The sequence below is a fragment of the Macaca fascicularis genome, chromosome 9, assembly GCF_037993035.2.
Source record: "Macaca fascicularis isolate 582-1 chromosome 9, T2T-MFA8v1.1".
In the NCBI taxonomy this organism is placed as follows: Eukaryota; Metazoa; Chordata; class Mammalia; order Primates; family Cercopithecidae; genus Macaca; species Macaca fascicularis.
In genome coordinates this window covers 52,642,196-52,784,480 of record NC_088383.1, presented here as the reverse complement: position 1 = coordinate 52,784,480, position 142,285 = coordinate 52,642,196, and the positions used below count along the sequence as shown (strand labels likewise).

General features: G+C 46.5%; 3 protein-coding genes, 2 non-coding genes and 2 pseudogenes across 51 annotated transcripts; 2 read left to right on the top strand and 5 right to left on the bottom strand.

Moving 5' to 3' along the window:
* Positions 1-23,921: 23,921 nt before the first annotated feature.
* ZNF487 (zinc finger protein 487) lies at positions 23,922-94,627 on the bottom strand. Of its 31 annotated transcripts, none has more exons than XM_065520631.2 (7): positions 47,820-48,385; positions 43,684-43,777; positions 42,713-42,805; positions 30,394-30,483; positions 30,316-30,352; positions 29,961-30,056; positions 23,922-25,076 (listed from the first exon to the last, which is right to left on the bottom strand). In XM_065520631.2, the coding sequence occupies exons 3-7, from the start codon at positions 42,788-42,790 to the stop codon at positions 24,592-24,594; spliced, it is 786 nt and encodes a 261-aa protein (XP_065376703.1). In that variant the 5' UTR covers positions 42,791-42,805; positions 43,684-43,777; positions 47,820-48,385; the 3' UTR covers positions 23,922-24,591. The 31 variants fall into 31 exon arrangements, 17 of the variants coding, with proteins under 17 accessions (XP_065376703.1, XP_065376707.1, XP_065376704.1 ...); XM_065520635.2 differs by having other exon boundaries at positions 30,394-30,441; XM_065520632.2 differs by having other exon boundaries at positions 43,684-43,774; positions 47,820-47,950.
* Positions 46,225-46,286, bottom strand: LOC123566984 (U7 small nuclear RNA). Its single transcript, XR_006689697.1, has one exon. It is a non-coding gene; the product is annotated as a U7 small nuclear RNA (small nuclear RNA).
* On the top strand, positions 86,721-86,901 carry LOC123567040 (small nucleolar RNA U3; annotated as a pseudogene).
* HNRNPF (heterogeneous nuclear ribonucleoprotein F) lies at positions 94,509-118,909 on the top strand. 12 transcript variants are annotated; one of them, XM_065520601.2, is made up of 4 exons: positions 94,509-94,563; positions 107,811-107,945; positions 109,699-109,757; positions 116,995-118,909. In XM_065520601.2, the coding sequence occupies exon 4, from the start codon at positions 117,047-117,049 to the stop codon at positions 118,292-118,294; it is 1,248 nt and encodes a 415-aa protein (XP_065376673.1). In that variant the 5' UTR covers positions 94,509-94,563; positions 107,811-107,945; positions 109,699-109,757; positions 116,995-117,046; the 3' UTR covers positions 118,295-118,909. The 12 variants fall into 12 exon arrangements, with proteins under 12 accessions (XP_065376673.1, XP_065376678.1, XP_065376677.1 ...); XM_065520606.2 differs by having other exon boundaries at positions 94,509-94,604; XM_065520605.2 differs by having other exon boundaries at positions 94,509-94,968.
* Positions 118,910-128,607: 9,698 nt separating this feature from the next.
* Positions 128,608-133,543, bottom strand: FXYD4 (FXYD domain containing ion transport regulator 4). Of its 6 annotated transcripts, none has more exons than XM_005565048.4 (9): positions 133,497-133,543; positions 132,084-132,129; positions 131,097-131,256; positions 130,425-130,457; positions 130,288-130,314; positions 129,354-129,428; positions 129,211-129,250; positions 128,875-128,912; positions 128,608-128,797 (listed from the first exon to the last, which is right to left on the bottom strand). In XM_005565048.4, the coding sequence occupies exons 3-9, from the start codon at positions 131,131-131,133 to the stop codon at positions 128,778-128,780; spliced, it is 270 nt and encodes an 89-aa protein (XP_005565105.1). In that variant the 5' UTR covers positions 131,134-131,256; positions 132,084-132,129; positions 133,497-133,543; the 3' UTR covers positions 128,608-128,777. The 6 variants fall into 6 exon arrangements, with proteins under 6 accessions (XP_005565105.1, XP_005565104.1, XP_005565103.1 ...); XM_005565047.4 differs by having other exon boundaries at positions 131,097-131,229; XM_005565046.4 differs by lacking the exon at positions 128,875-128,912.
* A 2,409-nt stretch (positions 133,544-135,952) lies between these two features.
* On the bottom strand, positions 135,953-136,825 carry LOC102140333 (large ribosomal subunit protein eL8 pseudogene; annotated as a pseudogene).
* Positions 136,826-138,948: 2,123 nt separating this feature from the next.
* Positions 138,949-139,052, bottom strand: LOC123566953 (U6 spliceosomal RNA). The gene has a single exon (XR_006689669.1). It is a non-coding gene; the product is annotated as a U6 spliceosomal RNA (small nuclear RNA).
* Between the last annotated feature and the right edge of the window lie 3,233 nt (positions 139,053-142,285).

Below are 142,285 nucleotides of genomic sequence, written 5' to 3'. Positions count from 1 at the left end.
TCACTTGAGCTCAGGAGTTCAAGACCAGCCTGGGCAACATAGTGAGACCTTGTCTCTAAAAAAATATAAAGATGAAGCCAGGTATGGTGGCTCATGCCTGTAATCCCAGCACTTTGTGAGGCCGAGGCAGGCAGATCACCTGAGGTCAGGAGTTCGAGATCAACCTGGTGAAATCCCATCTTTACTAAAAATACAAAAATTAGCCAGGCGTGGTGGCGCATGCCTGTAATCCCAGCTACTAAGGAGGCTGAGGCAGGAGAATCACTTGAACCTGGGAGATGGACGTTGCAGTGAGCCGAGACTGTACCACTACACTCCAGCGTGGGCAACAAGTGAGACTCTGTCTCAACAAAAAAAAATAAAATGAAATAGATGACTGGTGCTTAGAAAGACAACAGATTATATACATTGATCTTACATTTGCCAACTTGTTATATACTCAGACTATTTTTAATCATCTGTCTGCAGACAATTTTTTTTTTTTTTTTGAGACAGGGTCTCACTCCGTCACCCAGGTTGGAGTGTGACAACGCAACCGCCACTCACTGCAGCCTTGACTGCCCAGGCTCACGAGATCCTTCCACCTCATCCTCATGAGTAGATGGGGCTACAGATGCATGCCACCTTGCCTGGCTAATTTTTGTATTTTTTATAGAAATGCGGTTTTGCCATGTTGCCAGACTGGTCTCAAATTTCTGGGAGGCTGAGGTGTGCAGATTGCTTGAGCCTAGAAGGTCAAGATTTCAGTGAGCTGTGATCACACCACTGCACTCCAGCCTGGGCATAAGAGTGGGACCCTGTCTCCAAAACAAACAAAATAAAATAACAAAAAAACCTTCAAAATCCAACTTATCTTTGTCTTTTATCAGGAGAATTTAGTCAATTTTCACTTCCTGTAATTATTAAAATATCTGGCAGTTTCTTTATTTTTTTCGGAGGCGGGGACGGGGCACAGCTTTCATGTGTTCCACACTTACCACTCTACTCTCCAGTACTTTATTATCTTTTTGGGTCTGATTCAATTTGTTTACAATGGTTGGTTTTAATTTTCCACTTTCTCTCATTTACAGGTTTGAAAGTGATAGTGTTTTGCTTATTTTAGCATTTGTTCATTAAATTTTACCATGCATATTTCTTAACGTGTCTTCAGAAAAACAAACATTTTAGAACAGAAGTCTAACTGCTAATTGACCTATGTGCTATTTTTCAGTACTATGTTTTTGTCCTTTTTACATGCAACAAGTATTACTCACCAAAGAAAATGTTTGTCTAGATTCACCTACATTCTTTTTTTTTTTTGAGACGGAGACTGGCTAAAGCGCAGTGGCGCGATCTCAGCTCACTGCAAGCTCCGCCTCCCAGGTTCACGCCATTCTCCTGCTTGAGACTCCGGAGTAGCTGGGACTACAGGCACCCGCCACTACCCCGGCTAATTTTTTGTATTTTTAGTAGAGATGGGGTTTCTCCGTGTTAGCCAGGATGGTCTCGATCTCTTGACCTCGTGATCCACCCGCCTCGGTCTCCCAAAGTGGCTGGGATTACAGGCGTGAGCCACCGCGCCCGGCCTAGATTTACCTACATTTTTATCAATTTCCTCCCAGCACTATTTCGCCCCATTTTTTGACAACTCAGTAAATTATATCTCTATGGACTGGGCACGGTGGCTCAAGTCTGTATTCCATTCCCAGCACTTTGGGAGGCCAAGGTGGGCAGATCACTTGGGTCAGGAGTTCGTTACCAGCCTGGCCAACATGGTGAAACCCCTTCTCTACTAAAAATACAAAAATTAGCCAGCATGGTGGCGCACACCTATAATCTCAGCTACTTGGGAGGCTGAGGCAGGAGGATCACTTGAACCCGGGAGGCGGAAGTTGCAGTGAACCAAGATTGCACCACTGCACTCCAGCCTGGGCAACAGAGTGAGACTCCATCTCAAAAAAAAAAAAAAAAAAAAAAAAATATATATATATATACACACACACACACACACACGTATATATATAAAATACCAAATAAAGGACAGAGTAAGTATGCTGTGTGACATAAGAGATGTCTGTCTCTCTCTCTATATATATCTATATATACACAATTATATATATATACACACACACATATCTTTTTTTTTTTTTTTCTTTTTTGAGATGGAGTCTTGCTCTGTCGCCCAGGCTGGAGTGCAGTGGCACGAACTCGGCTCACTGCAAGCTCTGCCTCCCGGGTTCACGCTATTATCCTGCCTCAGCCTCCGGAGTAGGTGGGACTACAGGCGCCCGCCACCATGCCCAGCTAATTTTTTTTTTTTTTTTTTTTTTTGAGATGGAGTCTTGCTCATCCCCCCGGCTGGAGTGCAGTGGCGTGAACTCGGCTCACTGCAAGCTCCGCCTCCCGGGTTCACGCCATTCTTCTGTCTCAGCCTCCTGAGTAGCTGGGACTACAGGCGCCCGCCACCACACCCAGCTATTTTGTATTTTTAGCAGAGACGGGGTTTCACAGTGTTAGCCAGGATGGTCTCGATCTCCTGACCTCGTGATCCGCCCGCCTCCGCCTCCCAAAGTGCTGGGATTACAGGCGTGAGCCACCGTGCCTGGCCTATACATATCAAACATCACTTTCTCTTATACTCCAAACCCAATCTAACAAATACTGTTTGGGGAACACCTTCAACAAACATCCAAAAACCAAACCCTTCACATGACCTCCCTAACTCTACTGAGCTAGTGCAGGTGCCATCACTGTTGTGGGCCACTGCAGGATTTATTGCTGCCTGCTCCCCAGTCTACCACCCCTCAGCTGGCATGTTCTCTTCATGGAAGCCAGAGAGAGGTGAGTCAGATCCTGTCACTTCTTTGTTCAAAATCCTACAATGCCTAGAATATTCGGAAGCTACATGGCTCACATTCTCCCTCACATCATTAAAATTTGTGTTCTGATTTTGACCCCAAAGGGGTTTAAAAGCATTTGCTAAAATATCACACCACATTTTACTCTCCTCGAAAACAAAAGTATAAACTTCCTCACAGTAGGATCATTATATTTTCCACAGGTCTATCCCCAGCTGTAAACCTAACTGGCAGGCAAATTAATAAAAAACTTCATACTTGTTGAATGAATAAATGATACACAATTAAAAGAAGACAATAGAAAGGGAATAAAAAAAGATCTAAAATGAGATAGGCAAGAATTAGATTTTTGTAAATGCTGAGAATAATAACTCTGTCTAAAAAATTCAAGTGAAAACCCAAGAATACTCAGCTATGAGGTCATTACTTGCAAGTGTATTACATGTATCTAAGGAAAGCAGATCGATTATTCTCGGCCACTTTTACAGCAGTGCCTCTAAAAAATAAAACTCCCCTATGACATGAGTTTACCTATGTAAACAAATCTTCACATATACCCCACTGAATCTAAAATAAAAGTATTTTTAAAAGACCCCCAAAGAGCTCTCTAGCTCCCTCTCCACTATGTGAGGATGTAATATTATGTTGGCAGTCTGCAACCTGGAAGAGGGCTCTCACCAGAACCTGACCATGATAGCACCCTGGTCTTGGACTTCTAGCTCCCAAAACAGTGAGAAATAAATTTCAGTTGTTTGTAACCCAAAAAATAAATGAATTAATTAAATGAAATATAAAATTCCTTTAAAACAGCAAAGAGCAAACACCTGAATGAACAGGGACCAACCTCACTGGGCTTACAGTGGGTAGGTACTCACTACTCACCAAAGTGGCTTTGACTTGAGGACTCTTCCTCTAATATCCATGCCTCCTCCCTTGCTCCAACTTGAAGACCACGTTTGGCTTGCTAATGCAATACCCTGTGAATGAGAAATGACTCAGGACTCGGCCAGGCTTATAGCTTCAGGGCTTCTGAAGAAAAAAGGTACAGTTTTAGGAGCTGTAGTCAATAGGCCCATTTAAACTTTTCACTAGGAGAGGAGAAAAAAGTTTCCAGTGGCCAAAAAAGGTCACCTTATACCTACAGCCCAGGGTCACCTTTGAACCCTAAATTTCAACCCTAAAAATAATTCATCTCTATAAAGGATCACATATATCAACTGCTAAAAAAGAAATGAACGCTGTTTGAAGTATATAAAACACAATCCTTACCCACTGAGATGAGGAGGCTGTAGTTCTCCAGCATCACATCCTCTCAATAGGGCCCAGATGCTGCCACTCCTCCTGGGTAAAGCCCACAGTCACATCCTTGAGCAACACTGATCCCTGAAAAAGTACATCTGTGTTCATTTTACAGTGACTACGACAAACACTATGCAATGTTTGGGATCTAATATCTTGTCATGTTCACTGTTGATACCCAAAGAAAAAATGTCACACACCATACCTACTCTGTCCTTTATTTGGCATTATATCCTGTGGGAGAACAAATCACAAAAGTACCCTAACCATGTTTTAATTTATTGATTTGTGGGGAAAAAAATCTAAGCTTCCCCAATGTGCTGGAACTGTGGAGTGTGGGTAGTTTTCTTATCTAATTAGCTGGAATATTTCATCACAGCTTATTTGGAGGCCATATACCCTTTTTTTGTTTTGTTTTGTTTTTGAGAAAGGGTCTTGCTCTGTCTTCCAGGCTGTCCAGTGGCAGAATCATGGCTCACTGCAACCTCGACCTCCCAGGCTCAAGTGATCCTCCCACTTCAACCTCCCATGTAACTGGGACTACAAGCACACATCACCACACCTGGATATTTTTACTGTTTGTAGAGGCACGGTTTTGCCATGTCACCCAGCTGATCTGAACTCCTAGTCTCAAGCAATCCACCCACCGTGGCCTCCCAAAGTGCTGGGATTACAGGTTTGAGCCATCACACCAGGCTATTAGCCATATTTTTAAAAAGAGCTCAAATACAAAGACAGAGAGTAAAGCAGTGGTTACCACAGGTGTTGGAGGGGTGGTGAAGGAAATGGGGAAATGTAGGTCAAAGGATACAAACTTTTAAATATGTAGGATGAACACCGTTAGAGTTTTTTTGTTGTTGTTTGTTTGTTTGTTTTTGAGAAGGAGTTTCGCTCTTGTTGCCCGGGCTGGAGTGCAATGGCACAATCTCAGCTCACCACAACCTCCGCCTCCCAGGTTCAAGCAATTCTCCTGCCTCAGCCACCTGAGTAGCTGGGATTACAGGCATACGACACCACGCCCAGCTAATTTTGTATTTTTAGTAGAGATGGGGTTTCTCCATGTTGGACAGGCTGGTCTCAAACTGCTGACCTCAGGTGATCCACCCGCCTCAGCCTTTGAAAGTGCCGGGATTACAGGTGTGAGCCACCATGCCCAGCCTGAACACCTTTAGAGTTCTAATGTACAACATAAGGACTAAAGTTAGTAAAATTCTTTTTTTTTTTTTTTTTTTTTTTTTTGAGACGGAGTCTCGCTCTGTCGCCCAGGCTGGAGTGCAGTGGCTCTATCTCAGCTCACTGCAAGCTCCGCCTCCCGGGTTCACGCCATTCTCCGGCCTCAGCCTCCCGAGTAGCTGGGACTACAGGCGCCCGCCACCTCGCCCGGCTAGTTTTTTGTATTTCTTAATAGAGACGGGGTTTCACCGTGTTAGCCAGGATGGTTTCGATCTCCTGACCTCGTGATCCGCCCGTCTCGGCCTCCCAAAGTGCTGGGATTACAGGCTTGAGCCACCGCGCCCGGCCTAAAGTTAGTAAAATTCTATTAGGGATTTTTATTTAGTAAACTGTAGCTGCTCTTGTCACAAAAAAAGTAACTCTGTGAGATGACAGATCCATTAGTCTGCTTCACTATAGTAAACACTTTACTATCTCTCTCTATATATATCCCATAACATGTTGTAAGCCTCAAAAATACACATTACATTTATTTTTTAAAAATAAAATCATGACTTTGGGAGGCTGAGGTGGGTGGATCACAAGGTCAGGAAATTGAGATCATCCTGGCTAACATGGTGAAACCTCATCTCTACTAAAAAAAATACAAAAAAATTAGCCGGCTGTGGTGGCGGTTGCCTGTAGTCCCAGCTACTTGGGAGGCTGAGGCAGGAGAATGGCGTGAACCTGGGAGGCAGAGTTTGCAGTGAGCCGAGATCGCGCCACTGCACTCCAGCCTGGGCGATAGAGCAAGACTAGGTCTCAAAAAAAATAAATAAAATAAAATAATAAAATAAAATCATGTTTGTGGACTGATGTCAGTAACTGGTAGTACCTATGTGAAACACATTTTCAAAGATGAAATATGTGAAAGCTCATTACAATTCAACATTAGCAGGTGATGATTTGCAATAGATTTTGATGACATAGAATACTAATGAAGAACAAAGCAAAATGTTAACCACCCCAAAATAATTCCACTTTTCTCATTAGTAGACCTGTATTGCAAAACACTATACCACAATCATGATTACATTCTGAATTTCATCAACAAAACTTGGTGGTAGCCTGGGCAATGTGGCAAAACCACAGAAATTTTTTTAAATTAGTAACTCGTGGTGGGATGTGGCAGCATGGTGCTGTGTGGTCCCAGCTACTCAGGAGGCTGAGGTGGAAGAATCACTTGAGCCTAGGAGGTCTAAGCTGCAGTGAGCCATGATCACACCATTGCACTTCAGCCTGGCAACGGAGTGAGGCCGAAGACCTCACATCAAAACAAAACAAAATAAAACAAAAACAAACAAAAAAGTTGGTGGAAATTTCTTTTGTCTCTTGCTCAGTAAGTCCTACATGTACCCTTGATTTTATTTCTTGGTCCACAAGGCATAAAATATTCGCTATCTGGCTCTTTACAAATGATATTAGCTAACTCCTGGAAAGAAGAATTGATCCTACAAAATAAGACCTTAAGAGATATTGGTCCCAAATTCATGGTGCAAAAGAAAGATGGGGAAATTATCTCCCAGAGCCTCTTTATGAGCCTCCAGGTAAATCCAGGTGCCATTTGCAAAGAAAGAGGTTGGACAAAAGGTAAGGGCTAGAGGGGTCTCGGACATGTTGTGCTTCAAGTGTCTGTGGAACGGGCAGGCAGGGATCTTCAGGAGGCAGCTGGATGAGTGGTTCTGGAGCTCAGAAGGGAAGCCCGTAATGAAGCTGAGGACTGGGGAGTCGCTGGCATGTTGGTGGTTGCTGAAACCAGCAGTGAATCAGATGGCTCCCAAGGAAAGGCAAAAGTACTGGGGCCAGGTCTGAGGGAACCCGCACAGGTGCCTGGAGAACAGGACACAAAGAATAAGAATAAAATTCTCCAAAACATAACAATAAAATTAGCAACCTACACTAAACATAGAGTTATTCACTTATAGAAAATGAATAAAAAATGAAGTAGAGGCTGGGCGCGGCGGTTCATGGACCTGCAGTCCCAGTACTTTGGGAGGCTGACGCGGGTGGATCACCTGAGGTGAGGAGTTCGAGTCCATCCTGACCAACATGGTGAAACCCCATCTCTACTAAAAATACAAAAATTAAAAACTAGCCAGCCATAGTAGCCCATGTCTGTAGTCCCAGCAACTCGGGAGGCTGAGGCAGGAGAATCGCTTGAACCCGGGAGGTAGAGGTAGCAGTGAGCCGAGATCATGCTCCTAGGGGACAGAGCAAGACTCTGTCTCAAAAAAAAAAAGCCAGGCATGGTGGCTCATGCCTATAATCCCAGCACTTTGGGAGGCCAAGGCAGGCAGATCATCTGAGGTTGGGAGTTCGAGACTAGCCTGACCAACATGGAGAAACCCCATCTCTACTGAAAATACAAAATTAGCCAAGCATGGTGGTGCATGCCTGTAATCCCAGCTACTCAGGAGGCTGAGGCAGGAGAATAGCTTGAACCTGGGAGGCGGAGGTTGTGTTGAGCCGAGATCATGCCATTGCATTCCAGCCTGGGCAACAAGAGTGAAATTCCATCTCAAAAAAAAAAAAGCCAGGTGTGGTAGCTGGCACCTGTAATCCCAGCTACTTGGGAGGCTGAGGCAGGAAAACTGCTTGAACCCAGGAGGTGGAGGTTGCAGTGAGTCAAGATTGTGCTGTTGCACTCCAGCCTATGCAACAAGAGCGAAACTCCATCTAAAAAAAAAAAAAGAAGAAGTAGAGCTGCCTTAGGAAAATTGAGGCTATAACAGTAAGAACTAAGATAAGCAAAACAACTGAATATGGAGGGAAAAATCACAGGAAGAAATGGCAGAAAATATGTTTGTTTGTTTTATTTATTTTCTTTTTGTTTGTTTTGTTTTGTTTGAGATAGGGTCTTGGTCTGTTACCCAGGCTGGAGTGCAGTGGCACGATCTCAGCTCACTGTAACCTCCAGTTCACGAGTCCAAGCAATTCTCCTCCCTCAGCCTCCCAAGTAGCTGGGACTACGGGCGCCTGCCACCACACCAGCTAATTTTTGCATTTTTATTAGAGACGGAGTTTCACCATGTTGCCCAGGCTGGTCTCAAACTCCTGACCTCAGGTGATCCATCTGCCTTTGACTTCCCAAAGTGCTGGGATTACAGGCATGAGCCACTACACCTGGCCTGTTTGTTTTAAAGACAGGGTCTTGCTCAGTCGCCCAGGCTGGAGTGCGGTAGCGCGATCTCGGCTCACTGCAAGCTCCACCTGCTGGGTTCATGCCATTCTCCTGCCTCAGCCTCCCGAGGAGCATTTTTTTTTTTTTTTTGAGACAGTGTCTTGCTCTGTTGCCCAAGCTAGAGTGCAGTGGTGTGATCTCAGCTCACCTCCACATCCCAGGTTCAAGCAATCCTCCCACTTCAGACTCCCAAGTAGCTGGGATCATACTAGCACCTGCCACCACCTCTGGCTAACTTTTGTATTTTTAATAGAGACAGGGGTTTCACCATGTTGACCAGGCTGGTCTCAAACTACTGACCTCAACTGATCTGCCCACCTTGACCTCCCAAAGGGCTGGAATTACAGGCGTGAGCCACTGTGCCTGGCCTTTATTTTTTATTTGTAGAGACAAGGTCTTGAACTCCTGGCCTCAAGCGATCCTCCCATCTCAGCCTCCCAAATCTTGAAAATCTGCTTTTAATTCCAAATTATACTCTTACGTATTTGAATAGAAAACTACTTAAAGTAAAACTGACTTCAGTTACAAGGAGCCATGGGAAAATAAGAATTCTCATCTGCCAGGCGCGGTGGCTCACGCCTGTAATCCCAGCACTCTGGGAGGCTGAGGTGGGTGGATCACCTGAGGCCAGGAGTTTGAGACCAGCTGGCCAATATGGTGAAACCCTGTCTCTACTATATATATACACACAAAAATTAGCCGGGCGTGGTGGCACGTGCCTATAATCTCGGGTACTGGGGAGGCTGAGGCAGGAGAATTGCTTGAACCCAGGAGGCAGAGGTTGCAGTAAACCAAGATCACACCACTGCACGCCAGTCTGGGAGACAGAGTGAGACTCCGTCTCAGGAAAAAAAAAAAAAAAAAAGTCTCACCAGTCTGGCCAAAATGGCTACTAATAAATAAATAAATAAATAAATAGCCAGCCAGGTGTGGTGGCATACGTCTGTAATCCCAGCTACTAGGGAGGCTGACAGGCAGGAGAATCACTTGAACCTGGGAGGCAGACGTTATAGTGAGCTGAGATCGTGGGACTGCATTCCAGCCTGGGTGACAGAGCGAGACTCTGTCTCAAAAAAAAATAAAAAGAATTCTCAAAAATTGAAAAACTTCACACTAAATTGTGAAGCCCCAAATCAAACCTCTCAATTGAAGGCATGAAATACAATATTAATGTATGTACAATAAGTCCTCATTTATCGTCGTTAACAGGTTCTTAGAAATTGCAATTAAGCCAAATGGCATATAAGGAAACCAATTTTACCACAGGCTAGTTGATATAAACAAGAGTTAAGTTCTTATGGTATATTTCTGGTCACAAAACTATCATAAAATTTCTAAATAAAGACTCAATACACTTAAAGCATTGAAATAAATGTGAACTATACATACATTTAAGAAAGATTAATAAAAACAAGAAAAACAGCCAGCAACCCCCTGGGGCCCAGCCCAGCGCTCCTCAAGATGGCTGCCCACAGAAAAAAATAAATTTTAAAAATATAAAAAACAAGAAGTATAATTACCTGATTTTTGGTAAACCAGTGAGTGATAGTGGTCATAGAAGTGATAGGTTAAAACAAGTAATAAGTGTTTACAAAGCAAAAATCATAAAAGCACCTCCCCCAACCACAAAGTTCAAAAACAATCACAAATGTGACCAGCTCCCTGAGTACTTTCATGCCACGTCATCTGCTGTTGTGCATCTGTATGATTATTGCATACGTTACAGATTTGTATTTTATAATAATTTGGATTTATTCATTCATTTTCCAGCCTCCTTATTCCAGATCAGGGTCTCAGGTGGCCAGAGCCTCTCCTGGCAGCTCAGGGCACAAGGCAGGAACCCACCCTGGACAGAACACCATCCCATCGCAAGGCACACTCACATACCTGTCCACACTCACTCAGACTGGAACAATCTAGACACACCAATTGGCCTAACCTGTACATCTTTGGGATGTGGGAGGAAACTGGGATAGCTGGGAAAAACCCACGTGGACATTAGGAGAACATGTAAACTCTATACAGTAAATGGTCCTCAACCAGGAATTGATCTTTTTCCTCATCAACATTATAATGAAATGACATTGGTGGAAATCACACTGAACCAAATGAAGTTATTCAAGGACCTGCTGTGTATGAAAAAATTGTAAAAATCTCCTAAAACAAAGAACAGAAGATAGAGACTGCCAAGTACACAAGCAGATCCAAACCTTCTTTCCTCAGAATCTAAGAGTAAGTTTTCCAACTGATTTGTCACCAGCAAAAGTACAAACTGACTTGTCCCTTACTGTCTGTTGGGTGTCACCTGCTCAAGAGACAGCCTGTCTGTCAAAGACTCAGGAAAGATACTGCCTTGCTCATGAAAAGGACAATAGCCATGCGTAGCAGCTCGTGCCTGTAACCTCAGCACTTTGAGAGGCTGAGATGGGGAGACTGCTTGTGCCCAGGAGGTCAAGACCAGCCTGGACAACATAGAAGGACTCCACCTCTACAAAAAGTTGAAAAAATTAGCTAGGTATGGCTGTCCTGGCTATTGAAGAGGTTGAGGCAGGAAGATCATTTGTGCCAAGGAGGTCGAGGCCACAGTGAGTTGTGATCATGTCGCTGCACTCCAGCCTGGGAAACAAAGTGAGACATTATCCCCAAAACGAAAATGAAAAAAGCAATGACTATCCCCATTTAAAATAAACCAAAATCCTGAGAAACTAAGTCCAAGCTAAGTAATTAGTACACAAAGACAGTGGTTTGGCTGACATAACCAGAGGCCCCAACATGTAAATATTAAGAGTTCCAGGAAATTAAAGGAACAGATGGAAGAGAATTAATCCAAAGCTAATTAAGGTCGGGCACCATGGCTCACACGCCTGTAATCCCAGCACTTTGGGATGCCGGGGTGGGCAGATTACTTGAGATCAGGAGTTCCAGACCAGCCTGGCCAACATGGTGAAATCGTATCTCTACTAAAAATACAAAAATTAGCTGGGTATGGCGGTGCACACCTGTAATCCCAGCTACTCGGGAGGCTGAGGCAGGAGATTCGCTTGAACCCAGGAGGCAGAGGTTGCAGTGAACCAAGATCAGACTCCATCTCAAAAAAAAAAAAAAAAAACAAAATTAAAAAAAAAAAACTAAGATATTTTGAGTTTAAAGATTTGGGTCTTTATATTGAAAGATACATTAATAAAAGAGATCAGAATTAATGAAAAACACTTTGGTTTCAGCTCTGACTTATAAAAAGCCTAGAAGTTGTCACTTACATCCTTACAACAAGAAAAACTAGACAAAGTCAATGACTTTCCTTGAACTCATCAAAAATTGAGGTTGCAAGTCAAACCGACGCCTTAAAATGTGGAGAGGCTGGTACATCCAGAGTCACAGCCAAGATCTGCTTACCTGGAGCAGATGCTACTAGAGCCATAAATTGGTAGGGGCACTTAAATGTTTAATATGAAAACTGCTAGAGGCTGAATGTGAGAAACTCCTGGGAACAACAGTCTTAGTAGGGTACAAACATTCATGGAGCTCCCCTCTAGGAACCTCACCAATTTCTTATGGAGAAAATCCAAGAAAGATCCACTCTCAGAACTAGCAAAGGAGGGAAAATAGGTCAAGATAGGTCAACAGAAACTTCCCAGAGTGAAATGTGAAGAGAAATAGCATTAAAAAAAAAAAAAAGGCCGGGCGCGGTGGCTTATGCCTGTAATCCCAGCACTTTGGGAGGCCGAGGCGAGTGGATCTTTTGAGGTCAGGAGCCCCAGACCAGCTTGGCAAACTGGTGAAACCCCATCTCTACTAAAAATACAAAAATTAACTGGGCATGGTGGCACACACCTGTAATCCCAGCTAGTTGGGAGGCTGAGGCAAGAGAATAGCTTGGACTTGGGAGGTGGAGGTGGCAGTGAGCCGAGATCGCACTGCTGCACTGCAGCCTGGGGGACAGAGTAAGACTGTCTCAAAAAAAAAAAAACAAAAAAAAAAAACAAAAAAAAACCTAAGAACTGTAGAACAACATCAAAAGGTATAACATACTCATAATTAAAATACCAAAAAGAAAAGCAAGTGAGAATGAAGAAGAAATATCTGAAGTAATAATGGCCAAAACATCCCAAAACTAATGACAGATCCAGAAAGCTCAGAAAACACCAAGGACCAAGAAAAATAAAAACAACACACAATTAGACATATCACGTTCAAAGAAAATCAAAGACAAAGAGAAAATCTTAAAATCAAAGACAAAGAGAAAATCTTAAAAGAACCCACCAGGGGGTAGGAGGGGAGGAGAACACTAGAAAAAAAGGAAAAGAATTACAGCAAAATTCTCAAAATCCACATAAGTAAGAAGAGTGGAATGAAATATCTAAACAATTGAAAGAATAGAAAAATACCAACCTAGAGTTAATGTAAAAGGCACACTGACACATACATTTATATAATTCTGAATGACAAGGACAAAATCTCACAAGTTCCAGATGAAAGAAGAGCTGACTACACAGGAAAGAGAGGTATCCTAGCTTCAGCTTTCTCCTCTGCAGTAGTAGAACAAAAAAGACAATGGAATTTTAGAAAAAGAATTGCAATTTGGGAATCCTATACATAATCTTTCATATAATGGGCCCAAAACCAGATGTATTGAAATGGGCAGGGCCCATGTAATCTCTGCAAGGAAAGTGCTACAGAAACACTAACAAGCTGCCAATCCAGTCTAGGTAAGAGGAAGCTGAAGAGGGGAGACGGAGTAAGAAATAACAGATCTTGGCCAGGTGTGGTGGCTCACACCTGTAATCCCAGCACATTGAGAGGCCAAGGCGGTCAGAATACTTATGGTCAGGAGTTTGAGATCAGCCTGGCCAACATGGTGAAATCCTGTCTCTACTAAAAATATAAAAATTAGCTGGGCATGGTGGGGCATGCCTATAGTCCCAGCTGCTCAGGAGGCTGAGGCAGGAGAATCACTTGAACCTGGGAGGCAGAGGTTGTGGTGAGCCAAGATCACGCCACTGTGCTCCAGCCTGGGTGACAGAGTGACACTCCATCTCAAAAAAAAAGAAAAGAAAAAGAAAAATTCAGGGGTTAGAGGCACTGCCACTGCCCCTATCCCTCGCAGTCAAAATAACTACTAGTAGCCTACTGTTGATCAGATGCTTTGCCAATAACATAAACAGTCAATTAATACATACTTGGTATAAGTATTACATACTATATTCTTACAATAAAGTAAGCTAAAGAAATGCTATTAACAAAATCGTAAGAAAAAGAAAATATATTTACTATTAATTAAGTGGAACTGGATCATCATAAAGGTCTTTATCTTCATTATCTTCACGTGGAGTAGGCTAAGGAGGTGGAGGAGGAAGAGGAAGGGTTGGTCTTGCCATCTCACGGGTGGCAGAGATGGAAGAAAATCTATGTGTAAGAGGACCCACATAGTGCAAACCCGTGTCGTTCAAGAGTCAACGGTATATTTTATTATGTTATATTCAAATATATTTATTTGAATATCTTGCCATATGTTGTTTACAAAAAATAGATCTGAAATGAAATTATTTACTAACAAGTATTTAATGCTATAAATTCTTTCGGGTTTTTTGGGGGGAGGTGGGGGGGCAGTATGGAGTTTCGCTCTTGTTGCCCAAGCTGTAGCACAACGACGCGATCTCGGCTCTCTGCAACCTCCACCTCCCAGATTCAAGCAATTCTCCTGCCTCAGCCTCCCGAGTAGCTGGGACTACAAGCACCCGCCACTACACTTGGCTAATTTTTATATTTTTAGTAGAGACGGGGTTTACACCATGTTGGACAGGCTGGTCTCGAACTCCTGACCTCAAGTGATCTGTCTGCCTCAGCCTCCCAAAGTTCTGGGATTACAGGCATCAGCCACCGTGCCTGGCCTGCTATAAATTCTAAATACTATTTAGTACATATCACTAATTTTCATATGTTGCACTTCCATTTTCAGTCAGTTCAAAATACTTTACAATTTCCATTTCAATTTTGACTGCATCCTATGGGTGATTTAGAAGTGTGTTAGTTTCCAAATGATTGGTTATTTTTCCATAGCTTTCTATTACTGATTTCTAATTTAATCCCACTGTGGTCAGAGAACCTATTTTGCATGACTTGAATCCTTTAATACTTATCAAGATTTGTTTTATGGCCCAGAATGTGATCTGTCTTGGTAAATATCCTAGGTGCACATGAAAATAATGTATATTCTGTTATAGTGTGTAGTAATAATGTTAGGTCAAGTTAGTTGTGTTGATAGTTTTCCTTAGATATTGTATACCCTTACAGATTTTTCTTTTCTTTTCCTTTTCTTTTCTTTTCTTTTTTTTTTTTTTTTTTTTTTTTTGAGACAGAGTTTTGTTCTTGTTGCCCAGGCTGGAGTGCAATGGCACAATCTCGGCTCACTGCAACTTCTGCCTCTTGGGTTCAAGTGATTTTCCTGCTTCAGCCTCCTGAGTAGCTGGGATTACAGGCACATGCCACCACATCTGGCTAATTTTTTGTATTTTTTTTAGTAGAGACGGGATTTCACCGTGTTGACCAGCCTGGTCTTGAACTCCTGACCTCAGGTGATCCACTTATCTCAGCCTCCCAAAGTGCTGGGATTACAAGTGTGAGCCACCGCACCCGGTCCAGAGTTTTCTATTTGTTCTATCAGTTACTAAGGATTTTAAAGTCTCTGACTATAATTGTGCAACTGTCTACTTTTCCTTGCAGTTCTGTAACTTTTTGTTTCACATATTTTGAAGAATATTTTGAAGAATATATACAACTAAAAGGGAGATAAGCATTTAGGATTTTTATAGAACTACAAGACAAATAAGCAAAAGTTATAGAACTACAAGGTAGATAAGCATTTAGGATTTTTGTGTCCTCTTGACTTGTTTATCATTATATGTTTCTTTTTAGCCCTGATACAGGTTGATTGACTATCCCTTATCCGAAATGCTTGGGACCAGAAGTGTTTCAGATTTTGAATCTTTTCAGATTTTGGAATATTTGCCTTCTACTTGTAAACAGCTTCAGCATCCCTAATGCAAAAATCTGAAATCTGAAATGCTCCTCTGAACATTTATTTTGAGCATCATGTCAGTGCTCAAAAAGTTTCAAAGCATTTCAGGTTTCAGGTTGGGGATACTCAACTTGTAATGCTCTGTTTTGAAATATCCTGTCTGATATTTAATCTGATACGAAGTCTGTCTGTTTAGGCCAGGCTCGGTGGCTCATGCCTGTAATCCCAGCACTTTGGGAGGCCAAGACAGCCAGATCACAAGGTCAGCAGTTCGAGACCAGCCTGGCCAATATGGTGAAACCCTGTTTCTACTAAAAATACCAAAATTAGCTGGCCATGGTGGTAGCTGCCTGTAATCCCAGCTACTGGGGAGGCTGAGGCAGGAGAATCACTTGAACCTGGCAGGTGGAGGTTTCCATGAGCCGAGATGGCACCCTTGCACTCCAGCCTGGGCAAGAGAGCAAGACTCGGTCTCAAAGAAAAAAAAAAGAGAAATCTGTCTGTTTAGTGTTAGCTTGGCATATCAATTTGATTAGTGTTAGCATGGTATACCTTGTACAATCCTTCTACTTTTTTTTTTTTTTTGGAGACGGAGTCTTGCTCTGTGCCCAGGCTGGAGCGCAATGGCTCAATGTTGGTTCACCGCAACCTCTGCCTCCCGGGTTCAAGAGATTCTCTGGCCTCAGCCTCCCAAGTAGCTGGGATTACAGGTGCCCACCACCATGCCCCGCTAATTTTTTTGTACTTTTAGTAGAGATGGGGCTTCATCATGTTGGCCATGCTGGTCTCAAACCTCTGACTTCGAGAGATCCGCCTGCCTTGGCCTCCCAAAGTGCTGGGATTACAGGTATGAGCCACCACGCTGGCCTCAATCCTTCTACTTTTATGCTATTTCTGTCTTTATATGAATATGAGCTTCTTGTCTATAGTATATAAATGGGCATTGCTTTTTTTAAAATCCAATTTGGCAATATCTGCCTTTGGATATTTGGGGCATTTATATGTAACATGAATACTGATGTGACTAAGTCTGTAACCTATTTGTTTCTATCTTTCTTCTTGTTCCAGCTGTTCTTTGATCTTTTTTCTCTTTTTAAGCCTTCTATTGGATTTAGTATTTTTTATGATTCCTCCTTCAGGACTTTGCTCCAATGTACTTTTCTCAATGAAACTAAATTTATGTCTAATTTTTCATTTTTGACATTACAAGTATTCCCATTTTTCTTCCATTTCTATTTGCAACTTGTTATTGGCTAACATGTTTAACATTTGTATCTAGGCCAGGCATGGTGGCTCACGCCTGTAATCCCAGCACTTTGGAGGTGGAGGCGAGCAGATCAGCTGAGGTCAGGGGTTCAAGCTCAGCCTGGCCAACATGGTAAAGCCTTGTCTCTACTGAAAATACAAAAATTAGCTGGGCGTGGTGGCCGGTGGCTATAATCTCAGCTACTCAGGAGGCTGAGACATGGGAATTGCTTGAACCCAGGAGACAGAGATTGCAGTGAGCTGAGATCGTACCATTACACTCCAGCCAGGGTGACAGAGCGAGACTCCATCTCAAAAAACAAATAAATAAAAATAAATAAATAAACGTGTATCTAATTACCTGTTAGCTAGTGACTTTTTAAGTTTTTTTCACTTTTTTAGAGATGGAGTCTATGTTGGCCAGGTTGGTCTTGAACTCCTGGCCTCAAGCAATCCTCCCACCTTGGCATGAGCCACTGCACCCAGCCCAGTGACTTTCATATAATTATTCTGTATTCAAGTTAAATGTGTTGATGTAGTATCTCCAAGAAGTTGGGGAGTGTTTTTGTTTTGGTTTTTCTTTTTGAGCCAGGGTCTGTCTCTGTCGCCTGGGCTGGCGTGATCGCTGTTCACCACAGCATTGACCTCATGGGTTCAGGTGATTCTTCCAAGTAGCCAGGACTACAGGCATAGGCCACCATACCCAGCTAATTTTTTCATATTTTTTTGTAGAGACAGGATTTTGCCATGTTGCCCAGGCTGGTCTCAAACTCCTGGCCTCAAGTGATCCTCTCACCTCATCCTCCCAAAGTACTAGGATTACAGGAGTAAGCAACCACTCTCGGCCTCCTGTAAGTTTCTTATTGTTGAAGAAGCCATACGTTATTTGATATACACCCTATTTGGTCAGTCATTTATTCAGTGAATATATATTGAGCATCTGCTGTTACAGTGTTGGAAAGATTGTTGTGATCAAAATTACTACTTTCATGGAGAGGATATTCTAATAGAACATGCTGTATTTATTCTTTGGTATAATCCTCGATGTAGTCTCCCTATATTTTTTGTGATTTTTGTTTGTTGTGTTACAAGATTTTGCTATTAGGTGTACTTTCTCAAAGTTGTTTATATTTTTGCTTTATTACCTTGCTTCCTTATTAATGCCAACTTTAGATTTAATCACTTTTATGACCAGTTGCAACAAACTGCTTTTAGTTTTACATTTAGCTTTGCTCCTTATTATGTTTTAATTATATTCATTTATGATTTTATCCTAACCTTGTCCTGCTTTGCTTTTTTTCCAGTTTATTTGAGCAAATATATAATTCATAATTATTTTCAGTTTAGTTTTAAAAGTAAGTTACAGTATTCTGCAATAAATTTACTTGTTGCCCTAAAGTTGTCATGTATTCGCCTTACGATTTATTCCAGATAATTAATAATTTGGATTTATCTTAAGTCCAAAGTTTTATTTAAGGGATGACTTATTTTATGATTATATATCATAAGTAATCTATCTATTCCTTTCAGTTTTAAAGCTCACAATTAAGGATGTATTATCTTGAAATTCTTTTTTTTTTTTTTTTTTCGAGACAGGGTTTTGCTCTGTCACCCAGGCTGGAGTGCAGTAGAGCCATCTTGGCTCACTCCAAACTCCGCCTCCCGGCTTAAACAATTCTCCTGCCTCAGCCTGAGTAGCTGGGACTACAGGCGCCCGCCACCACGCCGGACTTTTTTTTTTTTTTTTTTTTTTTTTTTGTAGTTTTGGTAGAGGCGGGGTTTTGCCAAGTCGGCCAGGCTGGTCTCGAACTCCTGACCTCAGGTGATCCGCCCACCTTGGCCTCCGAAAGTGCTGGGAATACAGGCGTGGGCCCGCGCCTGGCCTCAAAATTCTACTTCTTAACAAATTTCGATTTTTTAGTATTAAAAATGTTCGGGCCAGGCACAGTTGCTCACGTCTGTAATCCCAGTACTTTGGGAGGCCCAGGCGGGGGGATCACCTGAGGTCGGAAGATGGAAACTATCCTGGCTAACACAGCGAAACCCTGTCTCTACTAAAAATACAAAAAATTAGCCAGGCGTGGTGGCACACGCCTGTAATCCCAGCTACTTGGGAGGCTGAGGCAGAATTGCCTGAACCCAGGAGGCGGAGGCTGCAGTGAGCGGAGATCACGCCATTGTACTCCAGCCTGGGCAACAAGCGCAAAACTCCATCTCAAAAAAAAAAAGAAAAAAATTTTTCTGGGCCAGGCACGGTGATTCACGCCTCTAATCCCTGCACTTTGGGAGGCCGAGGTGGACAGATCACGAGGTCAGGAGATCTAGACCATCCTGGCTAACACAATGAAACCTCATCTCATTTAAAAATACAAAAAATTAGCCAGGCATGGTGGCACGCGCCTGTAATCCCAGCTAATCGGGAGGTTGAGACAGGAGAATCGCTTGATTCTGAAAGGTGGAGGTTGCAGCGAGCTGAGATCATGCCACTGCGCTCCAGCCTGGGTGATAGAGCAAGACTCTGTATCAAAAAAACAACAAAAAAATGTTCTTAGTGACCAGAATATGATGTAATGATGAAAAAAGAGGGATGAAAAATTTGTTGACCTAGATCCCATAATAGGCACGGCACTTAATCTTTTTACTTCAGTTTTATTTTGGGAAAACAATGATATCTATGTTACACGTTTGCTGTTGAGATTAGATTATATAAATTTAAGATATTTAGAAAACCATCTGACACAGAATAAATACCACTGAATTTTAGGTATGATTATCTCTTCAATCTTTGCAATTTTTCCTTGAAGAGTAAAATATTCCATTGGGTAGAATACAGGATAGTTAGCTATCTTGCCTTATTTTTAACCTCTTTGATCTGTTATAAGCTGAAAGAGGTTTTTGCCTCTCTTAATAGTTTTCAATAACCAAGGTAGCAGCTGCTTTTCTATTTGGCTACATAAAAAGATGACTTTTATCCTCTTGTCTAATTTTGCTATTTATCATTGTGTGATATCTATTTTCATACCATTATGGGTACAAGTTCCACTTTGATATAAATAAAGGTGCTCTTATTTGCCTTTTAATTGCTTTTGCCAAAAACATTTTTCCCATTTCTTTGCTTTCCTTCCTTCATCTCTTAGATTTTTTTTTTTTTTTTTTTTTTTTTTTTTTTTTGAGAAGCAGTTTCACTCTTGTTGCCCAGGCTGTAGTGCAATGGCACAATCTCGGCTCACCACAACCTCTACCTCCTAGGTTCAAGCGATTCTCCTGCCTCAGCCTCCCGAGTAGTTGGGATTACAGGCATGCACCACCACGCCCAGCTAATTTTGTACTTTTAGTGGAGACAAGGTTTTTCCATGTTGGTCAGGCTGGTCTCAAACTCCCAACCTCAGGTGTCTGCCTACCTTGGCCTCCCAAAGTGCTGGGATTACAGGTGTGAGCCACCCCGCCCAGCCTTTTAGATTTCTTAAAAGCATGTTTTTAAGAAACAATATAGCCGGGCGCGGTGGCTCACGCCTGTAATCCCAGCACTTTGGGAGGCCGAGGCGGGCGGATCACAAGGTCAGGAGATCGAGACCACGGTGAAACCCCGTCTCTACTAAAAATACAAAAAATTAGCCGGGCGCGGTTGTGGGCACCTGTAGTCCCAGCTACTCGGGAGGCTGAGGCAGGAGAATGGCATGAACCCGGGAGGCGGAGCTTGCAGTGAGCCGAGATCGCGCCACTGCACTCCAGCCTGGGCAACAGCATGAGACTCCGTCTCAAAAAAAAAAAAAAAAAAAAAAAAAAAAAAAAAAAGAAACAATATGGCTGTATTCTGGTTTTTTAAACCCGGTATGATAGTCTGTCTTGGATAAGAAATTCAGCCATTCATACTTTTTGTAATGTATTTTGGTTTTGCTCTGAATCTTGGTTTATCAACTATTATATTAATATTTGAACATAATATATCCATTTCAATTTATACCGTAAATCACACTTTCTCAGTTCCTTTACCTCTTCTGGTTTGTTCAGAAAGGTCTGAAATGTGAAATAGAATTACAGGCACAAATGCCAGAGAGTGTAACTGCTAACTGTCTATACTACCCCATAAATACACCTAAATGGGGAAAAAAATCATTTACTGAAATAGTCTGAAGATGCACTTGATTTCTTCCTCCAGATACTCTATATTTTTTCCCTGTATCAAGCAGCAACACCAGAAAATGGCTTAGAGCAGTGCTGTCCAACTTGGTAGCCACTAGCCACATGTGGCAACTAAGCACTTAAAATGTTACTATGTGACTTATGAAACAGATTTTAATCATATTTCAATATCCACATATGGCTAGTGGTTACTCTACTAATCTACATACTATACCAGACTACAATATTTTGATTCTCTGAAAACCTATATTCACTGAGTTTTCTCAAAGCTCTTGAGTCCTTTGTTCCCACTGAAGAACTACTGAAAGAGGCTGAATTTCTTTTATTGAAGTTATTGGAAGGTTGTACACTTCATGGCCCATCCAGAGTGCAAAAAGAGAACAATTTCAGACTCACTGCCAGGAAGTTTTCATGCCCCATTCATAATACTGTTTTTCTTTATGGAAATATAAATCATGTGACAGATGTCTGCCTTGTGCAATGGCTATCAAAAATATTCAAATTTACAGCTCAATTTTGATAACTATGAAAGACCATAAAACTTGTACTTACCTATATATTAAATCATGCTATCAGTCTGCTATTGTCTATTTTCCTGTTGATTTCTATATTTCCATTCTAATGACCCTTAAAAGCCTCATACAATGCATTATAAATAAAGCTGATAATAACAACTAAACAACTCACCTGGGATTTGTTCATTTTCTACTGGTCTTGGGAAAATGTAAAGGTAATGCTGGGAAAGAGGAGCTAAGAATAAAGTTAGGAGAAATCTGGCCCACCTTGCTGCTCCTGGATCCAACTTCCTAAAATGCTACACAGAAGAGACCATTTGAACAATGTGGAGACATCTCTATGACCAGATTGTGTTGAGCTTAGACATGCAATTTTTCACTGGGTGAAAGTAAACACATGTATCCCAATGATTAACAATTTATGTCACTAAGACACAAAAAAATTTAAAATACAAACAATTTATAAATGACAGGATCCTAATATAAAAGTGTCTTCATTAAAACTGATGTGGTAGGAAACACTCAGGTTGTACTGTTTATCTGTTTTCCTATGAATATAATACTGGGAATATTGTTGAACAATTTACAGAAACTCTAAAAAAGAGAATGAATGCTTCAGTACAAGATTTTTTAGGCCGGGCGCGGTGGCTCACGCCTGTAATCCCTGCACTTTGGGAGGCCGAGGCGGGCAGATCACGAGGTCAGTAGATCGAGACCATCCTGGCTAACACGGTGAAACCCCGTCTCTACTAAAATACAAAAAATTAGCCGGGCGCGGTGGCGGGCGCCTGTAGTCCCAGCTACTCCGGAGGCTGAGGCAGGAGAATGGCGCGAACCCGGGAGGCGGAGCTTGCAGTGAGCCGAGATGGTGCCACTGCACTCCAGCCTGGGCGACAGAGTGAAGACTCCGCCTCAAAAAAAAAAAAAAAAAAAAAAAAGATTTTTTAGTATTTGTTCGAATTTCATTACAGTTTCATACTCTTTTGATAAGACTTGTTTCAGCTGTGCAAAGGAATAAAGAAACCACGAAACTTTCTTTTTTTGAAACAAAGTCTCGCTTTGTTGCCCAGGCTGGCATGCAGTGGCACGATCTCAACTCACTGCAACCTCCACCTCCCAGGTTCAAGCGATTCTCCTGCCCCAGCCTTTCGAGGAGCTGAGATTGTAGGCACCTGCCACCACGCCCAGCTAATTTTTTGTATTTTTAGTAGAGACGGGGTTTCCCCATGTTGGCCAGGCTGGTCTCGAACTCCTGATCTCAGGTGATCCACCTGCCTCGGCCTCTCAAAGTGCTGGGATACAGGTGTGAGCCACCGCGCCCGGAATAAACTCTTATCTTGATCAGTAACAAAGGAGTGACCTGTAATAATTCACTGATTCTCTCAGGCTCCATATATTTTATCTTTCAAATAAGGCAGAAATAGTTAAATACTGTATACTCTTCCTGCACTACCATCTTGTGATTCTAAGGTAAGAATAAAAAGAGAATAAAGGCCAGGTGCGGTGCCTCATGCTTGTAATCCCAGCACTTTGGGAGGCCAAAGCAGGCAGATCACCTGAGGTCAGGAGTTCAAGACCAGCCTGGCCAACATGGCGAAACCCTGTCTCTACTAAAAATACAAAAATTAGCTGGGTCTGGTGGCACACACCTGTAATCCCAGCTACTCAGGAGGCTGAGGCAGAAGAATCGCTTGAAGCCAGGAGGCGGAGGTTGCAGTGAACCGAGATTACCCCACTGCACTCCAGCCTGGGCAACAGAGTGAGACTCCATCTCAAAAAAATAATAAATAAAAATATCAATTATTGGCCAGGCATGGTGGCTCACATCTGTAATCTCAGCACTTTGGGAGGCCAAGGTGGGCAGATCACTTGAGGTCAGGAGTTCCAGACCACCCTGGCCAACATGGTAAAAATCTGTCTTTACAAAAAATACAAAAATTAGCTGAGCATGGTGGCACATGCCTATAGTCCCAGCTACTTGGGAGGCTGAGGCACAACAATCACTTGAACCTGGGAGGAGGAGGCTGCAGTGAACTGAGATTGTGTCACTGCACTCCAGCCTGGGCAACAGAGTGAGACTCTGATTCAAAAAAAAAACAAAAAACAACAAAAAAAGAAGGGCTGGGGGTGGTGGTTCACGCCTGTAATCCTAACACTCTGGCAGGCCAAGGTGGGTGGATCACCTGAGCTCAGGAGTTCAAGAACAGCCTGACCAACATGGTGAAACCCCGTCTCTCCTAAAAATACAAAATTAGCCAGGCATGGTGGCGCACGCCTGTAATCCCAGCTACTTGGGAGGCTGAGGCAGGAGGATCGCTTGAACCCGGGAGACAGAGGTTGCGATGAGCCAAGATCACGCCATTGCACTCCAGCCTGGGCAATAAGAGCGAAACTCTGTCTCAAAAAAATAACAACAAAAGAAAAGAAAAAAAGATAAAATGTCAATTATTTGCTGTTCAATGAAACATCACTTCTAGGCAAAAGATTTCTCATCTTTATTGGGTGTTCTCACCCCAACCTGGGTTGTTTCTGCTATAGAATGAGTCCAAGAAGGTGAAGGTTTCTGAGCCTTCAGGATGTTGACAAGGGTTTCCTCTATGTTGTCTCTCTGATGTTTAGCAAAGTCAGGATTCTGGTAAAAGGTTTCATTATATTCATAGGGTTGCTCCCCTGTGTGTGTTCTCTGATGTGCTGTGAGGGATGACTTCTAGTAGAAAGTTTTCCCACATTCACTACATTCATAGAGTTTTTCTCCTCTATCTGTTTTCTGATATACAGAAAGCTTTGGCTTATAGCAAAATGTACTAGCATGCTGATTTTTATAGGCATTCTTTCCTATACGTGTTTCTTGATGCTGAGTGAAATTTGGCTTCTTGCAGAATACTTTCAAATCTCTATTACAGTCAAAAGTTTTCTCTCCTCTGTAACTTCGTAGAATGAGGAGTGATTTCTTGCCAAAACTATTCTCTCGCATTACACTCATAGTGTTCCATCTCCATTAACTCTGTGGTGTTTACTTACAGGTGGCTTCTCACCAGACCTCCTCTCACATTCATTGAATTCATAGGAACTCTCCCTTATGTGAGTTATCTGATGAACAATGAATATTGGTCTATCAGAAAGGCTCTCACATGTCTATTATATTCACAGGGTCTCCCATGAGCACACTCTCTTATGGGTAATGCAGGCTGCCTCTTCATGAAAAGCCTTCCCACACTGATTGTATTCAAAACACTGCTTCAGAGTTTGATGCCTAAATAGGTCCTCATTCTGAAAGACGGCTTTCCCATTTCCATCATATTCCAAAGGTTTCCCTCTGGCATAAGGATTTTCATGCTTCATACAAAGGAAAACTTTCCCATGTGCATTACACTCAGAAGGGTTCCTTATAAAGGAGCTTCTATTACTAATAATTAATTCCAAAATATAATTCAAATTCACTCTATATGAGTCACAGTTGCCACGTATTTTTCTTAATAGAATGGGGTTTGTGTCAAGATAAAATGTTTTTCCTAATACACCATTTCTGTCCATAGTCAGTGTTTTGTTGCTGAAAAAATCAACTTTCTGCAAATGCTGGTCTTGATTTTCCTGTCTCTTCTCCAACAGGTTATCATCTATGCAGCAGTCTAGAAACAAGAATTATAAATGTTAATATATTTCTTATGAAAAGGAGACATATTCACATGCTTTTTTTTTTTTTTTTTTTTTGGCACAGTGTCTGGCTCTGTCACCCAGGCTGGATTGTGCAGTGGTATAATCATGGCTCACTGCAGCCTCAACTTCCCAGGCTCAGGTGATGCTCCCACCTCAGCTTCTCGAGTAAATGGGATTACATGTATGTACTACCATGCCTGGCTAATTTTTTGTATTTTTTGTAGAGATGGAGTTTTTTGCCATGTTATCCAGGCTGGTCTCAAACTCCTGTTGCCCAGGCTGTAATGCAGTGGCAGCATCACAGCTCACTGCAGCCTTGACCTACTGGGCTCAAGAAATCCACCTGCCTCGGCCTCCCAAAGTGCTGAGATTACAGGCATAAGCCACTGCACCCGACCCAGGCTGTTCTTATAACAGGATCATATGCATACGTTTATTCATCTAGAATATCATCATGTAACTCATAGTCTGAGATTTCACTTATATGATCAATTACACTGTAATTACTAGAGTCTACAATGCTTCTGCTTCATCTTCTGATTTGCCTAATAATTGTGAAGAGACTTCCTCTTGTCAATTTTCTACTCTTTGCAATTAACGGAAGAAAATAAAAGTTCTCAACTTCAACTGTGCCCATTGAATTATTAAAAAAAAAAAAAAAAAAAAGAGAGAGAGAGAGAGAGAGTTGGGCGCAGTGGCTCACGCCCGTAATTCCAGCACTTTCGGAGGCCGAGGAGGGTGGATCACCTGAAGTCAAGCGTTCCAGACCAGCCCGGACAACATGGCGAAACCACATCTCTACTAAAAATACAAAAAGTAGCCAGGTGTGGTGGTGCGCACCTGTAATCCCAGCTACTCAGGAGGCTGAGGCAGGGGAATTGCTTGAACCCAGGAGGCAGAGGTTGCAGTGAGCTGAGATCATGCCACTGCATTCCAGCCTGGGTGACAGAGCAAGACTCAGTGTCAAGGAAAGGAAAGGAAAGGAAAGGGGAGGGGAGGGGAGGGGAGGGGAGGGGAGGGAGGAAGGAAAAAAGAAAGAAAGAAAAAGAAAGAAAGGAAAGAAAAGAAAGAAAGAAAAGAAACAAAACAAAAAGAAAAGGAAGAGTCAGGTACAATGGTTGACACCTGTAATCCCAGTACTTTGGGAGGCCAAGGCAGGAGGATCACCTGAGGTCAGGAGTTCAAAACCAGCCTTGCCAACATGGCAAACCCCATCTCTAGTAAAAATACAAAAAAAAAAAGCCAGGACACAGTAGTAGGTGTCTGTAGTCCCATCTACTCGGGTGGCTGAGGCAGTAGAAGCACTTGAACCTGAGAGGTAGAGGTTGCAATGAGCTGAGATTGCACCGCTCCACTCCAGCCTGGGCAACAGAGTGAGACTCCATCTCAAAAAGAAATGAATAAACAAAATTAAAAAAAAAGAAAGAAAGAAAGAAACTACAAATAAGGTTTCTCCAGGCTTCTTTTATATTTTTGTCATAAGTGATGCAATACTTCAAGCAGCTCAATAAGAAAACTGAAGGATGATATAATAGTGACAGTGATCTTCACTATTGTATTATCCTTATAAGCAATTCCATCATTCTATTATTTTCTATTTTAGTTTATTTTACCACAGTTGGACATAACTGATGAGTAATGTTGAAATAATTGCTAAGGAAATAACATAGCAAAATGTTTCAAACTTTAGAAAAATAGATCACTAAAATAGTATCATGCTTCTTAGATTATAAATGGGACCAATTAACTCAAACGATAACAGCAAAAACAGAATGAGTTTCATTCAATTAAAAAATATAAGTAGGCCAGGCACAGTGGATCAAGCCTCTAAACTAGCATTCTGGGAGGCAAAGGTGGAAGAATTGCTTAAGGCCAGGAGTTCAAGACCAGTCTGGGCAACACAGCAAGACCCCATCAATACAAGTTTATATAGATACATATATACACACACACACAAATAAATATATATATATATATATATATACACACACACACACATATATAAATTTTCTCTGTTTATCTAAGTTAGAAAAAAAAATTTTTTTTCAGATAGGATCAAAAGAGATCAACCTGCACTCCAGCCTGGAAGACAACGCGAGACTCCATCTCATTTAAAAAAAAAAAAAAAAAAAGAACTGTGTCAAAAATAAACTCAAAAGCTAAATTTGGGTCCACTGAGAGGTAACATTCTATTTTGTTTATTATTTGGACCATATATCATTTATACTTCTTTTATATTCTAAGGTTTCCTGTTCACATTTCATATATGATTCTCAAACTCCATATAGCTTGATTTTTGTTTTGTTGTTACAGACAGGCTCTTACTCTGTCATCCAGACTGGAATGCAGTGGCATGATCATAGCTCACTGCAGCTTCAAACTCCTGGGCTCAAGCGATCCTCCTACTTCAGCCTCCCAAAACTGAGACTACTGGTGTACGACCATATCTGGGTAATTTATTTATTTATTTATTTTTGAGAAGGAGTTTCACTCTCGTTGCCCAAGCTGGAGTGCAATGGCACAATCTCAGCTCACCACAAACTCCGCCTCCCGGGTTCAAGTGATTCTCCTGCGTCAGCCTCCCAAGTAGCTGGGATTACAGGCATGCACCACCACGCCCAGCTAATTTTGTATTTTTAGTAGAGACGGGTTTTTCCATGTTGGTCAGGCTGGTTCGAACTCCCAACCTCAGGTGATCTGCACACCTTGGCCTCCCAAAGTGCTGGGATTATAAGCAGGAGCCTCCGTGCCTGGCCTAATTTTTCATTTTTTGTACAGATGGATCCTCATTATGCTGCCTAGGCTGGTCTCAAACTCTTGACCTCAAGCAATCCTCTTGGGTTAGTCTCCCAAAGTGCTGGGATTACAGGAGTGAGCCACCGCACTGAGCTTATATAACTTGGTTTTTGATTTGACAATATCCATCTTTTTGTAAGATGGTTTAGCCCCTTTCACTGTATTATGACTTCTAAAATAACTGGATTGGTTTTCTCTTTTTCACTTAAGAGTTTCCAGTTGTTCTAATTTTTACCGGCCTTTCCCCACTCTTTCATTTTTTTTTTTTTTTTTTGAGATGGAGTCTTGCTCTTGTCACCCAGGCTGCAGTGCAGTGGCACGATCTCTGCTCGCGCCAATGTGTGCTTCCCAGGTTGAAGTTTCTCCTGCCTCAGCTTCCTGAATAGCTGGGATTACAGGCATCCACCACCACACCCAGCTAATTTTTGTACTTTCAGTAGAGATGGCATTTTGCCGTGCTGGTCAGGCTGATCTCGAACTCCTGACCTCAGGTGACCAACCCGCCTCGGCCTCCCAAAGTGCTGGGATTACAGGCCTGAGTCACCAAGCCCGGCCTCATTGGTCTTTTTTTTTTTTTTTTTTTTTTTTAGTCTAATCCAATACATTTAATTTTTTTCTTTTCCATTTTCTTCTTTTTAAAAGTCTAGAAATTACACATATTACTTTCTTTTAGCATTTACTCATTACATGTTACCATTTATATTTAATGCAACAGTATTTCTTCTTAACAACGAAAGGAATTTAGAGGCCAGGCGCAGTGGCTCATACCTGTAATCCCAGCACTTTGGGAGGCCAAGCGGGGCAGATCACTTGAGGCCAGGAGTTTGAGACCAGCTTGGCCAAGATGGCAAAACCTCATCTCTACTAAAAATACCAAAACTAGTCAGGTGTGGTGATACACACCATCTGTGGTCCCAACTACTAGGGAAGCTGAGGTATGAGAATCTCTGAGCCTGGGAGGCAGAGGTTGCACTGAGTCAAGATTGTAACACTGCACTCTAGCCTGTGAGACAGAGAGAGGCTGTCTCAAAAAAAAAAAAAAAAAAGAAAAAAGAAAAAAAAAAAGAAAGAAAAAGAAAAAGAAAAAAAAACAAGGATTTTAGAACACAATTCAGATCAACTGGTAACTGATTCACATGTTGGATTATTTTTCAGTATTTTATTTTTATTGTTTTACATCCAACTGGGCATCATTACTATTTTATACAAAAAATGTTTGTTTAAATTTATGTGTCTATCTCTTATTTCTTCCCAAAACTGTTTCTCCCGATTTTCTCCCATCCAGTTAATGGTATCATCACACAGCCAGTGCCTCAGTATAAAACCTTTGAGATCATGCTTATTAGCTTTTTCTTATGCCCATAATCCAATTTAGCAGCAAATTCTGTTTTGGCTACAAATTCCAAATATATAGCACCCCAGTGAGCAGTCTGTCTGACAGCATCTCTCACATGCTCCCCATTACCCCGACTTCCACCCAGCCCGGCTCACTGCTGTCCTGCACAAATGACACTCTGGCCTAAGGTTCACGACACAGGATATACCATCTGGCCAGAATATTCCACTGACACATGATTCAAATCTGTGTTTATTAAACTACTGACTTCAAAAAGGCCCTTCCACAAAGCGCACACTACATCTCATTCTTTTCTACCAATAGAACACAGCCATGGTATTAGAGCTATATCTCTAACACAGATGGAACTGCCAACATCGTAGCTGCCAAATTAATACGTATTCAATAAATACATAATATATGATGAAAAGAAGATAACTGAAATGATATAGAAGGAAGAGTCAAATGACATTCATTTGACAAAACTGAGAGAGGCAAGGATTAAGTTTTTGGAAGAAAACAAAGATCATTTAGCTGTTATCTGCTGGTGTGTAATAATATATACATCTGAGGCAAGCAGGCCAGCTCTTCTTAGTCACTTCCAAAGTTCTGGTAACTCTAAAAATGTATTCCTGAAAAATTTCAAAATGTCAATATGTGAACTATCTCCCTAGGATCCAATTTCTCCCTGGGATTATAGATTCCTATATACTTATTAACTCACCTAGGTGGCTCTGACTTGGGGACTCTTCCTCTAATATCCACAGCACCTCTCCATGCTCCAACTTGCAAATCACCACTGGTTTGGTAATACAATACCCTGTGAATGAAAATGACACAGGACGTGGGCCAGATAGCCTGTGGAGGACAAAGCTGTGTCTGCACAAAAATAGGTCCACTTGAGCATTTCATTACGGAAAACACCACAGATATTTTTTACAGTGCCCAAAAGGGATCAATCAAGCTTCAACTCCTGAGTTTCAAGCTTTTAACTCATAATCATACAAAGAAACCATCTGCAATCAGCAGCTAAAAAGGAAATAAATGTTATTTGGAGTTTTAAATTACACAATCCTTACCCACTGAGAGGAGGAGACTGTAGTTCTCCAGCATCACGTCTCTGTACAGAGGAGGAGGTTGTAGTTCTCCAGCATCACATCTCTGTACAGGGTCCTCTGGGCAGGGTCCAGATGCTGCCACTCCTCCTGGGTGAAGCCCAAAGCCACATCACTGAAGGACACTGATCCCTAGAACAGTACATTTCATTCTATAGTGATCAGAAGTGGAGAACACACAACATGTGTGAGATCTAACACCTTGCCATGTTCACTGTTGATAGCTGAAGAGAAAATGCTACATAAGATGCCTACTATTAATATTATACATTGTAGGAAAATGAGAAATCCTGGTATGAGGACTCTGCTGGTATATTGATTGCTTTTTTTTTCAGACAGGGTCTCGCTTTGTCACTCAGGCTGGAGTGCTGTGGCATGATTACAACTCACTGCAATCTTGACCACTGGGGCACAAGCAATTCTTCCACCTCAGCCTCCCAAGTAGCTGGGACAACAGGCACACGTCACCACACCCAGCTAATTTTTTATTTGTAGAGACAAGATCTCACCATGTTGCCCAGGCTGGTCTTGAACTCCAGGCTCAAGCTATCCTCCTGCCCTGGCCTCCCAAAGTGCTGGGATTACAGATGTGAACCACTATGCCCAGCTTACTTTCTTAATTCATACAAAAATTATATGAGGTCCCGCTAGTGATAGATGCAGGAGGTAGATAAGGGGGGGTCCCCGGAGAATCTCCGACCAACCCCACAAGTGTTTACACCAGATGCTTTTCTGCAGATAAGGGAATCTGCCCAGGGTCTTGTCTGCACATGCCTGCAACAGACTGAGGACCCACCTGCGTACTGGGAGAATGAGGTGGAGGCAGGGGAAGTTTGAGCCTTGTGCAGGGGGGAGGAGCCTGGCCTCCTAAGATCCTGTGTGGTGGCCTGGTAGTCAATCTGTGAGGTGGCAGCCTTTTAGCAGAATTGATTAAAAAAGAAAATTGATTTTAAAAAAAAACCTAGGCTGAGCGTGGTGGCTCATGCCTGTAATCCCAGCACTTTGGGTGGCCAAGGCAGGCAGATCACTTGAAGTCAGAAGTTCAAGACCAGCCTGGTCAACGTGGTGAAACCCTGTCTCTACTAAAAATGCAAAAAGTAGTCAAGCATAGTGGTGCGCACCTGTAATTCCAGCTACTAGGGAGGCTGAGACAGGAGAATCACTTGAACCTAGGAGGTGGAGGTTGCAGTGAGCCAAGATCATGCCACTGCACTCCAGTCTGGGTGACAGAGCTAGACTCCTGTCTCAAAATATAGGTAATAAATCATTTTTCCTTTTAGAGGCCAGGTCTTGCTGTTTTGCCCATGCTGGAGTACATTCACAGGCATGATCATAGCATGCTATAGCCTCGAATTCCTGGGCTCAAGCAATACTCCTGCCTAAGCCTCCCAAGTACCTGGGGCTCCAGGAAGGTTACCCAGGCTGTAGTGCAATGGCGTGATCTCAGTTCACTGCAACCTCCACCTCCCAGGTTCAAGCAATTCTCCTGCCTCAGCCTCCTGAGTAGCTAGCGTTACAGGGGCGCGCCACTAGGCCTGGTTCATTTTTGTATTTAATAGAGAGGGGGTTTCATCATGTTGGTTAGGGTGGTCTCAAACCCCTGACCTCAACCCGCCTCAGCCTCCCAAAATGCTAGGATTACAGGCTTGAGCCACCGCACCCAGCCCCTGCTTTTTTTTTTTTTTGAAACACGGTCTTGTTCTGTCATCCAGGCTGGAGTGCAGCGGCACGAACACAGCTAACTGCAGCTTCAACCTCCTGGGCTCAAGCAATCTTCTCACCTCAGCCTCCTGAGTAGCTAGGACTACAGATGCATACCACCATCCCGTTAATTTTTTGTCTTTTCACAGAGACAGGGTTTCACCATGTTGCCCAGGTTAGTCTCTAACTCCTGGGCTCTAGCGATCTGCTGGCCTCAGCCTCCCAAAGTACTGCGATTACAGGCATAAGTCACTGCACCAGGCTGATTTTTAAATTTTTGGAGAGATGGGGTCTCACTATGTTACCCAGGTTGGTTTCAAACTCCTGGGCTCAACTGATCCTCCCACCTTAAGCCTCCCAAAGTGTTGTGATTACAGGCATAAGCCACCTTGCCCAGCCTGGCTGTTGTTCCTAAGTTGCTTTTATAAAAGGTGGAGAAGGTAAGCTGACATTTGGTTCTGGGGGAAAAAAAAAAAAAAGGTGGCCTGTAATCCCAGCTACTCAGGAGGCCGAGGCAGGAGAATCGCTTGAACCTGGGAGACAGAGGTTGCGGTGAGCCGAGACTGCACCATTGCACTCCAGTCTGGGCGACAGAGCAAGACTTCGTCTCAAAAAAAAAAAAAAAAAGGGCGAAGGAGATCCACTGAATTTCTATTTAAACGGGAAAAAAGGGGCCGGGCACAGTGGCTCACGCCTGTAATCTCAGCACTTCGGCAGGCTGAGGCGGGCGGACCACAAGGTCAGGAGTTCAAGACCAGCCTGGCCAATATGGTGAAACTCCGTCCACTAAAAATACAAAAATTAGCTGGGCATGGTGGCGCATGCCTGCAATCCCAGCTACTTGGGAGGCTGAGGCAGGAGAATTGGTTGAACCAGGACCCAGGAGGCGGAGGCTGCAGTGAGCCGAGATTGTGCCACTGCACTCCAGCCTGGGCTACAGAGTGAGACTCCATCTCAAAAAAAAAAGGGGGCAGAGGTGGGGGAGTGGGGGGGCAGGTGTGATGGCTCATGCCTGTAATCCCAGCACTTTGGGAGGCTGAGGTGAGCAGATAATGAGGTCTGCAGATCGAGACCATCCTGGCTAACACAGTGAAACCCCGTTTCTACTGAAAATACAAAAAACTAGCTCCACATGCTGGCTGGCACCTGTAGTCCCAGCTACTCGGGAGGCTGAGGCAGGAGAATGGTGTGAACCTGGGAGGCAGAGCTTGCAGTGAGCTGAGATCACGCCACTGCACTCCAGCCTGGGCGACAGAGCAAGACTCCATCTCAAAAAAAAAGGAAAAAAAGGTATGTCAAAAACAAAAATTATAAATGGGCTTATCTTACTATATATTACTGTTTATTATGAACTCCTCTAATAAAAATAAAAATACTCCAGTGAAAAGAAAAAGTCCCAAAACAGAGTTAAATAGTGTCCTATGCCGGGCGTGGTGGCTCATGCCTCTAGTCCCAGCACTTTGGGAGGCCGAAACAGGCAGATCACCTGAGGTCAGGAGTTCCAGACCAGCCTGGCCAACATGGTAAAACCCTGTATCTACTAATAATAGAAAAAAATTAGCCAGGCACGGCTACTCGGGAGGCTGAGGCAGGAGAATTGCTTGAACCAGGGAGGCAGAGGTTTCAGTGAGCCAAGATCACGCCATTGCACTCCAGTCTGGGGGAACAAGAAGGAAACTCTGTCTCAAAAAAAAAAAAAAGTGTCCTAATATATGGTCAAGTCCCAAAGGATGATCAACTTTTTTTTTTTTTTTTTGAGACAGAGTCTCGCTTTGTTATACACACTGGAGTGCAGTGGCACAAACATGGCTCACTGCAACCTCTACCTCCCAGACTCAAGTGATCCTCCCGCCTCAGCCTCCCAAAGTGCTAGGATTACAGGCATGAGCCACTGCACCTACCCAGCCAATGATCAACTTATTAAATATGGTTGACATATTTAATATTTAATTATAAATGATTATAAATTATAAATCCTTTATAAATTATAACAGAATAAGTTGGAAGGCTCCCTAGGAAACATACTCCAGGAAAAGGACACATTTGGTACAAAGACAAAGGTGGTGTTATGACTAGTACATCCAGCAAGAAGCTAAGTCGAGCTGGAGCATAGTGATCAAGAGGCTGAGAAGGAAGTGAAGTCAGAGATGTAATGGACCACATAACCCACTGGTGGAATTTTGGCTTTTACTCAGTAAAAAACGTAAATGTTGGGCAGAGGATTGCTGTTTAGCAACCTGACTCATCCTACACAGGCACTCTAAATGCTAAGCCAGAGGCCAAGATCTGAGCAGCAACAAGACTGCTCTGCAACGGTTGCTGTAATCCAGGCAAAAGATGTCATGGAGAGGATTGCAAAAGGTCAGACTCTGTGGATATATTCTGGATGTATGCCCCAGAAGTTTTTCTGACAAATAAGATGTGTAAGACAAGAAAAAAACAGGTCAAAAATAATTCCAAGGGGTCTGCTATCAAACAAGAAGGTGAAGGAATGCCCCAGAGGTTGTGGGTTTGGGAAAATCCAAGAGGCCAGTTTTAATCATGTTGAGCTTGGGTCTATAAAATACTCAAGCAGAGATGTGGAGTGGACAGTTAATATATGCATCCAAAGTGTAAGAAGAAATCTGAGCTGGAGAGATTACCAGGAGGGATCAGGCCCCAGAGAGTACTGCTGACAAGACACTGCCAAGGGAGAGGCCTCGGCCAGACAAAGTACAAGTGATAACAAAAGGAGGCAGCCAAATGCCAAGGTAAATAGGGGCAGGTCCCCAGTGCAACCTCCAAGCCAAAGACAGTTTAAAGCCTGAAAGCCAAGATACAAGTTAAATCCTCAGACCAGACTGAGAACTTGTCTTCCTCTTTGGCATGCTTTCCTCTAATCCCCGCTTTTCATCTATTTTATATACAGCTACCCTTTCCTAATTGGGTTTTTTTTTTTGGTTTTTTTTTGAGACGGAGTCTCGCTGTCACCCAGGCTGGAGTGCAGCGGCGCGATCTCGGCTCACTGCAAGCTCCACCTCCCGGGTTCACACCATTCTCCTGTCTCAGCCTCCCGAGTAGCTGGGACTACAGGCGCCCGCCACCACGCCCGGATAATTTTTTGTATTTTTAGTAGAGACGGGGTTTCACCATGTTAGCCAGGTCAGGAGATCTCGTGATCCGCCCACCTCGGCCTCCCAAAGTCCTGGGACTACAGGCGCGAGCCACCGCGCCCGACCTCTCCTAACTGGTTTTCTACACTGGCATGCCCACCATTGAGTGGTGTCTTCACTTTAACGTTTTTTGCATACTCACAAACCAATGAGCCCACACTCTCCATTCTGAGTCCCATAAAGAAAGACCCCCGACTCAGTCAGTAGAGGGGGAGACAGCTAGACTTGAGAGAGAGACGATTTGACTTCAGAGAGACAGCTTGACTTCAGAGCGATGGCTTGACTTCATGCAAAGGGCAACCTGACTTCAGGGAAGGCAACCTACCCTTCCCATTCCCTTTCCAGTTCCCCTCTCTACTGAGAGCCATTTTCTTTGCTCAATAAAATTATTTGCCTTCACTGTCCTTCAATTTGCCTGTGTGACCTCATTCTTCTTGGACACCAGACGAGAGCTCAGGATCCACCGAGTGCGGGTACGTAGAAAGACTGTCACACTGGTCCTTTGTCCTCACCAGAGGAGGGCAGCCACCCCATGCAACGAGGCAAGGGGCCAACTGAGCTGCTAACACACAGCTGTCTGCAGACAGCAAAACTAAGAGAGCACTGTAATACTTCCTCTAGGGTTCTGGGGTTGTGGGCACCCTCACCTTGGCACCGCCATCCATGTGTGCGAGCAAGTGCGGGATCTGGCTAGCCATTCTGGACACAGAGCTTGTTCCTGCCAGTGCCCAGAGCAGCCAGCCAGATCCTGCACTCACTCACGTGCTCCATCCTGCAAGGGATTGAGCGCAGTGGGCCGACTAAATGGGACAGCCCTGTCACGAGTCCAACAAAGGGGCCAAGAAAAATCCTGCATCGTAATGACCAAGGACTACACATAAACATTCAGTGGCAGGAAGAAAAGGAGGAACCAGCAAACGATGAGAGAAGGAAAGTTAAAAGTCTGGCAACATGGTGTAACCCTGTCTCTACAAAAAAATACAAAAATTAGTGTGGTGGTGCATGCCTGTAGTCCCAACTACTTGAGACGCTGAGGTGGGAGGATCACTTGAACACCTACATCTGAGCCCGGGATGTCGGGGCTGCAATGAGCTATGATCATGCCACTGTACTCTAGCCTGTGTGACAGTGAGACGCTGTTCAAAAAAGAAAGGAAAAAGTTAAGGCAAAGTACAGTGGCTGTCACCTATAATCCCAACACTTTGGGAGGTCAAGTTAGGAAAAGTGCTTGAGCCCAGGACTTCCACACCAGCCTGGGCAACATGGCAAATCCCATCTCTACAATAAATAGAAAAATTGCCCCAGCGTGCTTGCTTACGCCTGTAATCCCAACACTTTGGAAGGCCGAGGTGGGTGGATCACCTGAGATCGAGAGTTCAAGACCAGCCTGACCAACATGGAGAAACCACATCTCTGCTAAAAATACAAAAAAATTAGCCAGGTGTGGTGGCGCGTGCCTGTAATCCCAGCTACTCGGGAGGCTAAGGCAGGAGAATCGCTTGAACCCGGGAGGTGGAAATTGCAGTGAGCCAAGATCACACCATTGCACTCCAGCCTAGGCAACAAGAGCGAAACTCTGTCTCTAAATAAATAAATAGAAAAATTAGCTGGGCGTGGTGGCATGCACCTGTAGTCCCAGCTACTCAGGAGGCTAAGGTGGGAGTATCACCGAAGCCCAGGGAGCTCAAGGCTAAAGTGAGCCATGATGGCACCACTGCACACCAGCCTGGGCAACAGAGTAAAACACTGTTCCCCAACCAAAACAAAAATAAAAGGGGAAGTTAAAAGGGTGTGGTGTCCTGTAAGCCAAGTGAAGAAAATCAACCAGAAGGGAAAAACACAGGCATACCTAAAAGACCATGTGCATTCAGTTCCAGACCACTGCAATAAAGCAAATGTCACTTGAGTCACATGAGTATGTTGGTTTCCCATGCATGTGAACGGTATGTTTTCACTATACTATAGTCTATTAAGTGTGCAATAGCATTATGTCTAGGAAACCAATGTACATGTCCTAATTTTATTTTTTTCTTTTGGAAGACAGAGTCTCGCTCTGTTGCCCAGGTTGGAGTGCAGTGGTGTGATCTCAGCTCACTGCAACCTCTGCCTCCTAGGTTCAAGCTCAGTCTCCCGAGTACCTGGGATTACAGGAGTACACCACCATGCCCACCTAATTTTTCTATTTTTTGGTAGAGACAGGGTTTCACCATTTTGGCCAGGCTGGTCTCAAACCCTTGGCCTCAAGTGATCTGCCCACTTTGGCCTCCCAAAGTGCATGAGCCACTGCATACAGACATATTCTAATTTTAAAATACTCCATGGCCTAAAAATGCAGGCCAGGTACACTGGTTCATGCCTGTAATCCTAGCACTTTGGAAGGCTGAAGTGGGAGGATCATTTGAACCAAGGAGTCAAAGATCAGCCTGGGCAACATAAGAGACCCCGTCTCTATTTTTAAAAATAAATAAATAAATGTTGGCCAGGCGCAGTGGCTCACGCCTATAATCCCAGCACTTTAGGAGGCCGAGGCTGGTGGATCACCTGAGGTCAGGAGTTCGAGACTAGCCTGGCCGACATGGTGAAAGCCCGTCTCTACAAAAATACAAAAATTAGCCGGGTGTGGTGCACGCCTGTAGTCCCAGGTGCTCGGAAGGCTGAGGCAGGAAAATTGCTTGAACCCAGGAGACAGAGGTCACAGTGAGCCAAGGTCACACCACTGCACTCTAGCCTGGGTGAAAGAGCCAAACTATGTCTCAAAATATAAAGTAAAATAAAATAAATGCTAACAATCATCTGAGCCTACAGTGAATCATAATCTTTTTGCTGGTAGATGGTCTTGCCTCAATGTTGATGACTGCTGACTCATCAGAGTGGTGGTTTGCTGAAGGCTGGGATAGCTGTGCAATTTCTTAAAATAAAATGACAAGTATGCCACACTGATTGACTCTTTTTTTTTTTTTTTTTTTTTTTTTTTGAGACAGAGTTTCACTCTTGTTGCCCAGGCTGGAGTGCAATGGCACAATCTCGGCTCACTGCAACCTCTGCCTCCCAGGTTCAAGCGATTATCCTGCCTCAGCCTCCCGAGTAGTTGGGATTACAGGCATGTGCCACCACGCCCGGCTAATTTTGTATTTTTAGTAGAGACGGGGTTTCTCCATACTGGTCAGGCTGGTCTCAAACTCCCGACCTCAGGTGATCCACCTGCCTCAGCCTCCAAAAGTGCTGGGGTTACAGACATGAGCCACTGCACTCGGCCGACTCGTCCTTTCATGAAAGATTCCTCTATAGCACAAAATGCTGTTTAATTTTACCCATAGAACATCTTTCAAAATTGGATTCAATCCTCTCAAACCCTGCTGCTGCCTTATTAAGTTTATTTAAGTCTAAATTCTTTGTTGTCATTTTAACAATGTTCACAGCATCTTCACCAGGAATAGATCCAATCACAAGAAACAATTTTCTTCTCTCATGCATAAGAAGCAACTCCTCATCTGTTCAAGTTCTACCATAAGATTGCAGCAATTCAGTCACATCTTCGGGCTCCACTTCTAATTCTACTTCTCTTGCTATTTCCACATCTGCAGTGACTTCCTCCAGTGAAGACTTGAATCCCTCAAAGTCATCCATAAGGGTTGGATTCAAGTTCTTCCAAATTCCTATTAATGTTGTTATTTGGACCTACTCCCATGAATCATGAATGGTCTTAGTGGCATCTTGAGCAGTGAATCCATTCCAGAAGGTATTCAATTTACTTTGCCCAGATCCATCAGAGGAATCACTATCCATGGCGGCTATAGCCTTACAAATTTCCTTTTTTTTTTTTCTGAGATACAGTCTCACTATGTTGCCCACGCTGGTGTACAGCGGCACAATCTCGGCTCACTGCAACCTCTGCCTCCCAGGTTCAAGTGATTCTCCTGCCCCAGCCTCCCAAGTAGCTGGGATTACAGGTATGCACCACCATGCCCAGCTAATTTTTGTATTTTTAGTAGAAACAGGGTTTCACAACGTTTGCCAAGCTGGTCTCGAACTCCTGACCTGAGGTGATCCACCCGCCTTGGCCTCCCAAAGTGCTGGGATTACAGACATGAGCCACCACGCCTGGCCACAAATTTATTTCTTAAATAATAAAAGTTGAAGGTCAGGCGCAGTGGCTCACGCCTGCAATAACAGCACTTTGGGAGGCCAAGGTGGGTGGATCACGAGGTCAGGAGTTTGAGACCAGCCTGGTCAACATGGTGAAACCCTGTCTCTATTAAAAATACAAAAATTAGCTGGGAGTGGTGGCGTGTGCCTGTAGTCCCAGCTACTCAGGAGGCAGAGGCAGAAGAATCACTTGAACCTGGGAGGCGGAGGTTGCAGTGAGCTGAGATCATGCCACTGCACTCCAGCCTGGGCAACACTCCATCTCAAAAAAAGAAAAATAAAAAATAAAACTTGAAAGTCAAAATTACTCCTTGGCCAGGCGCAGTGGCTCACGCTTATAATCCTAGAACTTTGGGAGGCTGAGGTGGGCAGACCACTTGAGGACAGGAGTTCAAGACCAGCCTGGCCAACATGGTGAAACCATCTCTACTGAAAAAAATACAAAATAATTAGCCGGCAGGCACCTGTAATCTCAGCTACTCAGGAGGCTGAGACAGGAGAATTGCTGAACCTAGGAGGCAGAGGTTGCAGTGAGCCGAGATCATGCCATTGCAATTCAGCCTGGACAACAAGAGCGAAACTCTGTCTCAAAAAAAAAAAAAAAAAAAATTACTCTTTGATCCATGGGCTGTAGAATGTATGCGTGCTAGTAAGCATGAAAACAACATTAATTTCATACCTCATAGCTCTTGTGTGACTAGTTGTTGATGAGCAGTAACATTTTGAAGAAATATTTTTTTCAAAACATTAGGACTCAATAATTTGTTTAAAATAATCAGTTGGCCGGGCGCGGTGGCTCAAGCCTGTAATCCCAGCACTTTGGGAGGCCGAGACGGGCGGATCACGAGGTCAGGAGATCGAGACCATCCTGGCTAACACCGTGAAACCCCGTCTCTACTAAAAATACAAAAAACTAGCCGGGCGAGGTGGCGGGCGCCTGTAGTCCCAGCTACTCCGGAGGCTGAGGCAGGAGAATGGCGTAAACCCGGGAGGCGGAGCTTGCAGTGAGCTGAGATCCGGCCACTGCACTCCAGCCCGGGCTACAGAGCAAGACTCCGTCTCAAAATAATAATAATAATAATAATAATAATAATAATAATAATAATCAGTAAACCAGCTGGGCATGGTGGCTCATGCCTGTAATCCCAGCACTATGGGAGGCCGAAGTGGGTGGATCACGAGGTCAGGAGTTGGAGACCAGCCTGACAAACATGGTGAAACCCCATCTCTACTAATAATACAAAAATTAGCTGGGGGTGGTGGTGTACACCTGTAATCCCAGCTACTCAGGAGGCTGAGGCAGGAGAATCACTTGAACCAGGAAGGCAGAGGTTGCAGTGAGCTGAGATCACGCCACTGTACTCCAGCCTGGGCGACAAAGCAAGACTCCATCTCAAAAAAAAAAAAAAAAAGAAAAGAAAAAAAAATTCAGCAAACTATGCTATAAACAATATGCCAGCCAGGCACAATGGCTCATGCCTGTAATCCTAGTACTTTGGGAGGCCAGGACGGGTAGATCACCTGAGATCAGGAGTTCAAGACCAGCCTGGCCAACATGATGAAACCCAGTCTCTACTAAAAATACAAAAAATTAGCCGTGCGTAGTAGCACGCACCTGTAATCCCAGCTACCCACGAGGCTGAGACAGAAGAATCACTTGAACCAGGAGGTAGAGGTTTCAGTGAGCTGAGATCGTGCCACTGCACTCCAGCCTGGGTGACACGGTGAGACTCTGTCTCAAAACAAAAAAGAAAAGAAAAAAAAAAAAAAGTTTTCCTTTGCATTTACATTTGGGCTGTTTGGCACAAGAGGCCTAATTTGGGCCTGTCTTGGCATTTGATATATGCCTTCCTCATCAAGCTTAATTATTTCTAGCTTCTGAATTAAAGTGGGAGATGTATAACTCTTCCTCTCACTTGAACACTGAGAGGCCACTGTAGGGTAGTTAACTACCCTAATTTCAATATTGTTGTGTCTCAAGGAATAGGGAGGCAAGAGGAAAGGGAGAAAGAAAGGGGAACAGCCAGTCAGTGAAGCAGTCAGAATACAGGCAACATTTGTTAATTTTAACTGACTTATATACAGTTTAGGGTATCTCAAAACAATTACAATAATAACAGAAATCACGGATCACAGATCACCATAATAGATAATAATAAAAACGTCTGAAATAGTGCCAGAATTACCAAAATGTGACCCAGACACACAACATGAGCACATGCTAAAAAAGAAAAATAGTTGTGAGACTGTGGCTCATGCCTACAGTCCCAGGGCTCTGGGGGACCAAGGTGGGAAGATCACTTGATGCCAACTGTACACAACTGTAGTCCCAGCTACTCAGGAGGCTGAGGCACGAGAATCGCTTGAACCCAGGAGGCCAAGGTTGCAGTGAGCTGAGATCAAGCCACTGCACTCCAGCCTGGTGACAGAGTGAGACTCTGTCTCAAAAATAAATAAATAAATAAATAAATAAATAAATAGTGTCTACAGATTTGCTCAATGACGGGTTTCCACAAACTTTCAATTGTTAAAAAAACAAAAAAAAAAGAAAAGAAAAAAGAAAAAAAGCGCAATATCTGCAAAGTACATTAAAGCAAGGGACAATAAAACGAGGTGTGCCTGTAATCAATGATACCAAATGTGGCTAGAAAGCCATGTAAGACGGGCTGGGCATAGTAGCTCAACCCTATAATCCCAGCACTTTGGGAGGCAGAGGTTGCAGTGAGCTGGGATCGCACCACTGCACTCCAGCCTGGGCAACAGAGCAAGACTCCATCTCAAAAACAAACAAACAAACAAACAGAAAGAGTAATTCACTAGATAATTAATTTTTTAAAAAGAAAGTCATGTTAAGAGGAAGACTGAAGATTTCACCACTAGAGGTCACTGCTGGGATAGCCTTAAGGACTGGGATAGCCTTAAGGCTTTGAGTTCCCTACAGACCAACCTTGGAGATAAAAGAGACAAAAAGCAAAGTAAACTGTGAACAAGTTTTGGTCTGAATGGGGTTATGTGAATTAGTGTGTGTGAGACATAGCTTTGCCCTGGAACAAACACACCTGCCACCCACCTGGGGATGACAAATGACAAGGTAGAAAGAAACAACTTGGACTTGTATCAAGTTCTAAAGGATAATTTCCCTAATATAAAGAAATTAAATCTATAATTTTAAAACTATTCATAAAGAAAAGCCAGACCCTAGAAAAATTCACTGCTGTAATTTTACAAGCAATAAGGAATAAACAGCACCAAACTTACACAAGCACTTATGGAGAATAAAGAGAAAATACTAAACATATTTTCTGAAACAGGCATAAAATTAATATAAACACCTAACAAAGGCCAGGGGCAGTGGCTCATACCTGTAATCCCAACGTTTTGGGAGGCCAAGGCAGGAGGATCACTTGGGCCCAGGAGTTCAAGACCAGCCTGGGCAACATACCAAAACACCATCTCTAAAAAATATATAAAAAATTAGCCAGGCATTATGGTACATGCCTGTAGTCCCACCTACTCAGGAGGCTGAGATCAGAGGATTGCTTGAGCCCAGGAGTTCAAGGGAGAGGTGAGTTATGATCATCACACCACTGCACTCCAGCCTGGTAACAGAGCAAGTTACAAACAGAGCAAAAACAAAACAGAGCAAGTTTTGTTTTTTGTCTCAAAAAAACAAAAGGCTGGGCTGGGCACGTTGGCTCGCACCTGTAATCCCAACACTTTGGGAGGCCGAGGCAGGCAGATCACCTGAGGTCAGGAGTTTGAGACCAGCCTGACAAACATGGTGAAACCCTGTTTCTACTATAAAATACAAAAAGTAGACGGGCGTGATGGCTAACCCCTGCAATCCCAGTTACTCAGGAGGCTGAGGCAGGAGAATCGCTTGAACCGGGGAGGTGGAGGTTGCAGTGAGCAGAGATCGCACGACTGCACTCCAGCCTAGGCGACAACGGTGAAACTCCGTCTCAAAAAATAAATAAATAAATATTAGAAGAGGCCAGGTTTGACAGCTCACGCCTGTTATCCCAGCATTTTGGGAGGCCAAGATGGGCAGATCACTGGAGGACAGGAGTTTAAGACCAGCCAGGCCAACACGGTGAAACTGTGTCTCTCTAAAAATACAAAAATTAGCCAGTCCTGGTGGTGCATGCCTGTAATCTCAGCTACTTGGGAGGCAGAGGCACAAGAATCGCTTGAACCCAGGAGGCGAAGGTTGCAGCAAGCTGAGATAGCGCCACTACACTTCAGACTAGGCAATAGAGTGAGACTCTGTCTCAAAAAAAAAAAAAAAGACTTTTAAGAAAGGAAAATAACAGCCAGGCGTGGTGGCTCATACCTGTAATCTCGACACTTTGGGAGGCTGAGGTGGATGGCATCTGAGGTCAGGAGTTCAAGACTAGCCTGGTCCAGATGGCGAAACCCCGTGTCTACTAAAAATATAAAAAATTAGCTGGGCATGGTGGCAGACGCCTGTAATCTCAGCTACTCAGGAGGCTGAGGTATGAGAATCACTTGAACCAAGGAGGCAGAGGTTGCCATGAGCTGAGATCATGCCACTGCACTCCAGCCTGGGTGACAGAGCAAGACTTGGTCTCAAAAAAAAAAAAAGAAAGAAAACAACAGACTCTTTCAGAAACAAAGACACAAAAATATCTAACAATTTGTCATGGAATATATTTTAAAAGGATAAAACAACAATATAACTTTGTTCCTGGAAAATAGGCTGGTTTAACATTTGAAAATCAAAACATTAACAAAATTAACTCGATCCATAGGTTAATATCAATCAATCCACTGAAAAAGAAGAAAACAATATAATCATCTCAATAATAATTAAATTCATTCTTCTGGTCTATTAGCTAAAAACAAATAATAATAATTAAACGGCCGGACGCAGTGGCTCACGCTTGTAATCCCAGCACTTTGGGAGGCCGAGGCAGGCAGATCATGAGGTCAGGAGATCGAGACCATCCTGGCTAACACGGTGAAACCCCATCTCTACTAAAAATATAAAAATTAGCCAGGCGTGGTGGCGGGCGCCTGTAGTCCCAGCTACTCGGGAGGCTGAGGCAGGAGAATGTTGTGAACACAGGAGGCAGAGCTTGCAGTGAGCCGAGATTGAGCCACTGCACTCCAGCATGGACGACAGAGCGAGACTCTGTCTCAGAAAAAAAAAAAATAATAATAATAATAATTAAACTCACAGCCTGAGCAACATGGCAAAACCCTGTCTGTAGAAAAAATAAAAAAATTAGTCAGGCATTGTGCTGTGCACCTGTAGTTCCAGCTACCTGGGAGACTAAAGTCAGAGGATTGCAGTGAGCTGTGATCGCACCACTGCACTCCAGACTGGGTGACAGAGTGAGACCCGACTTAAAAATTTTTCTTAAAAAGTTCAAATTCAGTACCCACTGGATGATAAGTCTCAGCAAACCAAGGGCCAGGTGCAGTGGCTCACTCCTGTAATCCCAGCATTTTGGGAGGCCAAGGTGGGTGGATCACCTGAGGTCAGGAGTTCGAGACCAGCCTGGCCAACATGGCGAAACCCCGTCTCTACTAAAAGTGCAAAAATTAGCTGGGTGTAGTAGCATATGCCTATAGTCCCAGCTACTCGGGAGGCTGAGGCAGGAGGGTCACTTGAACCTGGGAGGCAGAGGATGAAGGGAGCCAAGACCATGCCACTGCACTCTAGCCTGGGTGACAAAGTGGGACTATGCCTAAAAAAAAAAAAAAAAGAAGAAAGAAAAGAGAGAAAGAGAGACAGAGAGAGAGAGAGGAAGAGAGAGAGACTAGATACCTTGGAAACAGCAATAATGAGAGGCAGGAAGAGGAAGAAGACTTCACTAACAAGACAGAAAAGAAATAATTACAGAGGAAGGAATAGATCAGAAACCAACTGAGAAGACATTCTAGGGAGATTAAACATGAGCATCAACTGGACAGAATGCTCAATTAAGGCAAGCACTAAAGTATCCATGACATTTGGATACCCCTACCAGGCAGAACCAGCAAGCCATGTTGTTCAAAATGAGAAAGGGAAACGTGGAGATACTTGCCAGAAAATACAGCTTTAACCTTGCTGTTGTACAATCTATACATACATTTAAGGAGTTTATCTGAAGGTGATATAATCCATTCTTTCATGCAGCTATCTCAGCTTCTATGCCTGGATCAAGCAGGACCATCAGAAAGAGGTCTACGGGACCAAGGTGCCTCCATCCCTAGAAATGCACTGACTGGAGTACTCCACCCGCACGAAGTACTCAATTACAGGCAGCAGACTGCACTGATTTCTGGTACTCATTGAAAGAATGAAGACTGTCTACTAAGCCATCTACAGGAAAACTGGAAAAAGAATGTTTTTTAGACTTCAATGCCAATAACTCCTTTTTTTTTTTTTTTTTAAGGGGCTTTCCAGTGTGAAAGGAAAATAAATCTTGGGGCACCAAAATCACTAAGCTAAAGAGAAAAGTCAAGCTGGGAACTGCTAAGGGCAAGCCTGCCTCTCATTCTATTTAAAGTCACCCCTCTGCTCACTGAGATAAATGCAAAACTGATTGCCTCCTTTGAAGAGGCTAATCAGAAACTCAAAAGAATGCAACTATTTGTCTCTTACCTACCTAAGATCCCGCAAGCCACCTGCCCTCCAAGTTGTCCCACCTTTGCTTCCAGTTGTCCTTCCTTTCCGGACTGAACCAATGTTCATCTTACATATATTGATTGATGTCTCAAGTCTCCCTAAAATGTATGAAACCAAAGTGTGCTCTACCCACATTGGTGCATGTCTGATCAGGACCTCCTAAGGCTGTCACAGGCGCATGTCCTCAACTTTGGCAAAATAAAGTTTCTAAATTAACTGAGGCCCATCTCAGATATTTTGGGTTCACACTGGCAAAAAGTGGAAAGCCTGCTAGACAAATTCTAAGAGCCGTAACTCTTTTGAGTCTAGTTCTGTTGCCAAGGTTGGAGTGCAGTGGCGGGTTCTCGGCTCACTGCAAGCTCCGCCTCCCGGGTTCACCCCATTCACCTGCCTCAGCCTCCCGAGTAGTTGGGACTACAGGCGCCCACCACCATGCCTGGCTAATTTTTTGTATTTTTAGTAGAGATGGGGTTTCACCGTGTTAGCGAGGATGGTCTCCAGCTCCTGACCTCGTGATCCGCCCGCCTCGGCCTCCCAAAGTGCTGGGATTACCGCGCCCAGCAAAGAGCTGTAAATCTTAATGTCTCATGAAGAATTCTTTTTTGTTTGTTTGTTTTTTAAATTAAGGCGGAGTCTCCCTCTATTGCCCACGTTGGAGTTCAGTGGCATGATCTCGGCTCACTGCAACCTCCAACTCGCATGTTCAAGCTGTCTCATGAGAAATTCTTTTCTTTTTTCCCAAGACGGAGTCTTGCTCTGTCGCCCAGGCTGGAGTGCAGTGACACGATCTCAGCTCACTGCAACCTCCACCTCCCGGGTTTAGGCGATTCTCCTGCCTCAGCATCTGGAGTAGCTAGGATTACAGGCATGCACCACCATGCCCAGCTATTGTTTGTATTTTCAGTAGAGACAGGATTTCACTATGTCGGCCAGGCTGGTCTCGAACTCCTGACCTTGTGATCCGGCAGCCTCCCCCCACCCCCCGCCTCGGCCTCCCAAAGTGATGGGATTACAGGCATGAGCCACCACGCTAGGCTTTTTTTTTTTTTTTTTTTTTTTGAGATGGAGTCTCACTCTGTCACCCAGGCTGGAGTGCAGTGGCTCTATCTCAGCTCGCTACAACCTCCGCCTTCCGAGCTCAAGGGATTCTCCTGCCTCAGCCTCTGGAATACCTAATGAATGGGATGACCTGGACATTCACCCCTCTGGAGTTCAATGGTTTTCATCTTTCATGTCAGGCAGAAATTGGTAATCCAGGAAGCTGTTTCCTCCTCTACTTTCTGAGTAAGCATGGTGGAAGCACCCACATCTCTCAAGGCCACTGTGGTAACGGGCATAGCACGGGGAGCTCAGGATCTGGAAAGAGTAGATAATTCAGAAAAATTCAAAGGCCGTTGGGGTGTTTAAGACAGAATTTTCTTGGCCAGGAGTGGTGGCTCACGCCTGTAATCCCAATACTTTGGGAGGTGGAGGTGCGCGGATCACCTGAGGTCAGGAGTTCGAGACCAACCTGGCCAACGTGGGGAAAACCTGTCTCTACTAAAAATACAAAAATTAGCCAGGCGTGGTGTCATGCGCCTGTAATCTCAGCTACTCGGGAGGCTGAGGCAGGAGAATCGCTTGAACCCGGGAGGCAGAGAATACAGTGAGCCGAGATCGTGCCACTGCACTCTAGCCTGGGCGACACTGCTACACTCCATCTCAAAAGAAAAAAAAAATAATTTTCTTAGAAGTAGGTAGCATTTCTTTCCCTCCCAACCAGGTTCTCTCAACCCTGAAGATGGAGAGACATTTCCTGGGCAAGCCTGACCCTAGCCTTAGGTCCAGCTCACCTCTCTGACAGCTGGAGCACAACTCCCGTTGAGTCAGGTGGGATGGCTTGTGGAGCAGAAGCATTACATATTGCATCTCTCCGTGCAAATCTGGGTCGTGTTCTTTCTCAGCCTCGTCCTCTGCTGCTGTGGGCCATTCAGGTGGGCCATGCTTCCTCTACCTCACAAGTGCTGCTCTGTTTTCAGAAATTAGGAACTGGCCCTAGGGGCCAAAATCATTTTATTTGGGGCTTACATCAGGGCCCTAAGTCTTGGGACTCCCTGTGCCCCAGAATCTCGGGTTGGTCCTTCAAAAATCCATTAAGACGACTGAGGACACATTGGCTGGACGGTTCAAACGAGGCCTGGGGCCCTCCATTATTATGCGGGCCCACAAACCCTGACTACAAGTGCCCCAGGAAAAAACGGAGCTGGCATTATACTTGGCAACGATGTCTGGCGCTCAGTGCTGTAACGACGCAACGCTGGACTTCCGCCGAATGGGCTTTTAGTGGGCAGGCAGAGCGGTGAGCCCCGAGGTCCAGCTCCCGGGCTGTGCTAGAGCGGGCGGTGCCCGCCTCCCTTCTGGAGCGCGAAGCGTCCCCGTAGTCCCCACTAGGGTGCGCAGTAGCGTCGGCACAAGAGCGGCAAATGCCGCCATGACATGCTGCCAGCCTGGCGCGCTGTCTCCTACGCACCAAAGGGCCAAGGCCGCGGCCCCACCCTCCCGCGGGCTCTGCGTGCTCTTTGACCCCAAAGGTGACCCGACCGCGGCCCAGCCCTGCCACTACGGGAAATGGGCAGCGCATGCGCGGCAGTGCCCGTGGCTGTCACAGGCGTGCCTCGCACCACAGACCTAGGGGGGCCGTTTCCCGTCAGGCTCCGCTACGAACCCTCGCCTCGCCCCGCCCCGCCCAGCGTCCTCTAGCTGGGCGGGGGCGCGTCAGGCGTTGACCCGGTCGCAGACAAAAGACCGCAAAGGACGCCTGCACGGCAGGCATGGAAAAGCGAAAGAGCCCGTGGCGCATGGATTCCTCCGGAAAGCAAAGCGGCTTTGTGATGCAGCTGTAATCACAATGCCAATGGGATGGTGTTCGCTTCTCAAAATTTGAGACTTCCTTGCAATACACAGAATTTGGGGGTGAATAAAAGTGCAAACTAAAAGAAAACGACTATCACACACAGCCTCGTATCCCTTAAAGGACTTTTTTTGAGACAAGGTCTGGCTCTGTTGCCCAGGCTGGAGTGCAGGGACGCAGTCACGGCTCACTGCACAGCAGTGATGGAAGCAATGTGTATGTGAAGACTTGGCATGATTCACTCCCTGCATAATCAAGTGCTAATGTTCCCATTGGAATAGGTGTAGAGAGAATGCATTCTTGACATGGTTCTACGAATTAGGGAAATTTTATTTTAATTCTGCTTTATCTTTTCTCAGCTTTTCAGACTAGTCTCTACCAATTTAACTGCATCAAGTACATCAAAATCAATTTTAATTAAAAATCCAAAGTTTATTCCAGAGCTATCGATTTTCCAGCATGTTTTACAGCACAAGCATTAATGTTACACTAAATGAATTTTTGCCTTACTTGGTTTAAAAACTATTCTTTCAACAACATTGAATATTAAAATAGCACAAATCAGCAGATCATTCACAAGTTTCAAAGCACATAGATGGCATTTGTAGGAGACTGACAAGTGATGGAGTTAAATTTTGTAAGCTAGTGAAAGGAGACCAGTATAGTCATAATAAACACTGTCCTCGGCTTACTGTTCAAAAGTACTTTGAAAATCTGTGAGTCGAGGGCCAGGCGCAGTGGCTCACGCCTGTAATCCTACCACTTTGGGAGGCTGAGGCAGGAGGACTGCCTGAGCTCAGGAGTTTGAGACCAGCCTGGGCAACATGGTGAAACCCTATCTCTACTAAAACACAAAAAATGAGCCAGGCATGATGTCGTGCACCTGTATTCCCAGCTACTCAGGAGGCTGAGCAGAAGAACTGCCTCAACCCAGGAGGTGGAGGTTGCAATGAGCTGAGATCGTGCCACTGCACTCTACTTCAGCCTGGGCGACAGAGCAAGACTCCGTCCCTAAAAAAAAAAAAAAAAGAAGAAGAGATAAAAGAAAATCTGAGTCCTAGGCCGGGCGCGGTGGCTCAAGCCTGTAATCCCAGCACTTTGGGAGGCCGAGACGGGCGGATCACGAGGTCAGGAGATCGAGACCATCCTGGCTAACGCGGTGAAACCCCATCTCTACTAAAAAAATACAAAAATCTAGCCGGGTGAGGTGGCAGGCGCCTGTAGTCCCAGCTACTCGGGAGGCTGAGGCAGGAGAATGGCGTGAACCCGGGAGGCGGAGCTTGCAGTGAGCCGAGATCTGGCCACTGAACTCCAGCCTGTCCAGCCTGGGTGACAGAACAAGACTCCGTCTCAAAAAAAAAAAAAAAAAAAAAAAGAAAATCTGAGTCCTAACAATTTTTTAAAATATTAAAAGAATTGCATTATTTCAAACCTTGTGCATAACATACAACTTTCAAATATTTATTCATGTTGTTTTAAATCTGTATAAATTCCCATAAAACATGAGAGCATTATACTCATCAGGCAACCCTTGCTTTGTACAGTTCTAATATACACGAATTTCAGTCACCATGATTTAATAACACCAGTCCCCCAACAACACAACTCAAATTTCAAGTACACAGTATATTAACTGTGAGTCTTCGCATAAAGTGCAGGCTTGGCTGCTAGCTCTTCAGTCTACACATCATTATATTAATAACAAATGCATGTAAAAAACAAAACAAAAAAAAAAAAAACAAATGCATGTCATGATCAGTAACCAGTCACATCACTTCTGTCTGTTGGTGACTGCTCACTGTAAGTTTGTTATTCAGCTCACTCAGAAACAGTAACATCTGTAGTTGTGTGGGCTTCATCTTCTAGTGATATACAATGTTGTGGTTACTGAGAACTGCAGAACTCTCCCCACATAACTCCATCTGAAACTCTGCACTGAGAGACAAATTGGCATGGTTTCTAGTAGCATAGCCTGTGTTCCCAGGATGACCCCAGTCCCCACCATTAAACTGCCTGCCTGAGAAATCTCAGTGCTGCCAGGGTAACTTACTGTTCTTGCCAACATCGGACCATAGGCCCCTGACTGCCCTCTCTTAGAGCATTTAGTAAAAAGGACTTACAATTATGAATCTTTCCTCTGTCCCTTTGAGATGTTTATGTGATACACCTTGTGTATGTGTATGCATGTGTGTATCTCCTACAGCTCAGAAGTGTCTTTCTCAAGGAACACTGCTTCCTCGAGGAGCCACTGCTTTGAAATGTAGTGATTGGGAAAGATAAGGCCTCTGTCTCCCAGTCTCTGTGGGAGGACAGAATCCTAACTTTGATCATTGCCAGCAGGCAGACACCGCTGGCCTCATCACATTTACACTGGTCCCTTGTAATTTTTCATATCCACAACTCTACTGAGCCCCCACTCGTACCCCTCCATACTCCCTCATTCCCCCTTTAAAATCACCAATCGACTACATTCAGTGGAGAGTATTTGGAAAAAAAAAAAAAGGGAAGAAAATGGAAAAAAGATATAAAATATCCAACCATCAAAAAAAGAAAAAAAGCCCAATCATCACTGTACAAATCAGAATGGAGCTCAGCTCTTTCCCCTACTGTCAGTGGTTACTGAATAAAATGTTTTCACCACTTTAACGTCTGCTGTGTTTATCTTTGATATTACCCAAAGATACGAGATAGATTCCCCACCCAAAACCTGGTTTTTCAAAACTGGTGACAGCCCCACACGCACAGAGAGAATATGTAAAGGCTTATGACTCACATAAGGCTTTCTGGGGGAGAACAGGGATGAATCCCAAACAGGTTCAAAAATAGCTTGAGTCTGGGTGCAACGGCTCACGCCTGTAACCCCAGCATTTTGGGAGGCCAAGCCAAGAGAGGATCACTTGAGCCCAGGAGTTTTGAGACCAGCTTGGGCAACATAGTGGCACTCGTCATCTCTACAAAAAAAATTTAAAAATTAGCCAGGCATGGTGGCACACCCCCGTGGTTCCAGCTACTGGGGAGGCTGAGCTGGAAGGATTGCCTGAGCCCAGAGGTCTAGGCTGCAGTGAGCTGTGATCATGGCCCTGCACTCCAGCCTGGGCGACACAATAAGACCCTGTCTCCAGAAAAAGAAAAAGAAGAAAAAAAAAATGGCTTGAGAGCAGGGAGGAGAGACTGGCTTTGGGTGTTATTAAGGTCAAGGAGTGGGGCAGAAGTGAAGGCTCCAATGCACATGCTGGAGCCTGTGTGGCTTGCACTTGCCTTTAGAGCCAAAGGAGGAAGCACCTGGGCTTTCAAATCAGTCATCCAGGTGTGGGACAGAAGGGGCGGGAAGAGGTGGGGTTTAAAAGCTGTCAGTAGTCAAAGATCAAATATGAAGTCAGACTCTCTAGTTCATAAAAACTACATTTACATAGAACATACAAAAAATGGAAAATTAAAAGAGAATTGGCCAACAAAGATGAAATTGCAGCAAAGAAAAAGTGGTAACACAGGAAGTGAAACTGGAATTGAGCATTTCCTGCAGTGCCACCCAGTCCTTGTTCTCATCATGCAGGTTTCCTGCTCCTCGCAGAGCCAGCGAAGTTTACTTTGTGGTGTAGGAACTCTCTTCTAGTTGTCCTCTTCTTTTCCACCCTACTATCAGTTGGCAGGCTCTGCAAGTGCTCCCATAATGGTGCAAACTGGCCGGGTGCAGTGGCTCACGCCTGTAATCCCAGCACTTTGCGAGCTGAGGTGGGAGGATCACCTGAGGTCAGGAGTTCGAGACTAGCCTGACCAACATGGAGAAACTCCATCTCTACTAAAAATACAAAATTAGCTGCGCATGGTGGCCCATGCATGTAATCCCAGCTACTCAGGAGGCTGAGGCAGGAGAATTGCTTGAACCCGAGAGATGGAGGCTGCAGTGAGCCGAGATCACGCCACTGCACTCCAGCCTGGGCAATAAGAGCAAAACTCCATCTCAAAAGAAAAATGATAATAATAATAATAATGGTGCAAACTTTGGCCAGGTGCAGTGGCTCACGCCTGTAATCCCAGCACTTTGGGAGGCCGAGGCGGGCGTATCACCTGATGTCAGGAGTTCAAGACCAGCCTGACCAACGTGGAGAAACCCCATCTCTACTAAAAATACAAAATTACCTGGGTGTGGTGACACATGCCTGTAATCCCAGCTGCTACGGAAGCTGGGGCAGGAGAATTGCTTGAACCTGGTAGATGGAGGTTGCAGTGAGCCGAGATCATGCCATTGCACTCCAGCCTGGGCAACAAGAGCAAAACTCCATTTCAAAAAAATAATAATAATAAAAATAATAATAATAATGGTGCAAACTTTGAGGTTTCCAACGTGGCTCCAAATGTATTACTAGTAGGATCACCACAGTGCAAGTGTTATCACCTTTAGAGATAAGGAAATAGAGATGTTAAGGCTTCTTTTTCTTCTAAATCGTTGATATCTACTGTTATTTTACACTTAACAGCCATTTAAATTTGGATGCTAAATTTTCATCAGAAATACTTGATCTATAATTAGATTTTATTAAATTGACTATGGATAAACAGGCATTCACATACCCAAATTATTCTGGGCACTTAAAAGCTTTCCAGCTGGGCATGCGGTGGCTCACACCTATAATCCCAGCACTTTGGGAGGCCAAGGCGGGCAGATCACCTGAGACCAGGAGTTCGAGACCAGCCTGGCCAACCTGGTGAAACCCCATCTCTACTAAAAACACAAAAAACTAGCCAGGTGTGGTAGCACACTCCTGTAATCCCAGATACTCATGAGGCTGAGGCAGGAGAATCACTCAAACCCAGGAGGCAGAGGTTGTGGTGACCTCAACCTTTGAGGTCTCCGCAAAGGTTGGTGATCTCACCATTGCACTCCAGCCTGGGCAACAGAGTGAGACTCCATCTCAAAAAAAAAAAAAAAAAAGAGGCCAGGCTTGGTGGCTCACGCCTGTAATCCCAGCATTTGGGAGGCCAAGTCGGACGGATCACCAGAGGTTGGGAGTTCGAGACCAACCTGACCAACATGGAGAAACCCTGTATCTACTAAAAACACAAAATCAGCCGGGCGTGGTGGCACATGCCAAAAAAATCCCAGCTACTTGGGAGGCTGATGCAGGAGAATCACTTGAACCCGAGAGGTGGAGGTTGCAGTGAGCCAAGATCACGCCATTGCACTCCAGCCCGGGCAAAAAGAGCAAAACTACGTCTCAAAAAAAAAAAAAAAAAGTTTTCCAATAACCGAATCAAGTATCAGTATTTAAATTAAAACTTAGATTAAAATTAAAAGTTAACATTCAGGCCTGGCATAGTGGCTCACACCTGTAATCACAGCACTTTGGGAGGCCGAGGCAGGTGGATCACCTGAGGTCAGGAGTTTGAGACCAGTCTGGCCAAAATGGGGAAACCCCATCTCTACTAATAATATAAAAATTAGCCAGGCGTGGTGGCGGGTGCCTGTAATCTGAGCTACTTGGGAGGCTGAGGCAGGAAAATCACTTGAACCCAGGAGGTGGAAGTTACAGTGAGCTGAAATTGTGCCACTGCACTCCAGACTGGGCAACAGAGTGAGACTCAGTCTCATTAAAACAAACAAACAAAAAAAAGCTTCAATAGATGTTAACTGCTGAGGAACATTACAACAACATAAACAGAAATAAGCTCAAAATACATGTTGAAGCATTACAAAATACTGAAAAGGAATTTTTTTAAAATACTGATTTCACAAGCGCACAGTTCCACTTCTGTAACACAGCTGTTAACTGTTCCTTGGTTACTTACATAATGTTAGACTGAATTAAGTAGAATTTTCCTATGAAATTAGCTTTAAATAGTGAGCTGACTTGACTAATAATATACGCATCACTGTGCTTCAACATCCAGTACATTTCTATTCTCTGTGACTTGTGTATGTCAATATATACCAGGGTCTTGTGGTTTCTCTGTTTTCAGTACTATTAGATATACAGTTGACTTTTTTTTTGGAGACAGAGTCTTGCTCTGTTGCCGAGGCTGGAGTGCAGTGGCACAATCTTGGCTCACTGCAACCTCCACCTCCCAGGTTCAAGCGATTCTCCTGCCTCAGCCTCCAGGGTAGCTGGGATTACAGGCACATGCTGCTACACCCTAATTTTGTATATTTTAGTAAAGACAGGGTTTCACCATGTTGCCCAGGCTGGTCTCGAACTCCTGACCTCAGGTAATCTGCCCGCCTCAGCCTCCCAAAGTGCTGAGATTACAAGCATCAGCCTCTGTGCCCGGCTTTTTATATTTTTTATTTTTTTGAGACAGGTTCTTACTCTGTCACCCAGCCTGGAGTGCAGTGATGCAATCATAGCTCACCACAGCCTCTATCTCCGGCTCAAGTGATCCTCCTGCTTCATCCTCCCCAGTAGCTGGGACTATGGGCAACCGCCACAATGCCCAGCTCATTTTTTTTATTTTCATATATTTATTTTTTTGAAATGGAGTCTTCCTCTGTCACCTAGGCTGGAGTGTAGTGGCATGATCTTGGCTCACTGCAACCTCCACCTCCAAGGTTCAAGCGATTCTCCTGCCTCAGCCTTCCCGATAGCTGGGACTACAGGTGTGTGCCACAGGCCCAGCTAATTTTTTATATTTTTAGTAGAGATGGGGTTTCGCCATGTTGACCACGTCAGTCTCAAACTCCTGGCCTCAAGTGATCCACCCGCCTCAGCCTCCCAATGTGCTGGGATTACAGGTGGGAGCCACCGAGCCCAGCCAACCCCGTCTCTTAAAAAAAGAAAAAAGTCCACATATACATGGACCCACACAGGTCAAACCCATGTTGTTTAAGGGTCAACTGTATTTTTATTATTAGAATTCAATAAGAGATTAAATGAATGCTTGATGCCCCACCTTCAATTCTCCACTTCTGCGCAAGACAAATTGAGTAAGGACCAGATTACACCTGAAAAAAAATTTTTTTGACAAAATATAAGAATAAAAACAGTTTCCAAGACCCTGACCATCAGACAACAAAGAGGAATCCCTGAGAGATAGGAAACAAATGAGATGAGTCCTACAAGTGCCCCAGCTTACTGACTTGGGTAGTTTATAGAATGTGCTACAAGGAAAAATAACTAAGGCAGAGCCTGGCAGATTCCTTGAGTTGAAAAGATAGATTTGATAGCCTGGGGAAACACAGGCAGCTAGAATTCATAGAACACAGCACCAGAGAAGAAAGAGCTGCATGGACAGAAAACCTCAGAGACCTGCAGTGTACCCCTTGAGAGTTCAGCAGTATATTGATCAGCACATGAGTATAAGGACATTACCCACATCTGGCAAAAGAACCATCTAAAAAGATCAGAGGAAACAGTGCCCAGTGCTCACAGAGGGCATGGAATAGTGCCTGTTCCTACCAGGCAGATTAGAAATGTCATAATTCAGGCTGCACGTGGTGGCTCACGCCTGTAATCCCAGCACTTTGGGAGGCTGAGGCAGGCAGATCGCTTGAGTGAGGTCAGGAGTTCAAGACTAGCCTGGCCAACATAGTGAAACCCTGTCTCTACTAAAAATACAAAAATTAGCTGGGCATAGTGGCACATGCCTGTAATCCCAGCTCTCAGGAGGATGAGGCAGGAGAATCGCTTGAACCCGGGAGGCAGAGGTTGCAGTGAGCTAAGATCGTGCCACTGCACTCCAGCCTGGGCAACAGAGTGAGACTCTGTCTCAAGAAAAGAAGGAAGGGAAAGGGAAAGGGAAAGGGAAAGGGAAAGGGAAAGGGAAGTGAAGGAAAGGAAAGGAAAGGAAAGGAAAGGAAAGGAAAGGAAAGGAAAGGAAAGGAAAGGAAAGAAAAGAAAAGAAAAGAAAAGAAAAGAAAAGAAAAGAAAAGAAAAGAAAAGAAAAGAAAAGAAAAGAAAAAAGAAAAGAAAAGAAAAGAAAATGTCATAATTCATGGTCCACTGGGTAAAGTATTCAGGAAGATCTAGCCTGGCAGTGAGGAATAATTCGCCCCAGAATGAGCAATGCCCTGGACCTGCCTAATAATCCTAAAAAGACAAAAACCATAGAGAACAAACTGTTTTCAGATAACTTAACTATATCCCAGAATAAAGCTCAAGAAGATTCACAGGAATACAAAAATATCCCGCATCCAAAAAGTAAAATTCACAATGCTTAACATACAATAAGATACCAGGCATGCAAACAGACAAGAAAACATGACCTACAATGAGAATTACAGTATAGGAAAGATATAAAAACATCAACTCAAAATTCTGAAAATGGGCCAGGCATGGTGACTCACACCTATAATCCCAGCACTTTGGAAGGCTGAGGTGGGAAAATTGCTTGAGCCCAGGAATTCGGTACCAGCCTGCATAACCTAGCAAGATCTCGTCTCTAAAGAAAAAAAAAAAAAGTTCTGAAAATGAAAACTATGTTTGAGATGAAAAATACACTGAATGAAATGAACAGCAGATTAGATATTAGAGAAGAAAAGATAATCGAACTTGAAGGCAACTAAGTTCACTTCTGAAAAAAAATCCAAAACAATGAAAAGAACATCATGAAAAGAACATCACTGAGCTATGTGATGATTTAGAGCAGCCTAAGAAAGCTGGGCACGGTGGCTCACGCCTGTAATCCCAGCACTTTGGGCGGCTGAGGCGGGTGAATCACTTGAGGTCAGGAGTTCGAGACCAGCCTGGCCAGTATGGTGAAACCCTGTACCTACTAAAAATACAAAAATTAGCCAGGCGTGGTGGCACATGCCTGTAATCCTACTTGGGAGGCTGAGGCAGCAGAATCTCTTGAACCCCCCAGGAAGAGGAGATTGCAGTGAGCTGAGATCGAGCCACCACACTCCAGCCTGGGCCACAGAGTGAGACTCCATCTCCAAAAAAAAATAAAAATAAAAAAAATAAATAAATAAAGCAGCCTAAGATACACATAACTGGAAGGAGGATGGGGGGTTGTGGGCAGAAAAAATATTCGAAGAGATGATGGCCTAAATCTTTCCACCCTTAAAATAAAAACCCATAAATCTAAGGCCAGGTGCAGTGGCTCACACCTGTAATCCCAACACTGCCTGGGAGGCTGAGGCAGGGGGATCACTTGAGTTCAGGAGTTCAAGACCAGCTTGGGCAACATGGTGAAACCCAATCTCTACCAAAAACATAAAAAAATTAGCCTGGAGTGGTGGTGTGCGCCTGTGGTCCCAGCTACTTGGGATGCTGAGATGACAGGCTGACCTGAGCCCTGAGGCAGAGGTTGCAGTGAGCTGAGATCATGCCACTCCAGCCTGGGTGACAGCGTGAAACCCAATCTCAAAAACAAACAAAAAACAACAACCTGTAAACCTATAATTCCAAGATAGTCCAATTAAACCTAAACAAAGGAACATGAAGGAAATGATACCAGGGAATGTCAAATAATCAAATTGCTTAAAACAAGTGATTTTTTAAATCTTAAATCAGAGCTGGGCCTGATGGCTCATCCCTGTAATTCCAGTGCACTGGGAGGCCGAGATGAGAGGATTGCTTGAGTTCAAGACTAGCCTGGGCAACATAGTAAGACCTGGTCTCTACAAAAATAGCTGGGCATGGTGACAAATGTCTGTTGTCCCAGCTACTCAGGAGGCTGCAGTGGGAAGCTTACATGAGAGTCCAGGAGTTCAAGGCTACAATGATCTATGATTGTGCCACTGCACTCCAGCTGAGCAACATGGCGAGGCCTTATCTCTTAAAAAAAAAAAAAAAAAAAAAAAAAGACGACAATGGAATGAATCTTTAAAATATTGAAAGAAAAACTCAAAATCTAATTCTAGAGATTAGCAAAATTGTCTTTCTTTTTTTTTTTTTTTTTTTGAGATGGAGTCTCACTCTGTTGCCCAGGCTGGAGTGCAGTGGCATGATCTCGGCTCACTGCAAGCTCTACCTCCTGGGTTCACGCCATTCTCCTGCCTCAGCCTCCCCAGTAGCTGGGACTACAGGTGCCCGCCACCACACCCAGCTAATTCTTTTTGTACTTTTAGTAGAGACAGGGTTTCACCCTGTTAGCCAGGATGGTCTCAATCTCCTGATCTCGTGATCCGCCCACCTGGGCCTCCCAAAGTGCTGGGATTACAGGTGTGAGCCACCACACCCGGCAACAAAAATGTCTTTCAAAAATGAAAGCAACACTTCCAGTTTAGGGTACTGCTTCATACTCCTCCCATTAAGTAAAGCTAAACACCCTGGAAATTGTATATATAAATAAACATGATACGGACTGAAAGGTAGAAAATGGCAGATCAGCACGGGATCTTGGAACTCAAAGAATGACACGGTGCTAGGTTCGCTGGGTATTCTTTTTGCCTCATATATTCCAGACTAGATGTTAGAGAAGCCAGCAACCTGAAAACATCAATGGGTACAGATTTTAAAAGCCTAAGGAGAGCCGTCGCTTTCTAGCCAAAGGACAAGGAGAGAAGAAGCTTTGTTAGAAAACTTTTAAAGGCCGGGCACGGTGGCTCATGCCTGTAATCTCAGCACTTTGGGAGGCCGAGATGGGCGGATCACAAGGTCAGGAGATGGAGACCATCCTGGCTAACATGGTGAAACCCCATCTCTACTAAAAATACAAAAAATTAGCCGGGCATGGTGGTGCACACCTGTAGTCCCAGCTACTTGGGAGGCTGAGGCAGAGGAATCGCTTGAACCCGGGAGGCAGAGGTTGCACTGAGCCAAGATCGTGCCATTGCACTCCAGTCTGGGTGACAGCAACACTCTGTCTCAAAAAAAAAAAAAAAAAAAAAAAAAAAATTCAAGCAATATACAAAAAGACAACTCCTCCACTAGGTGCAGTGGTTCATGTCTGTACTCCCAACACTTTGGGAGGCTGAGCTCGCGGTAATTGCTTGAGACTAGGAGTTTGAGACCAGCCTGGGAGACATAGTGAGACTTCCATCTCTACAAAAAAAATTGATTTAAAAAAAAAAAACAGGCCGGGCGCGGTGGCTCACTCCTGTAATCCCAGCACTTTCGGAGGCTGAGGCAGGTAGACTACCTGAGGTCAGGAGTTCGAGACCAGCCTGGCCAACACGGTGAAACCTCGTCTCTACTAAAAATACAAAAATTAGCTGGGCGCGGCGGCATGTGCCTGTAATCCCAGCTACTTGGGAGGCTGAGGCAGGAGAATCGCTTGAACCCGGTAGGGGGAGGTTGCAGTGAGCTGTGATCGCTCCACTGCACTCCAGTCTAGGCAACAGAGCAAGACTCCATCTCAAAAAAAACAAAAAACAAAAAAACCAGCCAGACACAGTGGCTCACGCCTGTAATCCCAGCACTTTGGGAGGCCAAGGCAGGTGGATCACCTGAGGTCGGCAGTTCAAGACCAACTTGACCAACATAGGGAAACCCTGTCTCTGCATACCTGTAACCCCAGCTACTCAAGAGGCTGAGGCAGGAGAATCGTTTGAACCTGGGAGGTGGAGCTTGTGGTAAGCTGAGATCACGCCATTGCACTCGAGCCTGCGAAACTCTGTCTCAAAAAAAAAAAACTAGGCCGAGCAGGGTAGCTCATGCCTGTCATCCCAGCACTTTGGAAGGCCAAGGTGGGTGGATCACCTGAGGTCAAGAGTTCAAGACCAGCCTGGCTAACATGGCGAAACCTCGTCTCTCCTAAAAATATAAAAACTAGCCAGGTGTGGTGGTGGGTACCTGTAATCCCAGCTACTTGGGAGGCTGAGGCAGGAGAATTGCTTGAATTCGGGAGGCAGAGGTTGCAGTGAGCAGAGATCGTGCCATTGCACTCCAGCCTGGGCGACAAGAGCAAAACTCTGTTTCAAAAAAAAAAAAAGGCTAGAATGAGTAAGTTTAGAAAGTCATAGAACATAAGCTCAACTAAAAAATCAACTGTATTTCTATATATTAGCAATAAAACATGGACACCTAAATTAAAAATAAAACACCATTTGTAATAACTGAAAAAATTACTAAGCTATAAATTTTTAAAATACTTTAAATTGCTAATCTATCATTCCAATTTTAGTATATGTGCTGCCGAAGCAAGCACACTTAGCTATAAATCTAACAAATACATATCAGACTTGTATGCTGAACACAACTTATACCCTGAATACTACAAAATGCTTACAAAATAAATTCAGGAAAATCTAAGCAAATGAAGAGATGTAATATATTAATGCATTAAAAGACTCAAGATAATAAAGACGTCAATGCTCTCCAAAATTCCAAAACAATATATAAATGTAACATTTTTCCTATCAAATTCACAGCAGAGTTGTTTTTTTTTTTTTTTTTGAGACACGGTCTCCCTCTGTAGCCCAGGCTAGGGTACAGTGTAGTGGCATTATCATAGCTCACTATAACCTCAAACTTCTGAGCTCAAGCAATCCTCACACCTCAATGTCCCAAGTAGCTAGGATTACAGGCATGTGCCACCACATCCAGCTAAATTAAAATTTTTTTTCATACAGACAGGGTTAGCTACATTGCCCAGACTGGTCTTGAACTGCTGACTTTGATTTTCCCGCCTCTACCTCCCAAAGCACTCAGATTACAGGCATAAGCCTATGTGACCAACCACAGCAAGATATTGTATAAATCTTATTCTAAAATGTATATGCAAAGGCAGGGGAAGGCCAGGCATGGCGGCTCACACCTGTAATCCCAGAACTTGGGTAGGCCGACGAGGGTGGATCACTTGAGGTCAGGAGTTCAGGACATGCCTGGCCAACATGGTGAAATCCTGTCTCAATCAGAAATACAAAAATTAGCCAGGCACAGTGGCATGCACCTATAATCCAAGTTACTCAGGAGGCTGAGGCAGGAGAATCACTTGAACCCAGGAGGCAGGGGTTGCACTGAGCTGAGATCGTACCACTGCAACTCCTGCCTGGGTGATGGAGTGAGACCCTGCCTCAAAAAAAAAAAAAAAAAAAGAGCATGAGAGCAAAAGAAAAGGCAAGAGAAGGCTCGGTGTGGCACAGTGGCTCACGCCTGTAATCTCAGCACTCATAATAAAGGCAGGCAGACGGCTCAAATTCAGGAGTTAGACACTAGCCTGGGCAACATGGCAAAACCCTGTCTCTACAAAAATTGGCTGGGTGCGATGGCTCATGCCTGTAATCCCAGCACTTCAGGAGGCCGAGGCGGGTGGATCACCTGAGGTCAGGAGTTCGAGACCAACCTGACCAACAAGGTAAAACCCCATCTCTACTAAAAATACAAAAAATTAGCCGGGCACGGTGGCAGGCGCCTATAGTCTCAGCTAGTTGGGAGGCTGAGACAGGAGAATTGCTTGAACCCTGGAGGCAGAAGTTGAACGTGGGAGGCGGAGGTTGCGGTGAGCCAAGATCCTGCCACTGCACTCCAGCCTGGGCAAAGAAGCAAGACTCCGTCTCAAAAAACAAACAAAAAAAAAGGCAAACTGGTCTGGTGTGGTGGCTCATGCCTATAATCCCAGCACTTTGGGGGCCAAGCCAGGTGGATCACTTGAGGTTAGGAGTTTGAGAGCAGCCTGGCTCACACCTGTAATACCTGCACTTTGAGAGGCTGAGGTGGAAGGATTGCTTAAGCCCAGGAGTTCAAGATCAGCCTGGGCAATACAGGGAGACCCTGTCTCCACCAAAAAAAAAAAAAAATGTAGCCGGTGTGGTGGCATATATCTGTGATCCCAGCTACTTGGGAGGCTAAGGTGGGAGGATCTCTGGAGCCAAGGAGATCGAGGCTACAGTGAGCTATGATCACACTACTGCACTCCAGCCTAGGCAACAGAGCAACTGTCTCAAAAAAAAAAAAAAAAAAGAGTCCAAGGTCATGCAAAACTACTCAGTATGTCTTTTTCTTGGGATACAAACAATTTTAGTCAAATTATAAAGAAAGGCAACTTAAGTGACAAGCATAAAGTTGAAGACAGTGGTTACCCTAGGGCAAAGGAGGGAGCCATGAAGAAAAACTACACAAAGGACCATAAATATGAGGGTAGTCTTCTGTTTCTTTTTTTTTTTTTGAGACAGAGTCTCACTCTGTTGCCCAGGCTGGAGTGCAGTGGCGCAATCTCAGCTCACTGCTGCCTCTGCCTCCCGGATTCAAGAGATTCTCCCACATCAGCCTCCCAAGTAGCTGGGACTACAGGCAGGCATTACCATGCTGGGCTAATTTTTGTATTTTTTGGTACAGATAGGGTTTCACAACGTTGACCAGGCTGGTCTCAAACTGCTGATCTCAGGTGATCCCACCACCTCAGACTCCCAAAGTGCTGGGATTACAGGCGTGAGCCACTGTGCCTGTCCTTAAACTCTTCTGATTAGAAATATAGGCAGGACGTAGTGGCTCACACCTGTAATCCCAGCACTTTGGGAGGCCGAGGTGGGCGGATTACCTGGGGCCAGGAGTTCGAGATCAGTCTGGCCAACATGCCAAAAAGCCCGCCTCTACTAAAAATGTAAAAAATTAGCCAGGCATGGTGGCAGGCGCCTGTAATCCCAGCTACTCTGGAGGCTGAGGCGGGAGAACTGCTTGAGCCAGGCAGGCAAAGGCTGCAGTGAGCTGAGATGTCTCCACTGCACTCCAGCCTGGGTAACAAATAACAAAACTTGCCAATTAACCTTTTAAAAGTGTACAGTTCAATCTTAAGTAGATTTACATTGTTGTGAAACAGATCTCCAGAACATTTTCATCTTGCAAATCTGAAACTCTCTACCCATTAAACAACTTCCCATTCCTCCTTACCCCAGCCTCTAGCAACCACCATTCTACTTTTCTGTTTACGTGAATTTGACTACTTTAGATTTTCATATAAGTGGAATCACGCAATATTTGTCCATTACTGGTTTACTTCACTTAACATAATATTGTCAACATTCATCCATGTTGCAGCATATGACAACATTTTCTTATTTTTATTTTCATTTATTTATTTATTTATTTTTGAGACGGAGTCTCACTCTGTCACCCAGGCTAGAGTGCAGTGGTGCAATCTTGGCTCACTGCAACCTCCGCCTCTTAGGTTCAAGCAATTCTCCGTCTCAGTTTCCTGAGTAGCTGGGATTACAGGCGCCCGGCACCACGCCCAACTAATTTTTGTATTTTTAGTAGAGACAGGGTTTCACCATGTTGGCCAGGCTGAACTCCTGACCTTAGGTGATCTGCCCTCCTCGGCCTCCCAAAGTGCTGGGATTCCAGGCATTAGCCACCGCACCTGGCAATCTTATTTTTATTTTTTGAACAAATGGAGTCTCACTCTGTCACTCAGGCTGGAGTACAACAGTGCAATCATGGCTCACTGAAGCCTAAACATCCTAAGCGCATGTAATCCTTCAACTTCAGCTTCCAGAGTAGCTAGGACTACAGGCACATGCCACAATGCCCAGCTAATTTTTGTATTCTTTATTTTATTTTTTGTGGAAACAGGATCTCGCTATGTTGCCCAGGTTGGTCTGGAACTCCTGGACTCAAGCAGTCCTCCCACTTGGCCTCCCAAAGAGCTGGGATTACCAGCATGAGCTGCTGCATCCAGCCAAGATTTTCTTCCTAAGGCTGAATGATATTCTATTGTATATGACACATTTTGTTTATCCATCTACCAATGGACACTGGGGTTACCTCTACTTTTTGACTATTGCAAATAATGCTGCTATGAACATAAATGTACAAGTAACTGAGTCCCCGCTTTCATTTCTCTTGGATACAGACCCAGAAGTGGTACTGCTGGATCATATAGCAATTCTCTATGTAATTTTTTGAGGAACTGGCATACTGTTTTCCACAGCTGCTGTACCATTTTACATTCTTACCAACAATACACAAGGGCATATTTCTTAATATATGGGGGCTGGGTGCAGTGGCTCACGCCTGTAATCCCAGCACTTTGTGGGGCTTAGGCGGGTGGATCACCTGAGGTCAATAGTTCGAGACCAGCCTGGCCAACAGGGCAAAACCTTGTCTCTACTAAAAATACAAAAATTAGCCGGGTGTGGTGGCATGTGCCTGTAATCCTAGTTACTTGGGAGGCTGAGGTAGGAGAATTGCTTCAATCCAGGAGGTGAAGGTTGCAGTGAGCCAAAATCACGCCACTGCACTCCAGCCTGGGCGACAGACAGAGACTCCATCTCAAAAAAAAAAAAAAAAATTTATATATATATATATATGGAAGCTAAGACAAAGGCCTGCACTCACCCCTAATCGCTAAATTCAAGTTCTTTCCATGATGAGGTTTCAAAAGGAATTAGTGCAAAATGTATTTAAGGATATGACTAGAAAGGAGAAAGAAAAAACAAATGGCTATTACACACACACACACACCAGAAAAGTAAGACTAGGAGGCAAAGGAAATCAATGAAGAAATATTTCGGCGAGAGGCCGTGGTTCAGCCTGTAATCCTCACACTTTGGGAAGCTAAAGCAGAAGAATCAATTGAGCCCAGGAGTTCAAGACCAGCCTGGGCAATATTAATGATACCCACGTTTCTATTTATAAATAAATAAATAAATATTTCCGACCAAAGAATACAAACTTAGTAAAGCTAATGAAGGAAGAACACAGGGAAGAGCTGCCGATGTAAGAGAAAGAAATAAAACTTCTGGAGAAAAAAGTTCAAAGATTTGAAACTATTTCCTCAGAAGGAACTGGGAAAAGGGAGTTTTGAGTAATAAAGCCTTGTGTAAGTTTCTGACTCTTAAGTATGTGAATGTACTGCCTTAAAAAATAAACTAAAAAGAGCCTCTTTTCTCACCACAACTCAATAACCGTGAAGGTATCCTTGCAAGTGTGTGTAGACCTCTTATGCCTCCTAGGTCCAGGGTCACTTGGTCCAGGACTCTTCCAATATCCATGTCCAGAGGAAGCGCTTCCGCAGACTTGGTTCCTTCTGGTTGCCCTTGTCTCGCCTCTCTAGGGTGGGCTGGCCGCTCCGGCATGGAGTCAAGGATCCTCTGTGTTCTCTCTGCCATGACTCTCCCTGATCCCAAATCCCGTCCCCACCCCTAACGGGCCCGGTCCCCGCTCGACCCTGGGTGTGCGGCCCTCGACCTCAGACCCGGCCCCTGCCCGCCGGCCGCCCCTCACGTCGGCCTCGGAGGCTCCACGCTCCCGCTCTTACAGCCCGCACCTCGGCGGTCTCTCGGAAGAGGGAGGAACCCGAGGTACCTGGTGGTCGTCGTAGCTGAGGAACTTTCGGGCCTGTTGACCATCTCACCATGGAAACTGCCGCAGGGCTCCCTGGGCGGGGCCTCCGAGGGGCGGGGCCTGAGCCAGTCCCGGGCCCCTTCCGGTCGAGCGCTGCCTGCGCTTCCGGAAGTCCTGCTGCTCCCGCGTGCCTGGCTGGGCCTCGTCTCTACGCCACTGGCATCCCACCCTGCTACCAGCTGCCCTCTTGTTCGCTGGCCGGACTCTTCCCTCAACCTTCTTTAAAAGACACGGCACAGTCCGGCTTCCCCACGAAACCGAAGGAGGCTGGGACCGCGCCCGGTCGTCCGGGGGCGGGGCCGCGACGCCATTGTGACGCGCTCGGAGCAGGGCTGGGCCGAGGACCCCGGGCGCTGGAGGGCGAGCCCCAACCACTGCTCCTGAGGCCCTGGAGGCGGCTGACGGTTGAGGCCGCTGAGCGCCGCAACGTGAGCCCAAAGGACGCCCCGTTTCAAGACCGGCGCAAGAGGGAAAAATGAAGGTAGTTTTCTGCGGAGGATGTTAGGAGAACGAGAACTGTGGGCCTGAGAACTGACCTAGCTTAAGGAGCGCAGGCAGCCTGTGCCGCCGGGTGTTGGGGAAATACGGAGAGGACGGGGTCCCGCTCCGCATCAGGTCCTCTCACGCATCGCGGCTTTCCAGGAGGCAGGACTGGCCACAGGCCTGATTCCCAGGGACAAAGTGTAAGGCAGAGGCTGTCAGCACCATAACCTTCGCTGCAGGAGAAACACGCGTCCAGTTCGTTATCGTCAGTTCCGGCTATATCAGGCCTGCTGTATTTGCTCTAAACAAAGCAGCCAGCTTCCCAGGCCTGGGTGCGGAGGTATTTGTTAAGCACATGCACACAGTTGGAATTAGCAGCCTCAGGGATCAAAAGTTGTCTTTTTTGTTTGTTTGAGACGAAGTTTCTTTCTTGTTGCCCAGGCTGGAGTGCAATGGCGCGATCTCGGCTCACTGCAACCTCCGCCTCCCGGGTTCAAGTGATTCTCCTGCCTCAGGCTCCCGAGTAGCTGGGATTACAGGCGTCCGCCACCACGCCCGGTTAAATTTTTGTATTTTTAGTAAAGGTGGGGTTTCACCATTTTGGCCAGGCTGGTCTCGAACTCTTGACCTCAGGTGATCCACTCGCCTCGGCCTCCCAAAGTGCTAGGATTACAGGCGTGAGCCACCGCGCCCTGCCCAAGAGTTACCATTTCTGTAGCAAAGCAGCTAAGCAATATCCTTTTGCCTGCCACCTAAATGTGGTTAGGTGCAGCATTTGGAAGAAAAAAAATAAAAAGCCCGGGCGTGGTGGCTTACGCCTGTAATCCTAACACATTGGGAGGCCGAGGCGGGTGGATCACCTGAGATCAGGAGTTTAAGATCAGCCTGGCCTACATGGTGAAACCCCATCTCTACTAAAAATACAAAATTAGCTGGGTGTGATGGCACATGCCTGTGATCCCAGCTACTCAGGAGGCTGAGGCAGGAGAAGAACTTGAACCCGGGAGGTGGAGGTTGCTGTAAGCCGAGATCTCGCCATTGCACTCCAGCCTGGGCAACAAGAGCGAGACACTGTCCCCCAAAAAAAAGCCCTGAGACCCACGGTAGCTGGCCTGGATTACTTGAACATAAACAGGTTCACAGAAGATACCAGATGAGTTCTCTCTCTGACTGAGGGAAGGAGAAAATAATTCCAATCAGTAATCTCTGCATAAATAAAAACGCACTGCGCAACCACACACAGAAGAATAAACATCCCTTCTTCAGCTGGTGTGAGTAATTACTGCTTTTTCTCCAGTGACAGCTTTAGGTCCTCTCTATTCCTCCTGCTTTCTGGATTAAAATTTTTTTTTTTTTTTTTTTTTTTTTTGAGAGTGAGTCTTGCTCTGTCGCCTAGGCTGGAGTGAAGTGGCACAATTTCGGCTCGCTGCAACCTCCGCCTCCCAGGTTTAAGCAATTCTCCTGCCTCAGCCTCCCAAGTTGGGATTACAGGCACCTGCCACCTAGTAGAGATGGGGTTTCACCAGGTTGGCAAGGCTGATCTCAAACTCCTGACCTCAAGTGCTCCGCCTGCCTCGGTCTCCTAGAGTGCTGGGATTACAGGCGTGAGCCACCGCGCCCGACCTAAAATTGTTAAAATAATCTCTTGAGTTGCCCCTGCGTTAGTACAACACCCAGTCCAAAACACACCCCTGTCCTTGGACCCTCCCCAAAATTGCCAGCCACAAGTCCAAATGGTATAACAAGCCCTCTAACAAGTCTAAGACACCCCATGGTTTCAGAGGTGTGATGTCTCATTGCAGCAACTAATAGCCCCAAATAATAACTGGTTCACAGTGAGGAATATATCCATTCACTGAAATAGCAAATCATCATACCACCATGTGTATGCCTCTGGTAGTCTGACCAGTAGGCATGGCCAATATAGATAAACTTATATTTATGTGTGAAAGATAACATAACTCATATACACAAATGAAACTTCAGAGCCTATACTCTAATGAGAAATCAAAATAAATTTTTCTTTCTTTTTTTTTTTCCTCTTTGAGATAGGGTCTTGCACCATCCCCTAGGCAGGAGTGCAGTGGCAGGATCTCAGCTCAGTGCAGCCTTGACCTCAGCTCAAGCAATCTTCCCACTTCAGCCTCTCAGCCTCCCAGTAACTGGGTCTACAGGGTCACCACCACACCCAGCCGATTTTTTTTTTCTATCCTTTTTTGTTGTTGTTGAGACGGTGTCTTGCACTGTCTCCCAGGCTGGAGTGCAATGGCGCGATCTCCGCTCACTGCAACCTCTGCCTCCCAGGTTCACGCGATTCTCCTGCTTCAGCCTCCAGAGTAGCGGATTACAGGTGCACACCACCACACCCGGCTAACTTTTTGTGTTTTTAGTAGAAAGGGGGTTTCACTATGTTGGCCAGACTGGTCTTGAACCCCTGACCTCATGATCCGCCCTTGGCCTCCCGAAGTGCTCAGATTACAGGCATGAGCCACCGTGCCTGGCTTTTTTTTTTTAAATGGAGTATCATTGCAATGCCCAGGCTGAAATACAGTGACACAATCTCAGCTCACTGCAACCTCCGATTCCCAAGTTCAAGCAATTCTCCTGCCTCAGCCTCCCAAGTAGCTGGAACTACAGGCTCATGCCACCACGCCTGGCTAATTTTTGGATTTTTAGTAGAGACGGGGTTTCACCGTATTGGCCAGGCTGGTCTTGAACTCCTGACCTCAAGTGATCTGCCTGTCTTGGCTTCCCAAAGTGCTGGGATTACAGGATTGAGTCACCGTCCCCAGCCACATCCAGCTGATTTTTAAATTTTTCTGGAGAGAGGGAGACTTGCTGTGTTACCTAGGCTGGTCTCTAACTCCTGGGCTCAAGTGATCCTTCTCCTGCCTCAGCCTCTCAAAGTGTTGGGATTATAGCTGTGAGCCATTGCATCTGGCCAAAACAAGCATTTCTTTTTTTTTTTTTTTTTTTTTTTTTTTTGACACTGAGTCTTGCTGTCATCCAGACTGGGGTGCAGGGGCGCGATCTCGACTCACTGCAACCTCTGCCTCCCAGGTTCAAGCAATTCTTCTGCCACAGCCTCCTGAGTAGCTGGGACTACAGGCGCACGCCACCACACCTGGCTCATTTTTGCATTTTTGGTAGAGACAAGGTTTCACCATGTTGCCCAGGCTGGTCTCAAACTCCTGAGCTTAAGTGATCCGCCTGCTTTAGCCTCCCAAAGTGTTGGGATTACAGACGTGAACCGCTGCACCCAGCTAATTTTTTTATTTTCAGTAGAGACGGGGTTTTGCCATGTTCACCAGGTTAGTCTCAAACTCCGACCTCAGGTGATCTGCCCAAAATGCTGGGAGGCCAAGGCAGGCAGATCACAAGGTCAGCAGATCGAGACCATCCTAACACGGTGAAACCCCGTCTCTACTAAAAATACAAAAAATTAGCCGGGCGTGGTGGCAGGCGACTGTAGTTCCAGCTACTCGGGAGGCTGAGGCAGGAGAATGGCTTGAACCCGGGAGGCGGAGCTTGCAGTGAGCTGAGATCACACCACTGCACTCCAGCCTGCGCAACAGAGTGAGACTCCGTCTTAAAAAAAAAAGTGCTGAGAGGTCTCCCACTGCACTCCAGCCTTGGTGATAGAGCAAGACTCCCTCTCAAAGGCCAGCGCAGTGGCTCATACCTATAATCCCAGCACTTTGAGAGGCTGAGGTGGGCAGATGACTTGAGGTCAGGAGTTTGAGACCAACCTGGGCAACAGGGTGAAAGCCTGTCTTTACTAAAAATACAAAAATTAGCCAGGTGTGGTGGCACATGCCTGTAGTCCCTGCTACTTGGGAAGCAGAGGTAGAAGAATCGCTTGAACTCAGGAGGCAGAAGTTGCAGTGAGCTGAAATCACACCATGTAGCCTGCGCAACAAAGCAACACTGCCATCTCAAAAAAAAAAAAAAAAAAGTTGTATTGAAACAAACTCTTACGCACAATATACTCTTCAGGAAGGAGCTTTATTTTTGCTTTTGACTCAGGCGGTGATGATAATTATTTCATCATGAATGACCCTGGTATGAGCAAGAGAATTATGGTAATAGCCAGGTTTGCTGGTATGTGCCTGTGATACCAGCTACTTGACAGGCAGAAACAGGAGGATTGCTTGAGCTTAGGAGGTTGAGGCTGCAGTGAGCTGTGATCACACCACTGCACTCCAGCCTAGGTGACACAGCAAGACCCTGTTTCAAAACATATACATTTCCTGCCACCCACTCCTCCCTACTGGACATTTCAGGGTTCCCTCCTGAATTGCCACACAACGCCTCAAATGGGCACGCAGCCATCAGTTACTGAAAGTGACCACACCTGGTCTATGTGTGACCCTACTACTACATTGGCACGTAGATCCAAGTGAGCCCAGGATTCCCGACTGTTCCCATAGTAATTACTCAAGCTGTAAGTGAATAAGAACCACAAATGAGGCCAGGCACAGTGTCTCACGCCTGTAATCCCAGCACTTTGGGGGGATGAGGTGGGCGGATCACATAAGGTCAGGAGGTCGAGACCAGCCTGTCCAACATGGTGAAACCCCATCTCTACTAAAAAAAAAAAAAAACGGCCGGGTGCAGTGGCTCATGCCTGTAATGCCAGCATTTGGGGAGGTGGAGGTGGGCAGATCAGGAGGTCAGGAGCTCAAGACCACCCTGGCCAACATAATGAAACCCCGTCTGTACTAAAAATACAAAAACTAGCCAGGCGTGACCAGGTGCAGTGGCTCATGCCTGGAATCCCAAAACTTTGGGAGGCCAAGGCAGGCGGATCACGAGGTCAGGAGATCGAGACCATCCTGGCTAACATGGTGAAACTCCGTCTCTACTAAAAATACAAAAAAATGAGCTCGGTGTGGGTGTCAGGCGCCTGTAGTCCCAGCTACTTGTGAGGCTGAGGCAGGAGAATGGTGTGAACCTCGGAGGTGGAGCTTGCAGTGAGCCGAGATCGGGCCACTGCACTCCAGCCTGGGTGACAGAGCAGCCTAGGCAACAGAGCAAGATTCTGTCTCAAAAAAAAAAAAAAAAAAATTAGCCAGGCATGGTGGCAAGCACCTGTAATCCCAGCTACTCTGCAAGCTGAGGCAGGAAAATCATCTGAACCTGGGAGGCAGAGGTTGCAGTGAGCAGAGATCACGCCACTGCACTCCAGCCTAAGCGACAGTGCGAGACTCCATCTCAAAAAAAAAAAAAATACAAAAATTAGCTGGGCGTGGTGGCGCGATCCTGTAGTCCCAGCTACCCAGGAGACAGAGGTGAGAGAATCGCTTGAACCAGGGAGGCAGAGGTTGCAGTAAGCTGAGATCGTGCCATTGCAACATAGGGAGACTGCGTCTCAAAAAAAAAAAAAAGAACCACAGATGTAGCCAGGCACAGGGGCTCATGTGTGTACTCCGAGCTACTCAGGAGGCTGTGGTGAGAGAATCACTTGAGCCTGGAAGTTTAAGACCAGCCTAAGCAATGTAGTGAGACCCTGTCTCTAAAAAAAAAAAAATTTAGGCCGGGTGCAGTGGCTGACGCCTGTAATCCCAGCACTTTGGGAGGCTGAGTCAGATGGATCATGAGGTCAGGAGTTCAAGGTTCAAGACCAGCCTGGCCAAGATGGTGAAACCCTGTCTCTACAAAAAATACAAAAATTAGCCTGGCATGGTGGTAGGTGCCTGTAATCCCAGCTACTCGAGAGGCTGAGGCAGAGAATTGCTTGAACCCAGGAGGCGGAGGTTATGGTGAGCCGAGATTGTGCCACCGCTCTCCAGCCTGGGCAACAAGAGCAAAACTCCGTCTCAAAAAAAAAAAAAAAAAATTTAATAAGCTAAAACAGGCTGGGAACATGGCTAAAACCCGTCTCTACAAAAAACATAACAAAAAAATTAGCCAGGTGTGGTAGCAAGTGCTGGTGGTCCCAGCTACTCAGGAGGCTGAGGTGGAAGGATCACCTGTGCCCAGGACATTGAGGCTACACTGAGCCATGATCATGCCACTGCACTACAGCCTGGGCAACAGAGTAAGACTCTATCTAAAAATAATTAAAATAATTATAAAATTAAATTTAAAACCCCAAATGTGGCTGAGTGCAGTGGCTTATGCCTATAATCCTAGCACTTTGGGAGGCCGAGGCAGGAGGATCAGTTAAGCTCAGGAGTTTGAGACCAGCCTGGGCAATTAGTGGGACCCTGTCTCTATAAGAAATAAAAACCACAAATCTACAGGAGGAACAGGAAAAGTTTTGGTAAGGCGGCATTGTCAAATCAAAGGAGAAGGAAGGAAGGTATGTCTTAGGCTCTGCAAACACATTGACACATCTCCTGAGCTTTTCTTGGTGGTGTCAGCATCCCCCAACCCCATCCCCTACTCCCAGACTTCCCCAGACACAGAAATTAATCAACACTGTACAGGATAACCAACAAAACAGAAAATAGGGTATTCCAGCCTGGACACCAGACAGTCACCATGGGACAGCCCAGCCTTCTGCAGTAACAGTGGACAGATGTTTTCACTCAGGGAATCCACTAATAAAAGGAAGATGAATGTGCATGTTAAGGGCAGAAAAGAGGAAGAGGGATTACTTGACTTATAACAATTGTAACTTTGACTGAAGGAGCCTGTCTTCCGGAATCTGATGGCTTTCATAATTATGTGGTAAGAGTGGAGGCTACCTCTGTAGCAGTGCTGTAGAATAGAACACAGAAATACATAAGCCGGCCAGGCACAGTGGTTCACGCCTGTAATCCCAGCACTGTAGGAGGCAGAGGCAGGTGGATCATCTGAGGTCGGGAGTTTGAGATTAGCCTGACCAACATGGAGAAACCCTGTCTCTACTAAAAATATAAAATTAGCCGGGCATGGTGGCATATGCCTGTAATCCCAGCTACTCCGGAGGCTGGGGCAGGAGAATTGCTTGAACCCAGGAGGCGGAGGTTGTGGTGAGCCGAGATCACGCCGCTGCCCTCTAGCCTGGGCGACAGAACAGGACTCCATCTCAAAAAAAAAAAAAAAAAAAATTTCTACTAGCTGCATTTATAAAAGTAAAAAGAAACGGGTGAAATTAATGTTGTATTTTTATTTGATTCAATATATCCAAAATATTATAATTCACATGTGATTAATAAAGTTATCCATGAGACATTTGACATTCTTTTTTTCTGTATTAAGTTTTTGAAACCTGGTATTACAGCACATCTCAATGCAGATGCTATATTTTCCTGGGTATACTTAATTTTTATTCAGAACCCGTAAAAACAATAGTTGATGCCGGGTGCAATGGCTCAAGCCTGTAATCCCAGCACTTTGGGAGGCCGAAGCGGGCAGATCACGAGGTCAAGAGATCAAGACCATCCTGGCCAATATGGTGAAACTCTGTCTCTACTAAAAATATAAAAATTAGCTGGACATGGTGGCAGGTGCCTGTAGACCCAGCTACTCAGGAAGGTGAGGCAGGATAATTGCTTGAACCCTGGAGGCGGAGGTTGCAGTGAGCCGAGATCAGGCCACTGCACTCCAGCCTGGCAACAAAGCAACAAAACAGAAAAAACTCCAGCCTGGACACCAGACAGTCACCATGGGACAGCCCAGCCTTCTGCAGTAACAGTGGACAGATGTTTCCACTCAGGGAATCCACTAATAAAAGGAAGATGAATGTGCATGTTAAGGGCAGAAAAGAGGGAGAAGAGGACTAAAAAAGTCCGTCTCAAAAATAAAATAATAGTTGAAAAAGTAGATTCACATACCTAAGTTATTCCAAACATACTTAAAAGTCTTCCAATAACTGAATGAGTACTTGTTTTTAAATTTAAATTAAGGCAAGGACATGAAGAAATGTCAGCCCTATGTACTGTTGATAGAAATGTAAAATGGTGCAGTCATTATGGAAAACAGTTCTGGCAGATCCTCAAGAAACAAAAAATAGAATTACCATACATATGATCCAGCAATACCACTTCTGGGTCTATATGCAAAAGAATTCAAAGCAGAAACTCAGATATTGTATGTTCATGTTCATAGCAGCATTATTCACAATAGTCAAAAGGTAGAGGTGAGCCAAGTGTCCACTGGTTAGATGAATGCATGAACAAAATGTGGTATATACATACAGTAGAGTTTATTGTTATTTTTTTTTTCTGAGACGGAGTCTTGCTGTGTTGCCCAGGCTGGAGTGCAGTGGCACCATTTTGGCTCACTGCAACCTCTGCCTCCCAGGTTCAAGCAATTCTCCTGCCTCAGCCTCTCTAGTAGCTGGGATTACAGGCACATGCCACCACGCCTGGCTCATTTTTGTATTTGTAGTAGAGACAGGGATTCACCATGTTGACCAAGCTGTTCTCAAACTCCCGACGTCAGGTGAACCACCCACCCCAGCCTTCCAAAGTGCTGGGATTACAGACAAAGCAAGACCCTGGCTCAAAAAGTAATAAAATAAAAAGTCAGGCTCTCAGTGGCACTAACCACATTTCTTTTTTTTTTTTTTTTTTTCCGAGACAGAATCTCGCTCTGTCGCCCAGGCTGATGTGCAGTGGCGCGATCTTGGCTCACTGCAACCTCTGCCTCCCAGGTTCAAATGATTCTCCTGCCTCAGCCTCTCGAGTAGCTGGGACTACAGGCACGTGACACCACGCCTGGCTAATTTTTTGTATTTTTAGTAGAGACATGGTTTCACCATGTTAGCCAGGATGCTCTCGATCTCCTGATCATGTGATCCGACAGCCTTGGCCTCCCAAAGTGCTGGGATTATAGGCGTGAGCCACCAGGGCCAAACTAACCACATTTCAAGTGCTCAACAACTCTGCATGGCTAAATGGCCCCCTGTATCATACAATGAGCTCTAGTCTGAGACAGAACAATGGAAGTCCCATCTTAAATCTGACCTGTTGCTCAGTCTGTGTGCTAAGGTACTGCCTTTCTTGACTTATCCTGAAGGGCTGGAGCCCCTTTATCTGACAAGCCTTGATTATTATTCTGTTATTTCACAAAATGCTGCAGTATGCTGTGGGAGTCTTATTAATATGTATTGAAGAGGCTGGGCGCAGTGGTTCATGCCTGTAATCCCAGCACTCTGGGAGGCTGAGGTGAGTGGATCACCTGAGGTCACGAGTTCGAGACCAGCCTGGCCAACATGGTGAAACCCCATCTTTACTAAAAATACAAAAATTAGCCAGGTTTGTTGGCACATGCCTGTAATCCCAGCTACTCGGGAGGCTAAGGCAGTAGAATCACTTGAACCCAGGAGGCGGAGGTTACAGTGATCTGACATCGCGTCACGGCACTCCGGGCTAGGCAACAGAGTGAGACTCTTGTCTTTTAAAAAAAAAAAAAAAAAGTATAGAAGAAAGTGCAGCCTTCTAATATGCTATCCATCCACTTTTACTCTGTGGATGCAAAATTTATCAGAATGGAGGCATAGGAAGCTTACTCTAACTCCATTTGTCACCTCATGAAATTGTACCCTAACATGGATGACTTCACACCAAAGGCAATGATCCAATGTCTATGAATTGAAAGCAGCTTATTGTAAGGTTGTCTCATTTATGAATAGCACAGGGACATGATATCTGAAACAGGGTTAAGGAATGCTGCCCCATAAGCATCAGAAGGGTTTGCTCTGACTTTGCCTTAAGGGTTTAATGTGGTTGGTTTTAATTTAGTTTTTAGTAGAGTATAGGGTTCCTAACAGATGCACAATATACATTTATTTCAGATAAGTATTGATTGGAAATGTGCTATTTTTATATTAGTCTTTATATTTCATTGCTGTGTGATTTAATCAAACTTTTCGATTCTCAAATATTCTTTTTGTTTGTTTTCAGTTACATGCAGCTCCTGCATATGTCTTCTTTTCTGAAAATGTATAATATCTGACTTATCCCTCAGCTGGGCAGTAAGCGCTCTAAAAAGCAAGGATGCTGGCCAGGCACAGTGGCTCACACCTGTAATCCCAGCACTTTCGAAGGCCGAGGCAAGCAGATCACAAGGTCAGGAGTTTGAGACCAGCCTGGCCAGCATGGTGAAACCCTGTCTCTACTAAAAATACAAAAAATTAGCTGGTCGTGGTGGTGCACACCTGTAATCCCAGCTACTTGGGAAGCTGAGTCAGAAGAATCATGTGAACCCAGGAGGCGGAGGTTGCAGTGAGCCAACATCGTGCCACTGCACTCCAGCCTGGGCGATAGAGCAAGACTCTGTCTCCAAAAAAAACACAAAGCAAGGATGCTGGTATCCAAGACATTAAAAAATAAAAGCGCCGGGCACGGTGGCTCAAGCCTGTAATCCCAGCACTTTGGGAGGCCGAGACAGGTGGATCATGAGGTCAGGAGATCGAGACCATCCTGGCTAACACGGTAAAACCCCGTCTCTACTAAAAAAATACAAAAAAAAAAAACTAGCCGGGCGAGGTGGCGGGCGCCTGTAGTCCCAACTACTCGGGAGGCTGAGGCAGGAGAATGGCATAAACCCGGGAGGTGGAGCTTGCAGTGAGCTGAGATCCGGCCACTGCACCCCAGCCTGGGCGACAGAGCGAGACTCCGTCTCAAAAAAAAACAAATAAATAAAATAAAATAAATAAATAAAAGCAAGGACAGAACAATTTAATTCTTCCTATCTTCTATAAGTTCTCAGTATTTGCTGACTACTAGAAATGTTTTTCTGTAAGAGTTCATGCGTATTTTAATCTTACTGCATATGCTACTGAAGTGAGCACATGTTTGCGTATATTTTGTTTTTTTTTTTTTGGTTTTGGTTTCTTTTTATTTTTTGAGACAGAGTCTCCTCTGTCACCCAAGCTGGAGTGCAGTGGCGCAATTTTTGTTCACTGCAACCTCTACCTCCTGGATTCTAGTGATTCTGCTGCCTCAGTCTCCCTGCTGGGTTCTAGTGATTCTCCTGCCTCAGCCTCCCAAGTAACTGGGACTCCAGGCACACACCACCATGCCTGGCTTATTTTTAAATTTTTAGTAGAGACAGAGTTTCACTATTGGTTGGCCAGGCTGGTTTCAAACTACTGAATTCAAGTGATTGGCCCGCCTCAACCTCCCAAAGTGCTGGGATTACAGGCGTGAGCTACGATGCCCAGCCCACATGTATTTTCTTTTTTTTTTTCTTTTCTTTTTTTTTTTTTTTTTGAGATAGTGTGTCAGGCTGTCACCCAGGCGGGAGTGCAATGGCACGATCTCAGCTCACTGCAACCTCCTCCACCTCCCGGATTCAAGCGATTCTCATGCCTCAGCCTCCAGAGTAGCTGGGATTACAGGCGCCCGCCACTACACCTGGCTAAATTTTGTATTTTTAGTAGAGACAAGAATTTCACCATGTTGGTTAGACTAGTCTTGAACTCCTGACCTCAGGTGATCTACCCACCTTGGCCTCCCAAAGTGCTGGGATTACAGGCGTAAGCCACCATGCCCGGCCTTTTTTTTTTTTTTTGAGACAGGGTCTCACTCAGACTGGAGTGCAGTGGTGCAGTCGTGGCTCACTGCAACCTCCACCTCCCAGGTTCAAGCGATTCTGCTGCTTCAGCCTCCTGAGTAGCTGGGATTACAGGCACATGCTACTACTGCATGGGGTTTCACCATGTTGGCCAGGCTGGTCTTGAACTCCTGACCTCAAATGATCTACCTGCCTCGGCCTCCAAAGTGGCGTGAGCCACCGCACCCAGCCCCACATGTATTTTGAATTAAATTATCCTGTTTTATTTAACAAGGGGAAATGGCTTTATTTAACAAGTAATCAAGGGCAACGACCAACTTCAGCTTAGTTACTGCTGCATCCAGTACAGCTAGCAAGGCCCCTGCCTGAAGGAAGGACACGAGCAATGCTGAAACAGTCCTTAGAAAGAACTTCCATATTTTATGAATATTTCAGATGTTAAAAAGTAGAGCAAAAGTGAAATTTTTTACATCCTCTGTTTTTGCTTTTTTCAAGTCAGGGTCTTACTGTGCACACAGGCTGGAGTGCAGTGGCATGATCTACACTGAGATCTACAGCTGAGACTACAGGTATGTGCCACCACACCCAGCTGTCCTCTCAGATTTTATAAACATAAATACTTTTTTTTTTTTTTTGAGACGGAGTTTCGCTCTTGTTGCCCAGGCTGGAGTGCAATGGCACCATCTCGTCTCACTGCAACATCCGCCTCCCGGGTTCAAGCGATTCTCCTGCCTTGGCCTCCTGAGTAGCTGGGATTACAGGCATGCGCCACCACGCCCGGCTAATTTTGTATTTTTAGTAGAGTCAGGGGTTTCTCCATGTTGGCCAGGCTGGTCTCAAACTCCCAACCTCAGGTGATCCATCCACCTCGGCCTCCCAAAATGCTGGGATTGCAGGCATGAGCCACCGTGCCCGGCCAAAAACATTTTTTTAAAGAGATTGGCAGGGCCGGGGGGGGGTCTCACTATGTTGCCCAGGCTGGTCTCGAATTGGCTTCAAGTAATTCTCCTGCTTTAGCCTCCCAAAGTGCTGGAATTACAGACATGAGCCACCACATCTAACCCATAAAGGCACATTTAAGGGGCATGATTGCCCAAGTGCATTTCAGCACCAGAAAGAACCATGAGGAGAGGATCCCAGCCATGGAAACAGGCCTGTCAGGTGTGGTCAGGATGAATGAAAACTAACTTTGTGACTAAGTCAGCCAACTTATAGGAAATCAGCAAACTGATAGGAAATAATGTTTATAGTTAACATTTTCAGAAAACCAAATTGCTTTTCACTGCTTTTACAGATATCGGTAGACTGACTTACAGATTCAGTATTCATTACTTCGTTACATATTGAATCAAGTGGCCCTCTCGCTCTTAGGGGATGAAAGTTAGGCCTGGCTGGCAGAATTCAGACTGGCTGGGATAGAAGAGAAAGAGTCCCAGTTAAGACCGGTTATTTTGCTGTCCAGAAAACTCATCCCGGGGAAGCTAAGCAACTTTGCAAAAGTTGCTTAAGTGGTAAATAGCTGCACAGAAACCCACTGTGCCTGGGTCCTATTCTAATCATCTTCCTCTCAAGCCAGACTGATTTATTTGCTATGTGTGTGTGCATGTGTGTGTCTCCCTGCTTTGCCCAGTAAAAAGTACTGAAAGTACTGTACCGTAAGTACAAAGTAGTGTAAGACTGTAAAAATGAACATACAAGCTGATACCATGCAAAGCAATCTTAATGATCAATAAGAAAAATGATTGTTCTGTAACCTTCAAACTTTTTTGCCAAAACAATAAAAACTCTTTTAGTTTTAAATGTCCAGGGAAATGAAAATAGTAAAACTAATATTTATCTGGTACTATGTAATTTAATACATTAGAAATATTGAGGCTGGGCGCAGTGGCTCACACCTGTAATCCCAGCACTTTGGGAGGCCAAGTCAGGCAAACCACCTGAGGTCAGGAGTTCAAGACCAGCCTGGTCAACATGGTGAAACCATCTCTACTAAAAATACAAAAATTAGCCAGGTGTGGTGGTGGGTACCTGTAGTCTCAGCTACTTGGGAGGCTGAGACACGAGAATCACTTGGAACCGGGAGGTGGAGTTTGCAGTGAGCTGAGATCACACTATTGCACTCCAGCCTAGATGACAGAGTAAGACTCTGTCCCCCAACAACAACAACAAAAAGAAAGAAAGAAAGAAAGAAAGAAAGAAAGAAAGAAAGAAAGAAAGAAAGAAAGAAAGAAAGAAAGAAAGAAAGAAAAGAGAAAGAAATACTGAGAATTAGGTTTTTTTGTAAAAACCTACCAAGAGGCCCGGTGTGGTGGGAGACAAGAAGCAACACAACCACATGCCTTTCTCTGCATAAGTGAATGAAATAACAGACTTTCAAAGAAATTATGCAACTTGTCACTGATCATGTACACTTGTTATTCACACAGTGCTTTGTGCACTGACGAGCTAGCAATGAAGTTTATATTTTATGTAATTGCTCACACTTAATATACTGTAGTAACTGATATTTGAACCCTGTTGTTGGGAGACTGATGTTACTTAACAAAACCACGGTTAGCGAAATCCATGCATATCTGGGCCTTGTACAATGAATTCTGGCTGTATAATGTATTTCTATGACATTGGACAAGTCCCTCTGAGATAAAACCACCCATCTCTCAGAGTTACCATGCAAGGTAGTGATCACATAAATATGTTCTACACAGCAGTGGCCAGACAGCTGCCAGGCTTTTGAGTAGGAATAGTTAATATTTATGGCAACAGAAATAAAATCTAAATTTTTTGTAGAAAATTCCAAAATTAGGCTGGGCGCGGTGGCTCAAGCCTGTAATCCCAGCACTTTGGGAGGCTGAGACGGGCGGATCACAAGGTCAGGAGATTGAGACCATCCTGGCTAACCCGGTGAAACCCCGTCTCTACTAAAAAATACAAAAAACTAGCCGGGCAAGGTGGCGGGCGCCTGTAGTCCCAGCTACTCGGGAGGCTGAGGCAGGAGAATGGAGTAAACCCAGGAGGCGGAGCTTGCAGCAAGCTGAGATCCAGCCACTGCACTCCAGCCTGGGCAGCAGAGCGAGACTCCGTCTCAAAAAAAAAAAAAAAAATTCCAAAATTAGGCAGGTGCAGTGGCTCACGTCTGTAATCCCAGCACTTTGGGAGGCCAAGGCCGGCGGATCATGAGGTCAAGAGATCAAGACCATCCTGGCCAACATGGTGAAATCCCATCCCTACTAAAAATACAAAAATTAGCTGGGCATGGTGGCGCGCACCTGTAGTCCCAGCTACTCGGGAGGCTGAGGCAGGAGAATCGCTTGAACCTGGGAGGCAGAGGTTGCAATGAGCCGAGATTGCACCACTGCACACCAGCCTGGGCAACAGAGCAAGACTCCATCTCAAAAAAAAAAAAAAAAATCCAAAATTGCTTTTAGATTCCTACTGATGTGATTAAACAGAAGATTCAATACTTTATGGAAACATATATATTTCCTATGCCCAGCTAATTTTTGTATTTTCAGTAGAGATGGGGTTTCTCCATGTTGGTCAGGCTGGTCTTGAACTCCCGACCTCAGGTGATCTGCCCACCTTGGCCTCCCAAAGTGCTGGGATTACAGGCGTGAGCCACCATGTCTGGCCACTAGTCTGAAACTTCTTAAGTCTTACCTAAATTATCGAGTTTTGAGAGGATGAAGAAGGCAGTTAGAATGTCTAAAGCAAGGTACTGTGTAACCACAGAAGAGGACTGTTGCCTTGTTTCCAGGGATGGAGGAGGCAGAATAGGGGTAAAAAGTGAGAAAAGGGATGGTGTTCCACAACAGTGTTCCGTGTTTTTCTGAGTCAGATCTACATGGGAGCTTCATTATTTGGTCTGCAATTTCTAAAATCTCTAAGTCTAGTCCCAAGTGCAAGAATGAACATATTCCAGTAACAAATAACAGAGTAAATTTTTAACATTTATAATTTTAGTTTTCTATAGCATGTTCCTAAGTGTTTTATTTTATTTATTTATTTCTTTCTTGAAATGGAGTCTCACTCTGTCGTCCAGACTAGAGGGCAGTGGAGCAATCTTGACTCACTGCTACCTCCACCTCCCAGGTTCAAGCTATTCTCATTCCTCAGCCTCTGGAGTAGCAGGGATTACAGGCATGTGCCACCACACCAAGCTAATTTTGGTATTTTTTAGTAAAGACAGGGTTTCGCCATGTTGGCCAAGCTGGTCTTGAACTCCTGGCCTCAAGTGATCCGCCAGCCTTGGCCTCCCAAAGTGCTGGGATTACAGGCATGAGCCACTGTGCCCAATCTAAGTGTGCTTTCTATATGGAACTACAGCTATATCGATGAGTCATATGCATAAAGATAACAAAGTCCACTTTTTTTTTTTTTTTTAAAGAAACAGGGTCCTGCTCTGTCACCCAGGCTGAAGGGCAGTGGTGTGATCCCAGCTCATTGCAACCTCAGCCTCCTAGGCTGAAGTAATCCTCCCACCTCAGCTTCCCAAGTAGCTAAGACTATAGGTACACACCACCACACCTGGCTAATTTTAAAATTTTTTTGTAGAGATAGGGTCTCGCTTATGCTGCCAGGGCTGGTTTTGAACTGCTGGGCTCAATCAATGCTCCCACCTCGGCTTCACAAAGTGCTGGGATTACAGGCATGAGCCACCATGCCCAACTGACTCAGTCTTTAATACAATTTTTTTCCCAGCATCTATAATATGGTCATTCAGGACAGTGTAGAAACAGCTTATCTGATGAGTGGATTGCTCATCAGATTCTGATAGTAGTCGGTGGAATTAACATTGGTAAGAAGCAGTTGAGACCTGTAAGAGCAAAGAGAGACAATTTATTTCAAGAGGGTGCCCAGACGACCTGCAAACAAGTTTGCTCCAGTGAGGTCCCTGAATTTGGAGAAGCAATGAAGGAGACAGGGCTAAAATAACAGAGTCGGTTGTTCCAGTGTTCCAAACGGGAAAAAAGAAACCACTAAAAACATTTTGAGGTACATCCTTCCAGAACTTTTTAATGTATATTAAAGTATACATTGTATATTTAATCCCTATACCCTAATCCATCATTCTAGGGAAATGTACACGGGATCACTATAAAAGTTCTAGATTATCTCCCTCAGCCCAGCCCCAAGTCTTCCCGAAGGCAGAAAAGTTGACCACTTGTCAGATAGGAGGTTAACCTCTGCCGTGGGTGTTACGATAGCAGTAAGAACTCAGCCTCGTCTCTAAGCACCCAGTTATTGAAGTATGGAGTACATGGTACAATTCCTTATCTCTGTTAGTGGCCTCCTGTATCTATCAGGGTTCAAAGGGAGAAACACCACCAGTCACGCCTAGCGTATGTGAGATGTGTTTCAGGGATCTGACGTTACGCAACTGCGGGAGGGAGTGGAGGGCTGCAGGAACATGCTGGAACGCACCTCAGGTCTCCCGTTCTCCGCGCCTCTGACCTCGGCAACCAGGACGTCTCGTAGAGGGCAGGGACCCTTCTCCACTGAGCTGCACACGCCTGGCCCCGGAAAGGCGAGGAGTAGCCAAAAGAGGCTCTCGGCCAGGCGCGGTGGCTCATGCCTGCAGTCTCAGCACTTTGGGAGGCCCAGGCAGGCCGGTCGGTCGCTTGAGCTCCGGAGTTCGGGAGCAGCCTAGCCAACATGGAGAGACCCCCGTCTCCACTAAAAATACAAAAAATGTAGCCGGGGGTGGTAGCACCCGTTCGTGGTCCCAGCTACCGGAGCGGTTGAGGCGAGAAGAGGCTGAGGCTGCAGTGAGCCGTGATCACACCACCGCACTCCAACCTGAGCCACAGAGCCAGACTAGGTCTCAAGAAAAAATCAGAGGCCGGTGGCAGCCGCTCTCCGCAGAGCCTGGGAGTCCGCGTCCCGCCCCGCTCAGCAGGCGCGCCCGGCTCCGCCACCGCTGGCGGCGCAGGAAGGGCGCTCTGGGCCACGTGGTCCCGCGGCCGCCCCCCCCTCCCCAGCTCCGGGCGGACAAGGGCGGCCTGCTCGGGGAGGAGCCCGCGTTGGGCGGGCTCAGTGCTTCCTGATACCAGGCGGCTGTGAGGCAACTTAGTTTTCTGAGGAAACTTTGTTTTATTTTTCTTTGTCCGCAAAAGAGGTCAGCCCTATCCCTTGTTTCCCATTTTTCGCGGGTCTCTCTCATTGCCCCCAAACACCAGTTTTAACCACAGTTAAACTGGGAAAGAGCTGGGCATGGTGGTGGCACGCGCCTGTGGTCCCAGCTACCCAAGAGGCTGAGGACGGAGAGATCGCTTGAGCCCGGGAGGTCGAGGCTGCAGTGAGCCGGGATCGCACCACTGCACTCTAGCCTGGGCGACACAGTGAGACCTTCAACAAAAAAAAAATAATTTAAAAAACAAGGCCGGGCACGGTAGCTCACGCCTGTAATCCCAGTACTTTGGAAAAAGGAGACGGACGGATTGCTTGAGCAATCCGTTCAAGATGAGCCTGGGCAACATAGCGAGACCGCGTCTCTATAAAAAGAAAAACACAAATATTAGCAGGGTGTGCTGGCCAGAGCCTGTGGTCCCAGCTACTCGGGAGGCAGAGATGGGAGGATCGCTTGAGTTCGGGAGGCAGAGGTTGCAGTGAGCACAGACTGAGCCAATGCACTCCAGTCCGGGAGAAAAAGCGAGACCCTGTCTCCAAAAAGTAAAAAAAATTTAAAAAAAAATTAAAAAAGGGAATGGTGGCGGGAAAGGAAGGATAAGGAGAGATTTGCTAAAGGATATACATAAGTACAGCTATCTGATTTTCTGTGCCATAGGATGACTGTGGTTCACCATAATAGTTTCAAATAGCTAGGAGAAAAATATTGAATGTTCCCAACACAAAAAAATGATAATTATTTGAGATGATGGATGTTAATTATCCTGATCTCTATACGTTACATGTATCAAAACATCATCACTATGTACTCCATGAATATGTACAATTATTTGTCAATTAAAAATTATTTTAAAAAGATCAACTGATCTTTATGAACTACCTTTTTTCCCCACCCTCTGTTGTAGGAGGGAATAAAACTTTAAAGTCAACTTTATTAAGAACCATTATGATGAAGATTTTATAAAAAGCTCAGATTTGGCCAGGCACAGTGGCTCATGCCTGTAATCCCAGCACTTTGGGGGTCCCAGGTGGGTGGATCACTTGAGGTCAGGAGTTTTACACCAGCTTGGCTAACGAATGGTGGAACCCCATCTCTACTAAAAATACAAAGATGAGCTGGGCGTGGTGGCATGTGCCTGTAATCCCAGGTACTTGGGAGGCTGAGGTGGGAGAATTGCTTGAATCTGGGAGGTGGAGGCTGCAGTGAGCCAAGATGGAGCCACTGCACTCCAGCCTGGGTAACAGAGCGACTCTGTCTCAAAAACAAAAACACAAACAAAACAGGTTACCTTAGGTGAGGTATGGTGAGGTTAGATGCAGTACAGGAGTCACAAACCAGTTTTACAAGTTTTACAGTTTTAGTTTTTGTTTTTTGTTTGAGACAGTCTTTCACTTCCTCAGGCTGGAGAGTAGTGGCGCTCCAGACTCTCAGAGGAGGTTGCTCCTCCACCTCCCAGTTTCAAGTGATTCTCCTTCCTCAGCCTCCCGAGTATCTGGGACTACAGGCGCGCACCACCACACCCGGCTAATTTTTGTATTTTTAGTAGAGACAGGGTTTCACCATGTTGGCCAGACTGGTCTTGAACTCTTGGCCTCAAGTGATTTGCCTGCCTCTGCCTCCCAAAGTGCTGGGATTACAAGCGTGAGCCACCATGTTGGCCCAAGTTTTAGTTTGGTACTCTCATTTCCCTGGGGCTTCACACAAGGCCACTCAGCAGGAACAGAAGGGGTCACTAGGCAGAGGGAGTGAGGGGGGAACTGCGGAAGAGCTTTTGTTGTGGTTTTTGCAGGAAGAGAAGGGTTAGGCAAGGCCAACAGGTTTGGGATTAGCTAATTTGAGTAATTTCTGGGGGCTGAAGGACATGGGGGCTGACTCTAGTTGTCTAGTAGCTGGCCCTGGAGTGATTAGGCTGGGTGTATAATGGTCCCTAGTGTTTGAGCCTGATAACGGAGGTGGTTGGGGATGCAGACATAATCGGCAGCTCAAGAAGAGGAAGACTTTTAGCCAGAGCCTAAAAACAAGTCAAGACAGCACACACCCACACACAAACTACATTGCCTGAAACAATATTCTTTAAAGATATTTACCTAAAGGGCCACAAATTTAATTAAATCCCTGATCCTGAAACTTCAATACTCCCCATTGACTGTATAAAATTATCTTCAGGTTTTTTTTTTTTTTTTTGAGGAGTCTCGCTCTGTGGCTCAGGCTGGAGTGCAGTAGAGCACTTGGCTCACTGCAACCTCCACCTTCTGAGTTCAAGCAATTTTTCTGCCTCCGCCTCCAGAGTAGGTGGGATTACAGATGTGTGCCACCACGCCCAGCTGATTTTTGTATTTTTAGTAGAGACGGGATTTCACTATGTTGGCCAGGTTGGTCTTGATATCCTGACTTCAGGTGATCCACCTGCCTCAAGCCTCCCATAGTACTGAGATTACAGGCGTCAGCCACCGCACCAGGCCTGTATTTTTAGTAGAGAAGGGGTTTCACCTTGTTGGCCAGGCTGGTCTCGAACTCCTGACCTTAGGTGATTCACCTTCCCCAGCCTCCCAAATTGCTGGGATTACAGGTGTGAGCCACTGTGCCTGACCAATTTAGAAATATTTTATCACTCAAAAATTAGGCAGCTTTCAGGGATCATTTCTGTAGTTGGTTACTAGAGAACTTTCTGTGAAAGTGTAGAGCCCCGGAAACGACAGGAGGTGCAGTTTTCTCCTGAGTGTGAAGCCGGTGTTGCTATCACCATTGATGTTTCTTCTCCTCCGGGGGGAGTGAGAGGGGGAGGACACAGGCTGAGTGGTTTCAGTTACCAAAGGAAAAAAATATATTTACAGCAATGCTTTTTATGTATTTATTTTTCTGAGACAGAGTCTTGCTCTGTCACCCAGGCTGGAGTGCAGTGGCATGATCTCGGCTCACTGCAACCTCCGCCTCCCAGGTTTAAGCAATTCTCCTGCCTCAGCCTCTGGAGTAGCTGGGATTACAGGTATGCACCACCACGCCCAGTTAAGTTTTGTATTTATAGTAGAGACGGGGTTTCACCATGTTGGCCAGGCTGGTCGCGAATTCATGACCTCATGATCCGCCCACCTTGGCCTCCCAAAGTGCTGGTATTATAGGTGTGAGCTACCACGCCTGGCCTGCTTTTTATTTTTTATTTCATTTTATTTTATTATTTATTTATTTTTTCTGAGACTGAGTCTTGCTCTTGTTGCCCAGGCAGGAGTGCAGTGGTTCAATCTCGGCTCACTGCAAACTCCGCCTCCTGGGTTCAAGCGATTCTCCTGCCTCAGCCTCCCAAGTAGCTGGTATTACAGACGCCTGCAAGTAGCTGGTATTACAGACGCCTGCCACCACGCCCAGCTAATTTTTGTATTTTTAGTAGAGATGGGGTTTCACCATGTCGGTCAGGCTGGTCTCCAACACCTGACCTTGTGATCCGCCAGCCTCAGCCTCCCAAAGTGCTGGGATTACAGGTGTGAGCCGCTGCAGCACCCGGCCAGTAATGTTTTTCTTTTTTCTTTTCTTTTTTTTTTTTTTTAAGGGTTTCACTCTCGTTGCCCAGGCTGGACTGCAATGGCACGATCTCTGCTCACTGCAACCTGCGCCTCCCGGGTTCAAGCGATTTTCCTGTCTCACCCTCTCGAGTAGCTGGGATTACAGGCATATGCCACCATGCCTGCCTAATTTTGTATTTTTAGTAGAGACAGGTTTCTCTGTGTTGGCCAGACTGATCTCGAACTCCTGACCTCAGGTGATCCGTCCACCTCAGCCTGCCAAAGTGCTGGGATTACAGGCACGAGCCACCGCGCCTGGCCCAGTAATGCTTTTTAAAGAGTAGAAAAGCACCTCGGAGCGCTGGTTTATCTGTAATCTTTTTTTTTTTTTTTTTTTTTTTTTTGAGACAGAGTCTTGCTCTGTTGCCCAGGCTGGAGTACAGTGGCACAATCTCACTGCAACCTCTACCTCCTGGGTTCAAGTGATTCTTCTCCCTCAGCCTCCCGAGAAGCTAGAATTACAGGCACAGGCACATGCCACCACACCCAGCTAACTTTTGTATTTTTTGTAGAGACGGGGTTTCACCATGTTGGCCAGGCTGTTCTCGAACTCCTGACCTTGTGATCTGCCCGCCTCGGCCTCCCAAAGTGCTCGGATTACAGGCGTGGAGCCACCGCGCCTGGCCTATCTGTAATCTTTTGTCCAAAAACAATAAAAGGAAAGAGCAAAATGTCTGTTAACTTTGTTATAGATCTACAACTTTCTGTATGTTTAAAATATTCCATAATTTTTTTTTAAATGGAAGTTAATAAGAGAAAAAGAAAGGTAGAGAGAAAGAGAAAATGCATGCTGTCCTGTCCCTTGCACATTTTGATCCAAATGAAGTTTTCTGACTCTCCTGAGGCTCCATAGAGATGAAGGCATCTAACTGTACAGTTTTTGGTGGGAAAACTCATGATCAGACTAAAAGATGACTTAGAATGAAGAAAGAGCTGGCCAGGTGTGGTGGCTCATGCCTGCCTATAATCCCAGCACTTTGAGAGGCCAAGGCAGGTGGATCACTTGAGATCGGGAGTTCCAGACCAGCATGGCCAACATGGTGAAACCCTGTCCCTACTAAAAATACAAAAATTGGCTGGGCGCGGTAGCTCATGCCTGTAATCCCAGCACTTTGGTAGGCCAAGGCGGGTGGATCACCTGAGGTCAGGAGTTCGAGACAACCCTGGCCAACACGGCAAAACCCCATCTCTAGTAAAAATACCAAAAAAAAAAAAATGTAGCTGGGCATGGTGGTGGGTGCCTGTGATCCCAGCTGCTCAGGAGGCTGAGGCAAAAGAATCGCTTGAACGCGGGAGGCGGAGGTTGCAGTGAGCCGAGATCACACCATTGCACTCTAGCCTGGGGGACAAGAGGGAAACTCCGTCTCAAAATATAAATAAATAAAAGTAAATAAATAAAAATACAAAAATTAGCCAAAAATTGCTTGAACCTGGCAGGCAGAGGTTGCAGTGAGCCCAGATCGTGCCACTGCACTCTAGCCTGGGCGACAGGGTGAGACTCTGTATCAAAAAAAAAAAAAAAAAAAAAGGGTGAAGAGCTAGAACTTAGCTTACTAACATCCAAGTAAGGCCCTCAGTTGCTTGCTTGGCCTGCTGGGGAAATGGGCAAAGTAAGGGCAGCCACTCCACCAACACTAGCCACTACCACCTAATCAAGCTGTGGTCTTTTATTGGGCAAAGAAACCAATTCAAGCAAGTAACCAGCAAGCTCAGGTATCCCATAATCCTTCTTTCACTATTTAATACATAGTAAAAAATGTTATTTGAAAGAACTGTCAAGTTCTCTGAAAGAACTGCAAATAACCTAGGGGTCCAGCCTTCCTGGTGGTAGCTCACTTCAGTGAGCATCAGAGCAGCTTCAAAGTTGCACTTTTCTGTATTAGTCAAGAAAATTAACCAGACAAGGCTGTGACTGCCGAATTTGCCTCTTCCCACCTGGGTTATCTCTGCCTCCTAGAGCACCTCACTTCAAGAAGAAAACTGACATTTGGACAGGGAGTATACTGTGACTAGACAGGTCAGTTGGCTTTCTCACTTCATTCTCCTCTCAGATGGGAAAGGGACGAGAGGAGGGGTTTAGGAGACAGCCTGAAAAGCCCGTTTCTTACTAGGATCTAGATGCAGTAGATGAGAACGGACCCTGGAATCAGATGGGGCCTCCAGCCCCCATACAACTTCCAGCTCAGCCATCTGGAAGCTGGGTGACTCAGTTTCTTTCTGCCAAATGGTGGTAGTATCTACTGCTGGGTTGTTATGAGGTTTCAATGGGATTAAGTAGAATAGTGCAAAGCATAGTGAGAATGCAGTATGTGTTAGCTACAGTTATTGCTATTTAACAGATACTATGATTTTTGAGCAAGAGACATCTCTGAACCTTGGTGATCCCTGCCTACTTAATGGCACTGTCCTGGGGGAAAGGGGAATCTCAGCTTAATAGGTAAGGTAATTTTTCAAGAACTACTAAGTAGAAGATTTAAAAAACCTCTGTAACACTCCAAACCTGTAACCAATTGTATGGATGAGGAGTTTCTAGAGGGGAACTTGTTTTTTAAAACTCACAATACTGGCCAGGCGCGGTGACTCACACCTGTAATCCCAACACTTTGGGAGGCCAAGGCGGGTGGATCATGAGGTCAGGAGTTCGAGTTTAGCCTGGCCAAAGTGGCGAAACCCCATCGCTACTAAAAATACAAAAATTAGCCAGGCCTGGTGGTGGGCACCTCTAATCCCAACTACTGGGGAGGCTGAGGCAGGAGAATCGCTTGAACCTGGGAGGCAGAGGGTGCGGTGAGCGAAGACCGTGCCATTGCACTCCAGCCTAGGCGACAAGAGCAAGACTCCATCTCAAAAAAAAAAAAAAAAAAATGCCTGACAATATTTATTAAAAAGTATTAAGTTTTTGGCCGGGCGCGGTGGCTCACGCCTGTAATCCCAGCACTTTGGGAGGCCAAGGCAGGTGGATCATGAGGTCAGGAGATCAAGACCATCCTGCCTAACATGGTGAAACCCTGTCTCTACTAAAAATACAAAAAAATTAGCAGGGCATGGTGGCAGGTGCCTGTAGTCCCAGTTACTCGGGAGGCTGAGGCAGGAGAATGGTGTGAACCCGGGAGGCAGAGCTTGCAGTGAGACGAGATTGCACCACTGCACTCCAGCCTGGGCAACAAGAGCGAGACTCCGTCTCAAAAAAAAAAAAAATAAAGTTTTTGATAATAATCAATGTACATAAACAACAGGAAATAATCAGGCAGGTCAATCTGTAAGAAGCAACATTTTGCAATTCAATTGTTTTAAACCATAGATCTTAAAGGTATACGTCTGTGAAGATGCTCTCAAGCATCAAGGTGCTCTGTGAATGTTTAGATTTCAGAGCTTAGATAAGACATTTCTATGCACACAGAGGTGAAAGGGCTACAGATAAGGAGATAGTCCAGGTGGACCAGGTGTGGATGAGCATTTGCCAGTTGATAAAGTGAGCCCAGTGTGGAAAAGGCCGAGGACCTGTGGCATCATTCTGATTGATGCCAAGTCTTCACTGTGGAAGAAAGCCTACATGTGACTGTGCTAGTACTCAATGCTGAAAAAGATATAGTGGACACCTGGGATGACTCCTTAGGACGGCAGGAAGTTCATAGTCAGGCCAAAGTACTAGTCTTGCATTCAGAGAAGACCATCTCCAACAACTATTACCTCATTTATGAATAATGGAGAACTGTCAAATTTGAGTGAGGGGATCAAAGGTCCACTTAGCTCAGAGGTTTTTTTTTCGTTTTGTTTTTTGTTTTAAAAACTTTTAAAATACAGACCGGGTCTCACGATGTTCCCCAGGCTGGTCTTGAACTCCAGGGCTCAAGCAATCCACTGGCCTTGTCCTCCCAAAGTGCTGGGATTACAGGTCTGAGCCACCGCGCCCAGCTAGAGAGACTCTTAATACAAAGATTGCATGAATATATCTTCTTGCAACTGGTTTGACAGTCCCTAAGTTCTGAAGTATTACTAGTCTTTTGGTTTAATTTTCTTTCTTTCTTTCTTTCTTTTTTGAGACAGAGTCTTGCTCTGTCAGCCAGGCTGGAGTAGTGGCAAAATCTTGGCTCACTGCAACCTCCGTCTCCCGGGCTCAAGCAATTCTCCTGCCTCATCCTCCTGAGGAGCTGGGATTACAGGCATGTGCCACCACGCCCAGCTAATTTTCGTATTTTTAGTAGAGACAGGGTTTCACCATGTTGGCCAGGCTGGTCTTGAACTCCCGACCTCAGGTAATCTGCCTGACTCAGCCTCTCAAAGTGCTTGGATTACAGGCGTGAGCTCTTTTGGTTTAAGTTTCCTAATATTTGATTTAAATTGGCTACTTGAATTTTTCTCTCCAGAAACATCTTTCTACAGCATGAGCTGTGATGCAGTCTATTTATTTATTTATTTATATTTTTTATTTATTTATTTTTTTTGAGACAGAGTTTTGCACTTGTTGCCCAGGCTGGAGTGCACTGGCACAATCTTGGCTCACTGCAACCTCTGCCTCCTGGATTCAAGCGATTCTCCTGCCTCAGCCTCCAGAGTAGCTGGGACTACAGGCACGTGCCACCATGCCCAGCTAATTTTTTTGCATTTTTGGGAGAGACGGGGTTTGGCCATGTTGCCCAGGCTGGTCTGGAACGCCTGACTGCAAGTGATCCACCCACCTCGGCCTCCCAGTCTTGGGATTACAGGCGTGAGCCACCACGCCTGGCAGGCCACAACTTCTTAAGGATACCTACCTATCTGATTTTCACCCCCTTCCTATGGTGCTAAATATCTATCTGATTTTTGCAGGAACTATTTTCTGTAATTTGGCCTCAAATTACATAGTTTTCTCTTCTGACATTTTTACCTCTTCTGACAGCTCCTGCTTTACTCTTTCCGTTCTCTTTCTTGGAACTAGCTTTTTTTTTTTTTTTTTTTTTTTTTTTTGACAAACTCCTTCCTTCATCACAGTCATCCCACTCATCATCTGACACTATTTTGAGCACTCCTTTACTTTCTCTGGTGATTTAGAAAATAACGTTCAGCCAGGTGCGTGGCTCAATCCAGTAATCTGAACATTCTGGGAGGCAGAGGTGGGCAGATGGCTTGAATCCAGGAGTTCCCGACCATCCTGGGCAACATAGCAAAACCCCATCTCTACAAAAAATACAAAATTTAAGGCCGGGCACGGTGGCTCACGCCTGTAATCCCAGCACTTTGGAAGGCCGAGGCAGGTGGATCACGAGTTCAGGAGATCGAGACCATCCTGGCTAACATGGTAAAACCCCGTCTCTACTAAAAAATACAAAAAATTAGCCGGGCGTGGTGGCGGGCTGCTGTAGTCCTAGCTTCTTGGGAGGCTGAGGCAGGAGAATGGTGTGAACCCGGGAACCAGAGCTTGCAGTGAGCCGAGATTGCGCCACAGCACTCCAGCCTGGGTGACAGAGCAACACTCGGTCTCAAAAAAAAAAAAAATACAAAATTGAGCCAATAGTGGTGGTGCTACTCAGGAGGTTGAGGCAGGAGGATTGCTTGAGCCCAGGAGGTCGAGGCTGCAGTGAGCCGTGATTGTACCCACTGCACTCCAGCCTGACTGACAGAGAGAGACCCAGTCTGGAAATAGTAATAGTAATAATGTTCAGCTTAACCTGTGATGAGTGCCTTGACATCATCTCTTCATGAAGAAGGTCCACCAAAATGAAATGATTATAATTATTAGCCTTACAAAGCGTGAGAAAAAAAAAAAAAAATCTGTCCCTGGCTTAGCCATTAGCCACCAAATCTCTGTGTTCAGGTGCTCTGTGACTGAAAACCTTGCCCTCGACCTGGGTCTGAGTTACATTCTGAGGTTTGGGGGCTTCTCACACCACGGAATTACCACGTGAGCAACTTCGACCTGACAAATCCCTCCTAACGCTTGCCCCGCTCTGAGACGCCTTTAAGCGATCTCTGGAGTACTCAGCGTACTTTTTTTTTTTTTTTTTTTTTTTTTTTGAGACGCAGTCTCGCTCTGTCGCCAGGCTGGAGTGCAGTGGTGCCATCACGGCTCACGCAACCTCCGCCTCCCGGGTTCAAGCGATTCCCCTGCCTCAGCCACCCGAGTAGCTGGGACTACAGGCGCGCGCCACCACGCCCGGCTAATTTTTTGTATTTTAGTAGAAACGGGGTTTCACCATGTTGGCCAGGATGGTCTCGCTCTCCTCACCGCGTGATACGTCCGCCTCGGCCTCCCAAAGTGGTGGGATTACAGGCGTGAGCCATTGCGCCCGGCCCTCAGTGTACTTCTTTCCTTATTTTATTTTTTGAGACAGCCTCTCGCTCTGTCGCCCAGGCTGGACGCAGTGGAGCAGTCACGGATCACTGCAGCCTCGACCTCCCGGGCTCAAGCGATTCTCCCGCCTTAGCCTCCCAAATTACTGGGACCACAGGCTTGCGCCACCACGGCCTGCCATGGTTCTCATTTCCTTTTCCCATCCTAGTCTTCAAATCAGGAGTCCTTTGAGCGCACATTTCAGTGTCCTGCGGGGCTTACCAGTGGCCTTCCTCCAGGGCCTCAGGGGCAGTCAGAGGGATCTTTCCCGCCGCTCCACTTCCTCCTCCTCCTCCTCCCCCATCCCCTCCCCACCCCTCCCTTCTCCTCCCCCCCATCCCCTCCCCACCCCTCCCTTCTCCTCTCCAGAAACGTCCTCGCTAGTCTGCCTCCGCCGCCTCCCCCACACCCCCGCCCCCAGTGTCGGCTCAGCTCCGCGCCCGGCCGGCCAACCGGTAGCTCCGCTCTGGGCGCGTCACAGTAGCGCCGTCGCGGCCCCGCCCCCGGGTGCAAGACGCAGAAGCTCCGCCCTACCGCGGTCCTTGCGTCCTTCCGGCTCCGTCGTGGAAGCAGGACTGCGCCGCGTCTTCCTTAAGGTGGGGTTCGGGGTGGCACTGAATCGCTGTCACGCCGGCAGGTAGCAGCGGGGTGGGGACGCGGGCTCCTTGGGCTTCTGTTTCCGGGTGCTCAGGGCAAAGGGCCGAGCCGGGGAGTAGGGCCGAGTCGGGGCCTGGCACGCCGGGAGCAGGAGGGCTTCCGGCAAAGCCGCGTGCTCTCGTCGGGCAGGCGCTAAGGACTGGGGCCGGCAGCGCGCCTGACCCCGCCCCTCGTAGGCCCCGCCCCGTGCTCGCAGCCGGGGGTTTCCATGGTGATGGTCAACAAGCCTCAACTGCCTCTGCTACAACTGCCAAGTTCCCCGCGTCCCACCCTCCTCTAGGTGCTCCGAGGGACCACCGGGGTGCCTGATGTGAGAGCGGGAGCGTAGAGACTCGGAGGCCGAGGTGAGGGGTGGCCGAAGTCTCCGACGTCGAAGGCCGCACACCCGTGACCGAGCGGGGACCGGGTCCCCCTGGGGGTGTGGACAGTGGGCCTGGGATTTGAGATTGGGGAGACCTTCCGAAGTCCAGGGCCCCGTACCCGGACTACCTGGGGTTTGGGCCTATTGGGGTGGGTGGGGCTGGGGCTGGGATTTGGGATCAGGGAGGAGAGATCTGAGTTTAAGCGCCACGCATCTGGGACCGATCGAGGACTGCACATAATGAGGGGCCGCGGCGCTGAGATTTGGGGGACGGATTCGAGGTCGAGGGGCCGGTACGTGGGACCGGCGAGAACTGGACCCCCTGGGATCGGGAGACGCAGTGTCGGAGGTCGAGAGCCGCACGCCCAGATAGTGGTCCCACGCGGTGAGCACCGCGGGCTGAGATTTTGGAGTCAGGGGCTGCCGGGAAGACACGGCCGGCCGGTGCGTTAGTTCAGCCTCCTGGTCGGGCGCTGGCGACCACCGGAGGGCTCTGAAAGTGAGAACAGGCCTGGCTCAGTGGGAGGCCCAGCCGGGAGGATCTCTTGAGCCCAAGAGTTCCCGACAAGCCTGGGCAACATAGTGAAACTGTCTTTGCTAAAAAGTTAAAAAAAAAAAAAAGAAAGCCACGTGTGGTGGCGCGCGCCTGTTGTCCCAGCTACTCGAGAGGCTGAGGCGGGAGAGTTGCTTGCTCTGAGGAGGTCAAGGCTGCAGTGACAGTGACTGTGCCACTGCATTCCAGCCTGGCCGATGGGAGTGAGACCTTGTCTCAGAAGTAATAACAGTAGTAATAATACCTGAATAAAATGAAAGCCGCGCGCTCACGTGGCTGTAGGCGCCTGAGAGTTGCACAAGACTTCCTTGTGGGGAGTTGGCTCCGCCCTCCTCCCACGCCCGGTTCCCGGAGCCTTAGCTCTCTGCCCTGGGCCCATTTTCTTCCTCGGCGGCGCCGCGTGTCCTCGTAGCGCGGTCTCTGTGTTGGTCTCCTGCTCCTAGAGGTACCGTGTTTGTATCTGGGGTGAAAATCTGACTCGTGCGCGCTCTTCGGCTTAGTCGTCTTTTTTTTTTTCCCTTCTGCTTGTGTGTATGAAGCATTTTCGTCGATTCCGCCCTGCTCCTAGGAAACTTGAGGACGGGGCCCGGCTCCTGCTGCGCCGGCTGCCCCGCTCCCCCAACCGCAGAGTCGTGGACCAGGGTTTTGAGGAGCAGGGCACCCGACTCGCCCTCCCCGCCAGACCGCCCAGGTCGCGGGGACCCCTCCCGCTAGGTGCCTGGGATCCCCGCTCGGCTCCGCGTGTGTCCCGGCTGGAGGGTGGAAGGAGAGCCGAGCTCGGCCATTGCCCGCGGGGCGCCCTTCGCTGCGGCTTTTCGGTCTCCGAGCGGCCCGGGGACGAGCTAACGCGCCTCTTTAGTTTTCGAAACTGCTTGCGGGCGCTGGGGGCTCGGGCCGGCCATCTGCGTGGCGGGACAGGAGGCGCGCGCTGGCGGCTGCGCGCGGAGGGCAACGGGCGGCGACGGCGGCTTCCCGGAACCGCGCGGGGCGGGCGCTGCGCCGGGGTCAGGGCCACAGCCTCAGGCGGCAGGGAGTTCTGAAAGTGTTGTCTTCAGTCGTTCCTTTCAAAAAGTCATCTTAATTCTTCCAAAAATATACACATATAATTCTTTCTACTTATATTTTTAAAAGTTAGATACGTGGTTGTCTCTGAATTCCTAGTAAGATAAAAATTCATTGGGTTCTCTAGGTAGGTGAAAGATATCTTAAGTGCTATCCCTGAAAAGTGACTCGTTGCTTTTACAGAATTTATAAAATAAGACATTACTACTTTAATGAATGTAAAGAGAGAGATTGCTTTATTCCTAAGCAAAAAGATCTTTTGCCTTGTAGGTATTACATTCCGGTGTGCATTCTGTAGATTAGAGTCACTGCCGGCCGGGCGAGGTGGCTCACGCCTGTAATCCCAGCATTTAGGGAGGCCGAGGTGTGGGAGAATCGCTTGGGCGTCAGAGACCGACCCCGTCTCTATAAAATGATATATATATTATATATATTATTTTTTGAGACAGGGTCTCACTTTGTTGCCCAGGCTGGAGTGCAATGGTGTGATCTCGGCTCGCTGCCGAGATCCTCCTGTGCTCAAGGGGTCCTCCCACCTCAGCCGCCGAGTATCTGGGACCACGGGCATTCTCCAGCACGCCTGGCAAATTTTTGTATTTTTTGTAGAGATGGGGTCTCCTTGTGTTGCCCAGATTGATTTTCAAACTTTTGTGTTCAAGCGATTCTCACGCCTCTGCCTCCCAAAGTGCTGGGATTACAGGCGTGAGCCATCATGCCTGGCCACTTTTTTGTAAACTGTGAAGTTTTCTGTTAAGGGTAGCGTTACAAAGCTTTATTCAGGTAAAAATTGCAATTTATTTAAGGGAAAATAGTGAGTAAATAAAGTTACTTCTCCCACGTGGCCAGAACCTTGGAAAGTCTGGAGGCAAATGAGAGCCTAGTGCGGGTAGATGCCTGCAGGGGCTGCAGAAATGTGACAGGCCCTTTCCGTGGAGGTGACTTCTCTAATTCCCCTCCTCCACTGAGCTCTGGTTCTCTGCTCTTCGAGAGAACCACATTAGTTGATTCTTACTAGGTCCTAGAAGTTTTACTCCATTTTCTAATTACATTCTCAGGACTACTGTAAAAGGGGTTGCTATTAGCCCCAGATGAGAAAATGGAGGTTGGGAGAAGTCACGTGCCCAGGGACACAATTGGGACTGGGTCCCAAGTTGGACCGGGACACCCCTCCCCTGCCGGGGCCCTTGCCCTGTCTTAGTTCCCCTGAGCTACGGTTCTTTGGAGGGCAACAGGGTGGGCAGAGGGAGAACAGTCAGCCAAGACCACCCTGGGTTATTTTACAGCAAATCCCAGACCAATAAGGTGTTTATTAATAAATAAATCCGCAGTATTTCTAAGGACTTTTAAAATCTAACCATAATACTGCTATCATACCTAAAAATACATTCCAAAATACCAAGTTTCCAGGGTTTAAATGTTTCCGTATTAAATATTTTAAACAACTGGTTGGTTTGAGTCAGGATCCAAAGTCACACCTTATATTTTGTAGATAACTTTTTAAATTCAGAGCAGCACTGGCCAATAGAAGTATAATGTATGCTATAAATGTAATCTTATATTCTTTTTTTTTTTTTTTTTTTTGAGACGGAGTCTCACTCTGTCGCCCGGGCTGGAGTGCCGTGGGCTGGAGTGCCGTGCGGGTTTACGCCATTCTCCTGCCTCAGCCTCCCGAGTAGCTGGGACTACAGGCGCCCGCCACCTTGCCGGGCTAGTATTTTGTGTTTTTTGGTAGAGACAGGGTTTCACTGTGTTAGCCAGAATGGTCTCGATCTCCTGACCTCGTGATCCGCCCGTCTCGGCCTCCCAAAGTGCTGGGATTACAGGCTTGAGCCACCGCGCCCGGCCAATCTTATATTCTCTAGTGGTAAAAGGAAACGTGATTCATTGTATTAATAATTTAACCTAACATATATCCACTATTAAAACACTTTCGTTTCTCCATGATCTTGACTAAAATAATTAAAAACAATCCTGTGAACCTGTCAAAATCCAGTGAGTTTTACACATACACATTTCAGGTGTGGTGAATGGATGCTGTATCAGTGATCATCTAGAAGTTCCCCTTTCTTAAAGGCCCCATTCCCGGTTATATTTGTCGGGTTGTCTTGCAGCATTCCTTCCCCACACTTCGCATTTTTCTGATTGTTTTTCCCTGGTGGCCTTTGAGTCTCTGTTCTTTATATTTGCTGTAAAGTGATAGTTACCTCTAGAAGTGGTGTTGGTTTTGGTTTTATTTTTGTTTTTAAAACAGAGTTTTGGTTTTGTTGCCCAGGCTGGAGTGCAATGGCAGTGATCTTGACTCACTGCAACCTCCGCCTCCTGGGTTCAAGCAGTTCTCTTGCCTCAGCCTCCTGAGTAGCTGGGATTACAGGCGTATTTTTAGTAGAGACAGGGAATCACCTTGTTGGTCAGGCTGGTCTCGACCTCCTGACCTCAGGTGATCCACCCGCTTCAGCCCCCCAAAGTGCTGGGATTACAGGTGTGAGCCACTACACCCAGCCTGGAGGTAGTTTTGATTCAGATGGGAGTTTTTGGAAAGAATACTTAGTTGAGGTGCTGTGCCCCTACTGGAGGCACATATTGGTTGGTATTTTCCCTTTTGTCATGTTACAGCAGCTATTAATGATCATTACCTAGATCTATTATTTTCTTAAATGGTTTCCAAATTAGTGATATTTTAATAATCGATTCCTTCTCACTTATTAGCAGGAATACTTTTATAAGATAACTCCTTCAATGATCATTTGATCGCTCTAAGATGTACTTTTGTTTTCCTTTTTTTTTTTTTTTTTTTAAGACTCTTTTTTTTTAAGAGTCTCACTCTGTCACCCAGGCTGGAGTGCAGTGGCAGGATCCGGGCTTAGTGCAGCCTGAGCCTCCTGGGTTCAAGCAATTCTCAGGCTCATGAGCAGCTGGGATTACAGGCGTGCAGCACCACCACGCCCGTCTAATAGTAGAGATGGTTTCACCATATTGGCCAGGGTGGTCTCAAACTGCTGACCTCAAGTGATCTGCCTGCTTTGGCCTCCCAAAGTGCTGGGATTACAGGCATGAGCCACCCACCACACCCAGCCCCCTACATTTTGGTTTTTTTTTTTTTTTTTTCAAGAAACAATTTCATTTTGATGCGCACACTGGAGTGCCATGGCGCAAACAGAGCTCACTGCAGCCTTGACCTCCTGGGCTCGGGCAATCCTCCTACCTCAGCCCCCCAAGTAGCTGGGATTACAGGTGTGTGCCACATGCCCAGCTAATATTTTTTTGTATTTTTTTGTAGAGAAGGGGTTTTGCCATGTTGCCCAGGGTGGTCTCCTGAGCTCAAGTGATCTGCCCACCTCGGCCTCCCAAAGTGCTGAGATTACAGGTGTGAGCCACAGTACATGGCCTCGTTTCTTCCTTGACATAAATTCAGTTTAGCATTTCTCATAAAACATTAAAAAATTACCTCTGTACTTTGTCTCCATTGATACATCAGTATGATAAATTGCAGTGATTGAGTTTGAAATGATCAACTACACTTGCATTCCTGAAATAAACCCAACTTGGTCATAATATTGCTTTACATATTGCTGGATTTGGTTGACTGATACTTGGTTTGGACTTTCGCATCTGAGTTCTTGAGTAAAATTAGCCTGTGATACTTGATGAACTAATTGTAAACTCTTTTGGAAATGAAAAAATCAATTTCAAGTTCATTGTAGATCTAAGTGTAAAAATTTAGGTAAAAACATCAGCGCTTTGTAAGTTCAGATAACCATATGGGCTTGGGCTAGGAAAAAGATCTCTTGAAAATGACACAGACTGGACGGGGTGGCTCACACCTTTAATCCCAGCACTTTGGGAGGCTGGGGCAGGCAGATTGCTTGAGGCCAAGAGTCCAAAACCAGCCTGGCCAATGTGGTGAAACCCCATCTCTACTAAAAATACAAAAATTTGCTGGGGGTGGTGGTGTGCATCTGTAATCCCAGGCTGAGGCAGGAGAATTGCTTGACCTCAGGAGGCGGAGGTTTCACTGAACTGAGATCGTGCGCCTGCACACTAGCCTGGGTGACAGAGCCAGAGTCCGACTCAGAAGTGAAAAAGTGACACAGAGCAGGCAATGTAGGCTCACACCTGTAATCCCAACACTTGGGAGGTCAAGGTGGAAGAATGGATTTGAGCTCAGGAGATCAAGACCAGCCTGGGCAAGATGGCAAGACCCTATCTTTTCAAAAAAGAATTTTTAATTAGCCAGATGTGATAGCGAACACTTGTAATACCAGCTACTTGGCAGGCTAAGTGGGGAGGATCCCTCGAGCCCAGTAGATAGAGGATGCAGTGAGTTGTGATCGCTCTACTGCATACCAGCCTGAGCAAGAAAGCAAGACCGTTTAAAAAAAACACACACACAAAAAGCCATCATAATTAAGGAAAGGCATGACAGATTAAGACTCCTATTAGATTTATCCTAACAGTATGCCTCCTGTTAGACAACTCTTCACCTAATATAAATACAGATACTCCTACTTACTATGTTACATCCTGATAAACCCATCATAAGTTATTTGATTAGAATAGGGCCATCTAATAGAATTATGACGTTTATGACAAATACCTATCTTTTCTAATTTAAGTTGGTGTTAGAAGTACATAGAATTCAGAAGTTAGTTTTCTTGTGGTGTTTTTGTCTGGTTTGGTAACATGGTGTATTAGTATGCTAGGGCTGCCATGCAAAGTAATAGAGACTAGTAACAAATTTTCTCACAGTTATGGAGGCTAGAAGTCTTAAGATAAGGGTGTTGATAGGGTTGGTTCCTTTTCAGGCAGGAGAAATAATGTGAATAGTAGGAATTCCAGAAGGAGAAAAAGAAACAGATGGAGGCAGCAAGAGAAACGATAAAGCATAGAAGTGAATTTTCCAGGCTTAAGATCCCTGTAGTTCCCATTAGGATATTGTGAAAAGACACAGCACAGGCGTGTGTTGGTAAAACTCCTAAGTTTAAAGTATAGCGGAAACTGCTTTGGAAAAAGTATGTCGTGCAAATCTCTTATCTTCTCCCCCATTGTTTCTGTTTTGATGTTTATTCTACTGGATTTTCCTTTCTTTGAATTCATTACTAATTTTTAAATTTGAAACTCGATTTTAGTTCCAGAAAGTTTGTTTTTTTTTTGTTTTTGTTTGTTTTTTTTTGTAATGGAGTGGTATCTGAAGTTGCTCTTTTTTTTCCTGTTAAAATCATTTTGGTTTTTGTTTAGCACTTCTTGTTCCCTGAAACCTGCCGAAGTCTGAGGTGTGATACGTTATTTCTGAGTGCTGGAGCCCCTCTTCTGTAAATTGTCATGTTCCTTTCCTCTTTCCATCTCTGTTCTCCACAGTTCTCCCAAGGCAGAATGCAGTGGTCCCCTGGGCAGCACAGCTCAGGGCCAGCAGTCTCAGCTCAGGGCCAGCTGCTTGGAACCTAAGGTGTCATGTTTCCATGGAGGCTTCAGAAAGAATTCCCATCCCAAGGGATGTACCTTCCTCAGGGGGCTGAGGATACCCCACAGGCCTCCTTTCTGTCCAGCTCCAGGGTTTGACTATGCACCTACTTAGGGGCTGCTTGCTCAAGGGAGAGAGGTACAGGAGGTGGTCTGGGAAAAACAAAATTGATCTTCCTATCAATTGTATTTTTGTTTAGTGGAATCTGCACATACCCATTTCTTAGGTAGGCATGGGTATTATTTCCAGTTAGTCCAGGTAATCCAAATAATGACATTTTCCCTCAGTTAAGAACAGATTTTATTTTTAGGAACAGCAGTCTAGTAGCAGTTTTGCTTTTTATTAACATTTTAAGGAACATTTACCTTAGATATCATGATTCTTGAGTCATTTGCAAAATGCAGTCAATATCAAATAGCAATGGTTGCTTGTTTTATGATCAGTCAAAAAAATGTCCCTTACATTAATTTCAATACAAACAGTATATTTAAAATGTAACATTACATTATACTACTCTTGATGCTTTTTAGTAACACATCTTTTGAAAAATGAATGCTGAGGGAAGCAGTGTGTTATCCCCCCAGATTTAGCTACAGCAAGTAAGTGAAAGAACCTGATAAGATGGTAATGGAAAACAGCTTTCCTGTTGCAGGCAGATCAGAACAGATGCCCTTTGGTGGATAAAAATGTAGTAATAATGGAGTAAACATTTAAAATGTTAATATATGCTCCATCTGCAGCTTCTCAGTCCTTTTTTTTTTTTTTTTGAGATGGAGTCTTGCTCTATTGCCCAGGCTGGAGTGCAGCGGTGCTCCCTGCAAGCTCCGCCTCCTGGGTTCACGCCATTCTCCTGCCTCAGCCTTCCGAGTAGCTGGGACTACAGGTGCCTGCCACCGTGCCTGGCTAATTTTTTGTATTTTTAGTAGAGATGGGGTTTCACTGTGTTAGCCAGGATGGTCTCAACCTCCTGACCTCGTGATCCGCCCGCCTCAGCCTCCCGAAGTGCTGGGATTATAGGCATGAGCCACCGTGCCCGGCCACTTCTCAGTCCTTAATAGCTTTTAGGATAGCTCTGTGTATTGAATTTGGCATGTTGTGTGAATTGGGTTGAATTCTCACACTTCAGATCCATGTGCCCTTGAAAAATTAAGTACAAATGTGTGCGTTGGTGCATTTTTTGTAATGGAATTAGTGTCTTGTATCATAATTCTTGAGTTCATGACAGCAGGAAGTACTTTAGAGTCACAATAGGGATTTTATAAAATTGCTGGGTTGGAAGAGACTTTTGAGGCCATTAAGTCCAATTTTCAATATCATTTCCAACAGAAAAGGAAGACATCCATAACAAATAGGTCTGTGATCTGCTCACATACTATATACCATGATGGGGAATTTTTGCCTCCAAGACCCATCTTGTGCTTCTCATGTGGTGAACAGACGTGAGCAGCAGCAGCAGCTAAATTTCTTCAATCGAAAGAATTCACCACGAAATAAGAATATGAATACAAAGCATCCAGCACCAAAATGTATCCTAGTAAAGGGCTTTGGTAAAAAATATAAATAATTTGAACAAGTATGCAGAGGGGGAATAATGTACAGAAGGAAAAAAGAATAATGGGCTTTTAACTTGTCTTTTTTCCCCCCTCATTTTTATTTTTCCTATATAGAGATGGATGGGGGGGTCTCACTATATTGCCCAGGCGGGTCTCAAACTCTCTTGGGCTCAAGTGATCCTCCCACCTCGGCCCCCAAAGTGCTGGGATTACAGGCTTGAGCCACTGCTCCTGGCCAGCTTCTACTTTAAACCTCAGCTATTTATCAAGGAAAAAAGAATTTCCCTTCTTTCTACATGAAATTCATCACTCAGTGTTCCCACTCACCCATGCTCCTGTTTGTCACTTCCTCAGAACCCCAATCTGAGCTAATCCCTATTTTCTATTTTTTGTTCATTCCAAAATTTGTCGTCAAATATTTGTACATTTCTTGATTTCCTTTTTTTTTTTTTTTTTTTGAGACGGAGTCTCCCTCTGTCGCCCAGGCTGGTGTGCAGTGGCCGGATCTCAGCTCACTGCAAGCTCCGCCTCCCGGGTTCATGCCATTCTCCTGCCTCAGCCTCCCGAGTAGCTGGGACTACAGGCGCCCGCCACCTCGCCCGGCTAGTTTTTTGTATTTTTTAGTAGAGACGGGGTTTCACCGGATTAGCCAGGATGGTCTTGATCTCCTGACCTTGTGATCCACCCGTCTCGGCCTCCCAAAGTGCTGGGATTACAGGCTTGAGCCACCGCGCCCGGCCTCATTTCTTCATTTCCTACTCCACTGTTACTGGACCCACCAAGGCAGGAACTGTGTCTCTCTACCACTACAGTTCCTGCATCTTTTAGGTGCGCAGTATTTCTTGGTGAGTCAATCAATTTCCAGATTGTCATTTTTCTCTACATTACTCAAATCCTTTCACATTCTTCAATTCCCAGCAGTCTTCCTAGACTTGTTTCATTCCTTCCAATCTTATCTCTATGTATCTATTCCCACCATTCATTTTCCAGATAGCATCTAGACTGTTAAAAAGCAAAACTGCAATCACACCACATTCCATTAAATGCCTTCCCACTGGCCTTTGAACGGCAAACCAGGCCTTTAAGGCTATGTCATCTCCTACCATTGATCTCAGACCTAGCTGCAGTTGCACAGTAAGACCCCTGGCTCAAGTCTTGTGCACACGTTGTTCCCTCACAGGCAGGAACCCTATGGTGACTGATCAATAATTAAAACTTGCCTTGGGCCAGGCACAGTGACTCACCCCTATAATCCCAGCACTTTGGGAGGCCAAGGTGGATCAGTTGAGCCCAGGAGTTACAGACCAGTCTAGGCATCATAGAGAGATCTTGTCTCTACTAAAAAAGAAAAAAATTAGCCCGGCTTGGTGGCATGCAACTGTAGTCCCAGCTGCTTTGGGGAGGCTAAGGTGGGAAGATCACTTGAGCCCAGGATGTTGAGGCTAATGTGCCTGTCACCCAGATTCAACAGTTATTCTCCATCTCCCCACCTACTACTTTGTGGACAACTTCAAACAAATCCAAGCCATCACAGATATTTCAAGATGGATTTCTAAAACTTAATTGCTTTATTTTATAACATAACCATAATTCTGTGGGTTCTTTTATCTGGAACTATTCTGAGGAAGGACTGGCTCATTTGTCCTTGTAGTTTCTACATCACTATATGCAGTATGTTACTGTTCCCTGTAATTGCTGTCATCTAGTAAGTGCATTGTAAAGACTTGTTTTCTCTCACTTTTACAGACAGTTATATTAGCCCGGCGTGGTTGCATGCCTGTGGTCCCAGCTACTCAGGATGCTGAGGTTGGAGGCTCGCTTGAGCCTGGAAAATTGAAGCTGCAGTGAGCCAAGATCGTGCCACTGCATTCCAGCCTGAGCAACTGAGTCGGACCCCGTCTCAAAATAATTCTGTTAAAAATGTCAAACAGGCCGGGGTGCGGTGGATCACAAGGTCAAGAGTTCGAGACCAGCCTGACCAACATGGTGAAACCCTGTCTCTACGAAAAATACAAAAATTAGCCGGGCGTGGTAGCGTGTCCCTGTAATCCCAGCTACTCAAGAGGCTGAGGCAGGAGAATCGCTTGAACCTGGGAGGGGAGGTTGCAGTAAGCCGAGATCGCACCACTGCACTACAGCCTGGGGGACAGAGTGAGACACTGTCTCAAAAAAAAAAAAAAAAAAAAAAACCGCAAACAGGCCGGGCGGGGGGCTGGTGCCTGTAATCCCAGCCCTTTGGGAGGCCGAGGCAGGGGGATCACAAGGTCAAGAGATCAAGACCAGCCTAGCCAACATGGTGAAACCTCATCTCTATTAAAAATACAAAAAGTAGCTGGTACAGTGGCATGGGCCTATAGTCCTAGCTACTCGGGAGGCTGAGGCAGGAGAATCGCCTGAACCCAGGAGGCGGAGGTTGCAGTGAGCCGAGATCATGCCACTGCACTCCAGCTTGGGCGACAGAGTGAAGACTGTCTCAAAAAAAAAATAAAACCAAAAAAAGTCAAACATACACAAAAGTAGAAACAAGTGTAATGAAACTGCATCAGGAGCTTTAATAATTACTAGCTCAGGCCGGGCGCGGTGGCTCAAGCCTGTAATCCCAGCACTTTGGGAGGCCGAGACGGGCGGATCGCGAGGTCAGGAGATCGAGACCATCCTGGCTAACACGGTGAAACCCCGTCTCTACTGAAAAATACAAAAAACTAGCCGGGCGAGGTGGCGGGCGCCTGTAGTCCCAGCTACTCGAGAGGCTGAGGCAGGAGAATGGCGTGAACCCGGGAGGAGGAGCTTGCAGTGAGCTGAGATCCAGTCACTGCACTCCAGCCTGGGCGACAGAGCGAGACTCCGTCTCAAAAAAAAAATAATAATAATAATAATTACTAGCTCATAGCACATCTTGTTTCATGTGTATTTCCACTTTCCAAGTAATCTGAAACATATTCGAGAAATCAGTTATCTGCAAATATTTGTGGCTTTAAAAAGGGTCTTTTAAAGAAATAAAATTACAGCATAATTACAACAAAATTTATAATTCCGTAATATAAAATGTCACTGTTCATAGTATCGAAATTGCTTTATAATTGTTCTCCAGTTCATTTGAATTAAGATTCAGAGGTCCACAAAATTGCGTGGTTAAAAGTTTTAGGAATTGCGTTCTAAAAATTGTTTTTCAAAGATTTTTTTTCAAAATCTTTTACGTGTATCCACGGTCAAATGTACAAACCAAGGCACCTCCTCTAGTTCGAATTTAGAGGCAGCCTCCCGGAGAAAGGCTGTGTCTAACTTGCTGGCTTCTCTTCCACTCTGCAGTGCCCGCCCCTCCCCGTGGCTGGCACTCTGGACTTTCCCCAGGTCGCGCTCGCGCCCAGCTCCCTTCGGGAGAACTCGGAGAACTATCTTCCCGCCGCCCTGACTCTCCTTCCCCCACTTCCTGCCTGGGCCCAGCGCGCGGGCCACGGGGCCGCACCTGCAGGCACGCGTTTCCCATTGGTGACATCTTGGCGGGCCCGGCGGTGGCACTTCCTCCTCTACACCCCGTGACCCACGTCCGGCTGCCGGTCTTGAATCACGAGGCCTCCGCTTCCCGGACTCCGGACCCCGCGCCGCCTCGGGGCCGACGGCCCGTCCCTGGCGTGGTGAGCCGCTGCGCGGGCGCACCAGCCCCGCCACTCCAGCCCGGGCCGCCCCCCAGGTCCCTTTCCGCCGCCCTGGTCGCCCAGAGACGGACCCAGACCTAGGAGCGCCTCTTCCTTCCCTCCCCTCAGCCCCGCTCGGACCGTGGGTCCCGGAGGTCCCGCCCAGGCAGGCTAGCTCGGCGGGCCGGGGAAACAGCCCCCACCCCACCTCGCCGTCGCCCTCACCCTCAGGGCCCCGGAAGCCCGCCAGGCGCCCCCTCCCCTCCCCTCCCCCTCCCGCAGGGCGCCTTTCCCTCCGGGAGTCCTCCAGTCCCTGCCCCCCCGCCCCGCTTGCTCCGCCCCCCGCCCGGAAGCTCCCGCCCGAGCCCGCGCAGGCCCTGGGGCCGACCTTCCTGCCGGGCCGGGCGGTCCGAGGCTGCCGGAGCGCTGGGAGGAGGCCGCGAGAACGTCGCCGTCACCTTCTCTCGGGTCCTAGGCGCTGCTTCCCGCCAAAACACGCTTATCGCGCGTCCGGGCCTTCCACCTCGCGGAAGGGGCTCCCCACCACTTGGATTTCTGTTGCAGGTTGAGAACAAAAAGATGCACCTGGACTTTCCCCGGAGCCCTCTGCGTGGTTGAGCTTCGGTGGAATTTCGGGGCTCTTGGCTGCCAGCCGCGCTTGCCTGGTAGCAACAGAAACCAGTCCCGCTCGCCTCCGTGGTAAGTCTTAGAGCATGAAAGTCCGTGGGCCCGACCGGGTGGACTTTGGTTTGAGAGTGTAACTGAGTAATGGGGGCGGCGCGGCCGAACGCGCTCCCAGCCGCCTAGCGAGAATGCTACCCGGTTTCCCGGGGAGCACGGGAGTGTGTCTAGGAGGGGAGGCCAGGGTTCCTCCTCGAGTCCTGTCCTGAACAAAAGAAAACGAGGTGGGTGGTGCTTGAACGGCCCTGTTTACTCTGCAGATAGCCAGACTAGTAGGACTCCGGCGCGCCCTGTTTATCTTGATTGGCTCTGCCTGAAGGCAAGCGTTAATCCCGTCCAACCTGTATCACAGCGAAGAGCTCGTTCGAGAGCGCTTTTTGGAAATGGAGATTCTTAGCCCCCACCCAGATCTGTTTTAGGGTCGCTGTTTTAATTATCTAGGTAGACCGCGTGCAAGCTCGCTCGGAAAACCTCCCTGTCCAGTCACCTGGGGGAGCTGAGCAGCCCTCCCCGCCCCCAGCGGTTTCCTGGCTCTGAGGGCGGGGAGACCAGACTCTTCCTCCGCGTGCGTTGGCGGTACGCTGTGGCCGTGGTCTACAGGCTCACAGCGACTGGTCGGTCCATTGGGGTAAATGGGTGTACGTGGGTCTGGCTGCCAGGTTGTGCATGTCCCCAGAGGCCTCAGGGTGTTGGTCTGTGGATCACGCAGGGATAAACTAGGGCAGAAGTGGATCAGATCATTAAGATGACTGGGTTCCACCCTTCAGATCCTTCAACAAGACGATTGTTGAAGCCTTTTGAAAACCTGATTCCAGAGTACTTGAAACTATTTCACCCCTGAATAGGTTTCCTAATAAATGTAATGCTTTTCATTTGTACACCCCCCAAGAGTGTCTTATGTAATAATCACTGGAAGTTTGCAAGACAAGGCGGATGTGATTGTCTTCATTTTAAGACGTCAGGTTCAGCAAAATTAGTTGATTTTACTAATTCCACATTTCCAAAACTCATGCAGCTTGGTTCTCAGAATTCCATAGCCCTCAGTCCGTGTCCTAGTCCTATGGGGCAGCGTTATTACTGGGATGTTGGTGATCTAGTGATTGTGATGTATTTTTTAGTGAAGCATATTTCAAAGAAGTTACCCAATAAAACTGGAAGTGTCTTTTGGATGTGTCTCCACACTGCTTACAGAGGTGTTCCTATAACAATTTCTAGCAAGCACCGTTGCCCCATGCCCGTGCTATCCCAGTGAAAGAGGGGTCTTAAGGTCAAATCCCCTGTGGTTGTCACTTCTCCCCACTCACCTACTTCCCAAGTGCCCTGCCCCTGATGTTTAAATTTCCTCCCAGCACTTAGGGTCCTCAGTGTAGAAACTCAGGAATTGGGCAGAGGCAGGCGGATCACCTGAGGTCAGGCATTCAGGACCAGCCTGGCCAACACAGTGAAATTTCGTTTCTACTAAAAATACAAAAATTAGCTGCGTGTGGTGACTCACGCTTGTAATACTAGCTACTGAGGCAGGAGAATCTCATCAAGAGTAAATCTAATCAAGATCAATAAGGCCTTTCTCTTTTGTTGTGCTCTGTATTGCCCTGTGAAAAGATAATACTTCCAAAATGCTGTTAGGCGGATGGGGTGTGAGATTTAATTTAAACCCAGGCGCTATGTAAAGGGCTTCCCAGCTATATCCTGTCCTTACCTGGAGTTCTGATCCCAGAGCCAGTGCCCAGGATCTTGAGACCATACAGCCAGTATCGCTCTGTTTTTTTAGGACAGTTCATTACCATCCAGAAGTGTCTCCCACTGAAGGCATCCGCGGTTGTTTTTAAGGTGAGCTATTTTAAGAAGAGCCCTTTTTCAGCTGCAGTATTTATATTTGTTATACTCAAATTTGCTTAACAGCCTGGAGTGAAAAAAGTTTTGTCACAAACTTTAACCTTGAGCAGGACACCACGGGGCTCTTTTCAGCTTGAGTTTTAGTTAATGAAAAGCCTTAGGACTTCTGAGAAATGGAAAAGAAAACCAATTCTGGAGTAAAAATAAGCAGTAAGTGTTTTAAGTGGTGTGTACACATGTGTTTTGGAAAGGAATGGTCTCTTCACTTTGCCTTCAGAGAGGAAGTCATTCTGCTTCTGAAACATTTCCTGGTGCAAAACACGACATGTAAGAGATTAGGCATTTTAAGTAATTCTTCTATGAAATGTGTTTTTTTGTTTTTGTTTTTTGATGCTACTTGTGTATCTTTTTCAGCCTAGCCAGGCAGGCTACTGCATTCTTGAGGAAGGTGTTGACCCCCCTGCACATGGGCAGCAGTTAATCCTGGCTAATCTTGGGCCAGCTGGGTCAAGCCTGTACTGAGGATGGGGTCATGGTGACCAACAAAACAGGCACAAGTGTCTCCCCAATAGGCTCCCATTGTGGGTTTGAAGACCCCTTTAACAACACAGCAAGAGTGCTGTGGTAGTGTAGAGCATGAGACAATTTGGATAATGTGAAGACATTTGAGAAAGGTGGTGTATTTGAGCTTAGACCTTAAGGATTAGTGGGATTTAGGTAGACAGAAGGTTGAACAGAGTATATTTGGGGAGAGAATTAACCATGAGTGTCAACTATGTGCGTCACTGAAGGAGCAGAGAGCTTGGCACATTTCAGGAGAAAAAAGGAAGTGAAGTGAGCTTAGGTAGAAGAGTGTTGCAGGCAAAAGTTGCAAGGCGTGAGGCACCCAACTGAGCCAGTGGTCCTTGTTCTGAGGGCCATGGGAAACCACTGAGGACTTGGAAGCAGGACAGTGATTAGTTTTAAAAGTACACCTGAGCCGTAGATGGGATTGCAGTAAGGCTTAGCCAGTATGCTTGGAAAACGTTTTTTGTTGTTGTTGTTTTTTGTTTTGTTTTGTTTTTTGTGGAGATGGAGTTTTGCTCCTGTTGCCCAGGCTGGAGTGCAGTGATGCGATCTTGGCTCACTGCGACCTCTGCCTCCTGGGTTCAAGCGATTCTCCTGCCTTAGCCTTTCTGAGTAGCTGGGATTACAGGCATGCACCACCACGCCTGGCTAATTTTGCATTTTTAGTAGAGATGAGGTGTCTCCTTGTTGATCAGGCTGGTCTTGAACTCCTGACTTCGGGTGACCCGCCCGCCTCCCATAGTGCTGGGGATTACAGGCCTATGCTTGGAATACTTTAAAAGAGATCAGTAGCCTGGAATTGGTTGTTTGTTCATACAGGAATTAGAATAGGAGAAATACAGCATGACATAAAATGACAATTTGATAACTCACAAAGAAGAGAATTACTGAGTTCATAGGCTGCCATTACAATGTGTTAGGAACAGCGTAGAGCTATGAGGCACCTTTATTGCTGAGGAAATCAAGGAGTTGAATAGGATTTAGGGATGAGGATACTGTGGAGAATGGGATCACCCAAGGGAGTTTATGAGTTGATTGGATTTGAGGGCTTGAGAGAAGGTCAGGGATTACTCCAGTTTCCTTTTAGGACCTCTGGGTGCAGATAGGGGCATTCATGCCGCTATTGGAGTGTGACAAGAGAGAATGTGAGGTTCAGTTGTGGCACAGAGGAGAACCTGTGGAGTAGAGTTGTATCTACCCGTCTGGGCTTCAGGGAGCCAAAGACTGGAGGCTTGCATATCTCCTGACCCTGGAGATGATTATGGAGACCCTGGGAGCAGGTGGGGCCACTGAGAAGAGGACTGGGCCCAAGCCCAATTCCCTATGGTTAAGGAAGGACTCAGAGACTAAGAGTGTCTAAGGAATTAACTGGAAAACCAAGAGTAATTGCCAACAGGGAGTGAAAGGGAGAGGATTTCCGGGAAGAAATGGTTAAGATGAAGATGAAAACATTCGCTCTTTTTCTTGCCGTGAAGATCTGTATGGTAGGATCATGTAGGTTTTTTTTGTTTGTTTTTTACACAAGTCTCACTCTTGTCACCTAGGCTGCAGTGCAGTGGCACGATCTGGACGATCTCAGCTCACTGCAACCTCTGCCTTCCAGGTTCAAGCGATTCTCCTGCTTCCGCGTCCGGAGTAGCTGGGATTACAGGTGCCCGCCACCATGCCCGGCTAAATTTATTTATTTATTTATTTATTTATTTTTGACAGAGTCTTGCTGTTTCGCCCAGGCTGGAGTTCAGTGACGCAATCTTGGCTCACTGCAAGCTCTGCCTTCCGGGTTCGTGCCATTCTCCTGCCTCAGCCTCCCGAGTAGCTGGGACTACAGGCGCCCGCCACCACACCTGGCTAATTTTTTGTATTTTTAGTAGAGACGGGGGTTTCACTATGTTGGCTAGGCTGGTCTGGAACTCCTGACCTCAAGTGATCTGCCTGCCTTAGCCACCCAAAGTGTTGGGATTAAAGTCGTCAGCCACTGCGCTCCGCATAGGTGTCCACCACTATGCTCAGCTAATTTTGTATTTTTGGTAGAGGCAGGATTTCACCATTTTGGTCAGGCTGGTCTTGAACTCCTGACTCTGGTGAGCCACCACTCTTGACCTTGATCGTGCAGTTTTAATGGTGGGGAGTAGAAGTGACAGTAGAGACCTTTTGACAAGATTTTACTAAACAAATCAACAAGTAGCTAGAGACAAAGTTGGCGCAGGGGAGGTATGACATGATTGGGTAGAACTGAGCATGTTTAATTACCAAGTAGACAGTGCTCAGTGGAGAAAGGGGAAAGAAAGAAAAAAGCATGGACCCCGGGGTATGTGAGGTTGGACCCAGAGCAGAGCTGTTCATAATGTCCGCTGTAAGGGACCCACTACTTGATTACAAACTCCTAGACTCTGACTTGACTTCACAAAGTCCACTTCCTAGAGTAATGTCGACCAGCTGGAGAGGAGGTGAGAATCTGTAAGGCTGCCCCAGACATCTGAAGGGCTTTGGACAAGCAGGGTGCTGGGGTAGGACAGTGGGCGATATTGATGGCCTGCTTACTCTTAAGGCTGTTCACTCTGATTTTCTTTTTTTTTTTTTTTTTTTTTCTTCTTGTGTGGTGGGGGTTTTGTTTTGTTTTGTTTTTGTGGAGTCAAGATTCTCACTCTGTCACCTGGGCTCAAGTGCAGTGGTGTGATCTCCACTCTGAAAACTCCACTTCCTGGTTTTCTCTCACCTCAGCCTCCCGAGTGGCTGGGACTACAGGCGCCCGCCACCACATCCAGGTAATTCTTTTTTGAGACGGAGTCTCACTCTGTCGCCCAGGCTGGAGTGCAGTGATGTGATCTTGGCTCACTGAAACCTCTGCCTCCCAGGTTCAAGCGATGCTCCTGCTTCAGCCTCCCAAGTAGCTGGGACTACAGGCGCCCGCCACCACGCCCGGCTAATTTTTTGTATTTTTAGTCGAGACGGGGTTTCACCGCGTTAGCCAGGATGGTCTTGATCTCTTGACCTCGTGATCCACCTACCTCGGCCTCCCAAAGTGCTCGGATTACAGGCATGAGCCACCACACCCAGTCTAGTGTTTTGTATTTTTAGTTGAGGCACGGTTTTGTCTATTGGCCAGGCTGGTCTGGAACTCGTGACCTCAAATGATCCCACCCACCTTGGCCTCCCAAAGTGCTAGGATTATAGGTTGGAGCCACTGTGCCCGGCCTCACCCTAATTTTCTATGGTATTTGACAACTTGAGGGCAGCATTAGCCACCAGAGAACATTTGGGAATGTCTGGAGACATTTGGTTGTCAGAACAGGAGGTGGAGGGTGCTGCTGGCATCTAGTGGGCAGAGACCAGGCATGCAGCTAAACATCCTACAGTGCCTGGGCCTGCCCCCAGACCACAAAGAACTGTCTGGTCCAAAATGTCAGTAGTCCTGAGGCTGAGAAATCGTAGCCTAGAGGCACCATTTGGCCTGTCTGTGTGCAGCTGAGCCACTCAGTACATCCATGGAGTAGTCAGATATTTGTTTGGAATCTTACAGAGAGCTCTGGTTTTACTGGGTGCGTACAGTTAAGGAAGAAGTTCATTGAATGAATTCCATGTATTGTGAGGAAGGAACCTAAAATGATACTTGCTCTAAGCCAGATTATGAAGAATGAGGAGAGAATGAGAGGCTGTGTGGATAAGGAAGCCAGGGTCCCTACAAAGGAGGGGGATAGCAGTTGTGGTGGAGGGAGGAGGATGTGATTAGGATGGGGTTTCCTGCAGGGAATGGTGAAATCATTGGAGGTGTAGGGTCCAGGAGAAAATGGTTAGTGGATTATGGCTTCATCTCCCCCACCCAGAATGATGGCTGGACCGAAGGCTGGGAACAGAACCTGAGGGAGGCCTTCAGATACTTTCCATGTTTGAGGAGCAAGACCAGGGTATGGTCAAAAACAAAAGGACAGGTGGTGCCTAGGCTGACCGGGTGTTAGGAATGGAATTGCATAAGGAGCCCCCACCTGTAATTGTGCGATCCCGGACCCATTATCCCAAGAGACACAATGCAAACTTGCCCTGACTTTCCAAGGAGGAGCTTCTGAGCTGTTAGCACAGAATTCCCTCCATGGGCAGGAGAGGAAGAAGCTCCTGTGACCTTGCTCTGCCAGGTCAGCATGTTGCCGTGGCCATGTGCTGCTGCAGGGGATTTAGGTAAGGCCTGGGGAGGCAGGGACCATTACATTCTAAGGTGGAGGCTAAACCCCGGTGTTTATTGCAGACCCAAAGCACAGTTTGAGAATTGGAGATAGGATTATTTATGCCCAATCCTTTGCCCTTCAGGATTATTTTATAAAAGTTGATTGAGTTGATGTACATAGTCAATACATTTGAGGTAGGCAATGAGCAATCCAGGTTAAGCTCCCCTTGACTCTCATCCCAGAGGCTTCCATGTTCCACTCATTAGCAAGGGTGACGTCTTTTACTTAGGCTGTATACTTTCAAAGCCCTTGCATGCCAAGTCACAGTTCATGAGTAAATGCCGGGTATTTGGTCTTGGTGATGTGTTCAGGATATCACATACTGTTCTGTTTCATTTGTGTCATTATGCTTGTTATTGGGAGAAGAGACATGTCTTGTTGTCTTTATAATCTGGTGTAGACACAGGCAGATTTAAAAGATTTACACAATTATCCTTTTAGACATTGTCAATTTGAAATAACGAAGCACTGTATGATAAATGTCATCTGCATTGGCTACATCAAACTTTAAAATTACTAATATGATCAGTCAAAATGGTAACTACTTGTTACTAATTTAGTTTTCCCTGAAGCTAGTGCAGTTGAGCATTTCATTTATTATGAATTTGCTTTTCCTTTTCTTAAATTGCACTTACCTATACTTTTTGTCTGTTTTTTAAACTGTGGGTTTTTTTTAATGGAGCATTTTTCCCCACATGATGAGCCCATATTGCTTGAAAAGACTAGCAGCTTGTACCTGTTATGCTTGATGTAAAATGACACTTTGAAACATTAGATTTCCAGCTGTGCATGGTGGCTCATGCCTGTGATCCCAGCACTTTGGGCAGCTAAGGCGGGCGGATCACCTGAGGTCAGGAATTAAAGACCAGCCTGGCCAACATGGTGAAACCCCGTATCTACTAAAAATACAAAAAATTAGCTGGGTGTGGTGGCCTGTAATCCCAGCTACTCAGGAGATTGAGACAGGAGAATTTCTTGAACCTGGGAGGCGGAGGTTGCAGTGAGCTGAGATTGTGCCATTACACTCCAGCCTGGGTGACAGATTGAGACTGTCTCAAAACAAAAACAAAAAAAATTATCTGGGCATGGTGGCACACACCTGTAATCCCAGCTACTCGCGAGTCTGAGGGGAGAGAACCACTGGAACCTGGGAGGCGGAGGTTGCAGTGAGATGAGATCCGCCACTGCACTCCAGCCTGGGAGACAGAGCAAGACTCCGTCTCCAAAAAAAAAAAAAAAAAGCTCGGGGGAGTGGATCACCTGAGGTTGGGAGTTAGAGACCAGCCTGACCAACACGGAGAAACCCCGTCTCTACTTAAAAAAAAAAAAAAAAAAAAATAGCTTGGTGTGCATGCCTGTAATCCCAGCTACTCGGGAGGCTGAGGCAGGAAAATCGCTTGAACTAGGGAGGCGGAGGTTGCAGTGAGCCAAGATCGTGCCACTGCACTCCATCCTGGGCAACAAGAGTGAAACTCTGTCTCAAAAAAAAAAAAAAAAAAAAGATTTCCATATACTCCTGTGCTCATTTTGAGCATCATCTTTGACATTGTTCATACAAAAATATGTCTTCGGCACCATAATACTGCAGTATTTTTCTTGCTTATGGCTGGCTATGCTGTATACCCTGGCGTCTGGGTCAGCTGCTGCTCTTTCTCAGAAGACTGCCTTCTAGTGTGTAGTTGGCCTTATTCTTTGAGTTTGGACTTCCAAGTGCCATGTACCACCCTGGTGGGAAGGGCATTTCTCAGCCCTCTTGCGATTGCCCTTTCTTCCCGGTGCCCTCTTCTAGATCTTAAGCAAAAGACAGCAATTCTGCTATATTTTATGTGAACTGGTGAATCTGATATTTAGTTTGAATTGACGATTTGGGAGCAAAATCATACCTCTGTAGACACTGTAAGCCGTTACTGTCTTGTATCCTGGCAACATTACTGCCGATGAGAAAATTAGAAAATCTTACCCTATGTTGTGGTTTAAAAACAGCCTGCTATGTTCCCATCCCCTCTCATGAAAGTAAAAGTATCCTACCATAAACAATAAAATTTACTAAATTTACTGTTTAACCAAATGTAAGGCCTATAGTTTAGGAAGAACTGAGGTGCTCTTATAAGTGAACTGCCACATAATTATCATGACAAACGTGGAATAAATATAACAAGGAAATGCGCTTGCTCTCACCTGACTGAAATTTACATTTCTCTGTGTTCAAGGCACCACGTTCACATGCATCGTCCTGTCTTGTAAACTCCTGATTTTTTTCAAATTGCCTATGACTGCTCATGTAATTTTTTGAGAAACCTGGAGTTAAATCTTAGCTCTCAATTGTATTTGGTATATTTCTTAATGTCTTGCTACCTCTCTCATCTGTAAAATGGGGAAATTTTCTGTTGCATACTTTTGTTGTGCATATTAAATAAATTTGTCTTTTTTTTTTTTTTTCCCAGCCACAAAAAAGCCACACCCAAGATCACCTGACACCCACCCTGTCAAGTGTCCATGATGCTGGGCCCTGAGGGAGGTGAAGGCTTTGTGGTCAAGCTCCGTGGCCTGCCCTGGTCCTGCTCTGTTGAGGACGTGCAGAACTTCCTCTCTGACTGCACGATTCATGATGGGGCCGCAGGTGTCCATTTCATCTATACTAGAGAGGGCAGGCAGAGTGGTGAGGCTTTTGTTGAACTTGGATCAGAAGATGATGTAAAAATGGCCCTGAAAAAAGACAGGGAAAGCATGGGACACCGGTACATTGAGGTGTTCAAGTCCCACAGAACCGAGATGGATTGGGTGTTGAAGCACAGCGGTCCCAACAGTGCCGACAGCGCCAACGATGGCTTCGTGCGGCTTCGAGGACTCCCATTTGGATGCACAAAGGAAGAAATTGTTCAGTTCTTCTCAGGGTTGGAAATCGTGCCAAACGGGATCACATTGCCTGTGGACCCCGAAGGCAAGATTACAGGGGAAGCGTTCGTGCAGTTTGCCTCGCAGGAGTTAGCTGAGAAGGCTCTAGGGAAGCACAAGGAGAGGATAGGGCACAGGTACATCGAGGTGTTTAAGAGCAGCCAGGAGGAAGTTAGGTCATACTCAGATCCCCCTCTGAAGTTCATGTCCGTGCAGCGGCCAGGGCCCTATGACCGGCCCGGGACTGCCAGGAGGTATATTGGCATCGTGAAGCAGGCAGGCCTGGAGAGGATGAGGCCCGGTGCCTACAGCACAGGCTACGGGGGCTACGAGGAGTACAGTGGCCTCAGTGATGGCTACGGCTTCACCACCGACCTGTTCGGGAGAGATCTCAGCTACTGTCTCTCCGGAATGTATGACCACAGATATGGCGACAGTGAGTTCACAGTGCAGAGCACCACAGGCCACTGTGTCCACATGAGGGGTCTGCCATACAAAGCGACCGAGAACGACATTTACAACTTCTTCTCTCCTCTCAACCCTGTGAGAGTCCATATTGAGATCGGCCCAGATGGAAGAGTGACGGGTGAAGCAGATGTTGAGTTTGCTACTCATGAAGAAGCTGTGGCAGCTATGTCCAAAGACAGGGCCAATATGCAGCACAGATACATAGAACTCTTCTTGAATTCAACAACAGGGGCCAGCAATGGGGCGTATAGCAGCCAGGTGATGCAAGGCATGGGGGTGTCTGCTGCCCAGGCCACTTATAGTGGCCTGGAGAGCCAGTCAGTGAGTGGCTGTTACGGGGCCGGCTATAGTGGGCAGAACAGCATGGGTGGCTATGACTAGTTTTGTTAGGAACATTTGAGTTATTTCAATCAAATTTTCACAGGCAGCCAACAAGCAGTTAAGAGCAGTTATAATAGAGGAAGCTGGGGGACCCATTTTGCACCATGAGTTTGTGAAATCTGGATTAAAAAATTACCTCTTCAGTGTTTTCTCATGCAAAATTTTCTTCTAGCATGTGATAATGAGTAAACTAAAACTATTTTCAGCTTTTCTCAATTAACATTTTGGTAGTATACTTCAGAGTGATGTTATCCGAGTTTAAGTAGTTTAAGTATGTTAAATGTGGATCTTTTACACCACATCACAGTGAACACACTGGGGAGACGTGCTTTTTTGGAAAACTCAAAGGTGCTAGCTCCCTGATTCAAAGAAATATTTCTCATGTTTGTTCATTCTAGTTTATATTTTCATTTAAGATCCTTTAGGTTAAGTTTAAGCTTTTTAAAAGTTAGTTTTGAGAATTGAGACACAATACTAATACTGTAGGAATTGGTGAGGCCTTGACTTAAAACTTTCTTTGTACTGTGATTTCCTTTTGGGTGTATTTTGCTAAGTGAAACTTGTTAAATTTTTTGTTAACTAAATTTTTTTCTTAAAATAAAGACTTTTTCACAATGACTGGCACAGATTACTCAGCAAAAGATAGCAAAATGGGTTGAAGATAATTCATTTTAATCGTAATGTATTTTAGTGTGAATTTAAAAATTTCATACATCAAATCTATGATCTCCCTTATATTCTTATGATGAGGTTAAATAAAAGTCTAATAAAAATGTTAAATATGTGAATGGTGGAAATGGTGACTAGCAGCACACATTCTGGGAAGCATCAAATAGACACACAGCCCCAGCCACTGGCAACTTACGTGCACTGTTCTAAACCATTCGGAATTTCCTGCTGGGCCCTTGATGCTGGAGTCACATCTGTTGATAGCGGGAGAGCTTTAGTTTCAAGTGCTACATTGTGAAAACCATTATTTTGTTTCTAGTTTTTATAAAATGCTGATTTAAATTTTTTTTTTTTTTTTGGTCACTTTCCTGATTTCTGTAGGGTGCATTTGTTGATTAGGTTATGGCAGGATACCCGTTACCAAGCTCGAGACCTGTTTTCAAATTGCTACCCACCTAGGCAACAAAGCAGTGTTAAAATTCAGGCAGCTCTACATACAGCATACAGTATTACTATCATTTTAAACCTTATGCTAAATACAAACCATTAGGACTTTAAAATGTGGAGTTTATTTAAAACCATTCTATTCAAAAATGTTTATTTTCCCCCTTTACTAGCTATATAGTGTTAATGATTTTACCAGTATTAAGGGTCTTCATTAATATCTTAAAGAGTAAATGCTTTTGGTTAAACCCCTGAGAGTTGCATTAAAAATTAAGTCTGTGAAGTCTTCAGCCTTTTCTAGCTCCATTGGGCTTCAGAGGCTCAGCTTAGGTACAGTCCTTAGTTCCAGTGTTCTGCATGCTTGGATGGCCTGATGTGAGGGCAGCAGCATCACCAGGAATGGCAGGATACAGGGATGCAGAAGACTGGCATAGGGAAAACCTAGAGAGAACTATCCTTGCTGTAGCCCTGATCTGGGATCTCTGCCTACCCATGGGCCTACCATGCTTCGAGTGTCAGCATTGCATGGGGAAGCAGAGGACTACAGGTGAGGGAAACCAGAGAAACAGTGAAGTTTCCACTGGAAAACTGGAGTTTCAGCTGGAAACGGGGCTGGAATGCGGTGAAGATGAGACCTCAGATTTTGTAGAGTGGTGGGGAAGAGTACCTGCACACCCCTGGAAGTCTGCTAGATTTAGGATGCATGGGTGGAAAGGGCTTCAGGGGATGGGAAAGTGAATGTGTTAGATGACCTGATGTCCCAAGGTAACATGGACAGCAAAACACATCCCCTTGCTCCAGGATTGTTAACTCGGGGAGGAGCAAATCTCTGATTCCCAGGTTGGGTCTAGTGGCATGATGCTGGCTCGCTGCAGTGTCAGCCTCCCGTGCTCAAGTTATCCAGTTGTCCTCCCACCTCAGCCTCCCAAGTAGCTGGGACTGGAGTCCCACACCACTATTCCCAGCTAATTTATGTATTATTTGTAGAGATGGGGTCTCACTATGTTGCCCAGACTGGTCTTGAACTTCTCAGCTCAAGTGATCTGTACTCTTCGGCCTCCCAAAGTTCTAGGATTTCAGGCATGTACCATGGCACCCAGCCAGGCCTATTTCACACAGCCATGCCCATTTGTTAATACGGTCTATAGCTGCCCAGGTGTTACAGCAGGCAGGCAGATGGGTAGTTGTATCAGAGACCACATGGCCCACAAAACCTAAAATATTTACTGACACTGTTACAGGAAATGTTTTTCAACCTGTGGCCTTGGGCATGACAAGGGCATTCCCTGCAAGGTAAAGGTCAAGATACTGCATCTTGTTATGTTGTAGAACCCCAAATTCAGGCTTGTGTAGCTGATGCCAAACATCGAGACACAGGTGCTTGGAGATAAAGGTTTATTTGATTTGGCCAAGGTGAGAAATCTGCCTTAACAAAAATGAAGCAGCGTGGAGGTTTTGTTTTGTTTTTTATTTTTAGAGATGGCATCTCCCTGTATCACCCAAGCTGGAGTGCAGTGTCTCAAAGTGCTGGTATTACAAGCGTGAGCCACCACGCATGGCCTCAGCATGGAAGTTTTGACCTCCGTTTTCAACCTGGGACAGTTCACCCCTCCTTAGGCAACCTAGTGGTCCTCCACTCCTGGGAGGTCATATTGAGGCCGAACTTGCTGCAGATACACAATTGACATAGTACACTATAGCCTCAGCCTTCCAAAGTGCTGGGATTACAGGCATACGCCACCATGGCAGGCATAGGGAGTTTTTACACAGCTAGAAAATAAGGGAGGAGCAGTTTCAGAGAACTAAGGGGGGAAAAATCTATGTTTCTTTAGTCTCACATAGTGTCTTGAATAACCAGACTTCTGGGTGTCTGCAGCTGGTCACAGTGTGTTTAAAGATACTCATTCGTTCTGCAAAATTTTGTTATGGCCCTGAAGTTAACCCCTCCTTCACAAGGAACAGTATTCCAGCAGTTTATAATTTCATTATGGAAACAAGGAATATTGGGCAAAAAGCGAGTGGTTAACGTGTAAGCAAGTAAGGACCTGATAAGAATTTTCATTATTTGAGTCACTAAAAATGCCAGGTGTTGAAATCTCAAGGGTCCTGGTTACAGAAACTCATCACTAAGAAAGAGGCATAATTTTGGGTAGTAGTTTTGGATTTTGGAGAAAGCTGCTTTAACACTTGAAAATACCCTGAGGCCTGGCACAGTGGCTCATACCTGTAATGCCAGTGCTTTGGGAGGCTGAGGCAGGTGGATCGCTTGAACTGAGGAGGGTTTTTGTTTTGTTTTGTTTTGTTTTGTTTTGTTTTGTTTTGTTTTAAGACAGAGTCTCACTCTTACCCAGGCTGGAGTGCAGTGGTGCGATCTCAGCTCATTGCAATCTCCGCCTCCCTAGTCAAGCGATTCTGCCTTAGCTCCCTGAGTAGCTGGGATTACAGGTGCATGTTGCCACGCCCAGCTAATTTTTGTATTTTTAGTAGAGATGGGGTTTTACCATGTTGGCCAGGCTGGTCTTGAACTCTGGACCTTAGGTGATCCACCCACCTCGGCCTCCCAAAGTACTAGGATTACAGGCGTGAGCCAGTGTGCCCGGCCGAGCTGATGAGTTTGAGCAGCTTGGGCAATATAGCGAGACCCCCAACTCTACAAAAAATATAAAAATTACTTGGGCCCATGGTGGCTCACACCTGTAGGCCAGCTACCTGGGAGGCTGAGGTGGCAGGATCACTTGAGCCCAGGAGGCAGAGGTTGCAGTGAGCCAAGACTGCACCACTGCACCTCAGCCTGGGTGACAGTTAGACCCTGTCTCAAAAAAATATAAAAGAAAATACTACTCCTGCTAATTACCAGGTGACCAGAAGGATGCAAAGACTCCACCAGCTGCTCTGCCATCTGCTACCAATGACAGCATAGGCCCCATCAAAGAGGTACCTGTGTTCCTAAATGATTTCATGTGGCGCCTCTGATGAGTCTCAGTAAACACTCAGGCCAAACCCTGAAACTCTGAGTGTTCTGAATCAAGGCCATGTTTTCTGCAGGAGAGGGCTAGTTACCTTTCTTTTCTTTTCTTTTCTTTTCTTTCGTTTTTTGTTTTTTTTTTTTTTTGTTTTTTTTTTTTTTGAGACGGGGTCTCGTTATGTTGCCCAGGCTGGAGTGCAGTGGCGTAATCTTGGCTCACGGTAATCTCCTCCCAGGTTCGAGCGATTCTCCTGTCTCCGCCTCCCGAGTACCTGGGATTCCAGGCACCCGCCACCACACCCGGCTAATTTTCGTATTTTTAGTATACACAGGGTTTCACCATGTTGGCCAGGCTGGTCTGGAACTCCTGACCTCAGGCAATCTGCGCACCTCGGCCTCCCAAAGTGCTGAGATTACAGGCGTGAGCCACCGCGCCCGGCCTAGTTACCTTTCAAGAAGCAGCCCCCTGAGTACTTAGCAGTATGGGAGATAAGTCACCTGCACTAAGACCACCCTCATGATTTGGGTGCTGGCAGATGCATCAAGTCTCAAGGCATCTCAGTTTTATTGTTTTTGTTTTTTTAAAAAGACAGAATCAGGCTGGGAGCGGTGGCTCACACCTATAATCCCAGCACTTTGGGAGGACGAGGCAGGCGGATCGCCTGAGGTCAGGAGTTCCAGACCATCCTGGCCAACATGGTGAAATCCCGTCTCTACTAAAATTACAAAAATTAGCTGGTGTGGTGGCACATGCCTGCAGTCCTAGCTACTCAGGAGGCTTAGGCAGGAGAATGACTTGAACCCAGGAGGTGGAGAGTGCAGTGAGCCAAGATCAGGCCATTGCACTCCAGCCTGGTGACAGAGTGAGACTCCGTCTTGAAAAAAAAAAAAGAATCTTACTCTGTTGCCCATGCTAAAGAGCAGTTGTGAGATCACAGCTCCCTTTTTTTTTTTTTTTTTTTCTTTTTCTTGAGACACTCTGTTGCCCATGCTAAAGAGCAGTTGTGAGATCACAGCTCCCTTTTTTTTTTTTTTTTTTTTCTTTTTCTTGAGACCGGGCCTTGCTCTGTCACCCAGGCTCGAATACAATGGCATGATCGCAATCAGAGTTCACTGCAGCCTCAAACTCTCCAGTGGTTCAACTGCTTTATCCTAAGTAGCTGGGACTACAGGCATGTGCCACCACACCCAGCCTAACATTCTTTTTTTCTTTTTTTTGAGACAGAGTCTCACTCTATTGTCCAGGTTGGAATGCAGTGGTGCAGTCTCGGCTCACTGCACCTCTTCCTCCCGGGTTTAAGCGATTCACCTGCTTCAGCCTCCGGAGTAGCTGGGATTATAGGCGCCTGCCACCACGCCTGGCTAATTTTGTATTTTCAGTAGAGACAGGGTTTCAACATGTTGGTCAGGCTGGTCTCAAACTCCTAACCTTAGATGATCCACCCGCCTCAGCTTCCCAAAGTTTTGGGATTACAGGTGTGGGCCACCATGCCAGGTCCTAACATTCTGGAAATAACAAAATTATAGAGATAGAGGACAGTTTAGTGGTTGCCAGAGGTTAGGCCTGGAGGGCCTAAGTAGGGAGGGAAATGGGTTTGGCTATAAAAGAGGAGCATGAGGGATCCTAGTGATGAACTGTTCTAGATCTTGACTGTGGTGGTCACAGGAATCACGGGTGATAAAGTTGCACAGAACTAAACACATGCGCACACAAATGAGTGTTCTAACACTGGTGAAATCTCAGTAAGACCGATGTTTCTAGCAGTTTCAATATTCTGTTGTGATATAGTGTACTATAGTTATACAAGAAGTTGCCACTGGGGGAAACTGGCTTATCTCTCTGTATTATTTTTTACAATTGCATGTGAATCTATAATTATCTTAAATGTAAGGTTTTTTTGTTTTGGTTTGGTTTGGTTTAGTTGAGAAAAAAGAGGCAGGCCAGGTGCTGTGGCTCACCCCTGTAGTCCCAGCACTTTGGGAGGCTGAGGTGGGAGGATTGCTTGAACGCAGGAGTTCCAGACCAGCCTAGGCAACACAGTGAGAGCCCATCTCTACATCAAAAAAATTCGCTGGCCCGGGTGCAGTGACTCATGCCTGTAATCCCAGCACTTTGGGAGGCTGAGGTGGGCAGATCACCTGAGGCTGGGAGTTCAAGACCAGCCTGACCAACATGGAAAAACCCCGTCTCTACTAAAGAAAAAACAAAACAAAATTAGCCAGGCATGGTGGCATATGCCTGTAATCCCAGCTTCACAGGAGGCTGAGGCAGAAGAATCGCTTGAACCCAGGGGGCAGAGGTTGTGGTAAGCCAAGATCGCGCCATTGCACTCCAGCCTGGGCAACAAGAGCGAAACTCCGTCTCAAAAACAAAAAAAAAATTAGCTGGGCATAGTGACACTGCGCCTGTGGTCCTAGCTAATCCGGAGGCTAAGGTGGGAAGATTGCTTTAGCCCAGGAGGTTGTGGCTGCCACATGCTACTGTACTCCAGTCTGGGTGAGAGAGTGAGACCCAGTTTTAAGAAATAAATTTTTAAAAAAAGAAAGAAAAGAAAAAATATATAGAAATTTTAAAAAGAGAGCTGGGTGCCATGGCTCATGCCTATATTCCTAGCACTTTGGGAGGTTGAGGTGGGCTGATGGCTTGAGCTCAGGAGTTTGAGACTAGCCTGGACAACATGATGAGACCTCATCTCTACAAAAAATATAGCCGTGTGTGGTGGCATGTGCCTGTAGTTCCAGCTACTTGGGAGGCTGAAGTAGAGGTTGTAGTGAGGTTGCACCACTGCACTCCAGCCTAGGTGACAGAGCCAGACCCTGTCTCAGAAAAAAAAGGATTATTTTAAATCAGAATAAGTCCTTTCTCTAGTCCTCAACTTTGGGTTCTGAAACAATAGCCTGAGTTCTTTTTTTTTTTTTTTTTGAGACCGAGTCTCACTCTGTTGCTAGGCTGGAGTGCAATGGCTCGATCTTGGCTCACTGCAACCTCCACCTCCGGGGTTCAAGTGATTCTCCTTCCTCAGCCTCTTGAGTAGCTTGGATTACAGGCATGTGCCACCACGCCCAGCTAATTTTGTATTTTTAGTAGAGACGGGATTTCACCATGTTGGTCAGGCTGGTCTTGAACTCCCGACCTCAGGTGATCCGCCCACCTCAGCCTCCCAAAGTGCCTGGATTACAGGCTTGAGCCACTGTGCCCAGCAATAGCCTGAGTTCTGATCTCAAACTCACAAGGCCAACTCCCAGGTACAAGAGGGAAAAGATGATCTGAAAGATTAGCAAACTTTTTTTTGTGTGGGGGCAAACTTTTAACCTTGATAATTTGGGGGTGCTAGGTTAGAAGTTGGTTTACCTTGTGAGTAAATGTCTCTATGATGTTTGTTTTCTTTTCTTTTTTCTGGAGACAGAGTCTCGGTCTGTCACCCAGGCTGGAGTGCAGTGGTGCGATCTCGGCTCACTGCAACCTCCACATCCTGGGTTCAAGTGATCCTCCCACCTTAGCCTCCTGAGTAGCTAGGATTACAGGCGTGAGCCACTGCGCCTGGCCGATTTTTGTATTTTTAGTAGTTACAGGGTTTCAACATGTTGGCCAGGCTGGTCCCGAACTCCTGACCTCAAGTGATCCTCCCACCTCAGCTTCCCAAAGTGCTGAGATTACAGGCATGAGCCACTGAGCCCAGCCCTGAAAAATAAAAAGATTTTTAAAATAAAAAAGTGAGGAAGGATGTATAGTCACCCAGCAGCACAGTCCCTGGGTTCTGTCTTTGACAATGATAAACATTGGGAAGGCAACAGGCCCCAGACCTTTGGAAACAGGGCTCAGGAGCAGGACACCTGGGTTGGAGGCTGGCTGTGGAATTCGTTAGCCCATGAGAACCTCTGGGTGCCTCCTCTCCTCTAACCTAACCCTAACCCTAACCCTAATGTCATCCGCATCTCATAGGTTGCTAGGAAAATTGGACATGTGTGAAGTATTTACAGTGGTGTCTGTCACATAGTAAATCCCCAACTGAGTGGAAATGACCCTTTGCTTTCTCTGGTCCCCCCCACCTCTCCCCGCAGCCCCTCAACTAGGAGAAAATGACAAGGAGAAATTACCCCCCACCTCCGAAACAGGCCCCAGGCAGGGGTCTCTGAGGCACAGCCAGTAATCCCACAAAGGGAAGCCTGGAGAGCCTGTGTCATGCCCTAGTCAGCCCATTCCTCACTCCCAGAAGGGAGAGAGGAGAGCTCATTTCTGCTGGGAACCAGCAGCCCAACTCCAGGGCCCAGCCTCATCCACCTGGGGCTGACACTGACTCCGTCCTCCACTGTCACCCAGGCCTGGCCTCCCATCAGTCTCTGACTCCTCCCATCATGATTTCCCCAGGCTCCATAAGCTAGAGCTGTCACCCTCCACATCGGAGGGATAAGCCTGTCACTGGGCAGTCACACCTAGGGACTCATGTGCGGTGGGGCCTCCTACATAAGTGGTCACTTACAGGACTTGGGGAAACTGTGGCACCTGTCCAGGAGAAGTTTAAATGAAGCAGCATGAGAGCTTGAAAGCAGAGCAGCAGGTCTCCACCACGATGTGGCCCCAGGACACATGTAAAGGTGGAGGTGGGTGGATGTCATGTCCAGAAACCTCTGCTCCCCAGCAGGGCACTGGGGTTGGAAGTCAAGGCTGCATCTCTTGTCAGGGTCATGGGGCCACCATGCAAGGACAAGGTTTGCTAGGATTTCAAACAGCAGAGCTCCTGATAGTCATGACTGCGTCCTGGGTTCCTCAGTCAGAAAGCATGCACTGCTTCCAGTCACCTTTGTGTGGCTTCCCCTGGGTCTGCCACTGCAGACTCAGCTTTCTTACCTCACTTTTCATGTTCTCAAAAGCAGTCCCTCACACCAGCGTCTTCCGGTGCCAATGAGGAGAGAGCTCTGCACTGCACCCCCTGGATGAGGAGGCGTGCTCAGGAGCCCCCTTCTATCAGCCCTGCTGGGTGGCTCCCACCCCTGCCTCTGTGGCCTTGCCTACAGGGCTGGGCCTTGCTTCCGCAGTGATCCTATCGCCTGCATTCCAGTCATGCTGCTGATTCCCTCCACCAGGGTGGTTTGCGCACAGGCCCCTCGCTGGGTCCACCCGTGCAGACTCAGTGCCGCCCCCGGACTGGCCATACCACCTGGGGCTGCCAGTACAGGGCAGCTTCCCCAAAGCACTGAGGCTTGCCAGGTGTTCTGTGACCCACCCAAGATTCCCTGATAGTGGTTGGACTCAGCCAGGTATCCTGAGTCCCACTCAGCCCCACCTTGGAGCCTTGCTCTCAGCCCCTGCATGTCCTGTTTCAAAGGCTCTGGCAGACATGTGGACCTCATTTTTATACCTCTGTGGGGCCCTGCACAAGTCTCTGACCCCAGCCCACAAGTCAGGAGACCCTAAGTCTAGGATACATCATACTTCTCAAGGATGTGGCCCACCCTGAGAAGTGGAGGGAGGATGCATCATTGGAGACAGCTGCCCATCCCAGGCCCTGGCCTCAGATTGGGAGATGCCACCTGGCAGGGACTCTGTTGTGCTCTGGCCTTTGCTGGGGGCAGAGGCTAGAAGTGGGCTCAGTTCCTTCTCCTGGGCTGTCAAGGGGCAGGACTGCAGGACGGGCACCAGGCAGGAGCGGCACTTCACACCCCTGCCTGGGGGGCTACAGGGACATTGCCAGGGAGGTCTTCCTGGAGGGGAGTTCGGGCATGCCAAAGAACTCAGATTTGCACACATGGTGTTTGACTCCCGCATGCACTATGCAGGGCTTCTCAAGACATAGTTCTTCATGGAATTTCACAGGATATTTCCTGGGAGGAGTGGGGCCCACAGGGTGAGCTGAGGGTTTTACTGGAATGGGTCGAAGGAATTGCTACATTTTCTACCATAGAGAGCACTCACTGGGTGAGATGAGGTTTCAATGGGGGGCGAGCCCTGGGGGTCACTCTAGGTTAAAGGAAGTCATGAGTACCTGAGGCATCAGGACTTCTAGGACCCCCGTGCAAGTGGTGGAAATGGAAAGGTCTTCTGTTATAACACTGTGGTGTCTCACGGTACATGGGTCTCTGTGGGGCTTGCTGGAGTGGGAGCCATAGGAGACAGTTGGGTGGCAGGGACTCAGGGATCGGGAAGCTCGTTGGGAGTGGGCCTCCAGGGAAAGTCAGCAATCCGAGGGATTACTCGCCCCCAGACCCAAAGACGATGGATCACAAGACTACAGAGGAAGGGGTGGTGGGGCGAGTTTAATTCAGAAAAAAAGCCTCCTGATTGGAAAGGGGCCTAACAGCCTGCCCTTGGAAAGAAGTCCTTCTTTGAGGATAAGGCCTCCCAGGGGAGGAGGCGCTGGGGGCCAGTGTTAGGCTTCAGGCCATCCCTGGAGGCCGGTCCTATGCTCAGCAGGTAGTGGTAGAGCCTGCGGAGAGTGGCAGGCAGGCCATCAGACACAATCCTTACACAGGCACCCCCTCAGCCCACGGAAGCCAGTCTCACCTGGAGTGATGAGTGGGATAGTTTTCTCAAGTACGGGACTAGAGAAAGGACCGCATCAGAGTAGTATCAGGTTAGCCTGGAGGACCTTCTACCCTACATCCCAGACTCTTGCCGCCTGGCCCCAAGAGTGCACCTCCTTGCTCTCCTTCCATGGTCACTTCACACAATACCGAGGTCAGAGCTTTCCCTGACTGGGGCCCTTCAGGGTTGACTATCTGAATAACAAAGCTGGCTGCAAGTCCAGTGAATGGCCAGGACCCTGTCCACTCTCCAGGTCAGGACTGTCCTCCCATAGTTCTGCCCTGAAGGAGGGGCGCACCACAGGGTTGGGCTCACCTGTGCTGCTTCTGGCTGCTCTTGCATTTGCATTTGCTACCTGGGAGGGAGAGAGGGGTCAGTGCCAGGGTCAGTGCTGGAATCAGAGCACTCTCTCTTCCTGCCCCACCCTGTCCGCCAGCCCCACCTGCCCTGCCACTCACTCAGAACTGCCACAATCCCAGCAATGGCCAGGAGCCCTCCGCAGATCAGTCCGCTCAGCTGCAGGTTTTTCCAGTCTGGGGCAGGTACAGAGAGTGTGCTTGCACCAGCCTGGGGCCTCACTCATTCATTCAAAAGACATTCGTGGGCCCCTGCTTGTGCCAGCCGCTGCCATATGCATAAAGACAAGCCAGCAACACAGACATCATTCTGTGTCTGGTGGGGAAACATTAAGAAGAAAAAAGGTGAGGCCAGGCATGGTGGCTCACACCTGTAATCCCAGCACTTTGGGAGGTTAAGGCGGGCAGATCACCTGAGGTCAGAAGTTCGAGACCAGCCTAACCAATATGGTGAAACCCCATCTCTACTAAAAATACAAAAATTAGCTGGGCATGGCAGCGGGCACCTGTAGTCCCACCTACTCGGGAGGCTGAGACAGGAGAATTGCTTGAACCCAGGAGGTGGAGGTTGCAGTGAGCAGAGATCATGCCACTGCACTCCAGCCTAGGCGACAGAGTCAGAATCTGTCTCAAGAAAAAAAAAAAAAAGAAGAAGAAGTGGACGTGCGCAAAGAAGGGGCTTTGAAGGATAATCAAGGAAAGCTATCCTGGGGCTGAGGCCCAGGGGAGAGGAATAGAGGAGAACTGCCTGAGGGCTGGGGACTAGGGAAGGGGAGAGTGAGGGTGAGTGAAGGCAGGAGGGTAGGGGTGTTGTATCGGGGGGCCTAACCGCCCAGACACCAGCCCTTCACCAGGAGCGTTCCTAAGCATCCTGTGGCCACCCTCCCCTTGCTGGAGCAACGCTCTCACAGAGACCAGGTTTAATCCTCCATCCCACTTTGTGTACACTAGGTCCACACCACCCCTCACCAACTTGTCTGGCAAAGAGGTCCAGGATAAGCAAGGGGAGGGTGGGGGTGGGAATATCAGCTCTTACCATAGTAGAAGGGATCATCTTCATTGGCTAGAAAAAGTGGGGGAAAAAGACTTCAGAACCAGAACCAGGAGACAGGATGTGGGTATCAGAGGGGAGATGTGGGCAGAGTGGGCAGGCTGTTTGGGGGCCTCACTCACCAAATGGGTCATTGGCTTCCAAGGCAGTCAGGCCTGTGTGGGAAGAGCAGAGAAAATGGGTGGGAATTCATGACACTGGTGTCCAAGTAAGTCAGGCAGCAGGACCCCAGCACAGAGGTTGTGGGGTGACCCTGGAGCCACCAGTTCCCTTCCTCACGCCCTCCCCAGCCCCACACAGCCTCAGGGTTTGGCCCCGCCCAAGCCCTGCCTTCCCAGGCTTCCTGATGCTCCTGTGTACCTGCTAACAGGGATGGTTTGTTATGTCTCTGCCCTCTGAAGAAACAGGGAGTGCTTGTCTTTTTTTTTGAGTTGGAACCTCTGTCACCCAGGCTGGAGTGCAATGGTGCAATCCTAGCTCACTGCAGCCTCGACCTCCCAGGCTCAAGTGATCCTCCCACCTTGGCCTCCCAAAGCGCTAGGATTACAGGCCTGAGCCACTGTGCCATCCTGCTTTTGTCTTCAAGCCACAGATGGTTAATGTTTTCCATGGTTCAATTCCTCTGGAGCTATTAGGACCTTTTTGCGATATTCTCATCCTACCTGTACTGTCATTTCCTTCATGTTTTTCTCTAAATTGTCAGTTTAAATAACTTTGGGAGATGTTGTCTGACTTTTGCTGCCTTTGTGGGTGGGGTGATTGCAAGAGGGTCCCAAGAGACTGGGAGGACTCACCTGCCAGTAGGAGAAGGGCCAGGGTCACTCTCTCCATGTCACAGTTCGAGTGGCAGGACTGCAGGGGGATAGGCACTGGGGCTGGGGTCTGCAGCCCACGGATCTGCTCCAGGCTCACAGCTCGCTTGGTCAGCTACAGGGGGCGGGGGCAGGCACAGCCCTGTGGTGAGAGTAGGTGTACAAACCCCAAGGATACACTTGCTTGTGGGGTGATCTTGGGAAAGTGACTACTTTCTGCCTTCCCACCTAGAGATAGTGACGGCCTGGGGGAGTAAGCACGAGCTAAGAGCTCAGAACTGTGCCTGCACAGAGTAAGTGCTGCAGAAGGCGTTGTTAAAATCCATGTGACAAACCCACCCCCTACTCCTCCCTATGAGGAAGGCACTATTATTGTCTCAATTTCAGAGGAGGAAAAAAAAGAAATGGAGCTTAGAGAGGTGTAATCAGATGCCCAGGGTCAGGTGGCTGCTATTCTAAGTCAGGGTCTGGACTTCCTAACCCCACACAAAGGGCATTGTTATCAGGCCCCAGGCTATTGCTCCCAAAGGTCTGGGCCTGGGGTGGCCAGAGTCCAGTGCCCTGAGTCTGAATTCCCAGACAGCCTCCACAAAAGCAAGGGTGCAGAGGAGGAAGGAAGCGCTGAATCCTGGGATGAGGTGACTACAGCAGCCAGGACCTCCCCTGCCAGCCCTGGCAGGGGACCCTGCTCCAGCAGCCCCAGATTCTGCTCTCAGAGTATAGACCTCCTGTGGTATGACATTTCTCCCTCAGGTTGGAAGTAGCCAGGACCCCATTTACTTGTCCTTGGGGAGGCTGAGTCTTTGAGCGCAGGGCCCCTCCCAGCCCTCTGCATATTGTTAGCCTAGTGTGGTCAAGTCTTCAATACTGAAGCCATTGTTATCATCTGCTGTACCCAGCTCTGGCCTCCTGATGAGATCACAGATCCAGGGCCAGCTGTCTGGGCTGGGTCGATTCTCAGCAACTTACCAACGGTGTGACTCTGCAGGTTCCTCACTGCTCCTTCACCAGTGTCCTGTAAAAGGAGGATCATCAGAATAGTAGCAACTTCATAAGGTTATAGCAATGGAATTACATGAACTACTATTTGCGAAGCCTAAGAACCATGCCTAGCACACAGTAAGCACTAAAAACCTGTTACAATAAATACATCCATAGGGGCCGGGCGCGGTGGCTCAAGCCTGTAATCCCAGCACTTTGGGAGGCTGAGACGGGCGGATCACGAGGTCAGGAGATCAAGACCATCCTGGCTAACACGGTGAAACCCCGTCTCTACTAAAAAATACAAAAAAACTAGCCGGGCGAGGTGGCAGGCGCCTGTAGTCCCAGCTACTCGGGAGGCTGAGGCAGGAGAATGGTGTAAACTCGGGCGGCGGAGCTTGCAGTGAGCTGAGATCCGGCCACTGCACTCCAGCTTGGGCGACAGAGCGAGACTCCGTCTCAAAAAAAAAAAAAAAAAAAAAAATACATCCATAGGTTGGGCGCAGTGACTCACACCTATAATCCCAGCACTTTGGGGCTGAGGTGGGTGGATCACCTGAGGTCAGGAGTTCAAGATCAGCCTGGCCAACATGGCAAAACCCCGTCTATACTAAAAATACAAAACTTAGCCAGGTGTGGTGACAGGCGCCTGTATTCCCAGCTTCTTGGGAAGCTGAGGCCGAAGAATCACTTGAACCTGGAAGGTGGAGGTTGCAGTGAGCTGAGACTGTGCAAGTGCACTCCAGCCTGGGCAACAGAGTGAGACTCCATCTAAAAATAAATAAATAAATAGATACATCCCTAAATAAACTGCTCCTTCTGCAGCGGGAGGGAGGCACTGGAGGGAGAGACTCTTAGGCACTGCTTCTGAACATGGGTTATTGGGCTAGGAGCAGTCTCCAAAGCTGACTTCCCCGAGCCTTCACTGGTCTCTCTCTACCTTCACCAACAAGAGTTCCTGGAATATGAGGGTCTCAACTCTAGGCCACATTTTTTATTTTTTTATTATTATTATTATTATTTTTTTGAGACAGGGTCTTGCTCTGTTACCCAGGAAGGCAGCAGTGGCATGATCTCGGCTCACTGCAACCTTGAACTCTCTTGGCTCAGGTGATCTCCTCACCTGAGTATCTCAAGCAGTTGGGACCACAGGTGCACCCCACCAGTTCATATATTCTTTAACCAAGGGCTGGCTTCTGTTTCCTCCAGCCCCCAACCCACCATCCATATGACAGTAGGTGCAAAGCAAGAGGCCTTCAAGCGTCTACTGCAGCCATATCTGCCCTCAGACACCTCAACAGGCTTGTCATTACTCAGAATTCTTGGGCACCCACCCCCTTCACCCAGCAGCCCCGAAGTGGACGCCTGGTCACCTGCAAGGTCACCTGGGTGAGGACTCACCTGAGCTGGCAGCGCAGAGAATGGATCTGAGGAGGTTGCTGGGCTGTGGAGGCCCAGGCAGGTGGGTCGGCTCTTTAAACCCTGCAGCCACGCCCAGGGCTCCATGACGCAGGCTGGAGGGAAATGGTCAGGCTTCCTGAGACTCAGCCTGACCGGCCTGCCACACCCAGGGCTGTTGGGGAGGGGTGGGCTGGGCCGAAGACCCTCTTTTGGCTTCTCCTTTTTTTTTTTTTTTTTTTTTTTGAGACGGAGTCTCACTCTGTCTACCGGGCTGGAGTGCAGTGGTGTGATCTCAGCTCACTGCAACCTCTGCCTCCCAGGTTCAAGCAATTCTCCTGCCTCAGGCTCCGAGTAGCTGGGACTACAGGTGCACGCCACCACGTCTGGCTAATTTTTTTTTTGTATTTTAGTAGAGATGGGGTTTCACCGTGTTGCCCAGGCGGGTCTCGAACTCCCGAGCTCAGGCAGTCTGCCCACCTCGGCCTCCCAAAGTGCTAGGATTACAGGCATAAGCCACCACGCCCAGGCTTTCTTTTGGCTTCTTTAGCTCACCCAGATCCTAAAAGAGGGACCCGGAGGGTGCTGGACAGGGTGTTTCTGGGCTCTTGTGCCAGCAGTGGGGGTTCTGGGACCTCTGTGTGGGGGTGTCCTGGGGACTGCGGAGGATACCAGGAGCCAGGCACTGACCTGCAGGCTCCCTGTGCTCAGTGGTGCCACTGCTGTCACTTGGGCTGGATGTCTACTGAAGGGAGGCTGGTGGCTGGTGGGCACCCCTGGGGGTGGCTCACCCTCTGACAGGGCCCTGACACCCACTTAGCCTCCCCCATAGGAGAGGGATGGGTCCAGGAGGAGGATAGCCGCCCCCGAATAAGGAGTGGGCTACCTCCCTCTGCAGACCTCAGGCTTGCCTTGTTGCTGGGGGCCAAACACACCCTACACAGGCATGTGGAGGACCCAGGCCTCCCTAGTCTGCTGTTACCCCTCCCTAATTCTTTTCCAAATGAGGGACACTTGTCCCTGTCCAGAAGGTAAGGGGGGATGGCTGACAAGGGATGGGGGTCTCTGGGCTGGGAGGGCTAGGGAGGGCAGTGACGGTTTAGATGGTTTATTTATTAATTTATGAGCCAGAGTCTCGCTCTGTCGCCCAAGCTGGAGTGCAGTGGCTCAATCTTGGCACACCACAATCTCCACCTCCCAGATTCAAGCAATTCTGTCTCGGTCTCCCGAGTAGCTGGGATTATGGGCACACACCACTGTGCCCAGCTAATTTTTGTATTTTTAGTACAGACAGGATTTTGCTATGTTGAGCAGGCTGGTCTCGAACTCCTGACCTCAGGTGATCCACCCGCCTGGGCCTCCCAAAGTGCTGGGATTATAGGCGTGAGCCACTGTGTCTGGTCCAGACATACTTTTAAGTAGAAAAAAAGTATAGGGCATTCTGAATAGGATGCTGTCACTTGTGTAAAAATATAAAATATTGGCTGGGAATGGGGGCTCAGGCCTGTAATCCCAGCACTTTGGGAGGCTGAGGCGGGCCTGTGTCTCTGTGTGTACACTGCATGGGGCTTAGCACAGAGGAGGGGTCCAGGTGTTTCCTCGGCCAGCTGTTTACTTGAGCTCATTGCACTTAGCCCTCACAGAAGTCCTTGGAGGTATATACTCTCATTAGCCTGTCAATCTACAATAGTCAAACAGGTCAGATTTTAGTTTTAAAGGAGTTTATTTAAGTGTAAAGGTTAAGGATGGCCTGCTCAGGAAGTATGAATTGTAGAGAATGGAAGGCATGGCTGGGGGCGGTGGCTCACACCTGTGATCCCAGCACTTTGGGAGGCCGAGCCAGGCAGAACATGAGGTCAGGAGTTCAAGACCAGCCTGGCCAACATGGTGAAACCCCATCTCTACTAAAAATACAAAAATTAGCCAGGCATGGTGGTGCACTCCTGTAGTCCCAGCTACTTGGGAAACTGAGGCAGGAGAATCACTTGAACCTGGGAGGCGGAGGTTGTAGTGAGCTGAGATGGTGCCACTGCACTCCAGCCTCGGTGACAGAGCGAGACTCCATCTCAAAAAAGAAAAAAAAAAAGAAAAGAATGGAAGTCAGAGTTTTAAAGTCTTGGCGAGGTGTGGGGGTTCAATCCTGACACTCTGGGAGGCCAAGGCGGGCAGATCGCTTGAGCCCAGGAGTTTGAGACCAGCTTGGGCAACACAGCGAGAACCCATCTCTACAAAAAAAATAGAACAAACAGTCTGGCGTTGTGGCACACACCTATACCCCAGCGGAGGTGAGAGGAGCGCCTGAGCATGGAGGTCAAGGCTGCAGTGAGCCCAGGAAGCACCACCGCACTCCAACCTGGGTGACAGAGGGAAACCCTGTCTCACAATAAATAAGTAAAGTGTAAAAGTTTGGGATCATTTATTTTATTATTATTTTTTTATTTTTATTTTTTGAAGGAAAATTTGTATTTTAATTATTTTTATGTACAGAAAACTCAACAGTGTACATTTAACCCAGCTTAGTGGCAAGTTCTTTAGCCTTTGCCTTTTCGAGCTTGGCGATACGAGCCACAGACTTGGGACCCAGGACATTGCCGCCCCAGTGACGGCGGATCTCATCGTATCTGTCATTGTAATTGGTCCTGATAGCTTCCACCAGCTTAGCCAAAGCGCCTTTGTCTTCCGAGTTCACCTGTGTGAAGGCGACAGTGGTGCAGGTCTTCCTGTGGACTAGACGGCCCAGTCTGGCCTTCCCCTTAATAATGCAGCAAGGGATCCCCATTTTACGACACAGAGCAGGCAAGAAGACAACCAGCTCGATGGGATCCACATCATGTGCAATCACCACCAGCTGAGCCTTCTTGTTCTCCACCAAGGTGGTGACAGTGTTAACTCCTGCTCGAAGGACAGGTGGTCTCTTAGTGGGGACATCCCCTTTGCCAGCAGCTTTCTTCTCAGCCCGGGCCAACAGCCTCTGCTTCTTCTCTTGTTTTGTCTCTGGTCTGTACTTGTGGGCCAGCTTAAGCAGCTGAGTAGCTGTTTGGCGGTCCAGGGCCTGGGTGAACTGGTTAATAGCAAGAGGCACTTTCAGCCGCTTATAGAGGATGGCTCTCTGCCGCTGCAACCTGATATAGCAAGGCCATTTCACAAAGCGGGTGAGGTCTCTTTTGGGCTGGATGTCCTGTCCAATGCCAAAATTCTTAGGTCTTTTCTCAAACAGGGGATTCACCACTTTCTTGGCCTCCTGCTTTTTCACGACAGCAGGGTCTGGAGCCACCTTCTTTCCCTTGGCCTTCTTTCCTTTCGGCATCTTGGGCGGCAGGAGGAGAGAGAAACTATTTTTATTTTTTTGAGACAGAGTCTCATTCTGTTTTTTTTTTTTTTTTTGAGACGGAGTCTAGCTCTGTTGCCCAGGCTGGAGTGCAGTGGCGCAGTCTCAGCTCACTACAAGCTCCGCCTCCCGGGTTCATGCCATTCTCCTGCCTCAGCCTCCCGTGTAGCTGGGACTACAGGCGCCCGCCACCTCGCCCGGCTATTTTTTGTAGTTTTAGTAGAGACGGGGTTTCACTGTTTTAGCCAGGATGGTCTCGATCTCCTGACCTCGTGATCCGCCCGCCTCGGCCTCCCAAAGTGCTGGGATTACAGGCGTGAGCCACCGCGCCCGGCCCAGAGTCTCATTCTGTTACCCAAGCTAGAGTGCAGTGGCATGATCTCTGCTCACTATAACCTCCACCTTTTGGGTTCAAGTGATTCTTGTGCCTCCGCCTCCTGAGTAGCTGAGATTACAGGCCCGAGCCTCCACTCTCAGCTAATTTTTTTGTATTTTTAGTAGAGACAGGGTTTCACTATGTTGGCCAGGCTGGTCTCAAACTCCTAACCTCAAGTGAGCCACCTGCCTCAGACTCCAAAAGTGCTGGGATTACAGGCATGAGCCACTGTGCCCGGCCTAGGATCATTTATATAGACACAGTTTAGGAAAGTTGAATAGGACTTTAACTGGTTTTTTTTTTGTTGTTTTTTTTTTTTTTTGTCTTTTTTGAGACAGGGTCTCCCTCTGTCACCCAGGCTGAAGCACAGTGACACAGTCAATGGCTCTCTGTAGCCTTGACCTTCTGGGCACAAGCAATTCTCCTGCCTCACCATCCTGAGCAGCTGGGACTACAGGTGCACACCACCACACCAGGATAATTTTTGTTTTTTTTTTTTTGGGTAGAGACAGAGTTTTGCCATGTTGCCCAGGCTGGTCTCAAACTTCTGGGCTCTAGTGATTCACTCGCCTTGGCTGCCTAAAGTGTTGGCATTACAGGCATGAGCCACCCACTGCACCTGGCTGAATTTTAACTTTTTAAAATGTAAGGTTTAATGTATCGTTATAATGATCTGGGCTGAGTGTGGTGGCTCATGTTTGTAATCCCAGCACTTTAGGGGGCTGAGGCAGGTGGATCACCTGAGATCGGGAGTTCGAGACCAGCCTGACCAACATGGAGAAACCCTGTCTCTACTAAAAATACAAAATTAGCCGGGTGTGGTGGTGCATGCCTGTAATCCCAGCTACTTGGGAGGCTGAAGCAGGAGAATCGCTTGAACCTAGGAGGCAGAGGTTGCAGTGAGCCAAGATTGTGCCATTGCACTCCAGCCTGGGCAACAAGAGCGAAATTTCATCTCAAAAAAAAAAAAAAAAAGTTCTGATCAGTTGTGGTAGTCTTTCTTTAGGAGGAAGGTCTATTTAATACTTTATTTTAAATTTAAATATTTGTATATAAAATGAAGGCTGGGTCAGGCCAGGGGTGGTGGCTCACACCTGTAATCCCAGCACATTGGGAGGCTGAGGTGGGAGGATCACGAGGTCAGGAGTTTGAGACCAGCCTGGCCAACATAGTGAAACCCCGTCTCTACTAAAATTACAAAAAATTAGCTGGGTGTGGTGGCGGGCGCCTGTAATCTCAGCTACTCGGGAGGCTGAGGCAGGAGAATCGCTTGAAGCCGGTGGGTGGAGGTTGCAGTGAGCCGAGATCACGCCATTGCACTCCAGTCCAGGGAACAGTGCGAGACACTGTCTCAAAAAACAAACAAACAAAAAAAGTGAAGGCTAGATCTCACTGTGTTGCCCGGGCTGATCTTGAACTCTTCGTCTCAAGTGATCCTCTTGCCTTGGCCTCCCAAAGTGCTGGAATTATAGTGGTGAGCCACTCCCCTCAGCCAATTTATTCTTTTTTTTTAAATTAAAAAGTATGGAATCAGCCTGGACAACATGGTGAAACCCTATCTCTACCAAAAATAGAAAAATTAGCTAGGTGTGGTGGTGCACACCTGTGGTCCCAGCTACTTGGGAGGCTGAGGCAGGAGGATCGCTTGAGCCTGGGAGGCAGAGGCTGCAGTCAGCTGAGATTTCGCCACTGCACTCCAGCCTGAGTGACAGAGTGAAACCGTGTATATATATATATATATATATATATACACACACATGGGATGCTTTGAAAATTTGCATGTCATCCTTGTGCAGGGGCCATGCTAATTTCTGAATTATTCCAATTTTAGTATATGTGCTGGAGAAACAAGCACTGTTTAACATTTTACACTGAAAATGTAATTGTCATAAGGTCTCTGTCTGAGTTAGGTACAGGATGATAAAGGAAGCAATTAATTATTATTATTATTATTGAGATGGAGTTTCACTCTTGTTACCCAGGCTGGTGTGGAGAGGCGCGATATCAGCTCACTGCAACCTCTGCCTCCTGGGTTCAAGTGATTCTCCTGCCTCAGGCTCCCAAGTAGCTGGGATTACAGGCATGCACCACCATGCCTGGGTAATTTTGTATTTTTAGTAGATACGGGGTTTCACCATGTTGGTCAGGCTGGTCTCGAACTCCTGACTTCAGGTGATCCACCTGCCTCAGCCTCCCAAGGTGCTGGGATTATAGGCATGAGCCACTGCACCTGGCTAATTATTTTTTTGTAGAGACAGGACCTCACTATGTTGCCCATGCTGCTCTCAAACTTCTGGGCACAAGTGATCCTCCTGCCTCAGACTCCCAAAATGCTGGGATTACAAGTGTGAGCCACTGCACCCAGCCAAAACAGTCAATTTATAACAAAGATTAGTGATTGGAAGGGGGATGTATGGTCTCTTGTCTTTTTTGTCATTTATTAAAGAAGCACACTGAGAAAGAAAGTTAAGTTGTAATTTAAGAAATAGACTGGTGAGGCCAGGTGCAGTGGCTCACGCCTGTAATCCCAGCACTTTGGGAGGCCGAGGAGGGCGGATCACGAGGTCAGGAGATCAAGACCATCCCGGCTAACACGATGAAACCCGTCTCTACTAAAAATACAAAAAATTAGCCGGGAGTGGTGACGGGCACCTGTAGTCCCAGCTACTCGGGAGGCTGAGGTAGGAGAACAGCGTGAACCCAGGAGGCGGAGCTTGCAGTGAGCTCACATCATGCCACTGCACTCCAGCCTGGGCGATAGAGCGAGACTCCGTCTCAAAACAACAAAAAAGAAGTAGACTTGTGAAATGTTATGTGATTCAGATCACAGTCACATCTCTCTTAAAGCTTAAAGTATTTTAGGTGTTGTAAGCTTTATTTTCACAATCCCCACTTTAAGGGTGAGAAAACTGAGGTAGAGACAGGTTGAATGACTTGCCCCATGTCACATGTAGGGTGGATGGGAGGTCAGGACCCCAGCCTGCTGGCTGGGTGGCGACACCCTCACTGCCTAGGGCAGTCACTTTGAGATGGAGTCTCGCTCTGTTGCCCAGGCTAGAGTGCAGTGGCATGATCTCAACTCACTGAAACCTCCACCTCCCAGGTTCAAGCGATTCTCCTGCCTCAGCCTTCAGAGTAGCTGGGACTACAGGCGCATGCCACTATGCCAGGTTAACTTTTGTAATTTTAGTAGAGACTGGGTTTCACCATATTGGTCAGGCTGGTCTCAAACTCCTGACCTCAGGTGATTCACCCGAAAGTGCTGGGATTACAGGCGTGAGCCACTGCACCCAGCCTCACTGTGCTTTTTATGTTGTAGACTCTCTGGGTGTCATGGTCTCCTGGAGGGCAGATCTTGGCCAGCTTGACCCTGTGTTTCCTGGCCTCTGCCTCCCACTCTCTCTCTGCTGGTCTCTGGGCGTGTGTCCCCCAGCCATTCTCCATGCAGGAAGTAGAATGTAGTGGCTCTGCAGTAACTGAGCAGAGTTTAAACTTGGGGCCCGTCTCCCAAGCCAGGTGACATTGGAGAAGATTTCTACCTTTTTGGGTCTCTGTTTCTTCATTTATTAAAGGAGACTAGTGAGAGCATTGTTTTGAGGACTCAACGTCCTGAGCTAGCTCCCTTACCATAGTGGTTTCTCTGAGTGTGGTGTCACTGCAGCAGGGTATATCTTCTCCCACTTTCTGTCTGGGTCTCCTAGGTCTTTTTTTTTTTTTTTTTCTTTAGATGGAGTCTCGCTTTGTCACCCAGGCTGGAATGCAACAGCGTGATCTTAGCTCACTGCAACCTCCTCCTCTTGGGTTCAAGCAATTCTCCTGCCTCAGCCTCCCGAGTAGCTGGGACTACAGGCACCCACCACCACACCTGGCTAATTTTTGTATTTTTAGTAGAGACGAGGTTTCACCATATTGGCAAGGCTGGTCTCAAACTCCTGACCCTGTGATTGCCCTCCTTGGCCTCCCAAAGTGCTGGGATTACAGGCGCAAGCCACTGCACCCGGGCTTTTTTTTTTTTTTTTTTTTTTTTTTTGGAGACATAGTCTTGCTGTCACCTAGGCTGGTGTGTGTAGTGGTGCTGTCATGGCTCACTGTAACCTTGACCTGCCAGGCTCAAGTGATTGTCTCACCTCAGCCTCCCAAGTAGCTGGGACTACAGGCATGCGCCAACATACCCAACCAATATTTTAAATTTTTGTAGAATCAGGGCCTCTCTATGTTACCCAGGCTGGTCTTGAACTCCTGGTCTTAAGTGATCCTCCCAGCTCAAGCCTCCCAAAGTGCTAGGATGACAGGCGTGAGCCACTGGGTGCGGCTTTCCTGGGCCTTTTAAAATCTCAGCTTGTGTGTGTGTGTGTGTGTGCATGCGCGTGCTGCTCTCACACGCGAACACGTAGAGCACTCCTCAAAATAGACCATCTCAGCCTTCTACTGATGCCTGTAATGTTCAGTCCATCTTGGAAAACAGAAATCTCAGGTTATGTTCCCACTGTGTGCCGGGTAAGATACTTGCCACTTCCCTTTTATTTTACATCTGGGTACATTCTAGTCTTTATTACCTTTCCTCAGAGAAATTAATACCGTCATGGACACATCTATGTTCTTCATAGAGCAACAGGGAAAAGCTTATTCTGGGAGTAGGGGAGGCCAGGTGGCAGGGAGGGGTCCCAGTTGCGAATGCTGATTTTCAGGTGCCACTCTGGGCCACAGACTTCCCTTCCTCCGCACCAGGTCTTGCTCTGTCGCCCAGGCTGGAGTGCAGTGGCCGGATCTCGGCTCACTGCAAGCTCCGCCTCCCGGGTTCACACCATTCTCCTGACTCAGCCTCCCGAGTAGCTGGGACTACAGGCGCCCGCCACCTCGCCCGGCTAGTTTTTTGTATTTTTTTTTTAAGTAGAGACGGGGTTTCACCGTGTTAGCCAGGATGGTCTCGATCTTGTGACCTCGTGATCCGCCCGTCTCGGCCTCCCAAAGTGCTGGGATTACAGGCTTGAGCCACCGCGCCCGGCCAATATTCAAAACTTTTAAAGCTTTCTACACCATTCGGTGATCATTTATTTTTAAGTACTGGGTTTAATACCTAAGAAGATA

Bases quoted from the DNA above. Each gene is read 5' to 3' on its own strand.
- FXYD4 (XM_005565046.4), bottom strand. From the start codon at position 131,133: ATGGAGAGAGTGACCCTGGCCCTTCTCCTACTGGCAG. The intron at 129,429-130,287 runs GTAAGAGCTGAT...TACCTGCCCCAG, and splicing joins AGATGATCCCTTCTACTATG to ACTGGAAAAACCTGCAGCTG. The intron at 129,251-129,353 runs GTGAGTGGCAGG...TCTCCCTCCCAG, and splicing joins TGGGATTGTGGCAGTTCTGA to GTAGCAAATGCAAATGCAAG.
- ZNF487 (XM_065520628.2), bottom strand. From the start codon at position 43,723: ATGCCATCCACCTCAGCCTCCCAAAGTGTCGAGATTACAG. The intron at 42,806-43,683 runs GTATGAGCCACC...TATATTTTTTAG, and splicing joins CCAAAGTGTCGAGATTACAG to AGATGGTGTTTTGGTATGTT. The intron at 25,077-29,960 runs GTGAGTTAATAA...TCTTGTTTCTAG, and splicing joins CCCAAGTCAGAGCCACCTAG to ACTGCTGCATAGATGATAAC.
- HNRNPF (XM_065520607.2), top strand. From the start codon at position 117,047: ATGATGCTGGGCCCTGAGGGAGGTGAAGGCTTTGTGGTCAAGCTCCGT.